This window comes from Haliotis rufescens, unplaced genomic scaffold, assembly GCF_023055435.1.
Source record: "Haliotis rufescens isolate VD_foot unplaced genomic scaffold, xgHalRufe1.0.p SCAF_121, whole genome shotgun sequence".
In the NCBI taxonomy this organism is placed as follows: Eukaryota; Metazoa; Mollusca; class Gastropoda; order Lepetellida; family Haliotidae; genus Haliotis; species Haliotis rufescens.
In genome coordinates, this window is record NW_025963804.1 from 301113 (window position 1) to 445291 (window position 144179).

The 144179-nt window shown below is 41.3% G+C and overlaps 6 protein-coding genes across 10 annotated transcripts in view; 1 reads left to right on the forward strand and 5 right to left on the reverse strand.

The window, feature by feature from the left end:
* Positions 1 to 7603: 7603 nt before the first annotated feature.
* On the reverse strand, positions 7604 to 22936 carry LOC124136190 (putative ferric-chelate reductase 1). The gene is made up of 15 exons (XM_048393915.1): positions 22742 to 22936; positions 22108 to 22244; positions 18348 to 18442; positions 17451 to 17838; positions 16474 to 16659; positions 15300 to 15395; positions 13994 to 14147; positions 13451 to 13564; positions 12729 to 12844; positions 12074 to 12160; positions 11847 to 11918; positions 10276 to 10375; positions 9725 to 9865; positions 9097 to 9188; positions 7604 to 8456 (listed from the first exon to the last, which is right to left on the reverse strand). Exons 1-15 carry the CDS (start codon positions 22839 to 22841, stop codon positions 8364 to 8366), a joined length of 1971 nt encoding a protein of 656 aa, XP_048249872.1. The 5' UTR covers positions 22842 to 22936; the 3' UTR covers positions 7604 to 8363.
* Positions 22937 to 28798: 5862 nt separating this feature from the next.
* Positions 28799 to 74925, reverse strand: LOC124136191 (putative ferric-chelate reductase 1 homolog). Of its 4 annotated transcripts, none has more exons than XM_046502047.2 (16): positions 74739 to 74925; positions 57443 to 57658; positions 50508 to 50644; positions 47476 to 47570; positions 44083 to 44248; positions 41725 to 41925; positions 40505 to 40600; positions 39871 to 40018; positions 38726 to 38842; positions 38109 to 38224; positions 36625 to 36711; positions 35585 to 35656; positions 33294 to 33393; positions 32539 to 32679; positions 32081 to 32154; positions 28799 to 30267 (listed from the first exon to the last, which is right to left on the reverse strand). In XM_046502047.2, exons 2-16 carry the CDS (start codon positions 57633 to 57635, stop codon positions 30175 to 30177), a joined length of 1836 nt encoding a protein of 611 aa, XP_046358003.2. In that variant the 5' UTR covers positions 57636 to 57658; positions 74739 to 74925; the 3' UTR covers positions 28799 to 30174. The 4 variants fall into 4 exon arrangements, with proteins under 4 accessions (XP_046358003.2, XP_046358000.2, XP_046358004.2 ...); XM_046502044.2 differs by lacking the exon at positions 74739 to 74925 and adding an exon at positions 73600 to 73663; XM_046502048.2 differs by lacking the exon at positions 74739 to 74925 and adding an exon at positions 66786 to 66908.
* A 12365-nt stretch (positions 74926 to 87290) lies between these two features.
* Positions 87291 to 99731, reverse strand: LOC124136192 (putative ferric-chelate reductase 1). Its single transcript, XM_046502049.2, has 8 exons — positions 99221 to 99731; positions 94931 to 95073; positions 94084 to 94178; positions 93711 to 93843; positions 90943 to 91146; positions 90284 to 90379; positions 88952 to 89105; positions 87291 to 87509 (listed from the first exon to the last, which is right to left on the reverse strand). Exons 1-8 carry the CDS (start codon positions 99414 to 99416, stop codon positions 87334 to 87336), a joined length of 1197 nt encoding a protein of 398 aa, XP_046358005.1. The 5' UTR covers positions 99417 to 99731; the 3' UTR covers positions 87291 to 87333.
* A 2793-nt stretch (positions 99732 to 102524) lies between these two features.
* On the forward strand, positions 102525 to 110158 carry LOC124136193. The gene is made up of 4 exons (XM_046502050.2): positions 102525 to 102674; positions 105571 to 105623; positions 106545 to 106668; positions 108076 to 110158. The coding sequence occupies exons 1-4, from the start codon at positions 102611 to 102613 to the stop codon at positions 108231 to 108233; spliced, it is 399 nt and encodes a 132-aa protein (XP_046358006.2). The 5' UTR covers positions 102525 to 102610; the 3' UTR covers positions 108234 to 110158.
* A 4599-nt stretch (positions 110159 to 114757) lies between these two features.
* Positions 114758 to 130762, reverse strand: LOC124136236 (lipoxygenase homology domain-containing protein 1-like). The gene is made up of 15 exons (XM_048393919.1): positions 130526 to 130762; positions 130332 to 130410; positions 129971 to 130119; positions 129299 to 129462; positions 127823 to 127945; positions 126444 to 126576; positions 125225 to 125379; positions 123953 to 124110; positions 123518 to 123600; positions 121891 to 122042; positions 119809 to 119901; positions 118508 to 118640; positions 116420 to 116574; positions 116062 to 116213; positions 114758 to 115163 (listed from the first exon to the last, which is right to left on the reverse strand). The coding sequence occupies exons 2-15, from the start codon at positions 130385 to 130387 to the stop codon at positions 115085 to 115087; spliced, it is 1785 nt and encodes a 594-aa protein (XP_048249876.1). The 5' UTR covers positions 130388 to 130410; positions 130526 to 130762; the 3' UTR covers positions 114758 to 115084.
* A 187-nt stretch (positions 130763 to 130949) lies between these two features.
* The window catches only part of LOC124136194 (lipoxygenase homology domain-containing protein 1-like), a 111854-nt gene continuing 98624 nt past the window's right edge, over positions 130950 to 144179 (reverse strand). For both annotated transcript variants that reach the window (XM_048393918.1, XM_048393917.1), the window contains 9 exons: positions 143996 to 144088; positions 141973 to 142099; positions 140753 to 140907; positions 138309 to 138457; positions 137889 to 138007; positions 137069 to 137232; positions 136435 to 136524; positions 136158 to 136287; positions 130950 to 131075 (listed from right to left, as the gene is read on the reverse strand). In XM_048393918.1, the coding sequence (XP_048249875.1) occupies positions 130978 to 131075; positions 136158 to 136287; positions 136435 to 136524; positions 137069 to 137232; positions 137889 to 138007; positions 138309 to 138457; positions 140753 to 140907; positions 141973 to 142099; positions 143996 to 144088 (1125 nt within the window). In that variant the 3' untranslated portion in view covers positions 130950 to 130977. The remainder of the gene's footprint in view (positions 131076 to 136157; positions 136288 to 136434; positions 136525 to 137068; positions 137233 to 137888; positions 138008 to 138308; positions 138458 to 140752; positions 140908 to 141972; positions 142100 to 143995; positions 144089 to 144179) is intronic.

The window sequence follows — 144179 nt, forward strand, 5'->3', positions numbered from 1 at the left end:
GGATTCAAACTCATTTTAATCGAAATCAACCTGACAATGAAACATTACGTGCGTACAGAACACCAAGAGTATACGCAGTATGTAAATTAATAACACTTATTTGAATTGAATTGCAGATCTTGTAGAACAGAAAATGCTTACAGTTCGCAAAAGCTCACTTCGGTATAAACCACTATGTGCAATGTAAGAAGATTTGAGATACTGTAATATATATAATGAACTAACGTATCACAATACTTTACATAAAATGCCAGGCAAAAGAAAGTATACCGCCATGTTTGGTTGTGCAACAAACAAGAAATGGTTATTCGGTGGTGGTGTATTTGATACGGGTATCGGAGTCATGTTTTGGACCTTACGTGTGTAATGTTTTGGCGACCGTTTTCAACCTAGTAACGTTTCGATAACTTTTGTATTGTTTTGGTCAAATTCGATCTTCAAGTATTCTTTCTTTAGCTTAGTTTCTTTACCCTTTAAAAATAATTAGGGTTTCAAGCGGAATGGTGGGGCAGGAATGAGTCAGAAAGACATGAACGGGGCTAATTCGGGGCTGGTTGGATTGGAATCGGATTGGCTTGGGTGTTAGATGTCGAGTGCATGTGTAATTTCGAAAAAAGTCGATTGTATTGACAAATTATGACCTAAAGCTCCGCACTGAGTTGCATTCGACAGTAGGGAAGGCCCGAGGGTATACTTCAGGGTGGTATGGTTATCAGTGCTCCACAGCACGGCGTGCATCAGCTTCCTAGTTATACAACCCGGAAGTGATGACGTCACACAGCTGGTGCGCACTTCTAGCCCCTAGCAAGGTCACAACAAATTGATGCTCATTGGAATCGATGTTACCTTTATTAGCAGTAAGACATATGACCACTCAGTACAACTTACACCCGTCAGTAGTGAGTGAGTATGGTTTAAACCCTGCTTTGGATAATAGGACAGTACGCGGGGACAACAAGAATGAAGCACACTGCGTTAATAGGCCCCCTACATAGCTGTGAATAATGACAATATCTCCTAAATATATGCATTTTTAACATTGTTGGACAATACTACAAGATGCATATATGAACAAAGCGAGGTAGTGACGTTTTTATCTTGTCTCAATCCAGGGACTGAAAAATTAGAAAGCCACACAATTCCGTTTATCAGGAGGGTCATTTCATATTTCTACGGCATTAAATATATGTTAATTCACGACATATATAGTCGGCTAAACTACTCGTAAATTGCCAATAGAAACGTTAGAGTGATGGTGCTGTAACATCGCGCATCATAGATCAATACAATCATTGACATCCAAAGTAACCGCTGGCTACATATTGAATAAATACTGAATGTGATGTGACGCATTTAACTATTTAACAAATCGCTCTCTCTCTCTCTCTCTCTCTCTCTCTCTCTCTCTCTCTCTCTCTCTCTCTCTCTCTCTCTCTCTCTCTCCACATCATGGACAGGATGAACACCCAGTATTCTATCCATCGTATGTCACACACACTGCAATGTTATTAAATTATGTTCCTTTGACAACCTACACTTGTCCTGTGTTGATGAAGTCGTGAGGGGCGGACATTCTGTCTGCCCTGCCAAACAATATCTCTCGGCGTCACGTGACATCAGGTCGGAATAATGTGGTGTGAAATTGGATTGACTTCCTGTTTTCTTGACGCTCAGAACATTAACAACTTATTTTTTATAGCCGATGAGATGTCGTATACATAAGAACGGACTTTCATACATGTCATCCTTCTTACTGTGGACACGCCATATCTCGTAATATGTTTACTTCAGCTGTGACTCAGTTTATGAATAACAACTTCTTTATTATACTGTTGTTATCCATAAACTTTTGTTTACTTTGTCATCGGTCGACTTTTAACAAATGACTATCAAACAATTCAGCAGTGACTGACTTGGCGAACGGACTTTAATACTTGGCATTATCAAACATTTATTAACAACGTGCCTTAAACATTTTTTCTCAACTTACAAGCAGCAGAATCCCTGCACTTGTACACAGCAGACGTTCTTCAATATTATCTTATCTAGTTTCTACAGAATCAGTAAATGCACCATCGTGTCACTGGAGTTTTTGGTCCATCGCTTGATTGTCTGGTTCGTTGACTGGCCGTCGTCGCATGGTAGGACTACTGCTGTGCGGCGTCAGACAACAAAAAACTTACCTTTTTATGCAAACTGTGTCAGCGGCGGGTGCTACCGGGAGGGCAGGTCATGTTACTTTTTTCGCGAACACCTGGTGTCATCACTGATTTCCATTCATATTATTTTAATCGCTATTTTCTCTTTTACAACTGATTCATAAATATTGTTATATTAACATGACATGTGAAAAATAGACATGTATGATATATAAACTTACATAATTTTAATTAATATGTATCGAGGGATGACATACTTTATTTATCTAAGAATTTAAAATATAAATAACAATTTCATTATGTGAACTAATTAAGTTGATATTCCAGTCACGACGGCGCCACTCATGAAATATCAAATCTGTCAGGTCACTCAGTGAGGTCAACATATTATTTGACAAGATTAGATAAATATAATTATTTATTGCCGCGGGACACATCAAAGCAATTTGAATAAACGTGAATTTAAAAAATGTGTTATTGGAGACAGGAACATATGACCATGGATAATATTGCCGTATTTGAACGAGAGGTAGGCGTGTGTTGAGACTGCCATGACCTATATCTTGTTCAACGATGTTCGTGTGAATATCTGTTACAAAATGTTGATTAATCATATCATTTTTTTCTCTCTGATTTATATATGATGAGGAAATCAATTAATACATGTGTAGATGTATCGGGATGTATTGGCGGGTCCTGCCATCCGTCAACCGTCAACCATGTGCATTCCTCGTGAACATTTGGCGTACCATCTCTCTCGCTATATGGCTGAAATAATGTCGATGCGACGTTAACGTTTAACTCACTCACTCAAAGGATCGCGTTCTTTGATAGACAGCGGTAACAGTGCGGGTTACTGTACATGTATATCCCAACTTTCTCGGGGCAAGGGGGAGAGTGAGTGAGGGAGTATGGTTTTACGCCGCTTTTAGCAATATTCCAGCAATATCACGACGGGGGACACCAGACATGGGCTTCACACATTGTGCCCATGTCGGGAATCGAACCCGGGTCTTCGGCGTGACGAGCGAATGCTTTAACCACTAGGCTACCCGACCGCCCCTGCAAGGGGGACAGGAAGGTAAACAAGGACAGAAAGATTAAATATTGAGGACTACTTAAACACGTTCACTGACTTACTCACTTAAACTCGGAATATGTTTCTGGAAATGTTAAGGTATAATTACTCTGAATCAATTAATAATTAATTCTTGATTTAACTTGTCAAGTGAATTAAACACCCTCTTCAGTTAGGCTAGATAATCCATCATGGCAGCTAATAATGGCTGTCAAATGTATTTGAAAAAAATCTTATTCTTCATATTTTAACATTAAAAAGTATTTATAGGAGAAGAAATATGAAATTTAATCCTGAAGGAGCTATATCATTTTGTACAGTTACTCATCACATTCCCCCCATCTCTAGTCTCCTATATACACCGTCACGTGTGGAACCGCAACTTTGATATTTGACGGTAAGGCTCTAAAAAATAACACCGTTTCAGTTTTCAAGACATTAGGGTCGTTATGGCGGAAATGCATTGATTTATGTTTTAATGAATGATTACATTACGTATATAATTTCCTCCAACTATGTATGTAACGTTACTTCCGCGATCTCCGGACAGCTGTTGCGTGCATGACAAGGTTCAGGTGTCTACATCTACCCTATGGGTAAATTTACGACAGCATTCCGAGTCGGTTGATCAGTATCTTAAACCATCAACGCTTAGCGAGGAGACCGACACCGCCTTGACCTGTTATATTGACACATTGCGCTTTTATTCCAGTTATATCGCGGCGTGTCAGCTTAAAGTGGGAGGAAAGCCCGAAGTGATGCAGGTCTTTACCACTTCGGTGAAACCCACGAGCACGGGTATGGTGCTGACAAACCTAGAAACATAATCGGGGTAAACCGGGATTCGAACCCAGAATCATAGGTTTCTGGCGTGTCCAGGGGACGCAACTCTGCACAGCGAATCGCAGCGCCTTAGACGACTGGGCCACCCGTGCCCCTGTACACCTACATGTACCTTGTTTGTGTGTTGCTTCACAACGCACTCAGCAATATATCAGTACTACTTCTCGCCGTGTACGAACTGACATGCAGTTGTAGCAAACTTTATGTAAGGACCGGTAATTTTAGTTCGTTATACCCGTAGTTCGTTATAAGCCTATATACGGCAAATGAACGGGATAAAAAAAACCATTTCGTTATATTCGTCAGTTCGTTATAAGCGTATTCGTTATAAACGTAGTTTAACTGTCGTTATTTACACACACACACACACACACACAGACACACACACACACACACACACACACCTCCGTCCCCCGTATCTTTTGGAAATATTTACATGTGATGTTGATTTTATATTGATAAATATCTAAAGTACCACCAAGACATGATGGAACGTGGGTAAAAGAACATTGTATGTTCCCCCAGGTAGTCACTGACTCGTGAAGATCTGGGCTTCACACACTGTAACCATGTCGGGAATTGAACCCGGGTCTTCGGCGTGACGAGCGAACGCTTTAACCACTAGGCTACCCGACCGCCCCTCTGGGTTACAAAAGGTCTTCAGCAACCCATCTAACTATGCTTGTCGTAAGAGGCTCGCTGACTTGGTCGATGCATGTTATCGTATCCGAATTGTGTAGATGGATGCGCATGATGTCAATCACTGAATTGTTTGGTCCAGACTCGATTATTCACAGACCGCCTCATAAAACTGAATATCGGTGAGTGCGGCGTTCAACAACAAACAAACAAATCACAAGGACTGGGTGGTATGATTCATAGATGTGAGTTTAACGTCGCGTTCAAGATTATTGTACTTGTATATCGACGTACGAGCCCTGACTGATTCCGATTTCATAGTGCAAGCCCAGAGATACCAAGCCGTAGTTTAACATGGATACCCCACTCAGACACAGTTTATTGACTCCGAGCCGACCAGTTCTTGTTGTAGCCCCTGAATGCCGAGCACCAAGTACCATCTTTGACGTCTATTGTATGACCCGGTCTGGGATCGAATCACCGACCTTCTGCTCTCCGGACAGATGCTCTATCCACTATATTGTGGAATCTATTACTCTATTACTTAGAGTGAGTGAGTATGGTTTTAAGCCGTGTTTAGCAATATTTCAGCAATATCATGGCGAGAGACACCAGAAATGGGCTGAACACATTGTACCCATGTGGAGACGCAAGCCAGGCTTTCTGCGTTGGGAGCACCCGCTTTACCCACTGGGCTACCCCATCGCCACATAATGCAAAGCGGAGGAAGCAAATGAGAGTATTTTCTCGAAAACTATTGACATTGAATAGTTTCGACACATATGTATGCTATGACATAATCAAATACTCATATTTCCTGGCATTTTATATACAAAAAAAATCCTCGAAAACGCTTGAAAAAAACAATTATGCTTCTGACTGTTAAAAAGAAAAGAAAATGTATGCCATATAAATACATTGTTGCACGATGTTTACAGGAAAATAGTTCGGACTATTGTTTTAATAAAAATATACATATCTGGATTTCAGCTGTAGCTAGAACAAAATCCAGTATCCAAACAACCCCCCCCCCCCCCCAAACATCAAGTGATTGGTCCCTTAAAGGGGAAGTGTACACGCAAAAATCACTTTCTTTCTTTTTCTAAACAAAACGCAATTTTAGAATTAGTTAGTATCTGTGTTTGAAAATATAAACACATTTTTTTCACAGTGAAAGTAGGAAGCTCAAAATAGTGTGAAAATGCTATGCCGTTATGAGGCCTTCGTTTTTCGAGCTAAACAGGCCAGAGTTATCCCCCTTAGATTATGACGTAATTGGTGCCAATTCAACTGGGTCCCTGTCTATTCTCAACGCAAAAGATATCAACTACCAGTTTGCGGTAAAACAACATGGCCTACGACACATTCCGGCGCAGTGGTGACTCAGCATAACACTAGACTGGCTGGCATCTGAGACGCTAGAATCACACACCTGTACCTACACCACGTGAAGCAGCTCTAACAAAGCATGATGACGTCACAATGTTTATCAATTGGCACCAATGACGTCATATTGCAAGGGGCATAAGCCATGGTGTTTTTGTTCTGGAAATAGAACACTTGGTAAATGTGAAAAATATAAATCGTTTTAATGCAAAAAATATGTTAATTAAATGTGATATTTTTATATTTTTGTCTATGACACTACTAGGTTAACACTTTTAATGTGGTTCATGTGGTAAATAGGTTCATTTCCTTGTGAACTTGCCCTTTAAGGAGTACGAAATTGTTCTATTCTGCCGTAGAGATGTGACTATATTACATGTTTCAGACATACATGTATTTAGCCAGTCAAATAACGCCAAATCCTATCATATGGTGCATATGGTTTTATTCATACTTGCATCTATATACAAACACCACAATATTTCATATATGTGGCATATATTTCAATTTATCACAATTGAATACAATCACATTAGGTCAAAACAAACTCTAGTTATTAGTTCTTGAAAAAAACATATCCCGGTATAAGCATACGGTAAATATCGGGCGGGGGTCGGGAGACCAACAAATGAGTTTTAAACAGCCGGGGGCTCGTGGTAAAAAAGCCAACGAGGGACGCATAAAATCCCATGTACCCCGAGTAATCCTGGTACAACGAATTTATCTTACCGACATGTTTAAATGTGACATTGTAAAAGAAATAACACAAATTCAAAATTGATAGAGTAAACAGCTGTTCGATTGAGCTTGTGTTAACTTGTATGTCACGTGACTTCCATTTACTCGGAAAAAGCGTTTGGGCTTTTTGCTTTGAAGCGGGTAAAAGAGATTTATTCTGCCGCTGAGAAATCCATATGCAGCCTGTATTGCTCGTGGCGGGGTATAAGAGATGTATTCCCACGCTGGGAAATGTATTAATCCAAGGCGGGTTACACAGTATTTCATCAAGATCACGTGGAGCTATCAAATCTCATCATTCTGACATGGAGGTATGATGTTGACTGGGCTTCCCTTACACCCCTAACATGAACCTCGCTATTAAGACAGCAATTTTATAAAAAAAATAGCAGTGAACCATAATCAACATCACTCGTCACACTAACAGATTTATGCATTTGTGCCTTGTAAACAAAATATTTGAAACTGCTGAAACTAATATGAAAGTCAGTCATGTTTCTACTGAATACCAACATCACAAAAACTCAGAACCGGTATATATAGCACAGCTTGGAAATACATGAACACCTTTTGTCCAGATTAAATCAAATATCATTCGGTGTATATAAAACAGAAGGCCCTCTTACTAATATTTACAAATATATCAATATATACAGTGCTATTGTGTTTCATACACATCCAACAGTATTAAGAGTAACGTAAAGTAAGACAAGTTCTATGGATGAACAACTTATTTTTTACAATTAGTGCAATTGTGCACTAATTGTAAAAAAGAAGTTGTTCATCCATAGAACTTGTCTTACTTCATCACACCAACTTCTAAATGCCACTTAAAGAAGAGTAACGTGGTCGTGCTTGACATCGTGTTAAGTGCATCCTGAATATACTTAGTTTCTGGTATGATTCGGTTGTCACTTAGCAGGAAGGACCAGTCGATATGACATGACATTGCTCTTCTGGACAACAGACAATTATTGTTCCTATTGTAGTTAACTCCGTGTATGCCGTGGCGCCCGGCACGCACAGAGCACCTGCGTTTGATGTTCATGTGTGTTTCGTGCCGATACATATGTCATATCGCTTTGATAGCGTGTCACGTGCTGGCAGCTCGCACGAGGTCCACGTGCTATTACGATGTGACGTCATTAAATTATTCAGATTCATTATAATTGCACGTTTCATATTTGTGCTGAATCGGGTGATTCTTAAACCTTTTTTTTTAATTCTTTAGGATATACAATGTGTATAACATATAGTTGATTATCGAACAAAATCGTCCTGCGTTGATCTTGTTCTTACATGTTACAGGAAATCTTGCAAGTTGTGAGACAGTATATATGTAACGGAGGTTTAAACAAAGGTAAAAATTAACAGGTCACTAAATCAAGTTTCAGTACTTGCAATGAAAAATAATCATCAAGGGAAATATATCATTTTCAATCCCGAAATTTGTGTCTGTTGAAAACTGTACACAGTTCTTCCGAATGGTCTCATTATGCCAAGTTGCGCTGCAGATCGCCTCAGCTGATGGCGATGATGGCGATGACGCCGCCTGTGAACGCTGTGATGACCAGGACATGGATCCTCAGTATAACGCGGCGAGTGAAACCTCCCTGAAAATTACGAGAATTTACATCATTAGAATTGTTCTTGAGCAACACATACATGCCGTGAGGGGCGACTATGCTTGTCGAAAAAGGCGACCAAAGTGATCAGGCTCAATGGCTGCGTAGATTGATGACAATGATGTCAATCACTTGATTGTCTGGTCCAAACTCGATTAATTACAGAGCGCCGTCATATAGCTGGAATATTGCTGGGTGCGGCGGTAAACAAAAAACAAACAAGCATTCATATGATTTTCACCGCTATTTTGCCTTTAGCGTCTTGATAACATGTTTCCAATATCCTGTCAATTGCCTTTCAAATCTCTATCAAAGAACCGCAAAAACACACAGTTCACATTTTTTCAACGCCCTGTCAATCCATAGCAAAAAGCTATGTCGACTTCACACTAAACTCTGTCAAGGCTATGTCCCTACTGGCGTTTAAGCAATACGGCAACCGTCCACAAGGCTCAGTGTTTCTGATTCTTCCTCGTATTAACTGTCGCTATATAGCTGAAATAATGCCGATGCGACGTTATATTTTAACTCACTAGCTCGTATTAACTATTGTTATAGTTTGACTCCATTGACTTTTTCTTAACCAAGATGGAACACATCTTTGAAGCTCCATCCATATTGAACTTACCGGTGGCTCTGTGTCATCCCTGTCTATATCCTTTGTACTGGAATACCTTGTGTTCCTGTTGGCGTAGATAGAGTAGCTCTGTTGCTTGCGCTCTGGAATAGAATGGACACGGACCTTGTACAGAGTGAAACTGATACATTCAGGATAGGTAGCATTATCGCTATCTTGATAAAAGAGTTACATGAAAAGTGGCCTTTCTTCTTTGAGTTTCCGGTGACTCCTTTTTTACCTTGATGTTACAGAAGGTAGATCATTCACTTTTGACTTTGGGTTTACAGAAGGCAAGGTCATTCACCTTTGACCCTAGAAGTTACATGAGACAAACTTCTCATATTTGATCCTGGAGTGACAGATGGCAAGGTCACTACCTTTTACATTTGACCCTAGCGATGGGGTCATTAACCCTTGACCCTCGAGTTTCAGAAGCTAGGATCAGTCACCTAAAGGCTAACAAGGTCACTTACTTTTGACCCAAGAGTAACAGAGGACAAGGGCATCAACTTTTGACCCTAGTGGTACGGGAGACAAGGTCATCAACGTTTGAAGGTCATCAACTTTTGACCCTAGAGGTACTGAAGAGAACTTAATTCACCTTTGACCCAACGGGTACGGGAGACAGGTCACATACCTTTGATTCTGGAGTTACAGGAGACCACCTCCAGGATGAGGACAATGAACACCTGGTATACGGCGAAACAGTAGAGGATGTAGGAGACGTACTCGTGCACGCCGGCCTTCTTCAAACCCACGCCAAGGATGATGTTCATTACTACAACGACATGAAGCAAAGGTCAGATTCACTTGGCTTTCTCAGAGAACGTGTATTTTGAAGCAGCGCTACTCCCTCAAAATCTTTATCATCAAAATGTTGTTTTCCGGGTGATGAGTGAGTGAGTGAGTATGGTTTTACGCCGCTTTTAGCAATATTCCAGCAATATCACGGCGGGGGACACCAGAAATAGGCTTCAAACATTGCACCCATGTCGGGAATCGAACCCGGGTCTTCGGCGTGGCGAGCGAACGCTTTAACCACTAGGCTACCCGACCGCCCCTTTTCGGGTGATGACATGGAAACGATCATATCATTGTTCACGTGAGATCGGTTTGAAGTAGGTAGATATATATTTGACACAATGAATACGTTTGCAGTGACCAGTGTCTTATCCGTCTGTGACGCACCTGCTAGGATGTGGTCGATGATTCCGACACACCAGTGGGCCCAGTTGAACACTGGCCTATTGCTGGAGGTAGACTTGGGACGGAAAATTCCCATCGCCGCCTGGGGAATTATACAGAGGCATATATATATTAAAAAGATTGATGTTTACATATTGTTGTCATATTTCTTGGTTCGCCAGTTTCGATTTCTTCGTGTTTTCCCCCCAATTTATAGTGTCACGTTACGTTAAAGGAACATATAACTGAACGTCAAAAAGCATATAAAGGAACAAGTGTTTGTTTGCGTTAAATCTACACATCTGCCAATAATGGTCTTTTGGCAATTTTATGAAATAAATATTAAACGTCAACGACAGAGAATAACCAGTCTCGATTATCCGACGAAACAGATTCCCATTGTAAGTGAAACGAAAATAGCGATGGAAATTATATGAATGGATCAGTGAAATTCAGTGATGACAACAGATGTTCGCTAAAATGGAAAGCATGTCATCCCCTGCCACTAGCTTTCTTTAAAGTTCTCATTTTTAGGCAGACATCCAATAAACGGCTATTTCAATGAAGACAAGGCTGAGTTATCGATGTCGGCCAAGCAGGTAATATTTGCTAAGATAAATGTACTAGCGCCTGTACCGACACGTGCATTGACAGAATAAAGGTGATGCAATCCCTAAGTTTTCACTGACCCTAAAGTTCCTTACAGCTACTTATAAAATGTTAATTGCTTACGCTTGTTTCTTTGTTTGTTGTTTACCGCCGCACTCCAGCTATATGACGGCAGTCTGTAAATAATCGAGTCTGGACCAGACAATCCAGTGATTGACATCATGAGCATCGATCCACGCAATCGGGTACGATGACATAGATCAACCAAGTCAGCGAGCCTGACCATCCGATCCCGTTTGTCGCCTCTTACGACAAGCAAAGTCGCCTTTTACGGCAAGCATGGGTTGCTAAAGACCTATTCTACCCCCGGATATTCACGGGTCAATTGCTTACGTAAATATACTGTAACAAATGTTATATGTGGCATAACACTTTCTTTGTAAAGTACAGATTCTCGTACTTTTGGGGGTTGAATCCTGTCCGGGATTCGAAACCACACTGCCAAAGTAAGAGAATCTGTACTTTACAAAGAAAGTGTTATCCCAAATATAACATTTGATACATTTGACCACTTTCTAAATGGCATTGTGTGTTTGTAAATATACTCACTGACAAAAGAAACGCGAATACCATACATGTTGGTTAATATATGAATATCATATATCCATGACTCGAGATGCACCATTTGTCTCGGATTAGCGTGTAAAGTTTGGAAATCACGTGCGGCATATCGTGATAAGAATAAAGACACTATTCTGTAATGCTTGGCTGATTGTTAGTGTTGTCATTAAGCGGTACACATTGGAAACATCTCTTCTTAACCTATATACTTGTCTATATGTTTCTGTGGTTTGCGTTTCTTTTGGCGATGAGTATATATACTAGTTCAGAAAGCACATGCACATAAGGTATAATTATTTCACTTTGACTTAAAAGTACATACACCTATATCATGACTTACATACCTGTATTATTGTGAGGCCTGTGACGATCATGCCGAGTATTGGGTGGATCTTTCTAAAATCTAGGAAACTGATCTGAAAAAGACAAGTACTGAATTCTTAACACTGAATAATGCATTTCTAAATGACATTATAACCGAATACATTGGAAAGAAAGATGATGTATGTTATTAGAGATGGTTTTATCTGATCTGGCACGTATTATGTAGCTTGTGATGTATGTTACTTACGTCACTGAGACCTTTGACCTCCAGAAAGATGACAACAAAAGCCCCGACCACCAACAACGCCAGCAACATCGTGCACATCCGGTGTATCTGTGGAGAAGAGGAGATGTAAGAGGTTAGAGGGGTTTAACGCCACTTCAGCAGAATTGGAGATATATCCTAGACGTTAACCACACGGATGTGGTTGTGACAAAGGCAAATTTGGGATTCAAACCCAACGCAGATCCTGGCACGGCAAAGGGACGCAATTCTACACAGCGAATGGTGGCGTCTCACACGTCTGTTGCCACTTGTACCCCAAGTGTGAGTGATAAGGGCCGTTTTACACAGCTTTAAGCAATATTCCACCAATATCGCGCCGGGGACACCAGAAATAGGCTTCAAACATTGAACTCATGAGGCGATTTTTCAAAGCAGCATTGTGTGAAATAATGCTGAATGTGATCTTGTGTAAAACGATTTAACAGTGCAAGGTCCCTGGTCAAACCAACATTGAATCAGAGATGAGCAGTTTATATAATATAGTATGATATGGTGTATACTGTTAATCCTCACTAAATGATTTACAGGGCACGTATGGACCGCCTACCTTCTAACCCTGATCCTGTGTAGTCTATTCACGTTCTACCAGTTCTCATTGTCAGTCGGAGGTACTCACCGTGAACCACAGCTTGCGGCCGCACACCCGGGCCTGGGGCCACATCGGTTTGTAGAAGCGGGCGACGACAATAGCAATGCTGGCCAAGAACATCCAGGCAAAGGTCATCGCACAGGCTAGAAAACACATAGACAGTGTCATCGCACAGGCTAGTAAACACATAGACAGTGTCATCGAATAGGCTAGAGAACACATAGACAGTGTCATCGAATAAGCTAGAAAACACATAGACAGTGTCATCGAATAGGTTAGAAAACACATGGACAGTGTCATCGAATAGGCTAGAAAACACATAGACAGTGTCATCGAATAGGCTAGAAAACACATAGACAGTGTCATCGAATAGGCTAGAAAACACAAAGACAGTGTCATCGAATAGGCTAGAAAACACATAGACAGTGTCGTCGAAAAGGCTAGAAAACACATAGACAGTGTCGTCGAAAAGGCTAGAAAACACATAGACAGTGTCGTCGCACAGACTAGAAAACACATAGACAACGTCGTCGAAAAGGCTAGAAAACACATAAATCGTAAATATTTTTTTCTTAGCCCCAACATTACCATTACCATAAATCATTCCCTTCCCTTCCCACATTCTGACCCAGTTGATACTCATTCAACAAATGTACACTTGACATGCATCCTTCTACAAACAAGATGGTGTTTTATCCTAACGCATTAACAGTGATGTGTACAGCTGCGTTTATCGTTCCTACGCTTACCATGAACCTTGATAAAGATTCTGTCTCCGTAAGCCACCTGCATCTGCGCAGTAGTCTTCAGGTCGACCCGATACCTCGACACCCACGGCAGGTTGGTGTGACGCTCCATGCGGCCTAGGGAGAGAGTGTACATTGAAGAAAGGTGAAATTGTAGAAGCAACAAGTATAATCCACGTCATAAAACTTAAGCGCCAGAGAATAACCAGTCTCGATTATCCGCCGAAACAGATTCCATGGGGCGAAAAAAGGCAAAATAGTGGTGAAAATGATATGAATAGATCACTGAAAATTAGTGATGACACCATGTCTTCGCGAAAAGGTAAGCATGTCCTGCCCTACCGGAAGTAACCTGACTCACATAATTTGAATTAAAAAGCAAGTGTTGTACTCCCGCCATTGGGCGACGGCCTTTAAACAAACCAGACAATCAAGTGATGGACGAGAAAATCCAGTGACACGATAGCGCATTTACTGATTTTGATGAAACTAAAGAATCCCTCAAACTGATTTAAAAATAACCGGCATACAACCTCACTCACTCACCAGCAACAATGGGGCCTTGAGCGAGCAGCATAAACCAGGCCTTGTCCAAGTTATATATCTTATCGTTTCCGGGCACCATCTTGGTCCGTACGAACTCGCACGTGAGAACACCGTCCGCCAAGGTGTCGGAGATGGGGAAGATGATGGGGTTCATCTAAACAGAGAGTCACAGGTTAGCCATCAGTGTTCACACTTGAGCTTGTGAACATGAGAAGTCACCCTCAGTCACCCTCAATCATACAATGTACCATATCTCCATTCTGTTAAGATATGTGCCATAAACCCATTCGCTTCTTTACAGTTATCGTCCCAAACAGGCTTCCACAGAAGATTTTGCTTGGGTGGGATCAATAATGAAATTGAATCATAATGCTATGACATCATCGGTTAATATGACGTCGCAATCGAACGACATCACTAATCTCTCTGTCACTGTAGCTTAGCTGTATCCTTCGCACCCAAGACTGTTTTCAAACTATACCGGTTGGAAGAATGATTTTTGATGATAAATATATCTAACTCTCGTGTCTTTTATTATCATGATGTACAATGCTATATCTGCTATCCAGCCTCGGAATGTTAAACTTTCATCGACTCGTGTTGACATAGTTGATATCAAAAGACACGAGGGTGAGATTCACCTTATATTTCCGCTTTGAGCCCGATTTGAATGGCATAGTCCTAAAATAGTTAGCCAGTCAAAAGGCGAGAGAACGAGAGAAATTCTGTGTCAAGTTACAAATAGGAGAGATTGAGATGATGACGTCATTTCCGGAAGGAGGCTATGATGGCGGATTGGTCCAGGGTATTGGTCATGATAGAATGGAGACATACTGCATTAGGTAATCGAGGAGGGTCCTTGATGAGTTTGCACTTTCATTTTACTTCAAATCTGTTTGAAGTGATAACGTCAATGGGAAGCCGACGTGGTGAGCCTTCTACTGTTATACACATCCTTGACGTCGATCTCGATTGCCCTATACATTTATGCATATCCATACAATATAGGTTTGAATCATTCGAAGAAGTATATCCTGTCTAACTTATGAAATCCTAGAAGGGACATTGTCGCGTTGTCGGCATTACAAAACACAAGCAAAAAGTGTTAAAATTAAACAAAGCGCGACAATGCTACAATGTGACCTTTTGACCATTTTGTGGCACTGTCACGCTTTAAATGATATTTTTTTAACTTTTACCAAAGAGACATTTTTCAAGTTCTAAATATGTAGCTTTGTCGCTTTGTCTAAAATGTGGAAATGTCCCTTCTAGGATTCCATACTAGCTTTACGCTGTCAGTGCTCACCGGGTTCATCCTCTTGTTAGACCTGTGGTAGTTGTAGGAGACGCTCATGCTGCGTCTGCCGCCCTGACTCAGACATTCAACAACGCTGTCGTCGCCCTGGTAACATGAAACATCAAGGTCATACATCAGAGCGTTCAGCACCTATCATATTCATGATAATGCCACTTAGAAAGTGTGGTTTTATATTTGTTATAACCGCATTCCTGTAAAAATACCCTGGTGGCAAGACATGGTCTCCAGTACATAATGTCCGTTATTGCACTACGAAATGAAATGTGGAAGTTTCAGTGACTCACTTTCGTGAACATAAAACGTCAAACACAGAGAATAACCAGTCTCGATTATCTGCCTCTACAAATTCCATTGGGCGTTAGAGGCACACTAGTTATGCAAATTATATGAATGTATTACTGAAAATCGTTACTAAGGTTCGGAAGTATTCAAGTGTGGGCCAGGACATTCTGTGAATTGTAGAATACGATGCCATGTATTCATGTAACACAGATTCAGTAATGGTTCTAGGGGGGAGGGGGGCACGGGTGATCCGGTCGTCTAAAGCGCCGCGATTCGCTGTGCAGACTTGCGTCCCTTTGGTACGCCAGAAACCTATGATTATGGGTTCGAATCCCGGTTCCCCCCGATTATGTTTCTATGTTTGTCAGCACCATACCCGTTCTCGTGGGCTTCACCGAAGTGGTAAACGTCTGAGACCTGCATCACTTCGGGCTTTCCTTCCACATTTAGCTGACACGCCGCGATATAACTGTAATACTGTTAAAAGCGGCGTTAAACCCAATTCACTCACTCACTCTGGTGATGCCATGGAGATAGTTTATTGACCAGTATATGGACCTTCTGGAGCAGGCTGGTTTTCTGGGTAAGCTGCGCTGACGCTACACTAGCACAGAATACCCAGTGAACCACACTGCTTGTTGAGGTGCATTGGCTACAGCGCACCTCTACGGAAGTAATATGTCAACATAATAAACCCAGTTTAAACACCATCATTAAACGTATTGAGTCTTATGTGGCGCATTTTCTCAAGACATGCGTGCCTACTCGCCTATATCAAAGTCTAGACTTAACTTTGATGTAGTGAAGACATATGATGAATACACCGGATATGTGGGTAAAACTACAGAATACATCTGAAGAAAATTCATTCCGAGCTTACCATCTTCGTATCATGCGACATTCCAAGTGCTACCCACTGGTCGGGCGTGTCCGGCAGCACCTTGACCGACATGCTGAACCAGACTCGGTCCCCCATGTCTCGCCACTGCACGTTGAATGTACAGTCCTTGTCAACACACTGGTTGAAGCACCCTCGCGTGGTCCCGCACTTGCCTCCCTTGTCGTCCTTGGGAAGGGAAAAAGAGGTTTAGGGTCAGTATTATATCTATGTTTTATACATGCGTACATAACAATTTTTATGTTGTTCTCTCATGCGGTGAATGCGAATCATAATCATTTCCTGAGATCATTGATTGTCTGTTCCGTTTATTCTTCGGTCATACACGAATAATGGATTCTTTGCCTGGGGGTTACCCCAAGACCTCGCACAAACGAAAGGAGCAATTTATATGTTTGTTTTAATGTTTTGGGGGCTGCATGAGTGAATCAATGCCGTATCACAGTCAGCTGAAATAAATTATACAGCTGCCTTGGTTTTCGGAAGCTTAAGAAACATTAGTAGCGTTCTCGTTAAAACGTTAAAACGTTAAATGCTAGAGACTAACCAGTCACTATTTCCCAACGAAACGGGTACATTGGGCGTAAAGGGCAAAAAAGCGGTGAAAATTATATGAATGGATCACTGAAAATCACTGGTGATACCATGTGTTCGCGAAATAAATTATTAACATCAAATAAACCAGTTATCGACAGTATGAACAAGATCCCCCTGGTACGCGATGAGACCATCAACCACGTCACAGTTAAATCGATGGCGGACACCAACGTCAGAAGCCCTTGTGACGGCCCGATCCCTATTTTGGTCCAGTAGTACCACATTTTTAGGAATATGAGGACTTATTCCGTGGGTTCTAATGTTTACATATTATATACGTGGTGATGGGTGATTTAGTATACTTTAGAAACAGGAGAATATGAAGACCTCAGGTCACATGGTACAAGGAATGTGTGACTCACCAATCCAACGGCAGTGCGGGTAGGTGTCGGTGGTGGAGTCGCTATTCGTACTGATGAGGGTGTGGTCGGGGCTGGGGCTGGTAGAACCCGTCTAGGTGTGGTCACCCATGGGGTGGTTACACGGACTTGTGGTCTGGTAGTTGTCGTCGTCGTCGTCGTCGTTGTGGTAGTCGTCGTACGAGGTGTAGTTGTAGTTGTAGTCGTGGTGGTGGTTGTCGTAGTGCTGGACGTTGTGCTGGTCTGGGGGAGATCCTCGGGACAGGGCGTGATGTAAGGGGTTACCAGCTGGCTTGGGTTGATGTTGAGAGGGATGCCAGCCATGTTGTCGGTGACGACGGCGGAGTTGACGCCAACCCAGAAGGTGCTGAATCGCTGTACGAACGTCGCGCTGTGAACGAAGTTGCACATACATGTCAATGTTTTTTATGTCAAAATGCCGCTGTTAAACCGCTGTGTCTGTTAGTATTATTTAAGGGTGGTATTAAATTTGTTAAAGCGAGTGTACGTAAGTGAGTATAGGCGTTTGCAACCTTTCAGCAATTCTGAAGGTGTACGGCGAGAGTATATACGACAATGGGGTTTACAAGATGGCGCCATAATGGTAACCCAACCAAGAACTCTAAGACACCAAATTACTACCCATGTGACTTCGTTTTATCTGTTGTTTAACATGGCACTCAGCAATAGTCCAGGGTCCCTGGCTCTTAGCTCTACGACTATCTACGACTTGATGATCAGTAAATACGTTGAGGGTATTTCTTCAATAAAATAATATAGATACCCTTCACTTTGTATCCGAAACATTTCATACATTCTTTGAGGAACTATTTGGAATGTTTAGTAATACATGAAGTGCGTTTGATGCGCTGCGTGTAATGCGGTGGGGATCCTGCTTACGTGATGACTATGTGTCCAATGGGCTGGGCCGGTGATGTCCAGTTGAAGAGGAGGGAGGACTTGTCGTCGTTGGTGATGTGGGTCAGACCCGCTTCCTGCAAGAGATGACAAACATTGGTGAACCAGCCGGAGATCAAGACAGCATTAAAAGAAAGAAATTTGACACAATTCTCAACTGACTTTGAGTATCCTTCTTTGTCACGCTCACACCTTCCCTCCCATACTGCCCCTATCACACCTACCCTCCCCTCCTGCCCTACTACACCCACCCTCCCATACTGCGTCTGTAACGCCCACATCTTCCCCACCATACTGCTTCTGTAGCGCCCACGCTGCCCCTATCACACCTACCCTTCCCTCCTACCCTACCGCACCTACCCTCATACACTCACTGCCCCTACCGCACCTACCCTCATACACACACGGTCCCTGCCACACCTATCCTCATACACACACTGCCCCTACCACACCTATCCTCATACACACACTGCCCCTACCACACCTACCCTCATACACACACTGCCCCTACCACACCTACCCTCATACACACACTGCCCCTACCACACCTACCCTCATACACTCACTGCCCCTACCACACCTACCCTCATACACACACTGCCCCAACCACACCTACCCTCATACACACACTGCCCCTACCACGCCTACCTTCATACACACACTGCCCCTACCACACCTACCCTCATACACACACTGCCCCTACCACACCTACCCTTCCCTCCTACCGTACCAAGCCTACCCTCATACATACACTGCCCCTACCACACCTACCCTCATACACACACTGCCCCTATCACACCTCCCTCATACACACACTGCCCCTACCACGCCTACCCTCATACACACACTGCCCCTACCACGCCTACCCTCATACACACACTGCCCCTACCACACCTACCCTCATACACACACTGCCCCTACCACGCCTACCCTCATACACACACTGCCCCTACCACGCCTACACTCAAACACACACTGCCCCTACCACGCCTACCCTCATACACACACTGCCCCTACCACACCTACCCTCATACACACACTGCCCCTACCACGCCTACCCTCATACACACACTGCCCCTACCACGCCTACACTCATACACACACTGCCCCTACCAAGCCTACCCGCATACACACACTGCCCCTACCACACCTACCCTCATACATACACTGCCCCTACCACACCTACCCTCATACACACACTGCCCCTACCGCACCTACACTCATACACACACTGCCCCTACCGCACCTACCCTCATACACACACTGCCCCTACCGCACCTACCCTCATACACACACTGCCCCTACCACACCTACACTCATACACACACTGCCCCTACCGCACGTACACTCATACACACACTGCCCCTACCGCACCTACACTCATACACACACTGCCCCTACCGCACCTACCCTCATACACACACTGCCCCTACCGCACCTACACTCATACACACACTGCCCCTACCGCACCTACCCTCATACACACACTGCCCCTACCGCACCTACCCTCATACACACACTGCCCCTACCGCACCTACCCTCATACACACACTGCCCCTACCGCACCTACCCTCATACACACACTGCCCCTACCACACCTACCCTCATACACACACTGCCCCTACCACGCCTACCCTCATACACACACTGACCCTTCTACACCTACCCTCATACACACACTGCCCCTACCACGCCTACCTTCATACACACACTGCACCTACCACACCTACCCTCATACACACACTGCCCCTACCACACCTACCCTTCCCTCCTACCGTACCAAGCCTACCCTCATACATACACTGCCCCTACCACACCTACCCTCATACACACACTGCCCCTATCACACCTCCCTCATACACACACTGCCCCTACCACACCTACCCTCATACACACACTGCCCCTACCACACCTACCCTCATACACACACTGCCCCTACCACGCCTACCCTCATACACACACTGCCCCTACCACGCCTACACTCAAACACACACTGCCCCTACCACGCCTACCCTCATACACACACTGCCCCTACCACACCTACCCTCATACACACACTGCCCCTACCACGCCTACCCTCATACACACACTGCCCCTACCACGCCTACACTCATACACACACTGCCCCTACCAAGCCTACCCGAATACACACACTGCCCCTACCACACCTACCCTCGTACATACACTGCCCCTACCACACCTACCCTCATACACACACTGCCCCTACCGCACCTACACTCATACACACACTGCCCCTACCGCACCTACCCTCATACACACACTGCCCCTACCGCACCTACCCTCATACACACACTGCCCCTACCGCACCTACACTCATACACACACTGCCCCTACCGCACCTACCCTCATACACACACTGCCCCTACCGCACCTACACTCATACACACACTGCCCCTACCGCACGTACACTCATACACACACTGCCCCTACCGCACCTACACTCATACACACACTGCCCCTACCGCACCTACCCTCATACACACACTGCCCCTACCGCACCTACACTCATACACACACTGCCCCTACCGCACCTACCCTCATACACACACTGCCCCTACCGCACCTACCCTCATACACACACTGCCCCTATCACACCTACCCTCATACACATACTGCCCCTACCGCACCTACACTCATACACACACACTGCCCCTACCGCTCCTACCCTCATACACACACTGCCCCTACCACACCTACCCTCATACACACACTGCCCCTACCACACCTATCCTCATACACACACTGCCCCTACCACCCCTACCCTCATACACACACTGCCCCTATCACACCTACCCTCATACACACACTGCCCCTACCGCACCTACACTCATACACACACTGCCCCTACCGCTCCTACCCCCATACACACACTGCCCCTACCACACCTACCCTCATACACACACTGCCCCTACCACACCTATCCTCATACACACACTGCCCCTACCACACCTACCCTCATACACACACTGCCCCTACCACACCTATCCTCATACACACACTGACCCTTCTACACCTACCCTCATACACACACTGCCCCTACCACACCTACCCTCATACACACACTGCCCCTACCACGCCTACCCTCATACACACACTGACCCTTCTACACCTACCCTCATACACACACTGCCCCTACCACGCCTACCCTCATACACATACTGCCCCTATCACACCTACCTTCATACACACACTGCCCCTACCACGCCTACCCTCATACACACACTGCCCCTACCACACCTTCCCTCATACACACACTGCCCCTACCACGCCTACACTCATACACACACTGCCCCTACCACACCTACCCTCATACATACATTGCCCCTACCACACCTACGGTCACACACACACTGCCCCTACCACACCTACCCTCATACACACACTGCCCCTACCACACCTACCCTCATACACTCACTGCCCCTACCACAACAACCCTCATACACACACTGCCCCTACCACACCTACCCTCATACATACACTGCCCCTACCACACCTACGCTCACACACACACACTGCCCCTACCACACCTACCCTCATACACACACTGCCCCTACCACACCTACCCTCATACACTCACTGCCCCTACCACAACAACCCTCATACACACACTGCCCCTACCACACCTACCCTCATACACACACTGCACCTACCACACCTACCCTCATACACACACTGCCCCTACCACACCTACCCTCACACACACTGAGCCTTCTACACCTACCCTCCCACACTCGTATCTGGATCCTTGCACAGCTGTAAAGGTGCCGACAAGCTCCGTCTGGTTGAAGCGTGGGTCAGCCCGCCTGGCTTCTACCAGGAACCCGCGGAATGTGTTCTTACAGAGTCCTCGCAGCATCACTGAAATACACCAGAACCATTCACGTCGACATTGGCATCATGCATCATGGAATAGACGTCATTGACTCAAGTTAGTGAGCGGAATATATTTGTTGACAAGTGTAATTAGCTCAGGTGACATTTATGAAGCCTGTATGCTGCTCCAGCAACTTGATGATAGATAATGAGAGGAAATGATTTCTGATAGACACAAGGCACCTAAAACCACAAGTATTCCACGACTGTACCGTCACCTGCATGTTCAAAAACTTACAGTTTTAACGCCAAACAGTATTACGGTTATATCACGACTCGTTAGCTTGTTATTGAAAGAAAAGTGGTGCAGGTCTTAGATATTTACAATTTTGTCAAAACAAGTTTAAGCAAAGCAAATGACAGGGTCGTGGCACGCCAAGGGGAGGTAACTCTGCATGGCCGATTCCATAGATGGCTTGGCCATCCGTTCCCCTTCTGGTTAGGCGTCATTTCATACCGAGAATGGCTACTTTATAACTTACCCATGATGCTTTCATTCGGGCCGAAATTGTCCTTTGAGACAAGTATTACGAAAGGCGACCTCTCTGAACTTCTCTGACTGAGTCCATGACGCGGAGTCATACCAGTACATGCGTCAATCGGTGCTCCTCCACTGTATCCTTCCGCAGTGTTCAGGTGGAACACCACACCCAGTAGACAAACAAGACATGCTAGTCGGATCTGATTGAACATAAAATGATTTTGGTTGTACAAAGGGTTAAGGCTTGTAACCTACCATTCATGTAACGAAATTGCACAAATGCTAGTTTGTAGCCTGAAAAGTGACATTTCTTTAAGAATTTTCATTCGGAAGGGAGATAGTAGGATTTTAATATTATTATTATTTTCATTTTGAAAAGTTTTTGAACATATGTAGCGATGATTCTCATGTTAAGAATAATTATCATTTACGCGAACGCCTGGTGTTATCACTTATTTCCAATGATCAGCTCATACAATTTCTTAAATGAGTACAATGTGTGAAGCCCATTTCGTGATATTGCTGGAATATTGCTAAAAGCGGAGTAAAACCCAACTCATATAATTTTCACCATTATTTAGCATTTTATGCCCATTGGAATCGTTTTCGGTGGAAAAGCGTGTACAGTAAAAATTAAGAGCAGAATTAATATCAGGATAATTTTTGTCATGTCATGGCATACTATAAAAATTATTACAATGAATTCCCAAAAGCCAATATGTGAAATTTAACAAATGTTATATTTGGTATAACTCTTTCTCAGTAAATTAAAAAATTCTAGTACTTATTGGGGTTGAGTACCATCAAAGGATTCGTACCCACACTCTCAGAATGAGGCATCCAATCGCCAACACACAAACTCAGCGATCTGACCCACTCAGCCACCGAGGCTTCCACAACAATGAAAGTTCAACAACTGGCAGTCTAAATCACGTACTTTGTGTACCCCGGCCACAAGTGTAAATTGGCAGGTTCCCATGGCCGAAAGCTATTAATACACAAAGAGGGATTCGAACCCACACTCTCAGAGTGATGCACCCGATCGTGGAAACCTCGGTGGCTGAGTGGGTTAGATCGCTGACTTTGTGTTCTGGCGATTAGGCTGAGAGCGTGGGTTCGAACCCCTGATGGGACTCAATCCCAAAACGTACTAGAATGTGTACTTGACAAAGAAAGTGTTATCCCAAATATAACATTTGTTACATTTGACCACTTTCTAAATGGCATTGTGTATTCATGTGAGATTTTGTTAAATATAAATACCATTGCCCCACACTAACTTATGAAATTACTGATTATGCATTTTTGTAAATGATGTCAAAATAGCAATATAAATTAGTAGAGAGTATTTATAGAAATCCGTAAGTAATATTCTGCTAAATTCCAATATAGCGCACTTTCCCTGAACAGCTGGACATGGATATGCCAACTGATCACAAACAGCTTCTGCTGTCGTCTGCCTGGCTGGGCTGACATGACGGATCACATCCGCCTTGCCTCGGGTGACGTCCGGGAAAGCAAGGAGAGGTAGCAGATACCTTGTGTTAAGGCTATACAGGGAAGTTTTGTGACGACTAGTTTCTTTTAATTGAACTTCACGGTTTTCCTGTGCTCAAACAACGATTAAATGGTATGCTATTAAAATACACCCCTTGCTGTTACGAATTGTGTTTCTCCTTGCTGAATGATCTAAACCCGTGTCCCCAGCAACCTATGCTTGTCTTATGTGGCGAATGAGTGGATTGGGTGGCTGGACTCGGTGACTTGGTTGATTGCATGTCATCGTATCCCAATCGTTTGGATCGATGTTCCTGGTGTCAATCACTGGGTTGTCTGGTCTAGATTCGATTATTTTCTGACCGCCGCCATACGGCTGGAATATTGCTGAGTGCGGCGCCATAGAAACAAACTAACCGAAAAATATACTTCATGGCGTTAAAAGATATTAGGTGTTTATTAATGATGGTTTTAGCATATTGAGTGATTGGGGCTTAACGCCGGTTTGAACCCTATTTAAGTTCTATCAAGGTGTATCAGCTGATGTATGGCCTTTATTGTGTCTCAGCCAATATGTGTCGATAAATTTATGTGTCAACTAATGTGCCCAAGTGATGTAATAAACGTTTGCCAACTTTGGCGAAATACACGAGCAGAGAAACGGTTCTCATAGACAAAGGAATATAATCGGGGAGATTCTGGGATTTGAACCTGCGATCATATCTAAAGGAGGCAAGTCTGCACATGTAGTTGTTCCACCTTAAACCACTGAGTTAGTCCTGTTCTATGCTATCTCTGGTGTATGTTCATTGACGGTGCCTTATACATGTGTTCAAACATAGAAAATGTCCCTTAATTACTCGTGTCTGGAAAACAATGTAGTCATTTCCGCCAATTCCAGTAGTTCATTGGGAGCAGTCTTAACTAATTCTAAATTCATCCTCCTTCGTCATAATCTAATGGGTTATGTAAAAATGACAGAAACTTCGATCACAAATTGTAATATAATAATCATAAACTAGTGAGACATGCCGTCATATTTATGTGAGTACTGCATCACCCAGTTATTTTAATGACCGACGGTTTATATACACGATATCAAATGACGCATTAAACATCAAACTACACAGTGAATTACTACAGGTTTAGTATGAATACAATAACATAGTATGGATATTTTTACAAAATACGTATATTTTTTTAATTCAAAATGGCGGACATTGCAGTTTACCAAAGTCGGACATAAAGGACTTACTTCTACGGCCCATGTTTTTATATATCGAGAGTTGCCTGAATTGCAACGATCACACAACACAACACACTATACGTGGATATGTTTCAGTAGACTTTCAAAGTAGGTTTCAAAGCACGCCTTGGTCACGTTCTGTGCCAGATTCTTGAGAAACGTTCCGTATGGTCAGGATGAATCGCAAGAAATTACTGTCCGTTTGTACATGGAGACAGTCAGTCATCAGAAATACTTTTATAAATTATAAAGAAGTGATATCACGAAACTAGATGCTAAAGTATTCACGAAGCTAAAAATTATTCAGACAAATATAAAGATTGGGATATTATGAAATACAAAAAGCAACTGAATTCGAACTGAAGTGAAAAAGTATCACATTATCCTAAGCGGTAATTCTAAATGTATTATTTCTGCCCCTTTCAGAAGCAACTAGCCCGCGCTCATGAAATTTCGTTGACAAAGATACGTATCTGTTGACTGACAGAAAAAACGACTTAGGGATCCCACTATCAATATTGAGAAAATAGGAAAATAAGCACAGCATAAGCTTACCTTTTCCCTGCTGACCATCGTGGTAATTGTCCAGTCGTAAACACAATGAAATTATAATCGGATGGACATATTGCAAAACTTCACCCTGTGTGGTCACGTGGTATGGGGTATGTAATACAGATCACGTGACGTATCGATACTGTGATTGATGATGTTCCGGGTTTACCAGACCCATCTACATTCACAAGAAATGACGTCATACAGGTAAAGTGCCCGGATTATCTACCTGGGCGTGACTACGACCCGTGTTAATGATAAGTACTTAACGATTTACTTGTAATCACAGGTAATGCTGTCCCAAGGTGTTAATTTGATTACACATAAAACCGACTTCCTACCTGTCTTCTCTGTAGGTAATTGTTTTACCTGTGATAGATAACGCCGTAGGGAGTGCATCAATCTACCTGAGCAGCAGATCTACTGCCACCAACCTGTGAAAAATAGCTATCATTAGGATTTGAGACTAAGCCTTTGAGAAGGCCGCCACATTTCCCCACCCGTTATGTTTTGCTTTTTCTTTCCCTCGTGAATATGCACGCAGAATGTATGGTGTCGTAATATTGTTTTAGTTGGATATCCTCATGCTCAGTTTCAATCATCATTACATTTGTACAAAGTACATTTAAATTTTTGTTTGTTTGTTTGGTTTGTATTTTGTATTATACCAACCCGTTTGTTCGTAAAAGAATACTAAGGTACAAGTCATTGAGTGAGTGTGTGGGGTTTTCCGCCGCTTTTTGCAGCATCCCAGCAATATCACGGAGAGGTGACACCAGACTAAGGCGAGTCAGTCAGTCAGTCAGTGAGTATGGTTTTAGCAATCAATTATACCCCAGCAATATCCAAGCTGGGAGACACCAGACTGAAGCACAGCTTTTATTGTAAACGTTTGGGTGACATTTCCAAATTCGACGCATCAGTGACAAGCAAAAAGATGTCCGATGCAATTCTCTAATTTTACTTGTACCACACGAGCCCGTGTTTTTCAGGTGAATAATTGACTTGCCTTTGCCCGTGTTTGTGACGGGTGCTTCGGGTGGGGAATATGCTCACCTAAACGCGAACACCTGATATCATCACTGTTTGATAGTGTTTTATAAACACATGCTGATAATATAGTCGGAACCATACGCCGGACTCTCCTTTAGGAGAGATTTCTTATGATTATGAAATAATTTTGTGCCTTTTTATTCATAGAACATTTGGCTAGGATGTGGTAATTTGTCTATTAATTAAATCAATTTAAATAAATGTAATTAAATAAACGTAAACGTAAATATGGTAATACAATACATTCAGCTTAGTGGCTTTATGTTTGTTTTTGCTATTCCCAGAATACAAATGTGGCTTCTGAATAGTCATCACACGCATTTCATCAAAACATATTGTCACGTGGAATGTGTATGACAAGAGATGCAGATATAACTTTTCCACATGCTGCAGTTGTGTAGTGATTCCTGACTTTGACTAATGTAATAGTAAGGGCCTGGGGCCATGAACTGATCTCAGGGTGTGGGGATATCGGTTAGTGTAACACAGCATAACGTGCCCCTGGGATAAGGCGGCAGGTAATTACCCAAAGGAAAAGTCAATTAGTTATTCATACGTTTGATATTGAAAGCAGTCGTACATTTCCGAAAGGTAATATACCATCTCCCATTTGTCACACCTTAAAACTTCATAGGACGGGGTTGATTGTACGGCAAATTCCAAACCTCTCACCTGACTGTTTGAATAGAGTGTTTCAGCATATATATATATATATATATATATATATATATATATATATATATATATCTCTCGTAGTATTTTATGTAACTTGTAGTATTTCATATAATTTATTTGCTTGTTTGTTTGTTTGTTGTTTAACGCCGCACTCATCAATATTACAGCCATATGACAGCGGTCTGTAAGTAATCAAATCTGGATCAGACAATCCAGTGATTGACATCATGGGCATTCGCGCTATCTTCGGATCTTCATGGGTTCATATACTTTGTCCTTAATGTAACTTGGAAGTATTTCATAGGTTGCCCTTCCTGTAATTTGTAGTGCTTCCTGTAACTTGTAGTGCTTCCTGTAACAGACAGTGCTTTTGTTAAGTTACATGTTCTTCATGTAATTTAATGTGTTTCACGTAACTTGTAATGCTTCATGTACCTGGCTGTGCTCAATTAGACTTCTAGTGCTCTGTGTAACTTCATGTGCTTCCTGTAACTTGAAGTGCTTTGTGTAACTTGTGGTGCTTCATGTAACTTAATGCGTTTTCCCATAACATAATGTGTTTCCCTGTAACTTGTGCTTCATGTAACTTGTTATGCTTCATGTAACTTGTTCATCATATAACTTCTAGTGCTTCATGTTACTTGTAGTGCTTCATGTTACTTGTAGTGCATCATGTTACTTGTAGTGTTTCATGTTACTTGTAGTGCTTCATGTTACTTGTAGTGCTTCATGTTACTTGTAGTGCTTCATGTTACTTGTGGTGCATCATGTTACTTGTAGTGTTTCATGTTACTTGTAGTGCATCATGTTACTTGTAGTGTTTCATGTTAATTCTAGTGCTTCATGTTACGTGTAGTGCTTCAATTAATTTGTCTTTCTTGTTACTTGTAGTGCATCTTGTAACTTCTGCTGTTCCTGTAATTTCCAGTAATTTTGACTTTTATTGTTTAGTATAACTTGTAGAGCCAACTGCTTCACGCTGCTTCTTGTGAGTATCACACTTTATCCTTAAGATTAAAGAGGAAATCACTGAAGCACTTTTAAAGGCAATTTATTTATTTATATTTTACAGTTCCTTTTTAAACATAAAAAAATACATATCTTATGATAAAAGTTTAAATTTCTACCCAATCTTTTCTCCATTTCTGTGTTTCTTAAATAGGAATAAAAGCAACATTCTCAGTGTTCTTGATTCAAGATGCAGATAAAAAACACGAATCTCCGATGGTGTTTGAAAATGTAATGTCACCAGGACCAAGGCTGTGGTTGACCTATAGGAAGAGTCAAGAGAACATGACCTAAATAATGCATTAACCATTGTAAGCAATAACAAAACATTAACCCTTCATATGCTGAACACTGGCAAATATATCAAATAACATGTTCCTCAGATAAAGGAATAATAATGGTCAAGTTTAAAACATTATAAATCATGATGGAACATTCATAGAATAATAACTTGTAAATTGAATATGAACCTTTAGGACCATGGGAAACAGCACCTAAACCTAAAGAGGTGACAAAGATTTGACCAATGTGAACACATAGAATATAAAACATGTATTTGATTCTCTTCTTGCAAATTATACAATACAGAGGTGACAACATAGAAAACAGGCACTTACTTATGTACATGGCATTATACATGGCAATATCCATGTGTATTCAATATTGGACAAGTGGATAAAAGGAATGTATCTCACATAAAACATATGCAATATATTGCATGTGGAGAAGATTATGCAATTTCCTATGCAAACCCAAATTTAGGCCAGAACATAATAATATAAGGCATAACATAATTTGTTTTACAATAACAGAGTTCACCTGAATTATTCTGGAATATTATATATTATATAAGGGTAAAGAAGAATCAAAGAAATAACAGGATTTTCTACTCAACAGGCATCTTTAAAACTAAACACCTAATTTAATTAATTCTGATTTTTCACTGGTGAAAAGTCTACATCAGGCACCTCTCCCCTAAAATTAATGTGTCTGGCTTGAAAATGATATGTCATCAGTGGCTCCTCTTGGTGTTTATAAACACCATTCATACATGGCAAACAGACATCTGCACAAACACATACGGACACAGTGGATGTTATCCGAAGGGACAAACTGTACAGACATTATGCTCTTGGAGTAGCATGACATGGATGGATTTCTACACAAAACATAAGCTGTCTGATTTCAAGACAAACTGACCTAATACACCCTCAGCAGTTAATATTTGACACATGGCTATGCCATTTGACATATTTCACAGAACTCTTTTAAATAACTGTAATATTTACCAGGATAGAAAAGAACATATTATTTGTAAGAAAACAGACATGCTATTCAGTATCTTATAAGCATGGCGACCATGATATGTCTGAACTGTCTTTGAGGCTGGATCCCGGTGCTGTCTAGGAGATGACGATGAGGACGATGATGGCGGTGGAGATGGCAGTGATGACAGCGATGTGGAGGAGGAGTAGACCCTGTCGGAGACAGGAACCCTGTAGGAAGACAAGACACTACATGGTCAACTGGAGGACTATTGGGGAACAATCTCATTAAAGTCAGCTTTTAGTTCTTGCTATCGCTAAACAAAGATCTGAGGACATCCCATTACGGGTCATGTCAGAATAACCTTTCATCCGACCAATCAAAACATCGCTTACTAGATCATGAAAGTGACTGTCGGAATGTGATTTCTAATCATACAACCTCGAAAACGTTAACACAGGGTATTCCGAATGATAGTTACGGCCCCTACAACTGAATCCATCAAAATTATTGTCTATCTCTCGCTTCCGTGGGATAAACATTTGAAGGTGCTGCACAGTACTTGGAAAGCACTGCCATATAATCGCAACCATATATTAGACATTATGGAATGTTCGTTTGTTCAGTTTTCAAAATTTTATTCGAGAACTGTGTCAACATATTTTTCAAGCGTAATCTGAAATGGAAGTTGCCAGGTTGAAACAAGTGCCGTGAAGCTCGAGAAAGCTGCTTTCTAGTTGGCTGATGTCTACTTCTTGTTAGTCGTTTCAGTGGTCGGTTGTACTGACGTGACCCGCAATGGGATGTCCTCAGATCTTTATTTAGCGGCAGCGAGAACTTAGATCTGATTTTAATGAGATTGATTGGGGAACAGCAAGAAACACAGTAGAGACAAGTTGACAGAGCTGTTCAACTTCTTTATTCTTTCAATATGGTGTTTTGCATCTTCCCAAGGCAAGAGCGTCCACTAGCCTTTTTATCAAAGTCTTGTTTACACCCTTGCCGCATCAAGTCCACTTTCCTGTGCTAAATATGATTGGACTATTGCACATATTGCTAGTCCAATCAGAGAACGTTCACAAAATCAACATACACAACTGGTATACCTTTGTATGATTTACCGCTGCCCGTCTTTGTTGACATGAATATATCTTTTCATCTTTTAAACAACCCCACGATTTCCTATGTTTTTGTGTTAAGGATGCAAACGCGAATGATTTCGTTATCTGATCGACTTGGTCATTGACTGTGGTTGTTGTCATCTTTGTAAAGCAATACAAGATAAGAACAGCGATCTGATTGAATATCACGTTTTCATTACAAGGGGCACAACTCGTGATCTACGCAAGGTGGTGCCTCCGTCAAGCCAAGAAAAGTGGCCTTGATGTGGCAAGGTTAGAAACTAGGCTTTGATATAGGCTAGTGGACATGCTTGCCTCGGGAAGATATATGTTTCGGTACAGGTGCCAGTTCTGCTATTACTTGCTCATCAATGTACTAGCCCCTGTACCTGTCAACTCTGTCTTCACTGGTACAACAGCTTCTGAATTGCCACTAAAGATAATACTCAGAAAGCAGTGCTTCCAAATGTGATCCCATGTAGTGTAAATGTAACCTGATTACAAGTTGTAATTACTGCACACATCTAGTACTGCGTACATCACCATTGTGGTCTAATAGATGGAGTGTCTGCCTGGAGAGCAGAACGTCAGTCGTTTGATCCACAGCCGCATCATACCAAAAGACATTAAAGAGGGTATATGTTGTTGCCCTGCCTGGTGCTCGGGATTATGGGATAAAACAAGGATTGGTCGACTTGAGTTAGTTTACTGTGTCTGAGTGGGATATCAATGACAAACTGTGGCATGGTATCTCAGACTATTAGAACTATAAAACCAGTATTGGTCCGCACTACTATAAGCAGCTGCAAATGCGCTCACGCATGCATGCACACATCACCATATAAGTGCAATAACCTTGCTTGTGAAGTACACCCCATTTCACCTCACCTCGCCAGTATTGTGTAAGATTCTGAGTATGTACCTGTTGTTTTGCTGGCTGAGCCTGTTGCTGGACCGGCATTCCCTTCTGCGCAAGCTCGTAATTTTCACTGCGATCTGGAACATAACACCACAGTTAAGTCAACAGCGCAAAATTGCCTGTCAGATCTGAGTGCACACATCCTGTATACATGATATTTATGTGTTATAATAAATAAGGCCATTTATATTGTGCTATTTTATTTTATTGTACTCAAAGTGCTACAATACTTCTACCCCAGGCAAAGGATCAGTATGCACTTGATTTTCATTCTAAGCTCCCTGGTGAGTATACAACCCAAGCTGCCTGTGAGGCGCTAGTAGGCTAAAAGTCTCATTGCTTTCTCATCTGCGACCAGCGTCTGCCTTTGAATTGTGATCTGTCCGCTGTGCACAGGACCACATGCCACCTCAGACGTAAGTGTTATACACTGAAGAGAACATGCTGGTAATCTGACTGACCTTTTGACTCCGACTGACACTTGAAGCAGACGAGGAGGAACTCAATGAGGACCTGCCACACAACATAGCCCACCAGGATCCACGTCACATAGCTGGGGACTGCGGGTTTGCCAAGGTTTACACCCAGGAAAACTGTCACCACTGAAGAAAAGAAACAAAATTGCTTTATGCCAAGACCCCAATATTTTGTTGAATTGCTATCACCACTCCACCACCAACAGTCAGGGCCATAATACATATGGCTTCAATGTATTATTTGATTTCTGAGTGAAAGGTTTGGACGAATATGTTATATTCTTCATGGCAGACATTTGAGTGAGTGAGTTTGATTTGATGCCGCTTTAAGCAACATTCCAGCAATATCACATCAAGGAACACCAGAAATGGGCTTCGCACATTGTACCCATATGGGTGATTGACAAAAGGTCTTCAGAGTGACGAGCGAACACTTTAACCACTAGGCTACCCAACCGCCCGGCAGACATTTGAAAATAATTTGAAACGTAAATAATGATAACAAAAATACAGTATTGAATCTAAGGCGAATAAAAATGGGCCATGTTTAAAATTGGATTTAAATTCTGTGAGCAGTTTTTACAGAAACCATAGCTGGGATCTGGGATAGGACTTGTAGTTTCAGATTAGACGTCGGTTAATGACAGACAGATAGACAACCAGACAGATACCAAGACAACGACATAAGTTTCTTTGACTGTCAGTCAGGTAAGCTAAGAATGATAACTGATGATACTGACCTGCAAGAACATGAGCAGCTGTTCCCACACCGAAGTGGGCCCAGTTGAAGATTGGTCGGTTGGCATCATTTGGGTGGGGTCGGAACAGAGCCATGATTGGCTGGAAAGTACAATGTTATACCTTGACTGACATGTACACTAACTGCATGAAATTTATAATTATGCCTCAAAGTGAGATTGACCAATCAAAGAACAGAACTACTCACGTCATATGAGGCTGTATACCATCAGTGAAAATATTTTACTCGCCCAATATTTTGCTGCTGACCTAATATGACACAGTATACGGCAACTTAAGACACCATAACAAACTAATTAAGCCTAAAAGTTCACTATTATTATTATTTCACTATTACATCACATATTTTTACTTCTTTGTTCACATTAGTTTCATGAGAAAACGGTTGGTTGACGTAATGTTGGAAAATTGAATAGAAGAAGACAGACATACAACTTGTTCAGACAAGAGGCAGACATATAGACATATATCGGACAGAAGACAGACAGATGTCAGACAGGAAACAGACACATAGACAGATATCTTACAGATGTCAGACAGGAGACAGACACATAGACAGATATCTTACAGATGTCAGACAGGAGACAGACACATAGACAGATATCTTACAGATGTCAGAAAGGAGACAGACAGATGTCAGACAGGAAACAGACAGATGTCAGACAGGAAACAGACACATAGACAGATATCTTACAGATGTCAGACAGGAGACAGACACATAGACAGATATCTTACAGATGTCAGACAGGAAACAGACACATAGACAGATATCTTACAGATGTCAGACAGGAGACAGACACATAGACAGATATCTTACAGATGTCAGACAGGAAACAGACACATAGACAGATATCTTACAGATGTCAGACAGGAAACAGACACATAGACAGATATCTTACAGATGTCAGACAGGAAACAGACACATAGACAGATATCTTACAGATGTCAGACAGGAAACAGACAGATGTCAGACAGGAGACAGACAGATGTCAGACAGGAAACAGACACATAGACAGATATCTTACAGATGTCAGACAGGAAACAGACACATAGACAGATATCTTACAGATGTCAGACAGGAAACAGACACATAGACAGATATCTTACAGATGTCAGACAGGAAACAGACACATAGACAGATATCTTACAGATGTCAGACAGGAGACAGACACGTAGACAGATATCTTACAGATGTCAGACAGGAAACAGACACATAGACAGATATCTTACAGATGTCAGACAGGAAACAGACACATAGACAGATATCTTACAGATGTCAGACAGGAAACAGACACATAGACAGATATCTTACAGATGTCAGACAGGAGACAGACACGTAGACAGATATCTTACAGATGTCAGACAGGAGACAGACACATAGACAGATATCCTACAGATGTCAGACAGGAGACAGACACATAGACAGATATCTTACAGATGACAGACACATAGACAGATATCTTACAGATGTCAGACAGGAGACAGACACATAGACAGATATCTTACAGATGTCAGACAGGAGACAGACACATAGACAGATATCTTACAGATATCAGACAGGAAACAGACACATAGACAGATATCTTACAGATGTCAGACAGGAGACAGACACATAGACAGATATCTTACAGATGTCAGACAGGAGACAGACACATAGACAGATATCTTACAGATGTCAGACAGGAGACAGACACATAGACAGATATCTTACAGATGTCAGACAGGAGACAGACACATAGACAGATATCTTACAGATGTCAGACAGAAAACAGACACATAGACAGATATCTTACAGATGTCAGACAGGAGACAGACACATAGACAGATATCTTACAGATGTCAGACAGGAGACAGACACATAGACAGATATCTTACAGATGTCAGACAGGAAACAGACACATAGACAGATATCTTACAGATGTCAGACAGGAGACAGACACATAGACAGATATCTTACAGATGTCAGACAGGAGACAGACACGTAGACAGATATCTTACAGATGTCAGACAGGAGACAGACACATAGACAGATATCTTACAGATGTCAGACAGGAAACAGACACATAGACAGATATCTTACAGATGTCAGACAGGAGACAGACACATAGACAGATATCTTACAGATGTCAGACAGGAGACAGACACGTAGACAGATATCTTACAGATGTCAGACAGGAAACAGACACATAGACAGATATCTTACAGATGTCAGACAGGAGACAGATGTAGATAGTGCAGCATCATACAGAAGCATGGTAAGTGGTGGACTTACATTCAGCACTGCCAGAACTGTGACAATGACACCAAGAATCGGGTGAGCTTTCTTTGAAGCCTCTTCTCCGAGCTGGAAGAAACCAAACACAAGTTTAATGGTACTATCATGACTATTGGTGATTCGTTACTAAAGCTGCTATGTTGCTACTGGTGTTATGTTGATCATAAAACCATGTTACTTTTGATGTCATGTTACTATTGGTGTTGTATTACTATAGGTGTTGTATTACTATTAATATTATGTTACTATTGGTGTTGTATTACTATTGGTGTTGTGTGTTCCTATTGGTGTGTATTACTATTGGTGTTGTATTACTATCTGTGTTGTGTTACTATTGGTGTTGTATTACTATTAATGTTATGTTACTATTGGTGTTGTATAACTATTGGTGTTGTGTTACTATTGGTGTTGTATTACTATTAATGTTATGTTACTATTGGTGTTGTATTACTATCGGTGTTGTGTGTTCCTATTGGTTCGTATTACTATGGTGTTGTATTACTATTAATGTTATGTTACTATTGGTGTTGTATAACTATTGGTGTTGTGTTACTATTGGTGTTGTATTACTATTAATGTTATGTTACTATTGGTGTTGTATAACTATTGGTGTTGTGTTACTATTGGTGTTGTATTACTATTAATGTTATGTTACTATTGGTGTTGTATTACTATCGGTGTTGTGTGTTCCTATTGGTTCGTATTACTATGGTGTTGTATTACTATTAATGTTATGTTACTATTGCTGTTGTATTACTATTGGTGTTATGTTACTATTGGTGTTGTATTACTGTTAATGTTGTGTTACTATTGGTGTTGTATTACTACTAAAGTTGTGTTACTATTGTCTAACACATTCATGGTCACAAATCTTGTACCATTTGCTCAAACTTGAATAAAAGCTGCATAGCTTCTTTAACATCACTTGTGTAATACCATAGGTGCAATGTCAGCTAAATGATAAAGATTCTGTTCAAACAACCTATTTGTACAATCTCTAGAAGGCAGTGTTGAAGAATGGCATCTGTAGCACTCACCTCACTCCAGCCCTTCACTTCCACAAAGATGAGGATGAATGCAGTGACGGCAGCCAAGACCACAAGCACCATGAAGCTACGATGAAGCTGGATCGATACACACGACAATAAGAATTCAAAACATCAAAGCAGTCAGGATTCAAACTCACATCTCCATTACCTGGCCGCAAACAAACTGGGATAGACAAGTTCATACAGACCTACAAAGATCATTGTATACAGCGAAACCCTGTTTATCCGGACAGTAAGATATCAGTGAATTTGTCCAGATTTATAATTTTCTGGTTAAATGAATCATGGGTACAGAGCTATGTCACTTGTGATGCATGTTCCGTGTTCCCAACAGTAACTGTTCCAAAAGTGTGTTTTTCAGAGTCCACTGTAACAAGGGTTTGCTGTAGTTATTAGTATGGGCTTATGTACGAAATAAAAGGTTTAAGAAAATTTTGGGTAGAATCTTTGCAACAAGGTTTAAATCATCAAAATACATCACTGATTAGGAAATATGAAGTTGCCAGTTTTTTCTCGAACTATTGTGGTGGCCATCTTAGATTTCAAAACAACCACCATTTAAAATCCATTTGGTTATATTTCAAAATATGACTGTCTTCAATATTCTGACACATTGTCACATTACATCATGAATGAAAGGTCTATTTATGCCCATTCTATTAATATATAATAGTCTATATAGTGATCATCATATAACACCAGGTGTTTAAAAACAGGTGAGCATGGACTGCTGCCCTTCCGGTTGGACAAAGACAAGCTACAAACTGGCTCATTGTTCTAGGGATGACACATGCAAAAATCTCTTGAAATGATAAGTGATTGCATACAGATTCTGAGAGCATCTTTCCCCTGCATCATATGCTCTGCTGTCTCAAGGGAGAGGAAAAAGTTTAGAAAGGGTAGATGGCATCTTCCCGAGGCAAGAGAGTTAGCTGACTTTAAAAGTCCAGTTTCCACCCTTGCCGAACTAGGCTGGAATGACTGGGCTCGATCGTAGCGCCACCAGTGTCTTTTACCAGTTATGTCCCTTTTAAATCTCTCCTATGGACCAATCAGATTCCACCTCTCGTATCGCTTGCATTTGCGTCACACAAAATGGTTGCGCCCGGTCAGGACGATCTGATCGATAATAAAGATCTATATTGAGATAAAACGGTTCTTACATCGCGAAATGCATCTAATCACGGGAGCAACTTGATTAAAAACATGAGAAGATTTGGAAAATATCTGCTGCTAACGAGTTGGTGGTTCACATGCTTTGCAAATCCTGCAATCAACCGAAATCTGTATGACACTTTACGAACCAGTCAATTGGACTATGCATAGACTCGTTAGTCCAGCCAAAATGTAACTCCATAATACCAGCCTAGAAACTGGACTTTTATAGTCAGTTAACTCTCTTGCCTCGGGAAGATGGGTAGATTGATGACGGACGATCGAGACAAGAAGCTCACATGAACTCCGGAACCTACCTGGAACCACACTTTCTCCCCAAGGCATGAACTCTCAGGCCACTGTGGCTTGTAGTAGCGAGCGATGACGATACCGATGCTGGCAGCAAATATCCAGGCTAACACCATCAATGAGCCTGGAACAGGATGTGTTATTGCATGTTCAATAATGTGTTGACTGTGTGCTGAGTTTGTGCTGAGTATGTATAGATGCCTCTAGTACTGTTCACTTCACACACCATGTGCTCATCATGTAGTTATGAAGTATTCAGTGTTGGGAGATAAGTGTCTTGAGTGTTGGGGGATAAGTGTGTTGAGTGTGTGGAGATAAGTTTGTTTAGTGTGTGTAGATAAGTGTTTAGTGTGTGGAGATAAGTGTGTTAAGTGTGTGTAGATAAGTGTTGAGTGTGTGGAGATAAGTGTGTTGAGTGTGTGGAGATAAGTGTGTTGAGTGTGTGGAGATAAGTGTGTTCAGTATGTGGAGATAAGTGTGTATAGTTTGTGGAGATAAGTGTGTTGAGTCTGGGGAGATAAGTGTGTTGAGTGTGTGGAGATAAGTGTGTTGAGTGTGTGTAGATAAGTGTTGAGTGTGGGGAGATAAGTGTGCAGATGCCACTAGTCGTGTGCCTGCTACTCACCATGTGCCTTGACGAGTGTGAGTGGGATGGCACCAATGGTCAGCTCCTCAAACCTCTGAAAGTTGGCTGCTCTAGTTGTTACAAACGGAGTCTCATCATGTTTACTTATAGCGCTGGCTGTAAAACAAAGTTATATCACATAAAATATGCTTTATCACACAATACACATGCTTTATCACAGGTTTTTTGTTGTTGTTTGAAACCGCAGTTAGCAGTATTCCATGATCAAATTTGGAATAGACAATCCAGTGATTGATATCATGAGTATTGATCCCGTTAGTCGCATCTTACGACAAGCATGGGTTGATGAAGACATATTCTAACCTGGATCTTCCCAGGTCTATCACATAACACATGCTTCATCACATAATACACATGCTTTATTACATGATACACATGCTTTATCACTAGATACACATGCTTTATCACTAGATACACATGCTTCATCACATAAAACACATGCTTTATTACATGATACACATGCTTTATCACTAGATACACATGCTTTATTACATGATACACATGCTTTATTACATAATACACATGCTTTAATACATGATGCACATACTTTATCACTAGATACACATGCTTTATCACAAGATACTCATGCTTTATCACATGATACACATGCTTTATCACTAGATACACATGCTTTATCACATGATACACATGCTTTATTACATGATACACATGCTTTATCACATGATACACATGTTTTATCACATAATACACATGCTTTATCACATGATACACATGTTTTATCACATGATACACATGCTTCAGAATTTCATAAGAAAGTTTGTAAAGACGACATTGACGTCATATTTTGGGCGCATTCGTTTCCTGATTCAATTCAAATCTAGGTAACCAAGCTCTACATTGCCAATACAGTATATTCATCTCTTCAGCAAATCATGCTTGTCATAAGATTAGGAGGTAAGACTCACTGACTTGATTGATGCATGTCATCGTAACCCAATTGCATGGATTGATGTGCATGATGTCAATCACTGGATCGTCTGGACCAGACTTGATTATTTACAGACATGCATCATGCAGCTGGAAACCTACTGAGTGCTGTATCAAACCATAATAAAAAAAATTAAAAAAAATGTCCTAAATAACCCAATTCAAGCAATGATCACCTGAGAGAGCTGTACCCCTGGCAAGCAGCAGATATCTTTCTCTGACCAAGCTAAATAAAGTGTTGTCAAGGGTTCCCTGCTTGGTGAGGTTGAAAGAGCAGGAAAACACTCCATTAATGATTGAACCACTCAGTAGGCCTGCTTCAGTCTGGAACACCAACACAAAATTAATAATTTCATATCCAGAAAAAGGAGTAAACATAAAAAAAGTGCACTCTCATGTCTTGACAATGATCATATTAATTTTACTTCTTTCAACCAAGAACACGTGATAACCTATAGCAATACCCCCAAAACATTTGAAATTGTACCAACCCTTGAGATACCTTCAGCATTAACATAACTGGTCCTGGCTACCAGGCTATAGAGTGAGTGAGTTTAATACCACTGTCAGCAATATTCCAGCTATGTCATAGAGGCCTGTAAACAATTGAGTCTGGACCAGGTAAACCACAGACAGAAACACAGACAACTGTCCATCTCACCAGAGCATGAAAGCATGACCATCCAATGACATGGGGTCAGCCACATCCCAGAGCCTGATCACCCAATAAAATCAAGTCAACCTTTACACAAGCAGTAGAGTACTGGGACCTGTGTGCCCACACTGAGTTGGAACCAGTTTGTCACTTACAGTTGGAAGCTTGGAGTTGCTTCTGCCAGTGTTCTGGGAGTTGAAGACAGCCATCTGACCATTGAAGTTTACGCACTCTGTTACACCATCTGAACCCTGGAACAAAAGAAACCACTCCACTTAGCTTCTGAGACATGAGTGAGTGAGTGAGTATGGTTTTACGCCGCTTTTAGCAATATTCCAGCAATATCGCGGCAGGGGACACCAGAAATGGGCTTCACACATTGTACCCATGTCGGGAATCGAACCCGGGTCTTCGGCGTGACGAGCGAACGCTTTAACCACTAGGCTACCCGACCGCCCTTCTGAGACATGAAAAGCAGCAAAATAACCAAAACACTCAGTGGCAGATGGGGATACCTTTGACTTACTGACATACAGATGGTACAAGTTCATTGTGAAAGAACCAAAAAACAAGAACAGCTAGGGTTCTAAAAAACTAGGACATACAGTTCATGAATTCATGGAGATGGCTCCAAGGACACATGGACAAAGACATGATGGCTCAAGGGACAGTCATGGACTCATGGACACAAGGACACATTCATGGAATCATGGGCATGGCTCCAAGGACACATTCATGGAATCATGGACTCATGAACACAAGGACACATTCATGGAATCATGGGCATGGCTCCAAGGACACATTCATGGAATCATGGACATGGCTCCAAGGACACATTCATGGGCATGGCTCCAAGGACACATTCATGGAATCATGGGCATGGCTCCAAGGACACATTCATGGAATTATGGGCATGGCTCCAAGGACACATACATGGAATCATGGACATGGCTCCAAGGACACATTCATGGAATTGTGGACATGGCTCCAAAGAACACAGTCATGAACATGGCTCCACGGACACATTCATGGAATCATGGACATGGCTCCAAGGACATGTGCATGGACATGGCTTCAAGGACACATGGACAAAGACATCATGGCTCCAAAAACCCATTCATGGACATGGCTCCAAGAATTCCATCATGGCCATGGCTTCAAGGACACAGACATGAAATCATGGACATGGCTACAAGGACAAAGTTCTTGGACATAGTCCATGGACATGGCTCAAAAGCACACATGGACATAGTTTATTGACTAAGACATGATTTCATGGTCATTACAAGCAACTGGAAGCTCTCATAAAATCTCTTACATCATCCTCATCCCCATCAACTCGCAACTTTCCTTGCATGAGGAAACACTGGCTTACCATCTTCTGGTCGTCAGACAGACCTATAGCCATCCAGGCATTGCTTGCTCCGGGGAAGCTGGCCTTGATGAAGAACTTGACATGGTCGCTGCTGTCTTCCCAGCCGACCACGAAGGTGCAGCCTGTGCTGTCACAGTCATGGAAACAGCCTCGTGTGCTACGGCAAGAAGAATCTTTTGGAAAGCGTCCAGGTTCCGGAGCCTAGAGAGAAAAAAAAAATCATCTTAAGGTAACAACTATACTCCACAAATCATTCGTATGGGAGAGTGTCTTGGTTGCATTCATTAAATGGCAAGGTTTCAAAGAAATGACACTAATCTTTCACGATTTGTTGATTTGATATAATCTTGCTGATTTACATACTAAATATCAATTGTAAAGAAATTGCTTTTCAAATAAAAAAAAAAAAATGATTTCATCATATTCATACATTTCAAGGAGGCAAGAGACCCTGTTAAGCACTACAATTCACTGAGGAAATAAGCATCTTTGCTCAGATTTGCTCCAATAATAACGACCCGTGAAGATCCGGGGTAGAATGGATCTTCAGCAACCCATGCTTGCCGTAAAAGGTGACTATGCTTGTCGTAAAAGGCGACTAACGGGATCGGGTGGACAGGCTTGCTGACTTGCTTGATGCATGTCATCGATCCCAATTGCGTGGATCGATGTTCATGATATTAATCACTGGATTGTCTGGTCCAGACTCGATTATTTACAGACCACCGTCATATAGCTGGAATATTGCTGAGTGCGGCGTTAAACAACAAACAAACCAAACCAAACCCAATAATAACGCTTGTTTATCATTACCATGCTCATGGGTTTCACTGCAACATCAAATTACCCACATTCAGGTTACACTCCAAAGGTTACAACAATACCATTGCAGTGTAAACAACTCATTAACTCACTAACTTACACATCAATATCATGTCAATGTATACCTGAAACTCCAATGCAGAGATGACAACCCTTATTGCATTCTCATTAAAATCAGATCTTAGTTCTCCCTAATGCTCAAAAAAGATCTGAAGACATCCCATTACGGGTCACGTCAGAACGACCTTTCATCCAACCAATCAGAGCGTCGCTTACCAGATGATGAAAGTGACAGTCGGAATGTGTTTTCTAATCATGCATCATTGAAAATGTTAACACAGGGTATTCCAACCGACTTATGGCCCGTATGACTGATTCCATCAAAATTATCGTCTATCTCTCGCTTCCGTGGGTGAAACATTAGAATGGTAGAGGCGTTGCACAGTATGTGGGAAGCACTGCCATACAATTGCAACCATATATTAGACATTCTGGTATGTTCGTTTGTTCAGTTTTCAAAATTTTAATTGAGAACTGTGTTAACATATTTTTCAAGTGTAGTCTGAATTGGAAGTCGCCTGGTTGAAAAGAGTGCCATAAAGCTCAAGAAAGCTGTTTTCTAATTTGACTTCTTGTTAGTCGTTTCAGTGGGAGGACAATGTTCGTGACGTGACCTGTAATTGGATGTCCTCAGATCTTTGTTTAGTGGCAGCGAGAACTTAGGTTTTGTAAGAAGCTGGAAACCTTTGTTAAGGCATGTTTTCATTTAGAATGAGAAATGCATAGTATGAAATAGGATAAGTTTAAAACATTGGTAATTTGGGGAAGGAAAATTGTTATAGCATAATATTTAATATAGGCTCAAAATCATAATTAGTACACCAAAATCGTAATGCACTCAGCAATATTCCAGCTATGTGATGGTGATCTGTAAATAATTGATTCTGGACCAGACAATCCGGTGATTGATATCATGAGCATCGATCCACACAATTGGGATCGATGACATGCATCAAGCAAGTCAGCGAGCCTTACCACCCAATCCCATTAGTCGCCTCTTACGACAAGCATAGTCGTCTTTTACGGGAAGCATGGGTTGCTGAAGACTTATTCTACACCGGATCTTCACGGGTCAGAAGCATCTCTGTGTTACCCTCTCACATCAGCCAGCTACCTTGATGTCATTCCCACATAAAACACAAGCTGACATTCTATTCTCCAAACATATTTGCAAAATTATGATTTTGATTCATTTAAATTTCATAATTATTTTGATGACATTACCAGTTTCGATGGTCTTTGATGAACATGACATGTGCATGTTGTTGACCTCTTGACAAAAGTCCTGTCATTTCACAAAATCATACACTGCCTAACACTATCTGTAAAGTAAAACTTTCACTTGATTTTATTCATTTACAATAACTGAAAACGTGGCTTCTTTTATCAGAATATGACTTCTGATTTTGGTTCAAATCCAGTGGTAGCTACCAAAAGTAGGGTATGTGATATGGATCCCAGTGTTGAGGCCTCTACCTTTGTTGTGGGAGGTGCCGGTGTTGTGGAGGCACATGATGACGCATCTAACACCGAGGAGGGGACACCAGGATAGTTTGGGGGAGGGTTGGTCAGGGATTCGTCACGAATCACCACAGATGTCTGTTGAACCCAGTAGGTGGAAAAGCTCTCAACAAATGTTGTTCTGAAAAGAAAATGGTCAAGATTGCAGTATACTGGATACTTTCCAGCATTTTGGTGAGGGGTATGCACAAGCTTCTTCGTAAGTTGTTCAGTCACTATTTTCAGCCATCTTATGGGGGACTTGCTTGTCATTTTCAGATACCAAAGTTAATGAAAAGTGATACATATCTTTGTTCATGAGGTTGCCTCACAAATTATGGAACTGCCATTTTCAAGACATTTTTCGATAAAGATAACATATTTTATCAGTGGCAAGTGTAGAAAAGCACTTCCTGAAAACATATGCTGAGCCCCCAATGAAACGTCCTCTTATTAAGTCTTTCAAAAACAAAATAGTGGGGAATGCGGAATTGTCTGGATCCTGTCTTTGACATTGCACTGTGGCTTCGTCAGCCTTTAGCATCATGAACCAAAATAAATTACATGTACAGATATTTTTTAAGTTTCTTTGTTTATCTGTTTATATTGATATCAGTCTTGAATTTTCTGTATGAGATGATGTTGTAGAACCCGGAGAGACATAATGAGCAGAAAGTAAACACGTAAAAAGGGACGTAACACTATCGCATTAAATTTCATCTGTTTTCAAGGGTTACCAGTGCCATCCCGATGATGTTTTAAAGTATTGGCGAACGGAGAAATTCCCATTTCCAACTATCCTGTTCTGAACTGGCCATGAGCGCACTGGAGTTTGACACAGGCCATGGAAGCACACACTGATTAGCACCTCCACTATAAATTGTAGATAAATGGCTAATTGGTGCCCACGACCTCTATGTATCATGTGTATAGTCTCCCTGGTTTTATCAAGTCATTGTAGGTGGATGGGATGAGTGCCTTGATCTAGAGCCTGTGCTGGGGGATTTGGTCTGCTTCTGCTGGTTTCCATTTGGTGCCTCGTCACGATATGGCTGAAATATTGCCGATGTGACGTAAAGCATTAACTCACTCACTCCATTTGGTGCAGTCATGGAGATTGTTTGACAGGATTTGTACTTTGTCCAACATGATATGTGATTACAGCAGTTGGTGAGGTGGTCTGAATGGCTGGTTTTCGGACTGACTTGGTGGTAGATGTTTCATGTTCTTTCACTTTACCCTTCGACCATGTTGACATAAATTCTCCAGGACCATAGAGGAAACTTGTTGATATACCTTGGCTGTTTGAGTGTGTGACCTGGCTGTGTGAGTGTGTGACCTGGCTGTGTGATCTGGCTGTGTGAGTGTGTGACCTGGCTGTTTGAGTGTGTGACCTGGCTGTGTGAGTGTGTGACCTGGCTGTTTGAGTGTGTGACCTGGCTGTGTGAGTGTGTGACCTGGCTGTGTGAGTGTGTGACCTGGCTGTGTGAGTGTGTGACCTGGCTGTGTGATCTGGCTGTTTGAGTGTGTGACCTGGCTGTTTGAGTGTGTGACCTGGCTGTGTGAGTGTGTGACCTGGCTGTGTGATCTGGCTGTGTGAGTGTGTGACCTGGCTGTTTGAGTGTGTGACCTGGCTGTGTGAGTGTGTGACCTGGCTGTGTGATCTGGCTGTTTGAGTGTGTGACCTGGCTGTGTGAGTGTGTGACCTGGCTGTGTGAGTGTGTGACCTGGCTGTTTGAGTGTGTGACCTGGCTGTGTGAGTGTGTGACCTGGCTGTGTGATCTGGCTGTTTGAGTGTGTGACCTGGCTGTGTGAGTGTGTGACCTGGCTGTGTGAGTGTGTGACCTGGCTGTGTGATCTGGCTGTTTGAGTGTGTGACCTGGCTGTGTGAGTGTGTGACCTGGCTGTCTGAGTGTGTGACCTGGCTGTGTGACCTGGCTGTGTGATCTGGCTGTGTGAGTGTATGACCTGGTTGTGTGAGTGTGTGACCTGGCTGTGTGAATGTGTGACCTGGCTGTGTGAGTGTGTGACCTGGCTGTGTGAGTGTGTGATCTGGCTGTGTGAGTGTGTGACCTGGCTGTTTGAGTGTGTGACCTGGCTGTGTGAGTGAGTGACCTGGTTGTGTGAGTGTGTGATCTGGCTGTGTGAGTGTGTGACCTGGCTGTGTGAGTATGTGACCTGGCTGTGTGAGTGTGTGACCTGGCTATGTGATCTGACTGTGTGAGTGTGTGATCTGGCTGTATGACTATGTGATCTGACTGTGTGAGTGTGTGACCTGGCTATGTGATCTGACTGTGTGTGTGTGACCTGGCTGTGTGACCTGGCTATGTGATCTGACTGTGTGAGTGTGTGATCTGGCTGTATGAGTGTGTGTGACCTGGCTGTGTGAGTGTGTGACCTGGCTGTGTGAGTATGTGACCTGGCTGTGTGAGTGTGTGACCTGGCTATGTGATCTGACTGTGTGAGTGTGTGATCTGGCTGTATGACTATGTGATCTGACTGTGTGAGTGTGTGACCTGGCTATGTGATCTGACTGTGTGAGTGTGTGACCTGACTGTGTGATCTGACTGTGTGAGTGTGTGATCTGGCTGTATGAGTGTGTGTGACCTGGCTGTATGAGTGTGTGTGACCTGGCTGTGTGAGTATATGACCTGGCTGTGTGAGTGTGTGACCTGGCTCTGTGACCTGGCTGTGTGAGTGTGTGACCCGGCTGTGTAAGTGTGTGACCTGGCTGTGTGCGTGTGTGAGTGTGTGACCTGGTTGTGTGAGTGTGTGACCTGGCTGTGTTAGTGTGTGACCTGACTGTGTGAGTGTGTGACCTGGCTGTGTGAGTGTGTGACCTGGCTGTGTGAGTGTGTGACCCGGCTGTGTAAGTGTGTGACCCGGCTGTGTGAGTGTGTGACCTGGTTGTGTGAGTGTGTGACCTGACTGTGTGAGTGTGTGACCTGGCTATGTGACCTGGCTGTGTGAGTGTGTGACCTGGCTGTGTGAGTATATGACCTGGCTGTGTGAGTGTGTGACCTGGCTATGTGACCTGGCTGTGTGAGTGTGTGACCCGGCTATGTAAGTGTGTGACCTGGCTGTGTGAGTGTGTGAGTGTGTGACCTGGTTGTGTGAGTGTGTGACCTGGCTGTGTGAGTGTGTGACCTGACTGTGTGAGTGTGTGGCCTGGCTGTGTGCATGGTGTGAGTGTGTGACCTGGCTATGTGAGTGTGTGACCTGGCTGTGTGAGTGTGTGACCTGGCTGTGTGAGTGTGAGATATCCAAGCACTGAATCGTTTCCAAAACAATATGTGTCTGAGGCAGCAGTCAAATTGTAACAAATCCACCAAACTTTCCAGTCCACATTGATGAGAATGTTATACTTACACAAATACAATATCTCCTTGAGCTGAAGATGGGGCAGTCCAAGTGACTGTTATTGAACTTTTCAGATCATTGTTGACATGAGTAATGGATGGATTCTGAAAACAAACAGGTCACCATCAATAAATATTGTTTAATATCTCATTAAAATCAGATCTTAGTTCTCGCTATCACTCAACAAAGATCTGAGGACATCCCATAACAGGATCTGATCTTAATGAGACTGTCATTTTCAGGTTCTTAGTTGCATTGATTAGGGATACTGATCTATCTCATGAAAATATAAATGTTGCCATCTTGCAGATGCAGTTGAGAAGAAATTGTACATGTTGCAGTCTCTGAGATGTAAATGGAAATAAAATTATACACTACAGTCACTGGGATGTTAAATAAGAGTGAAGAATTGCAATATGCCACAGACAGAGACATAACAGATATCCTTCTGTAACATAAGTTTGATCAGCCATTTCTATCACCTACATTCTCGTTGTTATATGAGATTTTGCAGTACCTGCAGCTTTCATTGAGAGCGGCAGCCTTTCGCTTCGACTGGACAAAAAATGTAAGTTTAATCAAAATAATTATGAAATAATGTAATTTTAACCAAGGATTCCATAACTCCCTTTTTTCCACAAACAAAACACCGTAATATTAAAGAAATAAGCCATCGTAAATGTCAGAGAAAACGTTGTCTGCTTTGTTTACTATCTAGTCAATGGAGGTCACGTGACACAATACGTCACGCCCTCGCCAAATTAAAAATCTATGGAAGCTTCACTGGGCCATGTCTTATTTTGATATCAACGTAATTTTAAAGTTTTCTAGTCGACATGAACTTTTTATATTAAGGATTTTCAAGTGTATGCTAGTTATTTCAAAGAATGAATTTAATATATTAGGCCATCTTTGTTGGCGAACCAACAGGGAGAGGTCAGTATCGCCAATATGTGTCAAACGCACTAGATAAGGCATATGAAGCTGTTATTGATGGGATGGCTATAAGGAGAGCTTCTAAGAAAGTTTGTGTACCGTTTTCGACTTTACATGATCGGATTAGCGGGAAGGTGTCAGTTGACTGTGTAACAACTGGAAGGGAGCTTTCTTCTTTCACTTGAGGAAGAAAAGTTGTTAGTTGACCACATCAACATCATGGCTAATTTTGGATATGGGTACTCCAGGGCCGAGGTTACCGCTATGGCCACTGATCTGATTGCAATCCATCTTAGAAAAAGAAGTAAAGATGATCCACCTCTTTCTATGCAATGGGTTTACGGTTTTGTTTCAAAGTTGCATGGCGCAAAAGATGACGGCGATGAAACTAGTTCACTGACAGACGTTTCAACTTTCTTTCAAGACAAAGAAGATGTTTTAAGCAAGAACAGGGTGCCTACCAAGAAAAGAAACTTTCTCAGTGCCGTTGTAGAGTCTTCTATTTTGGATAAAATAGTTCACATCAGGCAAAGACATATGTGCCAAAGAGGAAAACTCAACCACCTAAAAGCTCCAAACCATTTCCGAAGACGAAGAAATGCATCCAGGCATCGCCCTGACTGTCAACAAGCAAAGTAGCGGATAATTCTCCTGTATCTATCAACAATAGAGATCTTTTGGATTGGTCTTCTGACAGCGACAGAAGGTCAGATAATGAAGTTTGTTGTGTTTGCAGCAAACGTGAGTTGCAGGCAATTGGCAACTGTTATTCAGAACTTTACACTAGCTGGGCTCAATGTACTCATCAAACCCATCAGCATTGGGTCAGCCTTCGTTATTGCACTTCCGTGCCTGTAGTTAGAAGAAACTCTGAATTCTGGTGTCCTTGTCATAACGAAAAAGAAGAGTAATATCCAGACTGTATCTTGTGTAAATATGTTATTTTTCATGTTTACTTCAATTTTTAACATTTGTGTGGGATTTTTTTTACATGACAAGAAAAACAATAAATCTAAATCGTGACATTGCGTGATGTACTGTGGCTCGGATAGCATTCCATACATTCCATTGTATGCGGGAGAGCAAGCCAACCAATCAGGTGACCAAACTTATGTGACATTGTTTCTAGGTCATGTTTGTTGACTTCAAAAATGGCGGGCGAAGTATCGATTGATCTGACAGTGGATTTCAATGGAACCTTGCCAAAATAGACGCTAATAAACAGTAATTAAGGTGAGCTTTTGTTTTCTTTATGTTTGCTTTGTTTCTGCTAGTACGGCGCGGGATTTCTTATGTGATCGAACTTTTGTTACACAAGGATACATTTACAGATGGATCAAGCTGGTCTGTAAATGTGGCCAGATCACACACTCACACAGCCAGGACACACAGCCAGATCACACACTCACACAGCAGGGGTACATGCTTACACAGGCAGGTCACACACACACACACAGCTAGCTCACACAGCCAGGTCACACACACACACATAGCCAGGTCACACACTCGCACAGCCAGAACACACAGCCAGATCACACACTCACACAGCAGGGGTACATGCTTACACAACCAGGTCACACACTCACACAGCTAGCTCACACAGCCAGGTCACACACAAACATAGCCAGGTCACACAGCCAGGTCACACACTCACACAGCAGGGTTACATGCTTACACAGCTAGCTAACTAAGCCAGGTCAGACACACACATAGCCAGGTCACACACTCACACAGCCAGGTCAAAAACTCACACAGCCAGGTCACACACTCACACAGCCAGGTCAAAAACTCACACAGCCAGGTCACACACTCACACAACCAGGTCACACACTCACACAGCCAGGTCACACAGTCAGATCACAGCCAGGTCACACACTCACACCGGGTTAGCCACCATTGGTCATATCCAACTAATCCGCATCTCAATTTGCACTAATGGTTCATGAAAAATGCTTATTCCCTCCACCATGTCTACATTTTCACTATTTGTCTCGAACTAACGTACAAGTAGACATGTCTACACCTGGGATTATGGGCTATTGTGACATCTTACAATGTATCCAATCATGCCCATTATTTCAATTAAATGTAAAAAATCAACTTACAGCTGGACACCATGTTTTAGCATTGCTGTCAGTTGCAGCAAACGTTCCTAATCCTGAAGATGTAGTAGGACCAGAAGCTAGTCTTGCCTGCAGGAGGAAGCCCTTGAACTGCCGCCCACACACACCTGCCAGTACCACTGTACAAACAAACAACGGAATGAGGTGATGCTGAACGTCCCTTAGAGACAGCTGAAGGCACTGATACAAAGGGACCCTTGAAGAAACCTGGCAGAATAGGTCTTCAGCAACCCATGCTTGCAGTAAAAGGTGACTATGTTTGTCGTAAAAGGCGACTAACGGGAAAGGGTGGTCAGGCTCGCTGACTTGGTTAATGCATGTCATTGATCCCAATTGCGTGGATCGATGCTCATAATATTAATTACTGCAGCGTTAAACAGCAAACCAACCAACTGATGCAATGGCTCTTGTGTAGTACAATTACCGTATTCGACGTAATAAGTGCCCCGCTCTAATAAGCGCCCATGGCGGTATTTGCTAATATATTGGCTAGTGAACAATCCTGTGTACACACTCGTGTGTCATATGCACCCTTAATTATGGGCAATTAAATTCTAGAAAATATATCTGTCATTTCAGGCTGTCAGCATAAATCACGAAATTTATCTTTCAACTCTGTTTTTTTCTCACCAAAATAATATTGAAATAAGAGCCCCCTATTTCTAATTTCGAGAGCGCCCTCGGCGCTTATTACGTCGAATACGGTATTTCCTGGTGTCCTTACACCCTTCATTTTGAAAGGATTACACCCAAAACGACACAAACATGTGGGCATGCATAAGAGAAAATTTCATAGTTTTAGCATAAAAATGGCAGAATATACCAATTAAATTGTGCACACTAGATGTGTATAGATATATGTAATGTACCACCACACCAAAATTAGTACACATACGACTGGTAAAACGGATATTTCACTTTGTTGTTCAATGATATAAATTCAACAATGCTGTTGTGTTGAAAATATCTCAGACAAATTACGTTGAATGGACTACGCTAAGGGCATCACACATTTTTCAAAATATCAGTTTGAATGCATTACACTTTTGAGTAATTACTTTCAGATACTTATTGTACATAATTGATTATAAAGATACAATCAGAGACCATATAATATAATCTATTATATGGTCTCTGATACAATCAAATTCATCCCCATGCAGTCTTGAGCCGTGAAAATCCGGGGTAGAATAAATCTTCAGCAAGCCATTCCTGCCATAAAAGGCAACCAATGTGGTCGGGTGGTCAAGCTCACTGACTTCCTAGTCTGGGTAGGAGATTCACTAGTCTGGATGGGAGATTCACTAGTCTGGATGGGAGATTCGATAGGTGATTCACTAGTCTGGATTGGAGATTCGCTAGTCTGGATAGGAGATTCACTAGTCTGGATTGGAGATTCGCTAGTCTGGATAGGTGATTCACTAGTCTGGATTGGAGATTCGCTAGTCTGGATAGGAGATTCACTAGTCTGGATGAGAGATTCACTAGTCTGGATGGGAGATTCACTAGTCTGGATAGGAGATTCACTAGTCTGGATGGGAGATTCACTAGTCTGGATGGGAGATTCACTAGTCTGGATAGGAGATTCGATAGGTGATTCACTAGTCTGGATTGGAGATTCGCTAGTCTGGATGGGAGATTCACTAGTCTGGATTGGAGATTCGCTAGTCTGGATAGGTGATTCACTAGTCTGGATTGGAGATTCGCTAGTCTGGATAGGAGATTCACTAGTCTGGATGAGAGATTCACTAGTCTGGATGGGAGATTCACTAGTCTGGATAGGAGATTCACTAGTCTGGATAGGAGATTCACTAGTCTGGGTGGGAGATTCACTAGTCTGGATGGGAGATTCACTAGTCTGGATGGGAGATTCACTAGTCTGGATGGGAGATTCACTAGTCTGGATGGGAGATTCACTAGTCTGGATGGGAGATTCACTAGTCTGGATAGGAGATTCACTAGTCTGGATAGGAGATTCACTAGTCTGGATGGGAGATTCACTAGTCTGGATGGGAGATTCACTAGTCTGGATAGGAGATTCACTAGTCTGGATAGGAGATTCACTAGTCTGGATGGGAGATTCACTAGTCTGGATGGGAGATTCACTAGTCTGGATGGGAGATTCACTAGTCTGGATAGGAGATTCACTAGTCTGGATGGGAGATTCACTAATCTGGATGGGAGATTCACTAGTCTGGACAGGAGATTCACTAGTCTGGATAGGAGATTCACTAGTCTGGATGGGAGATTCACTAGTCTGGATAGGAGATTCACTAGTCTGGGTAGGAGATTCACTAGTCTGGATGGGAGATTCACTAGTCTGGACAGGAGATTCACTAGTCTCGATTGGAGATTCACTAGTCTGGACAGGAGATTCACTAGTCCGGAGCTGAGATTCACTAGTCTGGATAGGTAATTCACTAGTCTGGACAGGAGATTCACTAGTCTGGATGGAAGATTCACTAGTCTGGATAGGAGATTCACTAGTCTGGAGCTGAGATTCACTAGTCTGGATAGGTAATTCACTAGTCTGGACAGAAGATTCACTAGTCTGGATGGAAGATTCACTAGTCTGGATAGGAGATTCACTAGTCTGGATAGGAGATTCACTAGTCTGGATTGGAGATTCACTAGTCTGGATAGGAGATTCACTAGTCTGGATGGGAGATTCGCTAGTCTGGATGGGAGATTCACTAGTCTGGATAGGAGATTCACTAGTCTGGATAGGAGATTCACTAGTCTGGATGGGAGATTCACTAGTCTGGATAGGAGATTCGATAGGAGATTCGCTAGTCTGGATGGGAGATTCACTTGTCTGGATGGGAGATTCACTAGTCTGGATGGGAGATTCACTAGTCTGGATAGGAGATTCACTAGTCTGGGTAGGAGATTCACTAGTCTGGATGGGAGATTCACTAGTCTGGATAGGAGATTCACTAGTCTGGATAGGAGATTCACTAGTCTGGATGGGAGATTCACTAGTCTGGATAGGTAATTCACTAGTCTGGATAGGTGATTCACTAGTCTGGATGGGAGATTCACTAGTCTGGACAGGAGATTCACTAGTCTGGATGGGAGATTCACTAGTCTGGATAGGAGGTTCACTAGTCTGGATAGGTGATTCACTAGCCTGGATAGGAGATTCAATAGTCTGGATGGGAGAATCACTAGTCTGGATAGGAGATTCACTAGTCTGGATCGGAGATTCACTAGTCTGGATAGGTGATTCACTAGTCTGGATAGGTGATTCACTAGTCTGGATAGGAGATTCACTAGTCTGGATAGGAGATTCACTAGTCTGGATGGGAGATTCACTAGTCTGGATGTGAGATTCACTAGTCTGGATGGGAGATTCACTAGTCTGGACAGAAGATTCACTAGTCTGGATAGAAGATTCACTAGTCTGGATAGGTGATTCACTAGTCTGGATGGGAGATTCACTAGTCTGGACAGAAGATTCACTAGTCTGGATAGGAGATTCACTAGTCTGGATAGGAGATTCACTAGTCTGGATTGGAGATTCACTAGTCTGGATAGGAGATTCAGTAGTCTGGATTGGAGATTCACTAGTCTGGATGGGAGATTCACTAGTCTGGATAGAAGATTCACTAGTCTGGATAGAAGATTCACTAGTCTGGATAGAAGATTCACTAGTCTGGATGAGAAATTCACTAGTCTGGATGGGAGATTCACTAGTCTGGACAGAAGATTCACCAGTCTGGATGAGAGATTCACTAGTCTGGATGGGAGATTGACTAGTCTGGATGAGAGATTCACTAGTCTGGATAGGAGATTCACTAGTCTGGATAGGAGGTTCACTAGTCTGGATGAGAGATTTACTAGTCTGGATAGAAGATTCACTAGTCTGGATAGAAGATTCACTAGTCTGGATAGAAGATTCACTAGTCTGGATAGAAGATTCACTAGTCTGGATAGAAGATTCACTAGTCTGGATGAGAGATTCACTAGTCTGGATAGGAGATTCACTAGTCTGGATGAGAGATTCACTAGCCTGGATAGGTGATTCACTAGTCTGGATGAGAGATTCACTAGTCTGGATAGGAGATTCACTAGTCTGGATAGGAGTTTCACTTGTCTGGATTGGAGATTCAATAGTCTGGAGCTGAGATTCACTAGTCTGGATAGGAGATTCACTAGTCTGGATGGGAGATTCACTAGTCTGGATAGGAGATTCACTAGTCTGGATGGGAGATTCGCTAGTCTGGATGGGAGATTCACTAGTCTGGATAGGAGATTCACTAGTCTGGATGGGAGATTCACTAGTCTGGATAGGTAATTCACTAGTCTGGATAGGTGATTCACTAGTCTGGATGGGAGATTCACTAGTCTGGACAGGAGATTCACTAGTCTGGATGGGAGATTCACTAGTCTGGATAGGAGGTTCACTAGTCTGGATGGGAGATTCGCTAGTCTGGATGGGAGATTCACTAGTCTGGATAGGAGATTCACTAGTCTGGATGGGAGATTCACTAGTCTGGATAGGTAATTCACTAGTCTGGATAGGTGATTCACTAGTCTGGATGGGAGATTCACTAGTCTGGACAGGAGATTCACTAGTCTGGATGGGAGATTCACTAGTCTGGATAGGAGGTTCACTAGTCTGGATAGGTGATTCACTAGCCTGGATAGGAGATTCAATAGTCTGGATGGGAGAATCACTAGTCTGGATAGGAGATTCACTAGTCTGGATCGGAGATTCACTAGTCTGGATAGGTGATTCACTAGTCTGGATAGGTGATTCACTAGTCTGGATAGGAGATTCACTAGTCTGGATGGGAGATTCACTAGTCTGGATGTGAGATTCACTAGTCTGGATGGGAGATTCACTAGTCTGGACAGAAGATTCACTAGTCTGGATAGAAGATTCACTAGTCTGGATAGGTGATTCACTAGTCTGGATGGGAGATTCACTAGTCTGGACAGAAGATTCACTAGTCTGGATAGGAGATTCACTAGTCTGGATAGGAGATTCACTAGTCTGGATAGGTGATTCACTAGTCTGGATAGGTGATTCACTAGTCTGGATTGGAGATTCACTAGTCTGGATAGGAGATTCAGTAGTCTGGATTGGAGATTCACTAGTCTGGATGGGAGATTCACTAGTCTGGATAGGAGATTCACTAGTCTGGATAGGAGATTCACTAGTCTGGATAGGTGATTCACTAGTCTGGATGAGAGATTCACTAGTCTGGATAGGAGATTCACTAGTCTGGATAGGAGGTTCACTAGTCTGGATGAGAGATTTACTAGTCTGGATAGAAGATTCACTAGTCTGGATAGAAGATTCACTAGTCTGGATAGAAGATTCACTAGTCTGGATAGAAGATTCACTAGTCTGGATAGAAGATTCACTAGTCTGGATGAGAGATTCACTAGTCTGGATAGGAGATTCACTAGTCTGGATGAGAGATTCACTAGCCTGGATAGGTGATTCACTAGTCTGGATGAGAGATTCACTAGTCTGGATAGGAGATTCACTAGTCTGGATAGGAGTTTCACTTGTCTGGATTGGAGATTCAATAGTCTGGAGCTGAGATTCACTAGTCTGGATGGGAGATTCACTAGTCTGGAGCTGAGATTCACTAGTCTGGATAGGTAATTCACTAGTCTGGATAGGTGATTCACTAGTCTGGATAGGAGATTCACTAGTCTGGATAGGAGATTCACTAGTCTGGATGGGAGATTCACTAGTCTGGACAGGAGATTCACTAGTCTGGATTGGAGATTCACTAGTCTGGATAGGAGATTCACTAGTCTGGATGGGAGATTCACTAGTCTGGATAGGAGCTTCACTAGTCTGGATAGGTGATTCACTAGCCTGGATAGGAGATTCAATAGTCTGGATGGGAGAATCACTAGTCTGGATGGGAGATTCAATAGTCTGGATAGGAGATTCACTAGTCTGGATGGGAGATTCAATAGTCTGGATGGGAGAATCACTAGTCTGGATAGGAGATTCACTAGTCTGGATGGGAGATTCAGTAGTCTGGATGGGAGATTCACTAGTCTGGATAGGAGATTCACTAGTCTGGATAGGAGATTCACTAGTCTGGATGGGAGATTCACTAGTCTGGATGGGAGATTCACTAGTCTGGATTGGAGATTCACTAGTCTGGATGGGAGATTCACTAGTCTGGATAGGAGATTCACTAGTCTGGATAGGAGATTCACTAGTCTGGATAGGAGATTCACTAGTCTGGATGGGAGATTCACTAGTCTGGATGGGAGATTCACTAGTCTGGATGGGAGATTCACTAGTCTGGATAGGAGGTTCACTAGTCTGGATAGGTGATTCACTAGTCTGGATAGGAGATTCGATAGGAGATTCGCTAGTCTGGATAGGAGATTCAGTAGTCTGGATTGGAGATTCACTAGTCTGGATGGGAGATTCACTAGTCTGGATAGGTGATTCACTAGTCTGGACAGGAGATTCACTAGTCTGGAGCTGAGATTCACCAGTGTAGATAGGAGATTCACTAGTCTGGATGGGAGATTCGCTAGTCTGGAATGGAGATTCACTAGTCTGGATAGGAGATTCGCTAGTCTAGAGTGGAGATTCACCAGTGTAGATAGGAGATTCTCTAGTCTGGACAGGAGATTAACTAGTCTGGATAGAAGATTATTGAGAGAAATCTCATCAGTACTAGGCAAAAGAATCTTGTTGCCATGCTAAACTACCAATCATACCTTTCCTTGGCTTGTCATTCAGAACATGATGTTTAACCAAACTAACACAGCTGCAGGATGAGTGTAATAAGATTATGCACACTCAGCAATTTAAAACAAAGAGTTGCAATGATGTGTTGAATAAAATAAGCTTTTTCAGGAATCGATGCATTCTGAACTTAGGAAGGTCAAATATTTCTGCTTATCTTGCTGTGTGACGATACACTCACCATTAATCTGATTGCCAGGGGTGTAGGAAGTAGAAGCCGGTTTTATTGTGAAGGGAGATGGAAAGGCTTGGGTACTTCCCCCATGTCCACTTGGTACCATACTGATACATGCCCCAACATTGGCACCCGATCGATTGCCTTTGACAGACGGAAGCAGCATTGCTGCAACACAAACCAGGAACAGTCCTCTCATGGTTGTTGTGGAAACTGTCAGACCTGAAAAATATAAGAGGCTGAACTTTATGAAGATGTTACTGTTACGTGTGGATCCACTAAACCGTTTCCATACATAACAAGGAGAGATCACATAACAATTTAAAAATAATTTATTACTGGCAGTCTAATCAAGATTCATATTATTTACAAACAGCAAAAGCAAGTAACAATCACAATAAAAACAGTCTTTCTTTATGATGAAAAATCACATCATTTCCAAACAAGATCCAGTGAATGTTTCGTGTAATCCATAATACACCATAGTTCACAAATTGCCGACATGGCATACACAATTAAAGTTTAAAATCTTGCCGACATGGCATGTCAGTTAACACCTCCAACCCGACCTGGGAACTGACCACTTTGTCTACCTGTTGAGCAATAGCCAAGCCACAATTGCATAACATCAGCCTTAACTTGGCTGTGAGCTTACCAGGGCTTACATATAGACAATGTGAAGTGAAGTGTGTAATTGGTCAGTGTTGATCACTGGCAATCTGTACACAAGCAACATAATATATGAAAAGGTAGGAATATACACAGAGAGAGAGAGAGAGAGAGAATAATGTTTATTATAGTGTCACATGTTATATACACTTCATACTAAAACACGTACATGAACAGTAAAATATAACATCCGACCAGGTATGGCCTACGAGACACTAGACATAAAAGCAAATTATAACGTCATGATCTGGGTAAGGTAAAATAAGACATATACTAACACAATGTTTAAAATTAAGGTTGGGTTATGAACACGCACGCACGCACGCACACTCACACTCACACGCCAAATTACTTATTAAGTCACGCACACGATCATACACAACAAAGTGATGATAACAAAGTACATTTAATATATTCTACATATACGTATAGAAAATATACATGTATAATGGATTCTCATAACATTACCAAACATGTAAACATCACAGCACTGGGAGAGCACAGGGCTGTAGGGTATACAGTCAAGTCCCTTTATTCCGACATTGTTGGTTGCATATGATTATGTCGGATTATAACGAGTATGTCGGATAAACAAAATTAGGTAGTATAAACTTCGTGATCGAAAATTGGACAACTACACGGTAGAAAACAATACAAACATGTAGAAAAATGAAAAATGAAATATTCATATTGTTGTGTTACATTGTCAGCGGAATATGTTTTCTAATCATGCAACCACAAAAGGTTAACACAAAACTGCTGTTACGGACTGTATGACTGATTCAAAATTGACTGATTTTTAAAGCATAGTCTGGAATGGAATTCACTAATTTGAAACTAGTGCCGCAATGCTTAAGAAAGCTGCTGTCTTAGTGGCTAATGTCGACTTCCTGTAAGTAATTTCATTGGTCGGTCAAAGTTCGCGAAAGGTCGTTCTGACGTGACCTGTAATGGGTCTAAATAGCCCTGATTAAATCGGTTCCCATCATTTGTGTCGGATAAAAACGATTGTCCGATAAACGAGTGTCGGATTAACGAGAATTGACTGTACATAGTTGCCCTTGAACTCAGCAACTCATGTTTCTCATAACCTATGCCACCATGGGGATTCCGGGCTAGATTAGGTCCTCTGTAACCAAGCTATGCAAAGATGAGGTGGTCAGGCTTGGTGACTTGGTTGATAGCGTGTTATCGTACCCGTCAATGTGAATTGTTCGTTGCTCACACTATTGACCACTGGATTGTGTGGTCCAGAATCGATTATTTACAGGCTGCTGTCGCATAGCTGAAATAGTGTTGTGTGGGGGGTTATACAACAAACCAAAAAAACCAAACAAACAACCCAAGAGGTGACTCAAGTCCTCTGAGTTGGGTGAGGTAAAATCGGGTTTATCATCGTGTTCAAGACTATTACACTTATATAGCAATGTGCATCCACATGTGTGTGTTTGGCTGCTTGTACTAGTCCGGACTTATGCCTATTTTATAGTGCTAGCTGACTGAGACACCATGCTGCTGTTAAACACGATTACCCACTGACTCTGAGCCGACCTGAGTCTTTGTCCTCTACCACTAGACCATGGAGGCAGTCCTGATGTCCACTGAACCTTACAAACTCTTTGAAGGTCTCGGACCCATTGCTCAAAACAGTTTTAAAAGAATATTTTTTCCATATCAGTAACCATGGTAACAAGCAAAATATGATGTTGTCATATTCATTATTTCAAAGCTGAACCAATTGTATAGAATAAGCTTGTGGGTACTGATGTGTCATGTTTTATACATGGGAGGTTGGCATTGTCGTGGTATCATGTGCATGACACTCAGTGCTGTGTATCAGTGATAAGCATGTTAACAGTCATCAGTACAATAACTTGCTGGAGAGAACACCTGTGAAAGAGCCATCTGTTTATTTTATGGCGCCAGGTGATGGCTGCACATGGAGAGTGGGTTGTAAATTGCGATCAGTCAACAATCAGAGCCTACTGCGCATAACTTTATTGTACTGTTATCATCACAAGAACAATGAACATGGAGCCAACTGATATGGAAAACAAAATGATGAAGCTGTTGATATCCCTCATCCTTTTAAATATGTGCATAAACTCACCAAAATGGTTTAATCCTAACCTACAACTGACAATATGATTGATGACAAAACCAAATGTGTTTATAAGCCTGGGTGAGTGAGTATGGTTTTACGCCGCTTTTAGCAATATTCCAGCAATTTAACGGCGGGGGACACCAGAAATTGGCTTCACACATTGTACCCATGTCGGGAATGGAACCTGGATCTTCGGTGTGACGAGCGAACGCTTTAACCACTAGGCTACCCGACCGACCCCGTCTATACTGCCCATGATGTGAATCAGTAATGGTATATTCAATAGACAGAGCTTTTGATTTCATTAATATTTTTTTCAAAACTCTAAATAATAATTCCTTAACGAAACAGCAAACAAATAGTGCCATGGCATTGTAGCTCACCTGAATATTAAGTCACCAGTCTAAAATGTCAACAGACAGGAACTTACCATGTTAACAATGTGTCACATATTTCCTGCATATGTACACCATGTAAGGAGGATAAAAGTATAAATAAATATGACACAAGTAACAAACTATCCACAATGTTTCTAAACCAGCAAGAATGTTAGGGTTGTCACGATAAATCGAAATAACAATATATTGCTATTGGTAAGCACTTAAAGTCAATAAATCAATTGTTAAATCAGTTTGCGATCAATAGTATCAATTTCAGTTAGGAATAGAGATAGTTTCGATTGCATTTACAATATCAATAAAATACATGCAATGCTGTTCAAAATATGTTTTCTTTTGATAATGAGTGGTAGTAATTTACACATAGTAATGTGGAGGTTTCTTGTTCCTAAATTATTAGGGTAAAGAAAAAACAAATCAGTCATATCTCAAACTCTATGTTTTATTTGTTGTTATTGTTATCACATTCAAAGGAAACTTCAGTTCCAAGGTTTAATTCAACAGTTACTCTAAAATCCATCTGAAATGATACACTGATAACTATTGATATTGATCTCAATAGTTGCTTGCAATATGAATAGTTAACGCAAAAGTGATTTCCAGACCAATAGTCACCCCTACTAAATGTACTATTGTAGAACATTGTTGCAATACACAGCAGTTGTATAAACAGTTTCAACACTGAACTTGGTATACACCTCTTAAAGGCCACGATCTCAGTGTCATCGTTTGCATTTGCGTTTGTGTTTGTATCTGCGATTTTGTAGAAAACTCATATTTGCATTTATGTTTGTGATTTTTAATAACATGTGACTGAATTCAAAATAGCATCACTTAATATGGTGATGGTGCTGAAAGAAGAGGTAGAAGAAGGAGAGATATCTCATTGGTTGGTTTGTGGTTTAACGCCGCACTCAGCAATATTCCAGCTAGATGACGGCGGTCTGTAAATAACCGAGTCTGGACCAGACAATCCAGTGATTAATATCATGAGCATCGATCCACGCAATTGGGATCAATGACATGCATCAACCAAGTCAGCGAGCCTGACCACCTGATCCCGTTAGTCGCCTTTTACGACAAGCATAGTCACCTTTTACGGCAAGCATGGGTTGCTGAAGATCTATTCTACCCAGGATCTTCACCTATTATTGTTGCTAACAGCTGGTAAAAGGCAACATCCAGCTCTCTTTGTTTTGTAGTACAGAGCAGGACTACTTTTAACCAACTGCAAGAAAGCTTCCATGTCCACAGCTGCTGAATCATCCTGACAAGTTTTGTTAATGTGGCGCCATTTAAAAGTATGGTCTCTTACATGTGCTTTAAAAACTGCAAGGTGTATCCAAGTCACATGTATCCAAACATTTTGTATATTTAGATTTCACTGCTGCGATATATAACATAATATAAGGTGATGGAATTTAAAAGCCCCCCTGTTTGATAAAATCACAACTCAGAACCGGCACAAAAAACTTTCACCTTGACGATGTAAGTGAGTTTAACATGACATGATATCCCTTGATGCTTACAGTTGCAATTGCAGACCCTATTCGCTAACGCAACGCAAAAATCGTGACAGTGAGTTTTGGCCCAAAGGAGAATAAGTTTCGAGTGCCAAAGAATTTTCCAATTGTTTCACAAAAGACACAGGATATTACAAATGAATTTAACAAACTATCATGTCATCATGCGAAGAGTGAGTGAGTGAGTGAATATGGTTTTACGCCGCTTTTAGCAATATCACGGCGGGGGACACCAGAAATGGGCTTCACATATTGTACCCATGTCGGGAATCGAATATCACGCGAAGAACCATACATGCTGAAGTTCAGCTTCCTCAGTTTGGACACCTGTGAAGATCTGAGCTAGAATTGGTCTTCAGCAACCCATAAAAGTTGTAAGAGCCGACCAATGGGACCGGGTGGTCAGGCGCACAGATTTGATATGATTGATGCATGTCATCGTAACCCAACTGTGTAGATCGATGCTCATGATGTCAATCATTTATATTGTCTGGTCTTTACAAACCACTGTCATATAGTTGGATTATTGCTGAGTGCGGCGTTAAACAACAAATAAACAAACAAATTGTCAGTTTGGCAATATTTCCGATATGTTTACAGACAAACTACCATTAGAGATAACTTTAGAGCATGTGGTAACCCCAGACAGTCATATCATCAACAAGACAACCCGGTATTAGACACATGTAAGAGGGATAGTCAAGATGCACATTTACTCTTCTTGAGTGTTTACATTCATGGCGGAAGCAGACAGACCGAGGTTCCCAGAATACCCTGCTAAGGGAGCAGTTATTATTCTTAAGTGGAAATCGCGGGGAGTGGCTTATTGTTTTAAACTGTTACTCTTTGACAGAGCATTACAGTGCCTTTTGTACAGAAATGGAAGAGCAGCAACCATTAATAGATTTTTTCCAAAATAACTACAGTGGAGGCCAAATGGAAAATCAGATTTAAAGCAAGTGAATAAATTCAGGTGTTGTCAGCATGGTCAGTGATTGGAACAAACGTGAAGTTTCAACTTTATTGGTTCTGTGGTTACTGGGGAGATGATATTTAAAGTGCGAGGAAATGCTGCATGCATTTTGAAAGTACTTAGAATTCAAATAGTTCAAAAATTTAAAGTAATTCAAATACAGGACATACATGTTGAGCTCCACCAGTAACTACATGTACCACATTTCTTAAGATTTTTACAAAAATGGCTGAGAAAAAGGTTTGTCAATACAGCTGCTGTACTGGCCATATTGAAACCTCAATTTGAACCTTTCAACAAACAGGGTGTCTTTGTTGGGAACAAGTATTGGAAGTTACAGTTTCATTGGTCCTTCTGGTTTCTGAGAAGATGTTTATGACGCTGGCAGACTCACTTGACTTATAGCATGTTTAGTAAGATGAGCTAAAAATGTAAACAATTCCTGAACAACAGGATTGAATGATGTAGGATATCTGATGTGCTTACAAAAATTCACCAAGAAATAATAAATGGTTATGAGGAGTTGTGCTCCCCCAAATGAAACCCTCACTTGAATTTATGTACAACTTGTAACCATGGAAACGCTAAAAACAAATATGTCCATAAAAAGTGTCATGTTTTTGTGATAAGTTATATTTAGATAAACTGATCCACAATATATTTTTACACAGCCACTGTAACTATGTACAACTTGTAACCGTGGAAAAGCTAAAAAGTCCCCCACCCCCAACCAATGGTATGTTCTATTGAGCATGTGAGTGGAATACTGAAAACCCTGACCAACAAGCTGTCTTCTGACTTTATCTCAAGAGTCAATGACACTTCATAAAAAACTTTGATTATTGTTGTATACACTAGGAGTTTTTTTATTTGAAAAATATAAAACACAACAAATTTTCCTGGAATATATAAATGATATATAATGATACAATACAAAGTGGGATGAATGTACAAAGATTATGAGATAACAATATCACGACGAAGCCGATGACATAGGATTAATGTAGAAAGCTAACAACAATAATGTTATCTTTGTACATTAATCCTATCTCATCAGCTTCATCATTGTATGGTTCATTGATTAGAATTTATTGTCCTGGAAGCCAAAATAAAAACAAATCCAAAGTTCTTAGACACAATAAGGCACCAGTTGATGGCTGATCATGGTTAGACTAATAACTCCTCAAAATTTGACCAAATAATATTGAATGGTCTGGACCAGACAATCCAATGATTGACATCATACGCATCGATCCATGAAACTGGGATACAATGACATGCATCAACCAAGTCAGCGAGCCTGACCACCCGATCCTGTTAGTCGCCTCTTATGACAAGCATAGTCGCCTTTTAAGGCAAGCATTGGTTCCTGAAGACCTATTCTACCCCAGATCTTCACAGGATTCTTTATTATGAAGAACACAACGTTTTGGAGAATTTGCCAACTCCATCATCTCGTATTACTTCTAAATGCCATTCAAAGACCTAATTTCATAATGTTAATTGACATTTGCTGCTGATTTATCAGCCTCAGAGAAGGTATAGATAAAATTAATCCTTGCAAATAGGAAAATTCCTATTTCTGCAGCTGAATGTATACTCAGTTTCTATCTGTACTGAAAGATACTTATAATTTATAACCATTTGCAAAAACATTGTTGTAATGGCACTCGGAAACTATGCCTGATTTGTAGTGTTTGTAATATAATACAGGCTTACTACTTCAGTAGTAAGTAAACAACTTCAGAGATAAGCAGATCCACTCCTCCTAAAAGCAACAGCATAAAGAATTATATTAGAGTTGTTTGGTGTGCAATCCTCTTTCTATATACAGATTCAAACCTTATATGTGCCCATTGTATAACACTAATGGTTATAAGTGCACTTTAGCTATCCCCACAACAAACAGTTTTAGAATGCTGGATATATCATGATCTAACCAAGATGTTTAACACTGTTGTACTCATTCAAGCCTATTAGAGCAGCAGCTATATATATATACTATGCACTCCTATGTGATAAGTTTTAATATCTTTGATAGGCATTTAAAAGTTGGAAGAACATGATTACATGACATATTTTATGGATAGGAACTTCTTTTATTCTTTATCGTGACATTTCAGAACTAAATACTTCTTGCTCCTTCATCAGGTGAATGCTGAGTAAGTGCAGAGTTAGATATATAATGATATGTTTACACAACAAAAGGTGGGATTAATGTACAAAGAAAACAATATCATGATGAAGCCGATGACATAGGATTAATGTACAAAGATAACAATAATAATGTTACCTTTGTACATTAAGCTTATCTCTTCGGCTTCATCATTGTATTGTTATCTTTGTACATTAAGCCTATCTCTTCGGCTTCGGCATTATATTGTACATGAATATTGTACAAAGATAACAATATAATGCCGAAGCCAAAAAGATTGGATTAATGTACAAAGATAACATTATTATTGTTATCTTTGTACATTAATCCTATCTCTTCGGTTTCGACATTATATTGTACATGAATATTGTACAAAAATAACAATATAATGCCGAAGCCAAAAAGATTGGATTAATGTACAAAGATAACATTATTGTTGTTATCTTTGTACATTAATCCTATCTCTTCGGCTTCATCATTATACTGTACCTGACTATTGTACAAAGATATCAATATAATGATGAAGCCGATTAGATAGGCGCTTAATGTACAAAGCTAACAATATTATTGTTATCTCCTCGGCTTCATCATTGTATTATTATCTTTGTACATTAATCCTATCTCTTCGGCCTTGTCTTTATATTGTTTTCCCACCTTGTGTAAACATATATATATATAAACTCTATGCACTTACTTAACATTCACCTTATGAAGGAGCAACAAGTAGCTCTGAAACATTGTGTTAAAGAATAAAAGAAGTTGCTATCCATAAAAAAGTGTCATGTATTTGTTGTATGTTTTATTCAGATAAACTGATCCACAAATGGATGGTTATATTTTTACACAGCATCTGTACTTAATTAATAACTCCCAAATTCTAAGACACATCACAACCACATTCCTTTCACAGTCATCTGACAAAGAGCATAAGCAAAGCCTTACAATCCTGTTTCTATAGAGTTCACACCTTACGGGCCCAATGCATGACATGAATGTCTTCATGACTTATCATGCTTTCAGGCCATTGAGTCCCATGGTCACGACAACAAACACTTTTTTGTTTTTTTAAAAAGCTGGATATACCATAGTGACGATCTAATCTATACACTTAGGACTGTTTACCCAGTGTCGCACTCATTCATCTCTTAGAGCAGCAACTATGCGTTCGATATTGATAAGTTTTATTTACATAACCTGTTCCACAAATAGATGGATATATTCTCACATAGCCTCTGTATTTAACAACTACCAAATACTAAGACAAACACCGCTCCGTTCACTGTCATCTTATAAAGAGTATAATGATTATCACCGCAGAATCGGCCCAAACACTCCTCAAGCGTAACCCTGGCCAAAGACGTGTATATATACGTTTGTGCCTTGGTGCGGAACAACGTAACAATCATTACCTTGACTCTTTAAGATCTCTATGTTTACTTATCGTGTGCGCGAATGTTGTGCGATGTTCGCTACACGCTCTATAAATGCGAATCTATGTTTTCATACGAATATTCACACATCATTTACCTGAGTTCGTGGGTCACAATATAACCATCCGAGTCTAAACTGACAGTGCTGTGTCATGTGACCTACTTACTCATAGACATTGCGAAAGTGCAGATGAACCACTGTTTACGGAAACACTGATCACGTGACTCTCGTTTCCACTCGGCGCTGAACTGTGTGTGCTGCCTGCCCCTTCTCGGCGCGGCATACCGGGCTGAATGTTAAGCGTTGCTCTGGTAGTAGTCTGTCTTACAGACCCTGATACATTTATATCAACTACAGCCCATGCAAGTCTATAATGTTTGGCAAGTCTAGATTACTGCAGTATCTGAAAATGAAGAGAATCACTGGGCTCCCTTTTTTATTAGATTTTTATTAAGATAACTGAACAACTGTTTTTTTCTGTACGATATGTTCATTTCAGAGACTATATGTTAGTCTACTCTGGTAGGAATTTGAAGTGTTATATAGCTCTATCCAGGTTCTGTATACTTTAATCCCTTCTTATGTTTGTTCGAATTAAAATAGCTTCGTAAATCACAATGTGTTATCTTTACAGAGATCATATCATGCCTTATCTACTATAATTGATTTTCGCGAAGTATTTCTGTTAGTACGGGCATTGAATAAAACAATGATATTAATTTAAATTAAATCATATCCTTGTTGTTTTTTTCATTGAAAAACGATATGCCGATCGTGTACATTTAATTTCAATGGCGGTGGTTGATATGTAGATGATATATGGATTAAGGTGAGGATATGTATCATTCCACTGGGGATGGAGTGGGGTAGTCACATTGATACTGAGTCGCATTTTTGGCTAGCGGTCAGCAGTCGTATTAATTTTGAGAGGCATTGATTTGCAGATTTACAGTATTACATTCTGTTCTGTTTAACTTTGTATGATGGAAATACAAAGATAATATGCGTACAGCATACGAGTTCGTGGGCATTTGATTGAATAACCAAGCAATTGATTTTTTATTTAAATATATATTCCCCTAAACCGAAAAATATATTAAACTACGCCCACTAGCGGTCCTGATTGGCCGATAATAATGTGGGCGGTACTTGTGTTGCGTCATTGCGCTGAACAATATCTGAGTTTGCATTGAAACACTTATTTACCTCTTATAGACGTGTGCGTTATATAGCACATGAAAAGCGTTTCCTTTAATCCATCAATGATGCCGTCCACTTTGTAAAAAATGCATATATTTTAATTATGAAGTATTGCTGATATGAAAATACAATATCATGTCATCACTAGTGACATGTGACCGTTGGATTCCGAGCGAGAATATAGGTCCGATGAAAGCTATGCTTGTCGTAATTAAGAGATAAGTAATCGGATTGGGCGGCCAGACTGATCGATTTGGTTGAGCGGCCAGACTGATCGATTTGGTTGAGCGGCCAGACTGATCGATTTGGTTGATCGCATGACATTGTATCCCAATTATGTGGATCGATGCTCATGTTGTTAAACGATCACCAGATTGTTATTTACAGACCGCCATCATATAGCTGGACTACTGCCAATATGAGAGAGAGCGAGAGAGAGAGAGAGAGAGAGAGAGAGAGAGAGAGAGAGAGAGAGAGAGAGAGAGAGAGAGAGAGATATGTTTTTATTTGTGTCACACGCACAAGCCGTCATGGTAAAAACATTTGGCATAGTATAATTTCCGGACAAAAGCTTGTACATCCAGCCTTATTAGGCTTATGAGACACATTAAAATACAAGAGTATCCATTGTGTTATAAATAAATAAATAAATAAATAAATAAATAAATAAATAAATAAATAAATAAATAAATAAATAAATAAATAAATAAATAAATAAATAAATAAATAAATAAATAAATAAATAAATAAATAAATAAATAAATAAATAAATAAATCATATATGTACTATACTAATAACAATAAAAGTGGTGTTTATCTTTTTTTAAAGTAACAATGATAATTGTAGTAATAATGATAATTAACTTTTATAGTTTTGTCTTCTTTTAAGCATATAATATAGACATTTAGCTAAAATGATTCCTCTTGCATAATAAAAATCAATTTGTCTGAGCTGCCTAAATTTAAAAAATCACTGTTAATAGCAAAAGCTTCTTGTAAAAGATCAAAACGTAAGTCATCATAAAAGTTCGATTAAGAATGGCATTCATCTTCAGTAAAAGTGGGGGGAGCATCGTGATCATGAGAGTATATACAATATTTACATATCCTTTGAGATAAAGGAGTGGGAGGCTCGGAGTATCGGCCGGTCTCAATATGCAGTGGAAGATTACCGCATATAAAAGAGGCTAAAATCCTTCTATGATCCTTAAACTTTACATTCTTGACATAAAAATCGACATCCGGAAAACATTTATAAGTTCTATATGTTCGTTATTTATTCCCGTTTGGTTTATTTCTGTCGTCCCACACAGCGGCAAGCCATTTATCGTTATCATCAGAAGTAAGACCATTTCTAACATAAGCCATGCATTGTTTCATAGTCAAACCCGATCTCAGTAAGAAGTCCACATTAAAATGAGTTAAAACCTTAAGAAATCTTTTACCCGAGGACTGTAATTTCTTAGAAGACCATTTGTGAACAACATAGGGGATACGCGAATGAGGCATATTATATAGTCTAAAATATAACCGACAACATTCAGTAAGTTGTGTGACCTTCACAGAGCCCCATCCCATGCATATCATCTCTCATAGCAACAACAGATGCATTCTTTTTTACTCCTAGAAATAGTCGACAGGCTTTATTTTGAACTACTTCAATCTCTCTATATCATGTATTTAAACCCCAAATACCAGCTGCATAAAATAACACAGGCTCAACAAGAGCTTTGTAAAGCTTGTCAAAGACATCATAAGACATGCCACCAGCCTGAATAAATTTTGTGTACAAAGCAGCAAGAGCTCTACTGGCCGATTTACATAGTTCTTTTACTGTTTTATGCATATCAAGATGTTCATTAAAAACCAATCCCAGATACTTATAAGTACAAGCATACTGAACAACATGTTCACCACAGAAGAAAAATGTCCGGTAGTGTGCAAGGCATTAGCCCCTAAGTCAAAGTTGTTGATATGGAAACTGAAAAAATATCTTATTGAAAGAAACCCCAAAATATCAAAAGGCACCAGTTCATCACTAGACCTATCTACATGTATGTGTCAAGTTTGATAATGAAATATTTTATGGTTTTCAAGATCTGCTCCGGAAACGAGTACTCCCGCCATTTTCAGCGTACCGTAAGTCAAAGTCGTTGCTGTGGAAACTCGAAATATATTTTTTTTAAATGACCTGACCAAGACCTGACTACTCGTGCTATTTAGTCGGCTCGTACTACAAGTAAAATCTTCTTTAAGGGCTGAATTGTACATAGCTTACTTATCAGATAAATCAAATATTCAAGGGCTTTTGTAAATTTCGGATATCGTTTCAGAATTATATCGCTAATATTCTCCGCAAGTCAGAAGATTTTAATCCCATTACTGCTACTTGTGTCCATTGTGCAATTGCGATCAAGTCCATCCCGAAGCACATTGACTGAGATTCGAACCCGAACTCCCACGTTGATGTGTTTGCCTACATACACAGAAAAAAAACCTCAATTTAATTTTTGTGGCCATTTTGCCAGATATTGCAAAAATTCGAATATGCGTTTTTAAAGTGTTTCAGTGTTGGTTTCGGAACATGCTGTATCGTGACTTTTAGTTAAACCCTATAGCTCTATGCTATTTCAGCGAATACTAGTTATTATCTGCTCTGTTAAATAACAGTTTCAGTTTCAAAATTTATATGCATTATAAAACTTATTATCCGTATGTATTTACTGAATCAGTAATTACCAATCAGACAATTGCAACAGATGTTTCTTATCCTACAAATAAAACACAGTCAGCACAATTATGAATATTTCATCCCGTTATTCAGGCAATTAAATACAATACCGTATATTCCGGTTCAAATATCACGACTTTTTGTGTACGGTAGTCGTTGTAGCGAGCGAGTGCGCTTTGAAATTTGTATTCAACAAAAAAAATTCTGATTTTCATATGTATTAATATATAATGTCTGTTAAATAGATCGAGGACAATGCCAAGCGAGTCTTTATAAATAAGTACTGCATAAAATGTTCGTGGTTATTTATGAAAAATATGAGTTTATGTCATGAGCAGGCTTTTACGCGAATCTCATCATGGTTTATGTTTATGTGGGCATTGAAATCACATTATGAGTAATATTTATACAATTGCAATTGACGGATATTCGGAATGGTGGCCTTGTGTATAACATCACACATTTACTAGCCACTGTACCACTACTTAGATGCTGCATGTGGTCTAGGGTTTTACTGGGATAACTTCACTTTTTTTACATGTCACTGACCTTCATGAAAATGACGAAGCATGCGATACCTTGCATGACTAGAACACCAGTGATCCACCAGTACTCTGCATAACCTCAGGGCCTCGTTCCTCAAAGCGATCTTAGCGCTACGATGATCGTAAACCTATGTTAGAGTATGGGACTTACGATCACCTTAGTGCTAAGATCGCTTTGAGGAACGGGGCCCAGGCTGATTGTATTGGCTACATATAACGTAACAAGTTTGACTAGTAAACTACCTTGCGACGACTAGCCGCTGTAAAATTATATTTGCATTTCTTTCATTTACCTAGAGCACTAAAACAATGAAGAGATGTTCGTCTGAGAAACTAAGTCTTGCAAAACAGAGAAGCTTATGCTGGACATCTATAGGTGTAATAACACCTGTCAGCAGACCCGTGAAGATCCGGGGCAGAATAGGTCTTCACCAACCCATGCTTGCCGTAAAAAACGACTGTGCTTGTCGTAAGAAGCGACTAACGGGATCGGGTGGTCAGGCTCGCTGACTTGGTTGATGCATGTCATCGTATCCCAATTGCGTGGATCGATGCTCATGATATTAATCACTGGATTGTCTGGTCCAGACTCGATTATTTACAGACCGCCGTCATATAGTTGTAATATTGCTGAGTGCGGCGAACAACAAACAAACAAACAAACAAACCTGTCAACAAATGATCTACCCCGTAAAGATCCGGGTAAGCCTCGGTCTTCAGCAACCCATGCTTGCGACTAACGGGATCGGCTGGTCAGGCTCGCTGACTTGGTTGATGCATGTCATAGAATCCCAAATGCGGAGATCGATGCATGTGATGCCAAGCCTAGTCTCGATTATGTACAGACCGCCGTCATATAGCTGGAATATTGCTGAGTGCGGCGTTAAACAAGAAATAAAGAGTAAGTGTTCTGCAACTTTGAAATAATTGGATACGTCCAATCTGTTTTACAGAACACGGCATCACGCATTCAGCCCTTTGTGGGTATATATCCTATTATCAGGGTACATGTATCTGTAATATTGACAAATAACTATGTCCTACTAAACTACTGGTCACCTGCCTGTTTTAATGCGGAGGGGAAGCCCAAAGTGATGCAGGTCTCAGACGTTTACCCCACTTCGGTGAAACCCACGAGCAGGGGTATGGTGCTGACAAACCTAGAAACAATCGGGGCGAACCGGGACCGATATTCTGATACAAACAATACGTATATAAATCATACTTAAGTGTAATGCACACAGGGCTTGGCTCTGTATGAGACATGTATTGATTGTGTTTGATGAGTATACAGACTGCCAGAAGCAATACACGGATCATATCCCTTTATTAACAAATAAGTTTTTCACCCCCTGAGGTGACATGATTAGGCTTATATTTTCACGAGGGGACACATAAACATGTTCTTTGATTAGAAACACCAATGTTGTATTTATTATGTATTTTCTCAGTGACCTTCATAGGTTCATTGGCATTGGGGGCACGGGTGGCCCAGTCGTCTAAGGCGCCGCGATTCGCTGAGCAGAGTTGCGCCCCTTGGGCACGCCAGAAACTAATGTTCGAATCCCGGTTCGCCCCGATTATGTTTCTAGCATTGTCAGCACCATACCAGTGCTCGTGGGTTCCACCGAAGTGGTAAACGTCTGAGACCCGTATCACTTCGGGCTTTCCTCCCACAGTAAGCTGACACGCCGTGATATAACTGGAATATTGTTAAAAGCGGTGTTAAACCTAACTCACCCACACCCAGCATAGGTTCATAGAGTGTGTCATCACTTAATGCATAATAGGTCATCATACGGCCTTTGACACTGGTTCAGCTATGGTGTTACGTGTAGGGGTGAAGACAGAGTATGCTGTGGGCGATTGGTGGCGACATAGCAAGGAGTTACAACAGTAAGCGGAGCTGGAGATTATGTTAAGTTGAAAAATACTTTGATAATGGAGAGCTACCAAGTATGACTCAGCATATCTAGTGTCACGATATCGACAAATCAACACCCAGCCATCCATCCATTCCACCCTCAAACACCCATCCATCTAACTTACCCACATTTCTAATAAATAACGTCATTTGAGAGATCAAAAAGAATGATTGAAATAAACATCCGGGACCTTTATATATCTGATAAATTAAATGTTCCAGCTGGTTACGCGACGACAATGGCCGTCTCATTTGTGATCAGCTGAAGCTGTTAAAATGTAACTATATCTGTTTGTGAACGCAGTTCCGCGCTTACAATTGTATCGTTCTTTATAATCGTGTTGCATGAATATTGAACATTTGTGATAATTGATTTTCTTATGTTTGTGTACAACGGCCGCTGTCAGTCATAAAACCAAATGGGCGTATCCTGTCCTGACAGAAATGGGCGCCGTTAGTAGAATCGTGTTGCAAACAGACACCCTTGCATGCTTTCTTCTTAAAACATACCTGAAAATACTAGGATGTATTTAACCAGTAGCTCTTTTCCGTATATCATATGCCAGCGGGAAGCAATGATTCACGTAGTTTTAAAAGCACCCCAGAATATACGCCATTGACATAGAAAGGTAGTCACGTGTAACGTGCCCAAATCAACGACAATACTTTCGTGTCTCCTACTGAACAATACCCGACCGAGTCTATCACGACTGCGTCGTAATGGGGTGGTGTGTGAGCGGTGGTGTGTGTGCGGAGTGGGGGTGGGGTGTGTGGTTGTGTGCGTGTGTGTGTGTGTGTGGAGGGGGGGGTCTCATAAACGGGTATGTTGTTAAATAATCCCATACTGGGTAATGCGAAGGTTTGATCACTCAACGGTGCTTCCCACGCAACTTGACCCCACCCCTTAAAATGCGCGACAGCAGGGTGTGATTAAACCACCCCGGGCCAGCTATAACTACTATAACTACCGGTAGTGCAGACCTCCTACCTCCCCCGGGCTAGATGTAATTAGCAGTTTCATTACCCCTGTATATCATTTGCCGGTCTTGCTTCGATAATGGACCGTTTGGCAAAGTGATGGGAACATACGCCCTGCCTGCAAAGCTTGACGATTCCCTGTATTTGTCTCTTACTAACAGTCGATGTTTACATACATATGCAAACAGATCGCCGCTTACATGCAGTGGCCGGACCAGCAGCGTTCGCCTTGTCCCGTCTGCTTTTAACTGAAATTTACGACAGGCAATGGCCGGATTCAAGATCGGGGTTGACGTTTTCGATACCGCTCTGTCCAAATTTATATCAGATTTAACAACTTATATATCCACTAAAACATATGGCAGCTCAAATTGTCCAGACTGTCGCATTGCCAATAGGTCCGCAACCGGATTATCACATTATGACTAACAGGTTACCATTGAACAAGAGTGTGCTACGCCTATATATGCACCTCGTTGAATGTGTTCATTATTGAATGACATCGGCTTGTTCAGCAACATAATCCCTAACAGGGACGGATACAGCATTTTTAAAAGGGAGGGGTCCAAAATATCAAAATCCTTTCTCAGATTATTTTACTGTCTACATATTAAATACTATTAACATTGACTGTCATATCGAACAGTTCAAACACCGCGGGCTAATCTCACCTGAGTTGTTACAGTTCGTCCAGCGAATGTATATACTCCGTGCTCCGGTTCAATAATATACACACAGCCTATCTCTTCTGACGGCAACACCGACTGAACGTAGCGTACCTCGTTCTGCGACCACGCCTCTATTTCAAGTCGCAGAGGATGGCGGGAGTTGTGGCGTGTCACCCCGGCAACGTTCAGTTGTCTCAATGAATGGATCTTTACAATAGGGCTAGACATATAATACGTAAGTGGGGGGTGGCTCCACAGGGACTTGAGCAATCCATGCGATGTCACGTGCATTCATCTGTGTCGAGTGCGCATTATACTTTAATGTTTTCGGCTTTCATTACAGTAGGGCGATGGGTTCAGGTAACAGACGTCGTATGAAAACATGTCATGTTATTGGGATCTAAAATGACGTAGATGTGATTTTACAAATCATCTAGGAACTTAGAAGGTATTTGTTTTTAAAAATAGCTGATTACATTGCTTATAGTTGCTTGTTTTATCAGAAGATATTTGTGAAATGTAATCTTTTGAGAGAAATCTTCATCATCATCATCATTTATTGTATTCTGGCCATAAGCCCATATACATACAGTAACATTATATATATACAATTTTGTACATGTAGAAGTATAAACATGCAGACTTATATGCACAGAGATGTGCACGTGTACAATTTTGTGAAAAATAAGTCGCAACACAACACAACAAGAAGAGATAAAAGCATTTGATTAATGAAGACAAATAACCTAAAGAATAATTAAACATCATTTGTACAAAGACGGTTGCGAAGTCGTAAACCATAATTAATGTATAGGATAGTATTCTTTTGTTGCTCGTTAGATATTTCATCAAAACGGAGGAGCTTGATTAGTGTATTGATGTTTTGGGGTAAGCCTTGGAAATATTTATTCTGAGCGATTCATAACATGGACAGATAAGCATAAAATGGTATTCGTTTTCAATAAATGTGGGGCAAAAAGGACAAAAACGCATATTTTTTTAAACTGAGGAAAAACGACCCGTATTACATACTAAATTGTTCAAACCTAATCTAAAACGTGTAAAACACACTCTAAGTTTTCTGTCTGTTATTTCTGTTAAGTACTGTTCTGGAGATAAGCAGGATTTAAATGTTTTATAAAGGTCGTATCTTGAACTATTTTCGAATGTAGCTCTCCATTCTTGGATAAACATATCAGATGCAACTTGTTTAAATACACTAAGAAATGCTGTCTTATCTCCAACACCTTGGTTAATCCAAACATATCCAAATCCATGAAGAAATAAAAGTTGTCTGATTTTAGTGACCCATGTTATATAACCAACATTGTCGCGGTATTTCAGCATTTCATAACATTTACGTGGAATACGATCAGGTGACATTTCTATAATCTTTAACCAATATTTTAGACCGCGTACATAAGAATAGATATATAAGGGATGTCTTCCACATTCACCATACACCATACAATTTGGGGGCAATTTGCCAACATTTAAGAATCGTTTACAAGCAGTTAAGTGAATTTTTTCCAAGATGTGATATTTTTCGAGACCCCAAATCTCTGAACCATATAACAGAATTGGTTTAACTTGAGAATCAAAAAGTTTGAAGAAAACAGACGGGGAAGACACACCGAGTTTATCAAGAACAACAAATAAGGTAATGAGGGCTCTCTTAGCTCGTAGCGCAAGATCGTTGACGAGGTGATTTAGTTTCAGATTAAAAGGAAAAATGACACCAAGGTATTTATAAGTTTTTTCAACATTAATTTGTTGCCCATTTATATACCATTTTTCCCTGGATGCAAGAGGACCCCCCTTTCTAAAAACAACAATTTTCGTTTTATCTGTATTAACAGTCAGTTTCCAGGAGATGGTATACTGAAACAATATGTCTATTTGTGTTTGAAGCCCATTAACAGTATCAGAAATAAGTATAACATCGTCTGCGAAAAGTAATATTAGCAATTCATACATATCTGGATAAAGTTGGACACCGTGTTTTCCGTTTTGTTGGATTTCAAGGGACAATTCGTTGATAAAGAAAGAGAAAAGGAGAGGGCTTAAAATGCAGCCTTGTTTCACACCGAGAGAAATCTTAGCAATCTACATATATGCAACCACGTTAACTGGAAAATCATTCATTCGATGTATTATTTAAGACGATGCATATACATAACTTAATGATCCCGGAGACATGCATGTCTTTCAGCGCTGTGAGCAAATACAAGCACTCCGCCTGTCTCGAAATACGAACAACTCGGTGTGTTGTTTAATACGAAGTAAGTTAATGATCCCATGGGCATGTCTTTCAGCGCTGTGGTCAAATACTGGCCCATTCGTCACCAACTCGTGTTATTCCGGGACAAGCCGAAAAGCGACTCGTGCCCCTCTCGTGGCCATTTTTGTGACTGGGTTCCGTCTTATCGCAAACGGGCATACCTAAAACAATTGTGAACTCGTTGCGTAATGGTTCACATATATTTCCCCATATATTGTATATATTTCAGATGCAATTTAATGCACATCGGGATGTGCGGAATTATACAGTATGATTGAACACATTTAACTGTCTTGAGTATATTTTTAGGTGCAAGACATATGTAAAATCAAAAATTATTTCTGAGGGATTATTTGACAAAGAACTCGAAATCATACGCGCATTCTGATTGGTTTGTCGTATTTTCGCACATAACATTCATCGATAGGGGGACGAGTCTTCTTGCAGGTTACGGAAAGGGACGAGTGGTGACGAATGATACTGGCCCTCCGCTTGTCCCGAACTACGGACACCTCGATGTGTTTGCGAGAATCACTGGTACTTGGCTATAACGTGATTACACGCTTTGTTCATGTGATAACTGACCCGTGGCGATCCGGGATAGAATAGATCTTCAGCAACCAATGCTAGCCGTAATAGGTGACTATGCTTGTCGTAAGAAGCGACTAATGGGATCGGGTGGTCAGGCTCGCTGACTTGGTTGATGCATGTCAATGTATCCCAATTGCGCAGCTCGCTCATGATATCAATCACTGGATTGTCTGTCCCAAACTCGATTATTTACAGACCACTGTCATATAGCTGGAATATTGCTGAGTGCGGCGTTAAATAACAAACATGTGATAATATAACTCTCCAAGAGATGTTCACCTTCACCTCTATACATACATGTTGTATTCAGTAGCATCATTCGTTTGCCACGAACTGGTTGATAGGCCACCGAGCCTGGCCGCCCGATCCATTTAGATGCTTGAGACCTGTGTTTTAACTGGAACCTCGAAGTCACCATTAAATATGGGACAGGGAGCAAGCATATAAAAACAAGAGTTTGCCACTAACGTGGCTATATCCCCCGCCCCTGTTGCAGAATTTATGAAATAATTAAATCTAAGCAAACCCTAACCTTTTTTAACCAAGGTGGAACTTGTCATGGAAATTGTAAAAAAAGAAGAGTTTGGAACCTCAGTCCATCTTGTTGCCATGGAAACGTAAAAAATAAAATTTCTATAATTTCTAAATAGCAAAAGGCACCAGTTCAGCATGTACCTGACAGACCTGCAAAGTTTCATGAAAAAATATTGAACGGTTTCTGAGTTATGCTCCGGAAACGAACCCTACCCTCACAGAACCTAAGTCCATCTTGTTGCCATGGAAACGTAAAAAATAAAATTTTCTAAAATTTCTAAATAGCAAAAGGCACCAGTTCAGCATGTACCTGACAGACCTGCAAAGTTTCATGAAAAAATATTGAACGGTTTCTGAGTTATGCTCCGGAAACGAACCCTACCCTCACAGAACCTAAGTCCATCTTGTTGCCATGGAAACGTAAAAAATAAAATTTTCTAAAATTTCTAAATAGCAAAAGGCACCAGTTCAGCATGTACCTGACAGACCTGCAAAGTTTCATGAAAAAATATTGAACGGTTTCTGAGTGAGGCTCCGGAAACGAAACGTGACGGACGGACGTACGGAGGGAGGGAGGGACGGACGGGCGGACGGACGGAACCCGTTTCTATATATATTTGGGATAATAAGGGATTTATGGGGTTGTTCATCACACATGGGCTCGTCTCCCCACATAGCTGAACCTTAGTCTTGCTGTAATTTAAGACTCATGTTTATGACCGGTGTGCTGCGAGGAGCGGCGAAACACGCCCCGCACTTGAGTTATCGTGATGAGATTTGACAAGAGCGCTGTAAATAGACACGTGTCATTTAGCTCGACTTATAAACGTAGTCCTGCACCATGACTTGAATATATGTATATATAAGAGAAAAAGTCAAGTCTAGAGAGCACCTGCTCTATTCCACTTCAGCATCAGTATGTTTAGAGGAGAGACATGTATGTGCAATGACATATTTAATAGGCTATATGTCAGTCTAAGCTAGGTATTAATATGAACTTTGAAAACGAGAATTTATGGTTTCTCCATATGTCGTTCAGTAATCGTTTGGGAACGAATGTGGATGAAAAACGTGAATATGTTAACACTTTCGATAGTTTTATAATGGTATTACATTATAGAGAGGTGACTATATATACTTGTGGCAAGAGGTGACTAACGGGATCGGGTAGTCAGGCTCGCTGACTTGGTTGATGCATGTCATCGTATCCCAAATGCGTGGATCGATGCTCATGATGTCATAATCACTGGATTGTCTGGTCCAGACTCGAAAATTTACAGACCGCCGTCATATAGCTGGAATATTGTTGAGTGCGGCGTTAAACAACAAACAAAACAAAACATTGTAGGGAATGGTGTTTCGTTATTCCTGTATGGGTTACCACAATTCTCTAATGGAGTTGGAGCCTGCAGTACAAATAATAATAATAGGTATTTTTGTATTGTCACCGGGTCGAAAACCAGTCTAGTAACGATCTTGTGACCATACGCTCCCAAATCCTTTGATTATCCGGCTTCCGTCACCATCCGGCGGTCGTCGTTGTCAAGTGTCTTTACACCCATTGCTAGAGAATTTGTGATCCGTAAATTGTACTCTCTAGCGATTTAATAGCACACTCTTAACATATATTGATTTGATATATATTATCTTATGTTTGCTTCCGTATTCATGTGTTGAAAAGTCCGGGGTAGAATGTGTCCTCATTCGTCACCAACTCGTGTTATTCCGGAACAAGCCGATTAGCGACTCCCGTGGCCATTTTTGTGACTGGGTTCCGTCTTAGCGCAAACGGGCATACCTAAAACAATTGTCAACTCGTTGCGTAATGGTTCACATATATTTCCCCATATATTATATATATTTCAGATGCAATTTAATGCACATCGGGACGTGCGGAATTATACAGTATGATGGAACACATTTAACTGTCTTGGGTATATTTTTAGGTGCAAGACATATGTAAAATCAAAAATTATTTCTGAGGGATTATTTGACAAAGAACTCGAAATTATACGCGCATTCTGATTGGTTTGTCGTATTTTCGCACATAACATTCATCGATAGGGGGACGAGTCTTCTTGCAGGTTACGGAAAGGGACGAGTGGTGACGAATGAATGTGTCCTCAGCACGCCATTGCTTGTCGTAAGAGGCGACCCTAACTTTGCCTAGAAGGGTGATAGAATGGGCCCGGTTCTATCAATCGGCTGATCATGACATGCCATGATGTACATACAATCTCATCAGAACATTTGGTATTTTAAAAGTAAATTCATTCTAAAAGACCATTCAATATATATATATCGATCTATGAACATGCTAAGAGCCCTATGCCCAGAAGACGGTGGCTCATGGGTCAATCTGGTGATGCAGACCTCCGTACTGTATATCTCCAATGGATTGTCATTGGCCGAACCAGCCTTTATATTCACTAGATAGCTATATCTTTTCATGTTAAATTTGCTGGAGTATAACACCCCTTTATTCTCGGTCTTTGCAGCTTTGGGATCTGCTGCAGCATAACACTTGTTGAGACTCGATGGTGGGTGGGGAAAAGGGGTGTGAGTCATTTTTCTTTTCGACATGGCTTCCCACACCCTGCTTTACAGTTGTAAAGTATTTCACAGCCGGTATTTGATCATGTGACTGCTTGGATTCAAGACAAAACATGATCACAAGTACATTGTCAAACACACAAAAATACACCGATCTGTCACGGCCTGCAAATAGTCATGATAACAGCTCGGGGACTTTATTGATATTGTGATTAATAAACTATACAGGGATCTTCTCACGTGTCATCGTTTTAATCTACGGCGATTAATTTCTCGATATTGTGTGTCAAAAACACATTATTTGAGCGACTAACGTGAGTATATAATTTGTGAAAAATGGTATCCGTCTAGTCCCGTGTATAGAAACGTTATCAATATGCAGTGACATACGGTGCGAATCATTACACTGAACACGTCCCATTTTAATTCTGGAAACCCAAAAGTCCAGAAACTCTACGGTCTTTGCCCAGTCTCGGTTAAAGGTATTTACAAAATTAAAGATGCTGTTTTCATGGGAACATACCAAGGAAGAAAAAATGAAAAAAAAATTGTTCAAAAACTCAATATTTAGACTATGTCGCCCATGGGGAGGCCCATGGGCGAAGTCTGGCCCATGGGCGAGAATATGTTCCTTTACTTAAAACTCATATTTTTCTTTCGCAAATACATTTAATGTATTCATTCAAGTATCATGACACAAAATTTAGCTCATTTTAACTTAATTCAACGATTTTATAGCGATATTGAAATATTTCGCCCATGGGCGAGAAAAAGGTTTGGCCCATGGGCGAGAATACGTTCCTTTACTCAAAACTCATGTGAGTATATAATTTGTGAAAAATGGTATCTGTCTAGTCCCTCGTTTAGAAACGTTATCAATATTCAGTGACATACGGTGCGATACATTATACAGGTTGATTTAGTGCTGCCCACTTCAAGTCCGGTATGGCGGTTATCATAGACATTGAGCTTATGTTCTGAGTACCGTACATGCAGTGTCGGGAGCACGGATGGCTCTGAAATTCGATCTGCAAATTGCGTCCGTTAGGCGTGCCACGACCCTATGACAGTGGGTTCGAAACTCCTATTTGCCCTCATTATGTTTGTAGGGTTGTCAGCTGGGGGGGTTTCATCAAAGTTAAACGTCTAAGAACTTATATCACTTCTTTCCTCTCAGGGGCAGTGGGGTAGTTTAGTGGTAAAAGCGTTCGCTCGTCACACCAAAGACGCGGATTCGATTTCCCACATGGGTACAATGTGTGAAACCCATTTCTGGTGTCCCCCGCTGTGATATTGGCGGAATATTACTAAAAGCGACGTTAAATCAAACTCACTCACTCTTTCCGCTCACATTAAGCTGACACATCGCGATATAACTGAAATACCCTCAACCACGGCATAAAACCCGATTCAACTGTTAACTCATGTCGATGTTGATGATATTCTTTTCTAAAACTTCTATGATAATACTCTGCGTGTCATATTTCTTCACATATATAGTCCATGTGGCATCACGATTCACACACATGAGGGTTCAAAGTAGATTATACTGAAACTCAACCAGTCCTATTTTTAATGTTGTTCGTGCAGGAGGTATTTATCCGAACAAAGGGTTAATTGTTCGAAATAAACCCTGCAAAGTTTAAAACATGTTTTCCAAAGAAGTGTACCTTTGAATAATGCGTCATCCTTCTCAGTTGGCCTTTGTTAAAGTATTACTTTTTATAACTGAAATTAATTCATAGTGATTTCGAAATATTATAAGATTATTCTCAAAACAAATAATATTATTCCCAAACTCTTATGCCAAAACGATCGGTCTCTTTCGATATATTTTGGACCATTGATGATTTAAAAGTTTGTTATTTTCTTGTTTATATGAGATCGTGAGGTATTTTAAATTGTTTGATAGGCATTATTTAGAAATTGGCGTATGATAAAGTAGAGACAATTTATGGACAACAACTTTTTTATTTACTGTGAAGGCGACGTCTCGGAATAGATCCTTATGCCGTTGTCAAGTGACGTTTCGGTATAGATCCTTAAACCATCGCCTTAAATTTACAGTAAAATATAGTAGAGAGAGTGAATTGTTAGTTGTTAAATGCATCATATTACTTTCAGACATATATATTCGATATGTCTACTTAGATTGTTGCCAGCGGTTACTTTGGAAGTCACTCAGTGTATTGATCTATGATGCACGATGTTAAAGCAGAGGAAGAGAGAGATTAATCAGTTGACATACTTCGTATAATGAAAAAGAACATATCGAATTGAGAGAAATTAATAAATACCTGAGAAGTATAGGTCAAAGTTAATTCATATCAGTTCGAAATTGGCGTGTATTTCATTTTTAGTTGGAGGAGAAGTGAGGGGATGTGTTTATTGCTAATATGCAAAGTGTATGATTCAATAACAATCTTCGTGTGTATGTAACAGAACAACATCCTAGCTGCATGTATATACCTTGTGTATGTGTGTATGTGAAACGCAGAGGAAAGCCAGACCCCGACACTGATGTTCACCGATTCATCCATTTAATTTGCTTTGTGTAGCAAAAACGTGACTTATGACGTGACTAAGCATAAAACCAGTAATTGCCCCGACCACCAGGTGTGTTTTGCAAGTCATCCCGAGCTCATCGCGTTAGCACTGTATATACAGATGAAGCCAGTGTTGTTTCGATGTCCCGCTCACATCTAACGACCATGGTTACATGTACCCTGTATGATCTCGAGGTCCCGCTCACATCTAACGACCATGGTTACATGTATCCTGTATGATCTCGAGGTCCCGCTCACATCTAACGACCATGGTTACATGTACCCTGTATGATCTCGATGTCCCGCTCACATCTAACGACCATGGTTACATGTGCCCTGTATGATCTCGAGGTCTCGCTCACATCTAACGACCATGGTTACATGTACCCTGTATGATCTCGATGTCCCGCTCACATCTAACGACCATGGTTACATGTACCCTGTATGATCTGGATGTCCCGCTCACATCTAACGACCATGGTTACATGTACCCTGTATGATCTCGAGGTCCCGATCACATCTAACGACCATGGTTACATGTTCCCTGTATGATCTCGATGTCCCGATCACATCTAACGACCATGGTTACATATATCCTGTATGATCTGGATGTCCCGCTCACATCTAACGACCATGGTTTCATGTACCCTGTATGATCTGGATGTCCCGCTCACATCTAACGACCATGGTTACATGTACCCTGTATGATCTCGAGGTCCCGCTCACTTCTAACGACCATGGTTACATGTTCCCTGTATGATCTGGATGTCCCGATCACATCTAACGACCATGGTTACATATATCCTGTATGATCTCGATGTCCCGCTCACATCTAACGACCATGGTAACATGTACCCTGTATGATCTGGATGTCTCGCTCACATCTAACGACCATGGTTACATGTACCCTGTATGATCTCGAGGTCCCGCTCACATCTAACGACCATGGTTACATGTACCCTGTATGATCTCGAGGTCCCGCTCACATCTAACGACCATGGTTACATGTACCCTGTATGATCTCGAGGTCCCGCTCACATCTAACAACCATGGTAACATGTACCCTGTATGATCTCGATGTCTCGCTCACATCTAACGACCATGGTTACATGTACCCTGTATGATCTCGATGTCTCGCTCACATCTAACGACCATGGTTACATATATCCTGTATGATCTGGATGTCCCGCTCACATCTAACGACCATGGTTTCATGTACCCTGTATGATCTGGATGTCCCGCTCACATCTAACGACCATGGTTACATGTACCCTGTATGATCTCGAGGTCCCGCTCACTTCTAACGACCATGGTTACATGTTCCCTGTATGATCTGGATGTCCCGATCACATCTAACGACCATGGTTACATATATCCTGTATGATCTCGATGTCCCGCTCACATCTAACGACCATGGTAACATGTACCCTGTATGATCTGGATGTCTCGCTCACATCTAACGACCATGGTTACATGTACCCTGTATGATCTCGAGGTCCCGCTCACATCTAACGACCATGGTTACATGTACCCTGTATGATCTCGAGGTCCCGCTCACATCTAACGACCATGGTTACATGTACCCTGTATGATCTCGAGGTCCCGCTCACATCTAACAACCATGGTAACATGTACCCTGTATGATCTCGATGTCTCGCTCACATCTAACGACCATGGTTACATGTACCCTGTATGATCTCGATGTCTCGCTCACATCTAACGACCATGGTAACATGTTCCCTGTATGATCTCGATGTCTCGATCACATCTAACGATCATGGTAACATGTTCCCTGTATGATCTCGATGTCCCGATCACATCTAACGACCATGGTTACATATATTCTGTATGATCTGGATGTCCCGCTCACATCTAACGACCATGGTTACATGTACCCTGTATGATCTCGAGGTCCCGCTCACTTCTAACGACCATGGTTACATGTTCCCTGTATGATCTGGATGTCCCGATCACATCTAACGACCATGGTTACATATATCCTGTATGATCTCGATGTCCCGCTCACATCTAACGACCATGGTTACATGTTCCCTGTATGATCTGGATGTCCCGCTCACATCTAACGACCATGGTTACATGTACCCTGTATGATCTGGATGTCCCGCTCACATCTAACGACCATGGTTACATGTACCCTGTATGATCTCGATGTCCCGCTCACATCTAACGACCATGGTTACATGTACCCTGTATGATCTCGATGTCTCGCTCACATCTAACGACCATGGTTACATGTACCCTGTATGATCTCGATGTCTCGCTCACATCTAGCGGCCATGGTTACATGTACCCTGTATGATCTCAACAACCATTGTTTTCAATACCCTATTCATCTCGATTGAGGTGCCGCTTTCATCTAACAACCATTGTTTTCAATAACCTATTCATCTTGATTGAGGTGCCGCCTTCATTAACAACCATTGTTTTCAATACCCTATTCATCTCGATTGAAGCGCCGCTATCATCTAACAACCATTGTTTTCAATACCCTATTAATCTGGATTGAGGTGGGGCGGTCGGGTAGCCTAGTGGTTAAAGCGTTCGCTCGTCACGCCGAAGACCTGGGTTCGATTCCCGACATGGGTACAATGTGTGAAGCCCATTACTGGTGTCCCCCGCCGTGATATTGCTGGAATATTGCTAAAAGCGGCGTTAAACCCAAGGAGTCAGACACCTTGGTTAATCGGACAATAAGCTCTGATACTAGTAGATGTTACACAAGTCATACTGAGGGTTGCATATTTTACGAGTATACATGACATGAGGGCTCCTTTTAAAAATAAATGGTGGTTTGTATCTATCAAACATATATTTTCAGAGTCTAAATCTTAGATCTTCTGCGGATGTTTCAGTTATGGCCCCTTCCACAAAGCGATCTATGTTAAAACATAGGGGTGGGGGTGATTGGTTAGCCTAGCGTTCGCTCGTCAATCTTAAGACCCGGGTTCGATTCCCCACATGGGTACATCGTGTGAAGTCCATTTCTGGTGTACTCCGCCGTGATATTGCTGGAATATTGCTAAAAGCGGCGTAAAACCATACTCACTCACTCACTGGATTGAGGTGCCGCCGTCATCTAACAACCATTGTTTTCAGTACCCTATTCATCTGGATTGAGGTGCCGCCATCATCTAACAACCATTGTTTTCAATACCCTATTCATCTCGATTGGGGTGCCGCCATCATCTAATTCACTCATTCTGAACTATTCACGTACAACCAACTCAATGTCTCATTCGGGTTCGAATCCCAGATTCGCTCTCATCATGATCCTTGGATTTGTCTACACTATATCCGTGCTCCTTTGGTTCAGCCGGAGTGGTTAAACGTCTAATATCTGTATCACCTCAGGCTTGCCTCTTCTATTAAGCTCACACGCAGTAGGATATATACGGAAACACTTTGAAAACGCAAATTCGATTTTATGCAATATTTGACGAAATGGCTACAAACATCAAATTAAGTTGTTCTGGGTTTTCAGGCATGAGTTAATCAAAAACAACAACGTGTACGGGTTCGAATCTCATTTGATGTGTTTGGAGATGGACTTGAGCAAAAACACATTTTTCTGATCAATTTTATTATGCGTTTCATTATATTTCGGTATAGCTGAAAGATAGCCCAGAGAGGCGTAAAACTCACTCACTCACTCACTAAATGTATCACGACTGTTATTTCCGTTTGCAGAGATGGGGTGAAATGGGGTTTAACGTCGCGTCCAAGATTATTGCACGATTAAAACGACGTGCATGCACGCGCATGCACTCGCATGCACTGATATACCATGCCGCAGTTTAACATAAAAAACCCACCCAGACACAGTATACTGACCCCAGCCGACCAGTCCTTGTTTTAACCTTTTAATACCTAGCGCCAGACAAGGTAACAACAAGTACCATCTTTTAACGTCTATTGGTATGACGCGGCCGGGGATCGAACCCCGGTCCCTTCGCTCTCCGGGCTTACGCTCTACCACAAGATACCACAAGACCAAAGAGGCGGTCAAGGAAACTACACAATTCACAACTGGGAGGAATCAGTCACATTTAATACATGATGTACGGGGGCTAGGCTACACGCTTGTCGGGTGGGAGTGGAGTGAGTGTTGGTGTGGGTGTGTTTTCGGGTGGGACAGTGGACGAGGCGGCTGCTCGGGCAGGGTGTTCACGTGGATGCTGGTGTGTTTCTGGAGGTCGATGGTGACGCTGGAGATCCACGGTCGCCACGTGTGCTGTATCTTGTTACCCTCTGGAACACACAGACACCATAAATGAACACATTCAAGAAGATAGGTTTGTTTGTTTGTTTATTTGCTGTTTAACGCCGCACGCAGCAATATTCCAGCTATATGACGGCCGTCTGTAAATGATCGAGTCTGGACCAGACAATCCAGTGATTGACATCACGAGCATCGATCCATGCGATTGGGATACGATGACATGCATCAACCAAGTCAGCGAGCCTGACCACCCGATCCCGTTAGTCGCCTCTTACGACAAGCAAAGTCGCCTTTTACGGCTTGCTGAAGACCTATCCCATCCCGGATCTTCACGGGTCTCAAGAAAATATAAATACGTACTATTACACAATAAAATAAAACTGAACTAAGGATAATTAATGGTCCAAAATGATCCCGATTACTTTACTTTGCAATAGACAAAGTTCTTATCGCCAATTGTTTTAAATAACTATTGTGTTTTGGTCCTTGCTTCAATTTGGTTTTTAGCTATGCAGAGTTGCGTCCCTTTGACGTACTAGAAACATGTGGTCGTTGGTTCGAATCACCAGCGGTAAACGTCTAAGACATGGGTGATTTCGCGCTTTCCTCCCACATCAACACCGAAAGGCTGTAGTATAAAAAGCTGCCACCAAGCTGTAATATTGTATTAAGAACTGGTTAAATCTCATTAAAATTAGATCTTAGTTCTCGCTATCGCTTAACAAAAATCTGAGGACATCCCATTACGGGTCACGCCAGAACGACCTTTCATCCAACCAATGAGAGCGTCGCTTACCAGATCATGAAAGTGACAGTCGAAATGTGTTTTCTAATCATGCAACGACAATATATACTGATGGAAATTAATAAGGGAACATTTAGTTTTAGAGACAGTAAATCGATATGCCATCATGGGTTCCCAGCCTTGTCAACCAAATACATATTAGAAACAATGCACACAAACACATCTCAACATTTGATTCTGACGTGTTGAATTTGTATGCACACTATTTCAAATGTACTGACAGTAAAGCTTAGTTCCCTATATATTTCAGTGTTCCCTTATTTCTTTCCATCAGTATATTTAACATGGGGTATTCCAAACGACAGTTACGGGTTTTATTATTATTTCCATATAATCTAGGCCATCTATTTGCCATTCCAGCATGTTCCTCTAATCAGTTTTAAACTTTTTAATCGAAAATACGTCAAAATATGTTTCGAAGCATAGTCGCCAGTTTGAAACTAGTGTCGTAAAGCTCGAGCAAGCTGCCATCTGATTGGCCAATGTCGATTTCTTTCAATGTCATTTCATTGGTCGGTCAAAATTCGCGAAAGGTTGTTCTGACGTGATCCGTAATGGGATGTCCTCAGATCTTTGTTCAGAGGTAGCGAAAACTAAGATCTGATTTTAATGAGATTGGAACTGGTTTCCCGGTCCTGTACGAGTAGCTGACGGAGATGTCATCACCTGGCGTGGCTCGACCGCTGGCAACGAGGAGGTAGAAATCTTTGTTGAGGTCGTAAAAACGATCATCGCCAGACAGAACCTTCTTCCGGCGGAAGGAGCATTGGAAGATGCCGTCTTTGTCCGAACCGGAAACCGGAGTCAGGCCAACCGGATACTGTCGAAACAAGGGAGATAATCAGTACTACTGCATGCGCCTCGGAGGAAACCTGTTAGATACAGTCCTTGTTTGAATCGGAAACCTGAGTCAATCAGATACTGTCGAGGCAAGGGAGACAATCAGTTATTTCTGCGTGCGTTCGTAGGATAAATGTTTTTGTTTTTAAATTTGTTATTTTACATATCTGTATGAACATTAAACAAAGAACACTGCACTACCAAACAAGATTCATCAATGACTAATAATTAATTGCGAGGAACATTCGACAACGATAAACTATTGTTTTATTTGTTCCTTATTTCCAAAGTACTATTAAAAAGACTTATCTGAGAAGTGTGTGTTACAATCAGCGAGAAAAACAAGTCAAGATTCACTGTAACACTACTACTATCTTACATACTAAAATGGGTGGGTCTGATATCGCTCCACGAAGCTCCACGAAGCTCCACGAAGCTCCATGAAGTTCAGGTCGCATGTACCCAGATCCAACCCTGTAACTTGCATTGTGCATCAGCAAGTGACTATATTAAGTGATTGACATCATTTTCCTCAGCCACCAGGTGTGTTTTGCAAGTCACCACGAGTACATAGGTTTAAGCCTCTGTCAACAGCAGTGCGACTATACATCGGAAACCACCGTGACGACCCGGATTCAGCCCTGCTGACGCTCTCACAGTGACGTTGCACATTCTGAGATCCGCTTTCAGTGGACACTTCTTTATGTTCGTGAATGGTGTTTTGTATCAAATATAGTCATACAATGGTGTTTTGTATCATATATAGTCATACACCTAAATTTATCCTAACAGGTGAAGGGCTTGAACCGTTTAGTGAACGACTTGTATGAAACGGATCTTCTTCTTCACTTTAGCGTTATGCAAGGAATAACACCTTTCTTTACCTTCAGCAAAATGTATAATATATCCTCTCTGTTACCTTCATCTCAGTGTATTTTCCCCTAGTTATTTAACAGCAGCATGGCCCCGTAGTTCAACCCAACGCCTTAGCTCACGACAGTGTCATATAGAACCCAACGTCTTAACCCCGACAGTGTAATATAGGGCGTTGTTTGAGGGGTTTCAGTGAGGTGCTGCATAACGGGTTGGGACCTGTTATATACAATGGGACCTGCTTACTGTGGAAACTTCACTGTATGTGCGAACAATGTAGCTTACCTGTGATATTCTGATGTTGGAGTGGCCGATGTTGTAGGAGGGGTAGAAGAAGATGCCTGTGCCTACCTCCACACACTCGGTGACGCTGTCCCAGCCCTGGACACCAAAGTATACTTATGTATGTGACTGAACTGACGGCTAACAAGAATGTGTAATATATCAACAAGAATAATACAAATTAATTACGACTGCTTTTAATTTAAAAATAAATAAATTTAATTTTAATTTTAAATCAGTCGCCGTTCGAGAATCCAGAATTGATTGGGGGTATTGTGCATCCGTTCATGTGTAATGTTTAATATAAGATCTACGTAAGATTCATGGCCATTTACAGGTTCAAATATAGAGCTACATGTTCGGTTTTGGTTGGTTGTTGTTTAACGCCGCACTCACCAATATTCCATCTATATGACGGCGGTCTGTAAATAATCGAGTTTGGACAAGATAATCCAGTGATTGATATCATGAGCATCAATCTACGTTATTGGAACACGATGACATGCATCAACCAAGTCAGCGATCCCGGCCATCCGATCCCGATCGCCTCTTACGACAAGCATGAGTTGCTGGAGACCATTTCTAACCCGGACCTTAACTGTTTGTGATCAGTTATCGGGGTTCCTGGTGCTAGGCCTACAAAGAGTGTGAATAGTGTCTACCATCTGTGTGTCTTCAGAGAAGCCGATGGCGACCCACTTGTCCCCGAGGCCGAGATGGACGGTGGTGATGGTGAAGTCGATGGTGGGGACGTTCCACCCCCTGTCCTGCCATGACACCAACATGGAACACCCTCCCAGGGCCTCACAGTCGTGGAAACAACCCATAGTGTCCCCACAGCGGGGGTCCATTGTGAATCGGGCGTCCTGTGAATAAATGGCATGTGATATTGAACGTTCTATCGATTTGACTTGGAAACAAGCCAAATATGCTTAAAGCGTATTGTGAGCCAGTTAACAAAGGTTGAATCGCGAGAACGCGAGAATGTCCCTTACAGTATTTCATAGGATAAGGACATTGTCGACTCCAGCGCGATATTTTACGTCGAATCAGCAAGTTTCCAACTACACGGATTTCATAAACATCTTTAATTCATTGGACCAAGCGGAAATATACACCTCAAAGTTTACTAAGGACCACCAGTTTAAAATGTAATACGTCAAATTGTGTGCGTCTGTTGAAATAGCCAAAGACAATATTGCATGAAGACCTGTTTAATGAACAAAAGTCTGCTGTCATGTGCCACACAATACCATCAAACAACATGTGACCAATAATCAGTCCGATCACCCGTCAAAATGACAGTATCTCACCAAAACTAAAACGTAAAACAACAAATGGAAACACATTCTTTGTCCCAAAAAACAACACACAGTAGCGCTAATGTGATCCACGTGATGCTCATGCTCCCGGTAAGTGTCTGGGGGGTTGCCAAGGGAAGATTGTTCCACTCTTCAGTAAGAGTGAGTGAGTGAGTATGGTTTTACGCCGCTTTTAGCAATATTCCAGCAATATCAGGGCGGGGACACCAGAAATGGGCTTCACACATTGTACCCATGTCGGGAATCGAACCCGGGTCTTCGGCGTGACGAGCGAACGCTTTAACCACTAGGCTACCCGACCGCCCCTCTTCAGTAAGAGCTTTGTCGAGTTTCTGTAGAGTTGCTGGAAGACTGGCCTTCGTGAGAGGGCGATCTGCAGGTCGGTCCACATGTGTTCGATAAGGTTGAGGGCTGGCCACTCCATGCGAACAATAGTCTCCGGCTCTAAGGCATCAACGACCCTGGCACGATTAAGTCGTGCGTTATTGTCCATTAGTATGAAGTCCGGTCCGATTGAACCAGCATAGGTCTCAGGTACACATCCAGAATGTCATCCCTGCAGCACACCTGTCATCGAACCCTGCTACAGGACACAGAGATCGGTTCTTCCAGCTCTACTGATCCCACCCCAAATCATGACTGAGCCCTATCCATAGTGGTCATGTTCGGCTACGTTTGCATCCTGAAATCTTTCTCGGTGTATACGCCACACTCAGGCACCAAGATCTGTGAATTCTAGAGTTTCTCGATTCGTCAGTGTAAAGCACTGGATCCCAGTCCTGAACGGTCCAATTGACGTGATCTTCAGCCAAATCCAAACGTGCCTGCCTGTGAGGTCGGGTCAGTGGGATGCGAATGCATGCCCTCCGTGACCTGAGATCAGCCTCACGGGGACGATAACAGGAAACGTTTACACTATTGGCGTTCATTGGCAGGTCATTTCTATGTGTGTTGGCAGTCACGGAGGCTTCGACGATGACCGTTTGCTGCAATCAGGAGAAACCTTTCTCCCTGCAGGTCGCTGATCCAAACGACTGGCATCTATTCCATTACTTATGTAGAAATACATGGCTGACACCAAAGACGTTTGCAACGTGACATTGTGTTGATCCAGTTATAAGCATGCCTATATATCTGCCTAATTCTTCCGTCGTGAAACGACGCCTTTGACGCTGAGGGTATTCAGTGGTTGCAATCCTCAGTGGGAAATGTTGTTGTGCTCGTTTATAACGATGTGCAACGGTTCTGTCGCAAAACATCCAAACACAGGTTTTCAAGCACCTAGTGCACATCGTGCCCATGAGTGCATGACTCTGTCAGTTCATCATGAAACTGAGGTCCAATAGGGTTTCCCCAATCACTGTCTTTATTTGTTGGATGATTTTTTTATACCATTAAAACTTGATCCTTCGCAAACTTTGAGTTGTATATATCGAACAATCATGTCTTCGAAACTTACGGAAGCACATAAGGGCACTATTACTTTTATATTATCTTGAAATATTATAAGATACATTGTTCATAATTCAAGATACTTCGTTGAAAATTCGAGTTCTTATCTTGAAAATTCAACTTATTAAGTTAAAAATTCAAAATTAATTGAATTCAGCGAATGCATTTTCAAGATACCATCTTGAATTTTAAAGATACGAGCTTGAATTTCAAGATAAATATAAAAAATGTTTTTGGCCAAATGTTTTTTGAATTCACTAGAAACCAGACCCAAGAGAACAATGAGGTTACATCGTCTTCAGTCATATTTCGAATTCAATTGAAAGACGTCTCAGTGTATATGTATTCAGAAAACGGAAACAAGAACCGACCCAGAGTAGCAGGGAAAACTATTTGTCTTCAGTTGACAAGAAATACGAAATATTGTCAAAAAGGACAAAGAGTACTACCTCAGTCCCTTAAGTGAAACGATATTTGAACTACAATGCCCCCCCCCTCCCCCCCCAAAAAAAAAAAAAATTTAAAAAAAAAAATAAATAAAAAAAAATAAAAAAAATATATATATATAAAAAAAAAATAAAAAAAATAATAATAATAAAAAAAATAATCTTTACTCAAGGAGGTAATCAGAAGAAACCCTGTCCATCTGAATTTACCTTGATAGAGCAGGGGTACATGTTCCTTGTAAGCCACGTGGTCTGAAATGGCACGTGAATCTGCAGGTTGCCCGTGACAATGGAAGAGGTCACGTTGACCCAGATGGTGCTATAGCTCTCAACAAACGTCGCCCTAACAGAAGACACACATTGAGACTATTGCAACAACGAATTTACAAAGTCAAAGAGATTCAATAACACAAGATGGATACGACAAATTTTAGTACACCAGCACACTCAAAAGAACGATATACTACAGTACTATAAAATCGGCATTTGTCTGGACTAGTACAACCAACCACACACACATGCACACGCACGTGCTCACAGACACGCGCCCAACACCCCGACCCCCAAATGTTCGACCCCTTACCTAAACACGATATGGTCATTGAGCCCAGCAGGTGCTTGCCACACAAAGTCTAGACTGGTCTTGGTCTGGTTGTTGCTGTGAGTCAAGGCGCTGTTCTGAATGGTGCAATACAAGGAACTGATTATTTGATTTTCATATCAACAAGACCTCAAAAACATAATATTACATTGGTTGGTTGGTTGTTTTACGCCGCACTCAGCAATATTCCATCTATATGACGGCGGTCTGTAAATAATCGAGTCTGGGCCAGACAATCCAGTGATTGATATCATGAGTATCGATCCACGCAATTGGAATCGATGACATGCATCAACCAAGTCAGGGAGCCTGACCACCCGATCCCGTTAGTCGCGTGTTTTGACATGGGTTGCTGAAGACCTATTCTACCCAGTATCTTCATTGGTCTCATATTACGAAAAGTATTTTATATCCATCTGTATGCAAACATTATTCGGACCTTTTAGGGAATCCGGTTCAGAATTGGTCCTCAGCGTCATTTTCTTGTAAAAACTATCGATGAATTGATTAATTGTGTGATATCGCACCCCAACGGGATGGGTCGTTGCTCATCATATCAATCACTGGAATGTCTGGTCCACACTCTATCATATACAGGCTTACCTCATACAGCTGGAATACTGCTGAGTGTGGCGTTAAACACCAAACAGATAACTACTATATTTGGATGGTGATGAAGAGTTTGGGGAAAGAGACGGGAGAAAGGACATCACTGATGACGCCATGGACAACGACATCATGGCTATAAACAGTGACAACGTAATGAAAACCCCATAACGATGTTGATGTTGAGAGTGATGACTACCCTATCGACAGTGACAACACGTACCCCTGATGGTCCGCAGACTCCCTGGGTCATCATGACGGGAGTGAAGGTCCCGATGAACTCTGTCTGGTCATAGCGCGGGTCAGCTCTCCTGGCCTGGATGAGGAAGCCCTTGAACATGTGATTACAGCGGGACTCCAGCGTCACTGTAACCACAAGGGGGAACATGGGATGCTCATTATATTTCTTCTATCTTTATATTCAATCGTTGTTTATTAGCTTATTATTTAATCATGGGGAGAAAGAAAATGCTTCACCTTTTCTTCCGTAGATCTCTGTCTTGGTAGATCTGAATGTGCAATCTTGGGTACGTTTTTCTGACCCTGTCTGACAGGTATATTAAGCTTCTCTGTATTGTCGTACTTGTACTATGATTCCAGGAGGGTCATTGTTTTCTACTGAAATGTGCGGTTGGCAGATCATTGTTTTCTATAAAGGGGTCATAGTTTTCAACTGAAATTTGCGTTTTTATGAAAGTCATTGTTTTCTATTATTTTTTTCTCCTGAAATGTGCGGTTGGATGATCATTGTTTACTCACAAAGGATTATTGTTTTCTAATGAAATGTGCGTTTTTATGTAGACCATTGTTTTCTTCCAAAGTATTTGGTGTCATTGTAGGTTTTAAAAAGATTGATGCGGTGGAATCATTGTTACAGAATTAATTGGTTATTATGGAGAAATGAGAGAAGCGTTTTGGCTTGAAATGCTGTAGCAACATTATGTTCAGTTGGTACATTTAAAACATTAACGGAAGTTGGTTCTTTGGAGAAAAAAAAAGTATTTCAAAGGGAAACTATGTTCCATGTTCTGGTGCCAACTCCTGCTTGGTCTAGGTCCAAGATGTAAGTATTGTCTCGTGCGAAACTGAAGCAATGAGGGCAATAATTAACTTGTATTAATTGATATATTTGTATTTCTGTGTCCTTGTTACATTGCCACAGATGCATCTCTATAGCCAGGGACCTACAGTGCTTAACAAGAGAAAAAGTGAAAACAATGTAGATCTTCAAATCAAGATACAGGTTGTTTTGTTTTACAAAACAATACAAAGACAGCATTTACTCCCCATTCACACACATTAGATAAGGGATAAACTTTATGATTATAGTGTAAAATGTAAAAGCATATTCTCTAATAAAGTGGTAATTAGTATGCATCCTTATTCGAATAGACCATGATACATTGCCGATTCGGTATAATCCTGATTAATACAATTACTTCTAAAATGAATTGTTCTATGAATATATCATTTTTAAGTAATTTATAAAATGTAAGAAACATAGCATGCAAATATCTATCTTACATTTATACAAGAAATATTTTGCTGTGATGAAGCGATCAAACACAACATCAGTCAAAACATCCTTTTTACAATTAAAAATGATTCTTTCTGAGAGATTAAGACTTAGGTCTATGAATATGACTACATCCTCCTGACCACAGGACAAGTTCGGGGTGTGGACAAGTTCGGGGACTTGGTTGATTGCCATCGTACCCCGACGGAGTGGCACGTTGCTCATAATATCAACCACTAATTTGCCTGGCTCGATTGTTTAAAACTCGTGGTATGTGCAAACCACCTAATATATGGATGTCAACTTCTTTATTATGAGAAATGTAGGTTTTTTTAATGGAGAGACCTTTTACCCATGAAACCATCGTGTGTAAATATATAAATAATATATATATAGTAATAATCAAATAAGTGGAGTAAGATTGAACACAGTTTTAATTAGTATTATGTTATATTATATATATAACGATTGAATGTAAAAAACTATACCTTACAAAGCGAATGCATAATATTTTCACATGTTTATCGTCAGGTAATTGTACCGGGATAATATAAATATACTATACATGATGCTAGAACCAAATACTAGAGGTACAACAGTTCGCAGTAAATATACCACTCAAGACAAGACAAAGAACGCAAATTGAAAGGCTGTGTGTTGCAATACCTAACCATGACAGATTAACATTAGTTAAGAGAAACATCGAGTGTTCTTAACTTTTTTGAGTAGTATATAAAACGCCATCACCAACCAGTCCCGATTATCTGCCGAAACATATTCCTTTTGGCGTAAAAGGCAAAATAGTGGTGAAAATTATATGGATGAAACATTGAAAATCAGTGATAACACCAGGTGTTCGAGAGAAGGGTAAGCATGTCCTGTCCTACTAATATCAGCCGCCACTCCCACAATTTGCAAAAAATCCATTTAAGTGAATAGTTTACTAAAGAAGCCATGATTTTCATATTAGTGTTGCCTTTTCATATTTTTGTTAATTCGTATGCTACGTGATTCTTCCAGTCAAGTGTAGTCAGTGATATATACATAGAGGAAACATAGCACAATTGGAACGTAAACTTGGTTTTGTTTAAAACGAAAAACAAATGACGCATATTTCGCCTAACAGTATGGACAATATATTATATATTACAATATATTTTTAGACAGACTTAAACCAAGGCATAACTTAATTCACCACGCTCGCCGATAAGGTAAAAAACTTCAGTCGCCACGTTTTCGACATTTTCATCAATAACATTGTCCCTTGTTGCCTGTTTCAGTGTTTACGTCACCGTGACGTCGAGGCGGACACGTCTGTGACAGCCCGTCACGGCCTGCACGCTCAAGGGAGGAGGCACCATTTGGGTGCATAGTTTATATGCCTTGATATGGAGTTCTACATGTATATCGTCACGTTATACATATAGGCCGTCACACAGTAATTGGAATTATTTATGCTTAAACAAAGAACGACTTCATGACATCTATGCAAAACAATTTTATGTCTTTGTTGCATTGACGTACAGTAAAGTACGGTTAAACGAACTCAAAGGGACTACTAATTTTAGTTCGTTTGAACCGTAGTTCGTTATAAGCATATATACAGCATAACTACAGCAAATAGTCGGGACCAAAAAAGTAGTTCGTTATATCAGTCAGTTCGTTATAAGCGTGTTCGTTATAACCGTAGTTTACTGTATTTCTTAAATTAATTAAAAAGTTATATGTATGCACTTTGGGATGGGGTAATAAGTAGGTTAGTAAGCACCCCGACGGTCCAACCAGCAGCAAAAAATACTATGTAAGTCAATATTTCCTTACACTCGACTTCGTATTTGATTTTGCATTTGTTAAGCATTTGTAAGTTCGTTTTGGTCTTCATACTGCAATGCACCGCTATCCCTTCAGTGTGCTTTAATGGTTGTCAGCAAATTGTATGCCGCAATCCCTTCAGACAAATAGCCATGATATACACTATTTCAATGGAAATGCAACATCTATGTTTAAAATAGTGAGTGGGTATGGTTTTACGCCGCTTTTAGTAATATTCCAGCAATATCACGGCGGGGGACACCAGAAATGGGCTTCACACAATGTACCCATGTCGGGAATCGAACCCGGGTCTTCGGCGTGGCGAGCAAACGCTTTAACCACTAGGCTACCCGACCTCCCCTGTTTAAAATAGACCCTGTAAAAATAACCATTGAAAAATGCTGCAACACTATAATTGTCATTTATGTGTGACCCGTCTGTTGACCCACGATTGTATGATCTGATTGAACTTAAAACCCTAACAGTTCGTTCTGTTTAAGACGTAACAATGTCTAGACTGGACGCAATTTATTATATTATACATTTATATGCTGCACGTATCCAGGTACCAGTATCTGCTCAAATGCGGTTTTTTTTATTCCCCGAATTGTGGATCCGTTTGCATTCCCGATATCATTCTCAACTCCCTGGCGAGTATACAATCCAAGCTGCGCTAGAGGGTTTTTACATCCACCTCACATATCGGGTACCCATTCCCTGCTGGGTGAACAGAGGCACATTTAAACTAAGTCACTTCCCAAGGGTGACATATTGCAATAACAGCCCACGCCATGACACGGGTATACTTTCACTTTCCTACCTAATCAATTATGATGTAGGTGTAGCAGGGCGTAAAGTCATCCAACAGATGATTTCCTTACCTTGTCGGCTTCCTGACGGGGTTAACCTCTTTGGTCATGTGGACAAGGCGTCCGACCTCGGATCAGAAGGTCCGTGGTTCGAATTCCCTCACGGGACTCGGAAAATTTATGGCCGCTACATTGGCGCCCAACGTAGGGATGAGCGCGTTTATATTAAATTTGAGCAAAATAAGTCTCAGTACCCTACTATGCGGCCCGGGACGTGCCTTCTGTTGACGGGGGAGTATGTAGCAGGGCGTCGAGTCATCCCACAGATGACAAATGGTGTTTAGGTAATCCTCGAAAAAACGTAAATGGTTCTCACCTGTAATCTTTTTCTTTTCATAATAACTTGTATCGGATACTTTGATAATAAACGGTGATGATACTGTCTGCGGTGCCGTTCCATGATGTCCCAGGGGAAACATTGATGGACACGCCATTTCTACAGCTCCAAAGGAATACCCCAGTGTCCGTGCAAAGAGGCACGATAGTAACACAGTCACAATACACAGGTGCATTCTGGCAAGGTGAGCTAAATGTTTATTTTGTCCAGAAAAACCACCTTTGATGATGAGACAGAATATCCAGTACAAGTGTTATAGTAAGGGAAAATGGTACTGGCGTTACCGGAAGTGCGCCCCAATGACAGGTGTCCAGTCGCAGGATGTGGTCGAGCCCAGTTATATGACAGATTAAAGCGGTGGCCCTTTGTGTGTACCTTCTTCCCGGATGACATCTATGGCGTCATCAAAGTGTCACAGTGCACGGCGATCGTGTGTCAGCTGTGTGGAAAGCATGACTTTTGGTCTGACATAATGCATCATGCAGTCACAATGGCACTCGGAACTGTTGGGCTTTGATATGGTGCATATTTCGTTTGCCTTACTAATTAATATCATAAGTAATGCATAGCTGCAAGTTCGTACCTTAAAGTCTGTGACTTACCAATAATTGTACATGTGTAATTATGTAGACAACTCATTCATAAAATGTAAGCAGGATTGTTTTTTAGTGAAATATAGCATGCTTGCTTGTTTACTGTAGAATTGTAGCATTGCGAGGGTCTTTGTTTTGGCGACCAGTGTTTTCTGCTGAATAATATTTATCGAAAGTGTGTTTGTTTTCTTCGAGGTGCATGTTTGAAATACATTTTTGTTTGTTTCCTGGAGCTGTTTGTGTATAAATTAATTTAATTTCTGTTTCTCCGAGGTGTTTGTGTATAACTTAATTTCATTTCTATTTCTCCGAGGTGTGTGTTTGTAAATTAATTTCATTTTTTCGCCGAGGTGTTTGTGTATAACTTAATTTCATTTCTTTTCCTCCGAGGTGTTTGTGTGTAACTTAATTTCATTTCTGTTCCTCCGAGGTATTTGTGTGTAACTTAATTTCATTTCTACTCTTTCGATATGTGTGTTTGTAAGTTAATTTCATTTTTTCCCTGTGGTGATTGTATGTAACTTAATTTCATTTCTGTTTCCCCGAGGTGTTTGTGTGTAACTTAATTTCATTTCTGTTTCTCCGAAGTGTTTGTGTGTAACTTAATTTCATTTCTACTCTTTCGATATGTGTGTTTGTAAGTTAATTTCATTTTTTCTCTGTGGTGATTGTGTGTAACTTAATTTCATTTCTGTTTCCTCGAGGTGTTTGTGTGTAACTTAATTTCATTTCTACTCTTTCGATATGTGTGTTTGTAATTTAATTTCATTTCTGTTTCTCCGTGGTGTTTGTGTGTATCTTAATTTCATTTCTGTTTCTCCGAAGTGTTTGTGTGTAACTTAATTTCATTTCTGTTCCTCCGAGGTGTTTGTGAATAACTTAACTTATTTTCTACCCTTTCGATATGTGTGTTTGTAAGTTAATTTCATTTTTTTCTCCGTGGTGATTGTGTGTAACTTAATTTCATTTCTGTTTCCCCGAGGTGTTTGTGTGTTACCTAATTTCATTTCTGTTTCTCCGAGGTGTTTGTGTATAACTTAATTTCATTTCTGTTTCTCCGAAGTGTTTGGGTGCAACTTAACTCTATTTCTACTCTTTCGATATGTGTGTTTGTAAGTTAATTTCATTTTTTCTCCGTGGTGATTGTGTGTAACTTAATTTCATTTCTGTTTCCCCGAGGTGTTTGTGTGTAACCTAATTTCATTTCTGTTTCTCCGAAATGTTTGTGTGTAACTTAATTTCATTTCTGTTTCTCCGAAGTGTTTGTGTGTAACTTAATATAATTTTTCTCCGAGGTGTTTGTGTATAACTTAATTTCATTTCTGTTTCTCCGAAGTGTTTGTGTGTAACTTAATATAATTTTTCTCCGAGGTGATTGTGTGTAACTTAATTTCATTTCTGTTTCCCCGAGGTGTTTGTGTGTAACTTAATTTCATTTCTACTCCTCCGAGGTGTTTGTTACTGCTAAAGTTTCACTGTTTTCATTCAACGCCTTTGATGTAGTGAGTGTGTCATTGGTAACTCTTGCACCGCTTGTGAGGAATTTGTATTTTATTTTAAGCGTCATTTGCTTTTATTTATCAATAAGTGTATCTTTACAAATTTTGTAACAGTTTCTTAACGAGGTATTTCTTTATTGTTGAGGGTCATTGTTTTCTTCTGACTAAGTGGAAATACTTCACAAATATGCTAATGTTTATTACCAATCATGTGGCATTTTTTCAATGTAATACTTCCCTATTTTCTTCTTAGATATTCCTTTACTGTAAATGGTCAATGGTTTCTATGGAAAACTAATAAGATTGAAACTGTTGAGAACTAAGATATTTGTTTTTCGCTGGGCCATTGTTTTTTTGTTTTACCGATGTATTTCCTTTCTGTTGATGTAGTTGTTTTCCACTGAAGCATTTGTTAAAAGAGAGGATAATTCTTTTCTACAGATGTATTTCACCATTGTGTAATTTATTTTCTTTATAGTTATTTGCATATTGTAACTCGAATATCTGGTGTGTAATAAAGTTTTACAGCATTTACTTCACTCTCACTATTACGATTACGACGGTAGGGTAGCCTAGTGGTTAAAGCGTTCGCTCGTCACACCGAAGACCCGGGTTGGATTTCCTACATGGGTACATCGTGTGAAGCCCATTTCTGGTGTTCCCCGCCGTGATATTGCGGGAATATTGCTAATAGCGGCGTAAAATCATATTCACTCACCCACATTCACTTTAGGTTAGTTAGGTTTGTTGTTGCCATTAGGACTTTTTCTTGTGGCCATTTTGCCTTTTTGTGGCCGGGCGGGCGGGCGGGCGGGCGATTTATGAGTGAGTGAGTGAGTGAGCGAGTGAGTGGCGTATTCGCTGTAATTTGACGTCGGGTTGTAATGTTTTCACTGAAGTCCCACGTCGCTTTGGTGCCACCTTACAGATAAGCATATTACTTTTAGCGAGCCACCACACAAGTGTGATATGGTGACCGGCTTGCTCCACTAATAGGGATCTAGTGTGCCTTTGTATCACAAAGAGGAATGTGATAGCTTTTGAAGGGAAAACAACGCTTATACTTTTATTTTGTAACTGTGATATTGAGCTAGCCGGTGCTGTTTTTCGTTACTGTTTTTGTGTGTGCAGAATTAAACGCCGATTCATGGCTATACTATTAACCACGTTAAATCACAACTAGGTCACCATTGAAAAGGAAGTTTATAAATAAAGTGTACGGTGATATGGGTGAAGGGAGATAACTCCACTTCTGCACAAGATGGCGAACAGTGTTTATGGTTGAGTTTGTTTGTAAACATGGAGAACTGATTACTTCTACAGGTGTGATAGTCCGCACAGGTGAGTTGAGGAGTAGCAGAATAACAGGTAGTTAGAAGTGTTATTTCTATATAGGTCGTGTATGTCTGTTGTCAATGTAAACACGATGTAATCCCGGAACTACCGCGAGGAAGCCACGTATATGTAACCGTATCTTGACCCACATTTAGACTACACCATGTTGGGTGTTTTTTATATCAACAATTTGTTGTACACTAAGGTTAGATAAGTAATGTATACAGTGATGATGTTCATATGATGTTATTGACCTGTTCATGTGTTGTTATAGATCTGTTTATGTGATGTTATTGATCTGTTTATATGTTGTATAGATCTGTTCATATGTTGTTATAGATCTGTTCATATGTTGCTATAGATCTATTCATATGTTGTTATAGATCTGTTCATATGTTGTTATAGATCTGTTCATATGTTGCTATAGATCTATTCATATGTTGTTATAGATATGTTCATATGTTGCTATAGATCTATTCATATGTTGTATAGATCTGTTCATATGTTGTTATAGATCTGTTCATATGTTGCTATAGATCTATTCATATGTTGTTATAGATCTGTTCATATGTTGTTATAGATCTGTTCATATGTTGTTATAGATCTGTTCATATGTTGCTATAGATCTATTCATATGTTGTTATAGATCTGTTCATATGTTGTTATAGATCTGTTCATATGTTGTTATAGATCTGTTCATATGTTGCTATAGATCTATTCATATATTGTATAGATCTGTTCATATGTTGTTATAGATCTGTTCATATGTTGCTATAGATCTATTCATATGTTGTTATAGATCTGTTCATATGTTGTTATAGATCTGTTCATATGTTGTTATAAATTTATTCATATGTTGTATAGATCTGCTCATATGTTGTTATAGATCTATTCATATGTTGTTATAGATCTGTTCATATGTTGTTATAGATCTATTCATATGTTGTTATAGATCTGTTCATATGTTGCTATAGATCTATTCATATGTGCTATAGATCTGTTCATATGTTGTTATAGATCTGTTCATATGTTGCTATAGATCTATTCATATGTTGCTATAGATCTGTTCATATGTTGTTATAGATCTGTTCATATGTTGTTATAAATTTATTCATATGTTGTATAGATCTGTTCATGTGCTGTGATAGATCTGTTCATAGTTATGTAATGCTCTAGGTCTATTGATATGGCGTTATAGATCTGTAGATGTAATGCTTTATATCTTTTCATATGCCATAGACCTGTTCATATGATGTTATAGACCTGCTCGTATGATGTTATTGATCTGTTCATATAGTGTTATAGATCTGTTCATATGGTGTTATAGATATGTTCATATTATTAGTATTATAGACCTGTTCATGGAGTTAACATGATGTTATTGATCTGTTCATGTGCTGTGATAGATCTGTTCATGTGCTGTGATAGATCTGTTCATATGGCGTTTTAGAGCTGTACATGTAATGCTTTATATCAGTTCATATGCCATAGACCTGTTCATATGATGTTATAGACCTGCTCGTATGATGTTATAAATCTGCTCATATAGTGTTATAGATCTGTTCATATGGCGTTTTAGAGCTGTACATGTAATGCTTTATATCAGTTTATATGCCATAGACCTGTTCATATGATGTTATAGACCTGCTCGTATGATGTTATAAATCTGCTCATATAGTGTTATAGATCTGTTCATATGGCGTTTTAGAGCTGTACATGTAATGCTTTATATCAGTTCATATGCCATAGACCTGTTCATATGATGTTATAGACCTGCTCGTATGATGTTATAAATCTGCTCATATAGTGTTATAGATCTGTTCATATGGCGTTTTATAGCTGTACATGTAATGCTTTATATCAGTTCATATGCCATAGACCTGTTCATATGATGTTATAGACCTGCTCGTATGATGTTATAAATCTGCTCATATAGTGTTATAGATCTGTTCATATGGCGTTTTAGAGCTGTACATGTAATGCTTTATATCTGTTCATGTGTTAAGAGACCTGCTCATATGATGTTATAAATCTGTTCATATGGTGTTAGAGATCTGTTCATATGGTGTTACAGACCTGTTCATGGTGTTATAGATCTGTTCATGATGTTATGTATCGATTCATGTTATAGACCTGTTCAAGGTGTTATAGATCTGTTCATGATGTTATAGATCGATTCATGTTTTAGATCTGTTCATGTGCTGTTATAGATCTGTTCATAGTTATGTAATGCTTTAGCTCTGTTCATATGGCGTTTTAGATCTGTACATGTAATGCTTATATCTGTTCAAATGCTAAAGACCTGATATGATGTTATAGACCTGTTCATATGATGTTATAGACCTGCTCATATGATGTTATAAATCTGTTCATATAGTGTTATAGATATGTTCATATGGTGTTATAGACCTGTTCATGGAGTTATAGATCTGTGCATGATGTTATAGATCTTTTCACTGTGTTGTAGATCTCTTCGGGATGTTATAGATCTGTACATGATGTAATAGATCTTTTCACAGCGTTGTAGATATGTTCATGATTTACTGATCTGTTCATAATGTTATGTTAATGTTATGTTATAGACCTGTTCACTGTGTTATAGATATGTTCATGATGTAATAGATATATTCACGGTGTTATAGATCCGTTCACGATGTTATAGATCTGTACTTGATGTGATAAATCTGTTCATGGTGTTATAGATCTGTTAACGATGTTATAAATCTGTTCACGATGCTATAGATCTATCCATGATGTTATAGATCTGTTCATGTGATGTTATAGATCTGTTCACAATGTTATAAATCTGTTCATGTTATAGATCTGTTTACGATGTTATAGATCTGTTAACGGTGTTATAGATCTGTACATGTGATGTTATATATCTTTTCTATGTCAACAGGTGCGGATCACAGTTTTATTGAGTCAATGACTGAAGTGAAGAACAAAGATGAGGTAGAACCTGATATGATATTTATCTGTTTCATTTACAAATTCACTTGAATCTGTATATACAACGCACCTGTACATTCCAAATTACGTACATATTGTAATTTCTGGCAGTATTTTTACCTGGACGAATTGAAATGAAATTCCAATAAACTGTCCAGATTGACAGGGTTCCGCAGTATGTATTAATTGTGTGTTTATTATTTGTTTAACCCCGAACTCAACAATATGCCAGATATATGATGGCGGTCTGTAAACATCGGTTCTGGGCCAGACAATTCAGTGATTTGACATCATGATCATCAATCTACGCAATTGGGATATGATGACATGCATCTAGCCTGCACTCCCCGATCCTGTTAGTCGCCTCTAATGGCAAGCATGGGTTGCTAAATACCTATTCTAACCCGGATCTTCACAGGGGTGTATGTATCAGTGATGTTTGGGGTTGGGTGTAACTAGAGGAGAGAAAGCCCCCTGCGTGTGTCCGGGATCAATAACACCGACTCTGAATACACACACGGGGGCGGTGGGGGCTGTCTCGTGATTCAGGGGCGGTCGGGTAGCCTAGTGGTTAAAGCGTTGGCTCGTCACGCCGAAGACCCGGGTTCGATTCCCGACATGGGTACAATGTGTGAAGCCCATTTCTGGTGTCCCCTGCCGTGATATTGCTGGAATATTGCTAAAAGCGGCGTAAAACCATACTCACTCACTCACTCACTCACTCTCGTGATTCAGGGCACCGCTCGTATATCCGATTCCGCAAATGGGTGAAAAGCATATTTCTATCTGCTGACGTGATATTGGTGGGAGAGGGCTAATAGCGGCGTTAAACCATACCCACTCGTGGAAAAAATAAGCACAGTTTGTGATGCTATTTAAAATATAATATATCTTCTCTTCTATGCATTATTGTTGTCTTTCCAGAAGGGGAGCATGCCGCCGGAAGTGGTGGACTACAGGTCAGGGCGAAGGAAGGCGGTGATCACGATAGGTGTGCTACTGACCTGGGTGTGTTTTGTCCTGGCTGTTGTCAAGCGCAGTGTTGCAGGTCTGTCTGTCTGTCTGTCTGTCTGACACGTCACCTCATTTCACGTTTGTTTCTTTACCTTTTGCCTCATATTATGAACGATTGGGGTAAAAAGTCACACAATCAGCCAAGTCACTGAGCCTGACCACCCGATCCATTAAGGCGTCTAGCTCGACAAGCATTGTTTGCTGGGATCCTATGATGCTAACCCGAGTCCCCTCGGACCTGTGAAGGAGTGAGTGAGTGAGTTGGGTTTAACGCCGCATTTAGCAATATTCCAGCAATATCACGGCGGGGGACACCAGAAATGGGCTTCACACATTGTACCCATGTCGGGAATCGAACCCGGGTCTTCAGCGTGACGAGCGAACGCTTTAACCACTAGGCTACCCGACCGTCCCTGGACCTGTGAAGGAATGAGTATTAGCTAGAACAAGAACTTGTAAAACAGTGACTAGTGACGTCATCTTCAGGAATAAAGTTAACAGCTCAAAGTCGAAATAAAGCAAATTCCTTTTCAGATCATTTATGCCCATCATCACGCGCGGTTTGAAATGACCAGCATCCCACACGTTGTTATAATGTAGTGCCTATGTAGCTGTTCGTCGTTGGTTTACGCCGCACTCAGTAATAGTCCAACTATATCACGGCGGCCTGGTCCATATAACCAGTGGTTGATGTTATGGGAGAAGTCTCACGCCGTCGGCTAGGATGATGTAATAGGATATTTACTCTCCCTGGAGATTCATTTCAGGACGGAATTTTTTGCCAAGGATATTATTTCTACAGCTAGTATCTTACTAACATTGGAATATTTTCCATATAAATATTCTTTCCTCGGGGTACTTTTTGACCTGGAAACAGTGTTCGTTTACAATGACACACACACCAAGTCACCAAGACATTTCTTACGACAAGTAATATAGTGTGGTGATCTTTGTTAACCCGGTACATTATGAGAAGGCGTTTTCCTACACTTAACATACTCAAAATGTTATTCACCTTTCACTCTTGTGGTTGGTTTGTTGTTTTACGCCGCACTCAGCAATATTCCAGCTATATGACGGCGGTCTGTCAATAATCGAGTCTGGACCAGACAATCCAATGATTGATATCATGAGCATCGGTCCACGCAATTGGGATCGATGACATGCTTCAACCAAGTCAGTGAGCCCGACCACCCAATCCCGTTAGTCGCCTCTTATGACAAGCACAGCCGCCTTTTACGGCAAGCATGGGTTGCTGAAGACCTATTCTTCCCCGGATCTTCACGGGAGTTCACTCTTGTGAAACATACTGATATCATTCCCTTGCGAAACAAACTGATAACACCTTAGATTTTTTTATATGATATGGTTTTCTTCCAGTTTCTATATTCAGATGTGCTTGCCGTAATCACACATGCAATAATGGGTCTGTTTCCTTCAGCTTCCTTGTCGAGCGAGAGCCTGTCTGTGGAGTACGTCACGCCGCTGTTGTTTATCCTCCTCGTCTCCGTCGTCTTTCTCGTCATCGCCTGTCTCCCCAGCACCCTCAAAGGGGAGGAGGAGGAGGAGGAGGGGGAGGAACACGTTGCTCTCGCCTAAGATATTGACAACGTTATGAACATGGTCAAACACGCGGACACCGGAATCATATGACGTCCGTTGATGCCGACTTTGAGTGCTCTGGTGCCATGTCCATAATGGGCCCTTACTTTACTTCCTGGTGACTCCTGAAGCCTTATTGTCGGGAATTATAGACTATAGTTAGTTCCTATACTTGTTTTACATAACAGCTGGACATAGGCTTGATCTGAAACTGTCTGGGTGGATGGAACAAGTGGAGACAAACATGTAACACTAATTTCCCATATTTTTTCCATTTGGGATTCAACATTTGTTGGTTTGTTGTTTAACGCCGCACTCAGCAATATTCCAGCTGTATGACGGCGGTCTGTAAATAATCGAATCTGGACCAGACAATCCAGCGATTGGCATCATGAGCATCGGTCTACGCAATTGGGATACGATGACATGTATCAAGTCAGCGAGCCTGACCACGCGATCCCGTTTGTCGCCTTCTACGACATGCATAGTCGCCTTTTACGGCAAGCGTGGGTTGCTGAAGAATATTCTACCCCGGATCTTCACGGGTCTGGGATTCTAAAAATAGGTGAGCATTAGGAGTCAGGCACCTTGGTTAATCGGACAATAAGCTCTGATACATGTTACACAAGTCATACTGAGGGTTGCATATTTTACGAGTATACATGACTACGGCTCCTTTTCAAAATAAATGGAGTTGTTTGTTTCTATCAAACATATTTTTTCAGAGTCTTAATCTTAGTCTAATGACAAATGTGCATGTGTAATCAAGATGGTGTTGAGGGAGCGACTGACGGCTCTTCTGCGGATGTTGTAGTTATGGCCCCTTCCACAAAGCGATCTATGTTAAAACATAGGGGTGGGGGTGATGGGTTAGCCTAGCGTTCGCTCGTCACACCGAAGACCCAGGTTCGATTCCCCAAAGGGATACATTGTCTGAAGCCCATTTCTGGTGTCCTCCGCCGTGATATTGCTGGAATATTGCTAAAAGCGTAAAACAGTACTCACTCACTCGGATTGAGCAATCCATTATTAGCCAGTGGTGTTTTTCACGAGCGTTTTGACATGGTGCCAGGGTGAAGGTTACTGTATATACAACGAACAACAATTCATTGCTATAAAACCATTGGGAATATATTTGTATATTTTGTTTTTTACGAGCAACGGGACGTCCATTATGCATAATGCTATATGTCATATTACTATGTGTGTGGTTGGTAATATTTGTTTACTAACGACGTGGAAGTGTTTATGCAGGAGGTGGGTTATGTCTGGTGTGTAGAATACAGGAATGAACTCACACTTGTATGACTAACTGTTAATAAAGTCCACACTTCTGTCCATTTGTCCAACAACCATCACACACACACATTTGATATTTCTTCAACAGGCAAGGTGCACTGGTTTTGTTTAAAAATCATCAAAATATTAATCGTTATCATCTATTTGTCAAATCTGCGTGCATTTGTTCGTAGGTATTTTCTCTTTAGACGACACATGTGGAATTGTTTAACAAATAGTGATGATTTTACCACACCTTAATGTAATTTATAATCAAAGGGGAACGCCAGAAACCTATGATAATGAGTTCGAACCCCGGTTGGTTCGCCCCGATTATGTTTCTAGGTTTGTCAGCACCATACCCGTGCTCTTGGGTTTTACCGAAGTGGTAAAAGTCTGAGACCTGCATCACTTCGGGCTTTCTTCCCACATTAAGCTGACACACCGTGATATAACTGTAATACTGTTAAAAGCGGCGTTGAACCCAACTCACTCACTCATAATAAAGTTTAATGCTCTTATGTTTTGTTGTGTTCAAGTGCATAACGTAATTTGTACGTATTTAAATGGTGGATTTTCATTTTGGGATCACACTTTGCTATGGCAATAAATAATGCATAAAATAAAGCATGAATCACTTCGAATTTTGATTATTCTTTTGAGAATCACCATCTAAATTTTCTGAAGAACGTAATTAACTGATGATGCAGTAACTGGAAGACACTGCAAGACTCCACAATATCCCATACCCTGAAAAAATCTTCAATGTGCCGAAAGACCATAAAAAACTCGGCCATACACCCGAAAGAACCTGAAAGACTCGGCGATCTCCCGAAAGACTTGGTATCATGAAAGAAACGGAGATACCACGAAAGTCTCGACGATATCCCAAAGGCCCTGAAAGACTCGGCGATATCTCGAAGGATATAGTTGGCAGAGCCCTGCTCTCTTGGTTGTGTGGAGTAAAGCAGTAGACTATGTCGAATGAATTCAGGATCTGGGCAGAGGTAATGCACCGTAGACAGTGCTTCTGTAATAAAACATGGTAACCCAAAGGACCCCGAGACATAACTGCGCACCAGTACGTTATGATTGTCGTGCGAAGGGACTAAAACACTGTTTCACACCCTCCCTGAACATAAGGTGTGTCACACATGTACATATACACAAAACCATATCCCAATTGGTAGATACACAGTAAATGGCATATGACCTATCAGGAATCCATGTATAATAATACTGCGCACAGTATGTTATGATTGTCGTGCTTTCACTCTTTTACACCTTCCTGAACATAAGGTGTGTCACACATGTACATATACATAAAACCATACCCCAATTGGTAGATACACAGTAAATGGCATATGACCTATCTGGAATCCATATATAATGTAAAGCAATATATCTGTAACAAATGTTATATTTAGAATAACACTTTCTTAGTAAAGCACAGATTCTAGTACTTTTGGGTTGAGTCCCATCCTCACCTTATCACCAGCACACAAAGTCAGTGATCTAACCCACTCAGCCACCAAGGCTTCCACAAAAATGAAAGTTTGACAACTGGTATAGTCTAGATCATGTACTTTGTGTACCCCTCTGACAAGTGTAAAATATATGCTTTGTTCCCGGACCTGTCTGGGATCCGTAAAACAATATATTTTAATTTTTCCTGACCTGCCTGGAATCTGTAGCTGACGTAACAATGGATCTCTGTTTTCCCCAAACCTATCTAGAATCCTCAGCTGCTGTAAGACAATGTGTCTCAATATTTCTCGACCTATTCTGGGGCGGTCAGGTAGCCTAGTGGTTAAAAGCGTTCGCTCGTCATGCGGACGACCCGGTTCCATTCCCGACATGGTTACAATGTGTGAAGCCCATTTCTGGTGTCCCCCGCCGTGATATTGCTGGAATATTGCTAAAAGTGGCGTAAAACCATACTCACTCACTCCCGACCTATTCTGGAAAATAGTTGACGTAAAACAATATCTCTCAATATTCCCTGACCTGTCTGGAATCGGCAATAAAACTTTTCCCCGAGATCATCATGAATAAGAACACATTGGAATGTTTCCATGTTTATTATACAGGTAATTGTATAAGTGGACGGAATGTGAAACAGCATGTAAAGTGACGTACATGACTACTGGTGCAACAACAATATCTACACTGTACAACATCTTCAGTGTCAACGACGAACGCTATAAGGAATATCACAGAGAGAGGCTACACAATACACAATCTTGATAATAACTCGCATGTCGTTGTTCAAGGGTGAATAAACAATATAGTCCATGAGAAACAAATAACCATACAATTAATGTCAATACATACTCATTTAAATACTTCTATCGTGGTTGTATAATATGAACATAAATACTATCAACTTGATACACACAAACATCGTATCTTGATACCACTTATCCATGTGTACTGTGATAATCAAGTATTGTGTATGCCTTGCTATTAAGATATTATACTGATGGAAGAAAATAAGGTATCTGCTTTAAATGAAGGCATTGGGCTAAAAAACATTTAATAGTCATGGTTCTCAGGCACCGCCTGATTCATCATAAAGTCCGCCTCACGTTTTGTTTTTATTTCCATTATAAAAAAAAATAAATTAAAAAAATATCTTTCACCAATTTACAAGGGACCAACCAGTATATATTTTCAGACACTCCTTCCACTTTTTATATCTCTGAAAGGAGACAATTTTTTTTTACTTCATGTCACCCAGCAAAATCTTTTGTTGTAAAAACCTGAGGTAAATTATTATTTTCCAGTATTGTGTGGAACAAATTTATATTATTAAAAAAATCTCCCAAGCCCCCAATGTCAAATGATCGGTCCCCAACATGCCTTATTAGTTTCCATATAAAGCATTTGCACTGCAACAGTAAAACTTCACATGCTGATAAACTGTTCCCTTATTTTATTTCTTCAGTATATGCCTAGGATAGAAGGATGCAAATCTGTAATACTGGGCTACTAGCTACACAAAATCTGATAAAATGAAACAGGAAATAAAATCCTGAAAAATATTTTATACATTATATGCAGAACCTACACTATCTAATGCTGGTGAAGTGAGTGGCTTAATTTCATCATGGAAGTAACGTTTCAATCTTAGAAAATAATAAAAAATACTTGACATATGGAATATTAATATCTCAAACATGTTCGCTTAGTTTGGCAAGTACATGCAGGTGTTGGTTTTATGGAAGAAGTATTTCAATGTCTGAATGTACATTGTCCTGAAATTAATCTTTGATAAACGAGCAATTTTGACAAATATGTGTCAAGTTACATGAATAGAGTACATCGTAAACTGTCTACATGTTGGCATTGGCACAAAGCAATAATTACTTTAAATAATTTATAGAATATGTTTTTATCTACACTATAGGCAGATAGATCTTTGGTTGGGGTGGTATTGTATAAGTCACACAGTGTTGTCACATGGAAGACACACACACACACACACACACACACACACACACACAAACACACAAACACCCACACACACACACATGGAGGCAGGGAAGCAGTCTGCTAGACTGGGAGGTTACAGCATGGACCTGCACCAGAGAGCTGATTGTGGGTGGGAGTACATGCAGGGGCTACATGACTGGTCCTGAGTGGCACTACTAGGCATGTGTCCATATCACAGGAGCAGTTGTCATTTGAGTGAGTGAGTGAGTTGGGTTTAACGCCGCTTTTTTCAGTTAATGTGGGAGGAAAGCCCGATGTGATGCAGGTCTCAGACATTTACCACTTCAGTGAAACCCACGAGCATGGGTATGGTGTTGACAAACCTAGAAACATAATCGGGGTGAAACGGGATTTGAACCCACAACCATAGGTTTCTGGCATGCCCAAGGGATGCAACTCTGCACAGCAAATCAGAGCGCCTTAGACGACTGGGCCACCCGTGCCCCCAGTTGTCATTTGAAACTGAGAGTATGAGTGGAGGTAGGAAGGCGATGTTCATGGGGAGTAAGGCCTTGAGAACCTGATTACGTAAGGACAACACAGACACATATACACTACTCCACTTTTGATAGAGATTATCTTACCATAATGCACAAAACTGTATCTCATATGTCAAGTGTATATTTAAATAGAATGACATATCTGATTATCCCTATCAAAAATTGAGTGGTATATAAGAAAACAATCGCGTAAACCATCAAGTAGAGTATCAATCATGTTACTGAGTCTCGTACTTCTCCACATGAAACCTCAAATGAAGACAAGTATAGCTACCCAGTTCATAAACATCACATGAAACAATGTCCTCTAGTACAAGTTTGGCACTACCAGATAACACTATAAATGCATGACTAAATGCTACTGATTTGTAATATCAACACTAGATCCACCCCCCTAGAAGCACCTAGAGAACGTAACCACTAGCAAACTGGTAAGTGCTACAATGTAATACGTATTGATAGGTATAGTACATATTACCCGGTATATTATATACATATCACAGATATACACGACAAACAACCCTCTATAACAAAACTGTTTGAGTGACAAAACAGCTATACTATTCATATATCTGTGTAATGAAGTGCATCAACAAGTGAAGGCCCAGTCATAACAATCATATCACAATATGTATAAGTGTTATACCCTCATAGACTATACATGTATATCACAGTATATTATGAATCACGTTCAATGATTATAGCACTATCATAATATGGTTTCATCTAACAATATGTATAACATAACAGATCACCTAAGAAATAGAAACTTCTGATGATAAATATACTGAGTCATTAGCTTCATCAACATGAGGGTAATATTATCCATTTTCTGTTATACATGTATGTGTGTTCAGTCTAATTAAAATCAGATCTCAGTTCTCGCTACCGCTAAACAAGGATCTGAGGACATCCCATTACGGGTCACGTCAGAACGACCTTTCACCCGACCAATCAGAGCATCGCTTACCAGATTATGAAAGTGACAGTCGGAATGTGATTTCTGATCATGCAGCCTCAAAAACTTTAACTCCGAATGATAGTTACGGGTTTAACGATTGTATTCATACAATCTAGACCATCTATTAGCCATTCCAGAATGTTCTTTTGTTCAGGTTTCAAATTTGTAATCGAGAATTTGTCAAAATATGTTTCGAAGTGTAGTCGCCAATTTGAAATTAGTGCCATAAAGCACGAGAAAGCTGGTTTCTGATTGGTCATTCCATTCGGTCAAAGTTCGAGCAAGGTCGGTCTGACGTGACCCGTAATGGGATGTCTTCAGATCTTTGTTTAGCTGTAGCGAGAACTAAGATCTGATTTTAATGAGATTGATGTGTGTTTCAATGAACACTTAAGCCATGAAGTCCGTGCTCTGTGAAGGCCAGTCAGGAACTGCCAGGTTGATGAGGATAAGACACCGGCCATCACGTGCTTTTGTCATCATGCCACTGGGTCTGTTTGGGGAAATTGCACAATGTCACACATGCCAGTTCCCTCTGAGGAGTTTGGGCTGAGATTCTGCTTGATGAACTGTGGATGTTCTGGAATTCCCTGATGAAGAGCCTGCTGTAGAATCTACTTGCCCTTGCGGTGTACTTTAGAGAGAGGGATTTCTACCTCTGTCAGTTTGTCATCTTTGTCTTCGTCTATCCATCTGCAACATCAACATGACATATGGAACTCACATTTTCATCATATTAGTCATGACTGTCAAAAGCCCATGTAAACACTGACAACCTGTGGAAGGCATATTATTTTCTTATTTTCTCATACTACAGAGGTATTTTAGAGGCATCCAAATATCCAAATTGCCAGTTAACTATCTCAAAAACTGATGTGAAAACCTGATAGGGAATTATGGAATTGTTACCAACATTTGCAATACACCTGGCGCCAAATAACTAATTCAGTATGCTCAGATAAATCCTCTTCCTTCCCCACATGAGCATTGTCTCCACTCACATTAGCATTATCAAACACATTAGCATTGTCATCACATACATAAGCATTGTCATCACTCACATTAGCATTGTCATCACTCACATTAGCATTATCAAACACATTAGCATTGTCATCAAACACATTAGCATTATCAAACACATTAGCATTGTCATCACACACATTAGCATTGTCATCAAACACATTAGTATTGCCATCACTCACATTAGCATTGTCATCACACACATTAGCATTGCCATCACACACATAAGCATTGTCATCACACACATAAGCATTGTCATCACACACATTAGCATTGTCATCACACATATTAGCATTATCATCAGACACATTATCATTGTCATCACACATATTAGCATTATCATCAAACACATTAGCATTGCCCACACTCATGTTAGTTCTCATTCTCACAACAGCACTGTCCTCAAGAATCCTTGCTCACATATGGAAATTCATTCATATATCACAAACTGAGGCAGGTGAAAATGTTAATAAAAAATGCCGACTTGCCATGGGCTCAAATGGTTGCTCCCTGTCTCCAGCTGCTGGGTGAGCTACATGACATTGAGACAGCTGAGCCTGATAGTACTTACTGTCCATAGGGGAAGACAAACTGTTCCTTGTTGTTGATCTTGACCGTGACGGAGTCGAGCTTCCAACCCGCTCCAGCCCCACTGCCATCATGGCCGACAACCACCTTCTCCAGACGTCCCAGGTCCACTGCCTCGATTTGGAACGTGTCCACCTAGGTCAGGAGATGCAGCAATGGTGACTAACTAGCATAATACCATTATTTCAAAACTGAGGGCCAAAGTTATGCATTAATAATTACATGGAATAAGATGGAATGTCAGAGTTAAACTAGCAACAAAATAGTCCCAAATAGTCACCTCTCCATTAACTATAAAACACTCTGTTCACAGAGAAGGCTCTGACATATCATTAACTCACCGATCCTGTTTCAAACTTGTTCTTGTCTTCCAGACTATTACGAAGAAATCTTTTCCCAGAATCCCCTTTACTTCCAATGAGGTTTATGTAGACGCTGGCATCAGTGCCGGACCCCCAGTCTGTGGCTGTTGTTGTCTGGACAACATACTTGTACACTGGGGAAGAAACGGAAGTGAAAGTAATTACAGCAATAACATATCCTTGACAACATACTTGTACACTGGGGAAGAAACGGAAGTAAAAGTAAATACAGCAATAACATATCCTTGACAACATACTTGTACACTGGGGAAGAAACGGAAGTGAAAGTAAATACAGCAATAACATATCCTTGACAACATACTTGTAAACTGGGGAAGAAACGGTAGTGAAAGTAAATACAGCAATAACATATCCTTGACAACATACTTGTAAACTGGGGAAGAAACGGTAGTGAAAGTAAATACAGCAATAACATATCCTTGACAACATACTTGTACACTGGGGAAGAAACGGAAGTGAAAGTAAATACAGCAATAACATATCCTTGACAACATACTTGTACACTGGGGAAGAAACGGAAGTGAAAGTAATTACAGCAATAACATATCCTTGACAACATACTTGTTCACTGGGGAAGAAACGGAAGTGAAAGTAAATACAGCAATAGCATATCCTTGACAACATACTTGTACACTGGGGAAGAAACGGAAGTGAAAGTAAATACAGCAATAACATATCCTTGACAACATACTTGTACACTGGGGAAGAAACGGAAGTGAAAGTAAATACAGCAATAACATATCCTTGACAACAGGGGAGGAAACAGAAGTGAAAGGAATTAGATCAGTGACACAACTTTTTTTTGCAATTTATTTCATGGAAGATGTCAGTCAGGAGAAGTTAAGTGTGCAAGGAAAGTAAACACATACAGTCAAGTCTCGTTAATCCGACACTCGTTAATCCGACACTCGGCTTTATCCGACACAAATGATGGGAACCGATTGAATCAGTGCTATTTAGTCCCGTTAATCCGACATTCTCGCACTCCGACTCCGACACACCTAATTTGCAACAAATTGCCGAAATCACTCATTAATCAGTCTCGTTAATCCGACACAGTGGTCAGCGTACTCCGTGGTCATCTGCCCGCGAGTACACAACCCCGTGACACGCACTGGCTGCAGAGATTAACTTAACAATTAACAGGAAAAGCTATTCAAACCTGTATGTACAAAGCTATACAAATGTAGTTTACAAATTGAAGCCAGATAAATGTGCATGAAGCCGGTTTAAAATACGAACAGGTATATAAAACATGGTCGACTGGTATGTAAACAAGAAAGCATGGATGACTTCATTAATATTCAAAGCCTGGCTACTGATCTTGGATCGGCAAATGCGATTGGAGCAACGCCACGTGGTATTGCTGTTGGACAATGCCCCATCCCATAACTAATGTGAAATGTCACTTTTTGCCACCAAACACCACATCGCACATTCAGCCACTAGATGCCGGGATCATAAAGAATTTCAAGCTTTATTATAAGAAACAGCAAATGAAATTACACCTCGACAATGTTGATGCTGAAGAACCACAAGCCCTAGACATCAAGCGAGCAGGGGACTTTGAGAAATGTGCCTTCAAAATGTTAGAAACAGAAAACACTGACAGACTATTTTAAGTAGATGAAGCAAGTTGTTAGGACAGTAGCACTTGCATTTACACGAGGAAACGTGTGTCGTTGATCATGTGATAAATTCAGTGAGTAATGTCTCTATTGTTATGTATAAATGGGAAAATTATTATTATTTTTGCACAGTCATTAATTATAAATTAAGGAATGAATGAATAGACAACATAACAATATTAATATTTCGTTTTTAATGATTTTATTACAAGGTACACACGGTTATTATCTATCGTGAAGACGTCCGATTTTCGATCACAAATCACTTAATTTTGTTAATCCGACATACTCGTTAATCCGACACAATCATGTGCAACCAACGATGTCGGATTAACGAGACTTGACTGTATATGGAACTGCTGTTGCCCTCTGCAATATGATGCAATTCTAAGTGGACAATCAAGGTGTTGTCTCTCACCTGCTTCTGGGGTTTTGTTGGGCCAGTGAGCTGGCACCTCCACAGTGATGTCCCCATGGTTCTCTGAGAAGGACAGCCAGCGGTTGATGGGGAATTCAAGACGTTCATCTCGCTCCCTGTCGATCAGCACCACCTGCACCAACACCAACGTCACTTAGATACTACTCAAAGAAGTTAAAGAACACCTTATTCTTTAGTACTACTTTACTTTATGTGTCATGCCACTTACATACTTTTATGTTACTTATATACTACTCAAAAGAAGTTAAAGAACACCTGATTCTTCGGTACTACTTTGCTTTATGTGTCGTGCCACTTACATACTTTTGTTACTTATATACTACTCAAAGAAGTTAAAGAACACCGGATTCTTTGATATCTGTCATGTCAAGGTGTTCTTTAATTTCTTTTGGGTAGTATATAACATCTGAAGGACACTTGGGTTAATTATTCTAAGTAGCTGCCTGTCCATTTTCATTCAAGTCTGGTGTTCCATTGTTCCAGTAATTATCCCACTGATCTCACATGGATTAGAACCTTATGAGCATATCTTCTATGAAATTTAAGTTTTCATAATCAACATTTAAAATGTCTCTGGTGGAATTCTAGAGGATGCATCTAACTTAACATCAGTATGACAATCTGGCAATGGGCATAGTCATCAACTGATCAAGTGATGGTTGCCAATGAGTGAGTGAGTGAGTGAGTGAGTGAGTGAGTGAGTGAGTGAGTGAGTGAGTGAGTGAGTGAGTGAGTGAGTGAGTGAGTGAGTGAGTGAGTGAGTGAGTGAGTGAGTGAGTGAGTGAGTGAGTGAGTGAGTGAGTGAGTGAGTGAGTGAGTGAGTGAGTGAGTGAGTGAGTGAGTGAGTGAGTGAGTGAGTGAGTGAGTGAGTGAGTGAGTGAGTGAGTGAGTGAGTGAGTGAGTGAGTGAGTGAGTGAGTGAGTGAGTGAGTGAGTGAGTGAGTGAGTGAGTGAGTGAGTGAGTGAGTGAGTGAGTGAGTGAGTGAGTGAGTGAGTGAGTGAGTGAGTGAGTGAGTGAGTGAGTATAGTTTTATGCTGCTTTCAGCAATTTTCCAGCAATATCACAACTGGGGACACAGGAAATGGGCTAAACATGTATTTTGTTCATATGGGGGATCAAACCTTGGACTTTGGCATTTGAGTGAATGCTAAAACCACTAGGTTCCCCCACTAACCCTAAATGGAAGAGAACAAGTAAAACTAAAAGAAACTGATACTTAAGCTAGTGGGTTTGTTGGTTTGCTTGGCCCCAGATATACACTCTATGTGAGGTGCCCCTACCTGTTTGACTCTCCAGCCTGCCGCCATCCCACTGTCATCGTGACGTAGACGGATCTTCCTGATCTTCCCAACCTTATTGGGGTCCAGAAAGATCTGCCGACAAAGAAATAAGTTGTCATGTTTCATAACATAGATCATCAATACACCGCACAATAACCATGACATCTCCATAAAGTGGTTAGTAACTATAAAGTCAATACAAAATAAAGTGTATGTAGTGAATTGTTATGTAATGTTTTTTGTCATTGATACAATAACCAACTAAAAACATTTGGTATCACAATTTGGTATCTACATTTAGTAGGCTCTGTACAACGATGTGATGCCTACTTGTTCAAAAGCTATCTCATAATGTTCCCTAAACAGTAAGATAGCAGTTCCCTGATGCTTAAAACAAACACTGCAGCCAATCATTTGGCACCATATCTTAAAATGGCACAATTCACTTGGGCTTCTGAAGTTACTTTAGAGAATAGAAATATGTCTTTAACTTTGATTATTTAAAGAATGACAACACACAAAGAAGACATTATTGCCCGTGTCCACTCCCGTATCATAAATATCATACATTAGAAATAAAAAAATATGTAACACATTCACCAAAGGCTCACATAATAAACTTACCGTATTTGACGTAATAAACCCCCTGCTCTAACAAGCGCCCACCGCGATATTTGCTAATATATTGGCTAGTGAGACCCCTATTTCTAATTCTGAGAGCGCCCTGGGCGCTTATTAAGTCGAATACGGTATATTCCTCGTATGTTATATTTAAGACATGGAAGCACACTCATTTCAAAATCTCTATCTATCATTTTCTATGATTGACGGGTTTATTCATACATTAAACTAGTCTCATTATGATGCTAATTGCATACCGTATATTGTTGTGTATAAGGCGAATTCTTTGTACCTAGAATTAGGGGGCTTTCAAGGGGGTTGTCCTATACACAGGGTCGAATAGTTTTGATGTTTTCTCCCCCAACACAAAGACATAACTGTGAGCATGTAACGCCGGAAATACCATGTCAACAAATCGGTTCTGAAGTACACAAACTAGTCATGTAATTACACTGTATGGTTATAAAATTTGTTCATCTTAGGCTAAAAAAAATAATAGTCTTGGTTCTCAGACACCGCCCTAATCATCATAAAGTTCGCCACACGTTTCGTTTTTATTTCCATTCTTTAAAAAAACAACCAAAAGATCCTTAAATATTTCAAGTCCAACGGTAGTCAAACACTGTATTACACTATTTTACTCATCAAGGAATACATTTATGTAGGGAGGCCCTTTCCCAGGTTAATTGTACACAATTGTTTATTGATCACACAACTGTTTATTGGTTACATACTAGTTTGAACCATCCCCCCAAAAAGACACCGCCCGCCTGCACTATATTTTCAAAAACCATTGCCTGAGAACCAAGTCTTTTATTCTTTTAAGCCTTATATCATGTATATCTGGACATATGTCTGTAATCTATTTTATAAATTTTATTCAAAATTTCTTCTCATTCCAGGATGGTTTTGTCAACTCTGGGCCCCGATCCACAAAGCCATCTTAGTGTTACAACTGTCATATGTTTATGTTAAAGTATGGAGTAACAATAATCGTAGCCTGAAGGTACTTTCTGCAACAGTCGCTGGTAACCCTGTAGAGTGTAGTCAGATCTTGAAGACGGGACTGTGTACTCTCAACTCTCTAAGGCTAAAAAAAAAATAGTCTTGGTTCTCAGGCCCCGCCTGCATCATCATTTAGTTCGCCGCATGTTTTGTTTTTATTTCCATTCTTTAAAAAAACAAACCAAAAAATCCTTAAATATTCCAATGGAAGCCAAATACTGTATTCCACTATTTTACTCATCAAGGATTACATTTATGTAGAGAGGCCCTTTCCCAGGTTGATTGTACACAATTGTTTCCTGATTACACAATTGTTTATTGGTTACATACTAGTTTGACCTACAAGAAAAAAAACCAAAACGACACCGCCCACCTGCACTATATTTTCAAAAAACATTGCCTGAGAACCAATTCTTTAATTTTTTTAAGCCTACTGTAAACACTGAGTTGACGTACATCAAAGTGGTCAGTCCTGCTGACATGGAAGTGACCCTGCAGTCGCTCCTCCTCCGACTTTCCGCGGTCGCCGTAGACTGTGAGGAAAACACGGGCATCTGTGGCGCTGTCCTCCTCGTCGCCTGTCGTCACCAGCACCTGCCAGTCACCGGCTGGGGATACAGGTATTTATAAGTAAATATAACACTCTATGTTTATACCAGTAACGTATCAATATACAGTCAAGTCTCGTTAATCCAACATCGTTGGTTGCACATGATTGTGTCGGATTAACGAGTATGTCGGATTAACGAAATTAAGTGATTTGTGATCGAAAATCGGACGTCTTCACGATAGATAATAACCGTGTGTACCTTGTAATAAAATCATTAAAAACGAAATATTAATATTGTTATGTTGTTTATTCATTCACTCCTTAATTTATAATTAATGACTATGCAAAAATAATAATAATTTTCCCATTTATACATAACAATAGAGACATTACTCACTGAATTTATCACATGATCAACGACACACGTTTCCTCGTGTAAATGCAAGTGCTACTGTCTTAACAACTTGCTTCATCTACTTAAAATAGTCTGTCAGTGCGTGTCAAAACACGGGGTTGTGTACTCGCGGTCAGATGACCACGGACTACGCTGATCACTGTGTCGGATTAACGAGACTGATTAATGAGTGATTTCGGCAATTCGTTGCAAATTAGGTGTGTCGGAGTCGGAGTGCGAGAATGTCGGATTAACGGGACTAAATAGCACTGAATCAATCGGTTCCCATCATTTGTGTCGGATAAAGCCGAGTGTCGGATTAACGAGTGTCGGATTAATGAGACTTGACTGTAGTCAGTAATATATCCATCTAGTCAGCTACACATCAACTCAGGGGAATATGCTGTCACCTTCTATGATGGAATAAGTGAATGGGTTTCATATTGTAGACTTAGACGAAATCTTTTGAGCCTGAACATGTCTGTTTATGTCATTTTCTGTCAATTTTAGGGTTATTATATGGACTAATATTAGCTCTGCTTACTAGACCGAACAGAAGTTTTCTAGATGTGGGCTTTGGACAGTGGCTAAAGTCACGTACAGACTTGAAGACAGTAATCCATTACAAGAGTCATTTAGTGAGTGAGTGAGTATGGTTTTACGTCGCTTTTAGCAATATTCCAGCAATATCACGGCGAGGGACACCAGAAATGGGCTTCACACATTGTACCCATGTCGGGAATCGAACCCGGGTCTTCGGCTGGCTTGCGAACGCTTTAACCACTAGGCTACCCGACCGCCCAAGTCATTTAGTATGAGGTGGCAGCACACTAATTAGTCCTATGACAGGTAGCTGATGATAATGTTAATATTTCAATGATACTGGTGGGATAAGATGACACACTACTCACACAATATGGGTGATGCTGGGCTGAGCTTTTGTCAATACTGAGCAGACATAGTTGCACATGATCCGATGTGCCAGATATTATGTTGAACAAGTGTCGGATTCATTAAGGTAACATATCATAATTTTCCAGAATGGTATGATGAAGATGCAGTGGTGCTTATCAGATTATTGTAGGTTACTTATATTAAGTCTCCAGGACGGTATTAGGAAGATGCAATGGTGGTCCTACCTTTTGGCTTCTTCGCCTTGATGGTTTCAGTTATTGGCAGTACACGCTCCAGGGTCTTGTCATCCTGACCCTCGTCCAGCCATCTGTAACACCATCACATCTTCACATCCCTGACATCACAGCAACAGTCACTCCATCACATAATTGCATCATTATCTATCCCTCATTTCATAGCAACATTCCCAACGTCTCATCCCTGACGTCACAGCAACAATCACACCATCACATAACTGCATCATTATCTATCCCTCATTTCATAGCAATATTCCCAACGTCTCATCCCTGATGTCACAGCAACAGTCACACCATCACGTAATTGCATCATTATCTATCCCTCATTTCATAGCAACATTCCCAACATCTCATCCCTGACGTCACAGCTTCATCATCATTACATCATTGTACTTCTAACTGCACTCCACTATCTGTCCCTACCTGGCACACTTGAAGACGTATTTATCATTGCCCTCCTGTGGGACTTCTATAACAACTTTGTCCAGGAACCAGCCCGACCCAGACCCATAGCCATCATGGCTGACCTTCACCTTCTTCAGCTTGCCCAGTTCCACAGCCTCGATCTCAAACAGATCGCACTGAAACATACAACAAACAAGGTCAGAAACTAACAGGGGACAAGTCATTATTGTGTAATTGGCTAATTTAGTTTGCTTAAACAATGCTCAATTTTTGTTTTGAAGGTTTTCACAATGTTCACAAGTTTCACGTGGGAAAATAATTGCGAGATTTCGGACTTTCTCCTACTTAAAACAAAGTTCCATCAGTTGATGTCTCAAACTAATCGTCAAGTGATATTCACTATACTATGCTATACTATGGGAGGGTAACCGCTCTTGTTTAACTATGGGGGGGGAACCCTTCAAGAAAAACTATGGGACGATTTAGTACCCATACCCAAACTATTGGAGTGTTAGCAAAATGATTGCATTTACCCAACTGTCATTAAAGTTCACGTGACTGTGTTTTAAGGAAAGGTATATAGATCCCATGAGCCTCTTCCATGAGCTACTTGACCTATCCTTCTAGGGCTGGGACGTGTGTCTCGGGTACTTGGGTCGGCTCAATTTTTGTTTTGAAGGTTTTCACAATGTTCTGTGTAATGGTGGAACAGAATTTATATTTTGTTGTTGTGCCATGCTTTTGTAGATCCAGAACATACAGTACATGATACCTAATATATTTCTGATCTGGAAATGTGGAGCAGAGATATGGAAAGTAGCAGAACTCTGTTATTGTTAAAGACATGGACCAAGAGATCAAAGATGGTCTGCAGAATTTGTGAACAGAAGTGTACCATTGTGGACATTTCTCTTCAGTGGGAAAGATTTTGTTTGTTTGTTTGTTGCTTAATGCCTCACTCAGCAATATTCCAGCTATATGACGGTGGTCTGTAAATAATCGAGTCTGGACCAGACAATCCAGTGATTGACATCATAAGCATCGATCCACGCAATAGGGATACGATGACATGCATCAAACAAGTCAGCGGGCCTGACCACCCGATCCTGTTAGTCTTTTACGGCAAGCATGGGTTGCTGAAGACCTATTCTACCCTGGATCTTTACGAGTCCAGTGGGAAAGAAAAGAATTCATAGTCATGTATAAAAGACACATGATACAAGGTGTCTGGAAATATTTAGGCAATGCTCAAGGCAACCTCCAAGAGCAGGACAGCAATATCACACTCACATTGCCTTGTTCAAACTTGTTAGCATTGGTGTAAGACCCATGGAGATGTCTGGTGCCAGTGTCGCCCCTGTCGCCATATATCTGTATGTAGACATTGGCGTCGGTGCCAGCATATTTCACATCGCCCGTGAACACCTCAACATGGTACTTGTACACTGAAGACAAATATTTAATGACATTTACTGAATCTCTGGATGGGGAACATGGGATATTCTGAGAGGCAAAAATGTAACAAATGATAAAAAGTTTCTAAGATACCAACTTCCTCCATGCCATTTATCAAATGACTGGTGCCTTCACAAAACCCAAACTTAAACTGTAACAGTATCTCAGATTATTTTGAACTCCTGTGGAAAGTAAGTATAGGTGAATGTCCGAAATCTCGCGATTATTTTCGCACGTGAAGCTTGTTCGAGGCCGTTAGTCCGAGAACAAGTTTCACGTGGGAAAATAATTGCGAGATTTCGGACTTTCTCCTACTTAAAACAAAGTTCCATCAGTTTATGTCTCAAACTAATCGTCAAGTGATATACACTCTACTATGCTATACTATGGGAGGGTAACCGCTCTTGTTTAACTATGGGAGGGGAACCCTTCAAGAAAAACTATGGGACGATTTAGTACCAATACGCAAACTATTGGAGTGTTAGCAAAATGATTGCATTTACCCAACTGTCATTAAAGTTCACGTGACTGTGTTTAAAAGGAAAGGTATAAAGATCCCATGAGCCTCTTCCATGAGCTACTTGACCTATCCTTCTAGGGCTGGGACGTGTGTCTTGGGTACTTGGGTCGGGTGGATCTTGCGTAGGACCCGGGTACTCACAGGACTACCTGACCCTGTGGTTAGTCGCGTGATATATAGCTTAATGACTAAAACTCACAATAGCTCAGTAGTTACACTACAAGTCGCTAATGTTCGCATTTATTTATGACGAATCACACATTCCTTTTGACTTGTATATGTATGAGTAAAGATAAAGCTTCGGTCAGCTTCAGAAACTCTTGATCTGATTGTGTGATACATGTATCTAAACAGTTCTTGCCAGGGCTGCGGTAAAACAATTCCCAATCAGACATTTTGTTCCCACATCTTGAGACCTACCGTGGGTACCCGCGTAGAGTCGGGTAATAGGGGTTCGGGTACCCGGGTATCAAATTTTGATTCGTCCCAGCCCTATACCCTACACTGGCCTCTTAACCCAGGTATGTCACCCACCCTGCAGCATCTTGTCTTCGTCCTTGTTGTACACGGGTAGCTCTAGGGCACAGTCCGCATAGTCTGTCACTCGCACCCACTTCTGACCCTGGAATGTGTACTCCTTCCTTGTCTTGTTGTTCATCACCGTCACCTGCAAGGGGGAAGGCAAAATCACAGCTCGTGACTGACATTTATCATCCAAAACTGGCTCCCACAGGAGATATCGCTTGGGTGAGATCAAGCGATATCTACACTGTAGATATCACTGCAATGAAATTACATCACAATGCTTTGCAGACCATTGTGACATCACTGGTTACCATGACGTCACAATCAAATGACATCACTAATGGCTCTGCTACTGAAGCTGTTAGCAGTACTTTTTACACTGAAGACACTGCTAATTATTGTCTACAAATTGAAAAAGTTGGAAGAATGATGTTGGATGATAAATTAAATCTCACCCTCGTGTCTTATGATATCAAATATATCAACACTCGTTGATAAAAGTGGCAAAAATCCTCGGCAAGCCTTGGAATTTTTCCACTTTTATCAACTCGTGTTGATATATTTGATATCAAAAGACACTCGGGTGAAATTCTCTATATAATGCACAGATCCTGAGGGAGGCACTCCTCGTTTTGAAGAATATACAGTAAACTTCGGTTATATCGAACTCAAAGGGACCACTAATATTAGTTTGTTATATCCTTTGTTCGTTATACGCATTTCGACCGTCAGACATCTTTTATGAAGTCATGTGACATCATGTTAATTGATAAATAACAAAAGTGTGCCCTGTACATGTACAGAATATATCCACTTCAACCACTGTGTTACTATTGTTAATTAAGGGTATAATTTGAGGACCAGGTGTCAGTACTTAAGAGTAAATCAATTGCCTTCAATTGTTCAGGTCAGCTCAGGGATTAACATTTCATTAGACACTTAAACATTATCGTTGACAGAGTACACACGGGTGCACAAGGTGAGTTTTGCTATATCCGTTATTTCGTGTTCAAATAGCATGTTCCTTATATCCATCCACTTTATATGATATAATATATGGCAAATGGCCGGGACCAAAAGAACAGTTTGTTATATCTGTCAGTTTGTTATAAACATGTTCGTTATAAACATAGTGTACTCATCATCTTAACTATAAAACCCCCGATATATAACCAGATCGTTTGGTGACATATTTGAAGACACCAACAATTAATTGACTAATTTTTTGCAAACAAATGCAAATTGTTTCCTGAATTATTTGCATTGATCATTTTCATGCAAAGTGTGCACACATACATTCCCCACCACTTTTCCAAAAGGTTGTATATATATATATATGTATTGTTAATAAGACAGTTAGCACAGGACCCTGCAGCAGTGAGACTTACGCTGTCTGGGAGCCAGGCGGGGCAGGAACTGAAGTCCGCGTACCACTCCTTTTGCCGATCTGCCGCCCCGTCGAACGCCAGCCGCACCTTGTACACCTCACCGACGTCTCGACTCACCCGCACCTGGGGACAGCAGTGTACGGTGTGGGATATGCTTACAGACCTCACCACATATATAGCACCATCTGGTGAACACATCCTTTCTTAATATTACTGGCCGTTTAATATCAATGTTCAACATTTCTACATCAGATCAGATCTATAGATCTATACTCATTAGACCATCTCTACAGATCAGTTCTAAAGATCTATACAGATCTATAATGATCAATTCTACAGATCTATACTGAATAGATCAGTTTACAGATCTATACTGACCAGTTCTACAGATCTCAACAGATCAGTTCTAAAGATCTATACAGATCTATAGGGATCAGTTCTACAGATCTATACCGAACAGATCAATTCTACAGATCTATATTGACCAGTTCTTAAGATCTATACAGATCTATAGGGATCAGTTCTACAGATCTATACTGAACAGATCAATTCTACAGATCTATACTGATCAGTTCTAAAGATCTATACAGATCTGTACTGATCAATTCTACAGATCTATACTGATCAGTTCTAAAGATCTATACAGATCTGTACTGATCAATTCTACAGATCTATACTGACCAGATCAATTCTACAGATCTCTACAGATCAGTTCTAAAGATGTATACAGATCTATAAGGATCAGTTCTACAGATCTATACTGAACAGATCAATTCTACAGATCTATACTGATCACTTCTAAAGATCTATACAGATCTATAGGGATCAGTTCTACAGATCTATACTGATCACTTCTAAAGATCTATACAGATCTGTACTGATCAATTCTACAGATCTATACTGATCAGTTCTAAAGATCTATACAGATCTGTACTGATCAATTCTACAGATCTATACTGATCAGTTCTAAAGATCTATACAGATCTGTACTGATCAATTCTACAGATCTATACTGACCAGATCAATTCTACAGATCTCTACAGATCAGTTCTAAAGATGTATACAGATCTATAAGGATCAGTTCTACAGATCTATACTGAACAGATCAATTCTACAGATCTATACTGATCACTTCTAAAGATCTATACAGATCTATAGGGATCAGTTCTACAGATCTATACTGATCACTTCTAAAGATCTATACAGATCTGTACTGATCAATTCTACAGATCTATACTAATCAGTCCTAAAGATCTATACAGATCAATTCTACAGATGAATACTCATGTGGTATTTTCTTGAGGTTCATATTTATATATTCTAAGCATATAACGTGCAAATACAGTAATATAAAATGCATCCTATGTATTCATTTCCTCAACCTGAAGAAGACAAGAGTCCACAATATTTTAAAGATACATCCATGGGCATATTTCGATGTTTCAAGCAGAGAGTGATCAAGATCCTCCTCCTCACATCAAACTTGTCTTTTGCTCCTGGTCTGAACTTGAAGTCGTCTTGTTCCCCGATGATGACTGGCTCACTGTGACCTTTGTCTCCGTACAGCACGAGGGTGACGGCATTTTCAGTGCCATCCCCTCTGTTGGCGCCGGTTGTTGTCCACACTGTCCATGGGTCACCTGGAAAGATGAAACATGAGGACTGGGAACGATCAGAGGAGAGATAATGTCAGGGGTTCATTCAAATGACCTATTCTGCCCAATGGGTGACAAGGTCTGATGGTACAAGGGACCGATTCTGCCCAAAGGGGAGACAAGCATAGGATACAAGGGACCCATTCTGTCCCAGACAAGGATGGGATACATGAGACCGATTCTGCCCAAAGGGACCGATTCTGTCCCAGACAAGGATGGGATACATGAGACCGATTCTGCCCAAAGGGGAGACAAGCATAGGATACAAGGGAACGGTTCTGTCCCAGACAAGCATGGAATACATGAGACCGATTCTGCTCAAAGGGGAGACAAGCATGGGATACAAGGGACCGATTCTGCCCAAAGGGGAGACAAGCATGGGATACATGGGACCGATTCTGTCCCAGACAAGCATGGGATACATGAGACCGATTCTGCCCAAAGGGGAGACATGCATAAGATACAAGGGACCTCTTGTGTGTGAGCTACATACCTGTCGGTGACTGAGGTTTAGGTGAAGGTGTCTTCTGCTTGGCGGCAGGTGAGGCACGTGAGGTGGGTGGAGGTGCGTCAACGACAGGCCCGGAGTGCGGCACCAGGGCCCTCTCTATAGCATGGTCATCCTGCCCCTGATCCAGCCATCTGAAACCACATGGTTCGCACTTCTTGATAAACAAATAATATAGGGAACACGATGACAGTCAGTATCTAGATGCAATATACCAACCTTTTAATACCAACCTAACATTAGCAAATGGTATGAATTTTGACGGTTGATGTTATCATGGTTACCTCTGATATTGTTACCATGGCGATTACAAATTTGACTGCAGATCATATTAATGATAACTTACCTGTTACATACAAAGACATATTCCCTGTTTGTTTCTGTCGTCTCCTTGACAACCATCTTCTTCAGGTATAATCCTCTACCTACAACACAGTAAAATGGGCTCAGACATCATCAGACAAACATAGAAGACAGCATACACTTTCTCAAAATATAAACATAAGACTAAAATGGATATCCCAGGTATTCCCAACTAACCTTTCTCCCTGTATGTGTGTCCGACGATGACTCGCTCAATGTCCAACACTGACACAGCCTCTATCTGAAACTCGTCCGTCTGGTTTGGCTGGAAGGTCTTGGCGTTATTGACGGAGCGCTTCAGTGTTCTGTGGCCAGTGCTGCCTGCCTCCCCGAATATCTCCACATACAGCTGCAGGCCGGACCCAGGCTTGGGGACATCTCCCAGGTGCACTGACACCTGATACTTGACCACTGGAACAGGAGGAGAGGGGTTTCAGGACTCTACTCTACTCTATCCCCCTATCGCTAAGGTCAGTGATGGGCCTCCCCGAATATCTCCACATACAGCTGCAGGCCGGACCCAGGCTTGGGGACATCTCCCAGGTGCACTGACACCTGATACTTGACCACTGGAACAGGAGGAGAGGGATTTCAGGACTCTACTCTACTCTATCCCCCTATCGCTAAGGTCAGTGATGGGCCTCCCCGAATATCTCCACATACAGCTGCAGCCCGGACCCAGGCTTGGGGACATCTCCCAGGTGCACTGACACCTGATACTTGACCACTGGAACAGGAGGAGAGGGGTTTCAGGACTCTACTCTACTCTATCCCCTTATCGCTAAGGTCAGTGATGGGCCGAACTTATCGACTGACAATCTAACATTCAGCCTAGGATTATTGTTTAAAGCCCCAACATCCGATCAGCCTAATCGGGGTGCATGCGCAGTAAATATTTTACGTATAAGGAAAATGGGCGGAGCTTACTATTTATAGTAACCCACGTGTCTCAATCTAAAATACATGTGGTAATCGGCAACAGATGAACACCATTATGCACATCATCGTAGGTAACAAATTAACGTTGTTAATCTATTAAAATCATTTAAATTTTTTTTACCTACGTTTACTCGAGGAAAATGGCGACATAGTCCTTCCAAATCTGATCCCACATGTTGTAAGTTTTCCGTTTGAGGACTTTGGTCTCGGCCTGACGTCTTGGGTTTCTAGCATCCATGACATATCTTGATGATGTTGTTGGTCTATTTACGTGTTCATTCCAGTCTAATACTGCCATATTCGTCCGAAAACGATAAACATCGTCAGAAAAATTAATTCTTTTGTTATGATATTGTAGCAGTGAATTGTTGAAACTTTCAACAAAAAACGTGTCCATACAATGAACGTAGTCGTCGGTATGTTTATACACAACAGTATTTTTCAAAGCTTGACACAGAAGTAGCTCAGCCTTTGGGTCACAAATAAGTGTTTTGGATGATTCATAGTGCGCGTCTTGTCTACATCTCGACGTTTCTGAACAGTTATTATGGATATCCTTGTAATGATTGACCACATTCATAATATTATCGCGGAGCTTGTTGGCATCTTGATCGTTGTTCCTAATGCACCAATAAAAATGAGTCTTGATACTTCCTGCTTTGTCCGATAACTCGCGATGCCACGTCACATCCTCTTTGTATTTTGGACCCAAACACACACATTTAACCTCCTTTGTAACATTTTTCGTAGCATGCCATGTGTCATTTGTTGACGTTGTATCAGGGCGCTCCTCCCTGATAAATTTATTTATGACCGAATTCCTGTCATGACAATGTAATTTCACATGTACTCCGACACCATTGTCAACACTATCAAGATATTCATAGATACGCTGAGTTCCAATAAGTTCGTGTTTTTGTGTGCAGGCATTGTCTACTTTTGATACAGTTTCCGTCCTGATAACTTTGTGAGTGTTAGCTCCAATGCAAACAACATCAGTAAAACGGGAGTTTTTCCGTGTGGCATGGCGAGCGTCAGTGAGTCACTTCTAAAAGTGCATCCTCGCATGATTCACGACTTAAATCACAAACGACTTCTTTATAGTTTGAAAACATGTCAGATATGTAAGCTGAACCAAGTCTTCCAATGTCAGCTGCTTTCGCAAATCTGTCGTACTGATTGGGTAACATTCCAGACACAAGGTATCCATGACACATGCGAGAGTTTACCAAATATTTATTACCAAGATAGGGTGAACTGGGCCATATTATCACATGATCTTTTTCACATCTGAAAGTAACATAGGCAACATGTCCAATCATTTTCATGTCCAATTTCTGAGCAGGAAACGAGCATGACAAACTGTGCGAATAAAGTCGACCACAGAGCTTTTCAAGAGCATTTTCAGAGGCACAAAACATCTTTTGATTGCATTCATCCGTATTTTCACACTTGCAGAATGAAGAATCACGCGTAAAAGATTCGTCAGTAATATTCCCATCGTTTGCATCATCTGTTAAAACGTTTGCACGGACTGGATCGATATTTTTCTCAATAAAATATGAGAAAGTATTATCGAGAAGTTGTTTGTTTGTCACAAGATTAGGGTTCCCTTCTCCAAGAAAAGTTTTGATTTTCTTCGCTTGTTCATAAATGAAATCAATCTCGTCTCTGTTTTCAGCTGAAAAGTTAATTTTTCCTTGTGGTGAAGTTTTTCTCTCCGAATTTCTTCGTTTCACAGCTTCTGGATTGTCTTTTGAATATTTTCTCTTAATCCCGTTACTATCGCTTAACATTCTAGCAATACCTGCCATTTTTAACAATATTCGTCACTCTAGATCTACAGATCGGTTGCATAAAATCAGCAGACAACAAATAGAGAAAAGCGGGAAATTGGGCGTGGCTTATGTAACCCATAGGGGTGTGACAGGTGACTTTCGCTTTTGATAAGAGTTTAACTTTGAGACTTTTTCGAGAACCTAACTTGAGTTGCATATATATTGTTTATATAATACAAAATTGGTCGGTTTTGATTGTTTGAATGCAATGAATGCCATTAACCCTCCAGACCAACACAACCCATCCAACCCGTCGTGTATTAGACTACCCACCAACGCTTGGGTCACGCGACATAAGAAACAGCTGACCAAAACAACGCGCTACCATTATTTTGAGGGTTGTAGAGGGTGCTTTTCATAAGTTGAAATTTTGATTTATGACGACTAGCCATGCCTAAATATGCTTATTTGTAATGTGAAATGATACTTATTCACGGTAAATAATGAAACATTCCTTAAATCGCTACAAATCGTATATTCATCAAACTTTTTCATGATGTGTAATATATCTTTCATATAATGAGCGCTTCCAAATTCTATCGGTTTCTAATGGGTGTTACAACCAAGAAAATTTTGACAGGTCGCTTTCACGTTCGTTCACTGCTTATATATTTCAACGCTTTCATGATGTCATCCAAGTTCACTATTACACTAAATGTTGATGAAATGCAACAAGAAGCCATTCGAAGTTTATTCAATTACTCGGGATGGGATTACGATGCCGCAGTGCAGGACGTTTCGTCGTGTGATGCCAGTGTTCAGACGCGGGAAAGTGATGCAACGATTGACGAAGCCATGGAAGACAAGTTGAGTGATGCAAGTGTAGATGTCACCGGTGAAGAAGATTCGTCAGAGAAACCCCCTACTTTTATTGATGCTGGGGATGAAGTGAACGTTTTAGATTGTGATCTGAATGTCAGTATCGACGATCGTTTCCAGGAAATTCAGGAATGTGAATTTTGTTTTTGCCGCCCGTGTGTGACAACATTTCCTCAAAGATGGCTTGGCCGAGGCTCCGCCCCTCACGACAGAAATAGTGGGGTTCGCAGGACTATTTACAAGAACTATTGGTCGATGTTGGATAGACGAAATGCATGGAGGAATCCAAGGTATCTTTCCAAGAAGACAAGACTGTTGAATCGTGACCATTTGGACGAAACTGTTGTTTGTGTGCGCCGGGAAATTATGCCCAATTGTGTTTTGAACCATGTTCGTGGATTATATCCAAACATTCCTAATCGGGATTATATGGGACATAGGTGGTGGTAGTCCTCAAAACTCTTTCCAAGAACTGTTGGACGATGTTGGACAGAAGGAATGATTTGAGGAATCATCGAGGGATCTTTTCAAGACTGTTGACTCGTGACTGTACGAAACTGTTGATGATAATTCGGACTAGTGTGCGCCGTGAAATTATGCCTGATTGTGTTTTGAATCATGCATGTGCTCGTGGATTCAAATACATTGTATATTCTGAATATGGATTTTATGGAACATACGTGGTGATAAATATGCTAAATAAGTTGAAAGGTAAGACGCCTCCTGAAGTAAACATCGACTATTCATAACCTGCATATTTCTATAAACAAGCACTGTCTACATATTTCAAATTGATCATCTGATTTGTAGAAATCGAATCAAGAATTACTTCATATTGTGTATATGTGTAAACTGTTATATTAACATGTCCACCAAAGATGATAGATTTGTGTATAAATAAACTACATATTGTCGACATTATAACTTTTATTTATTTTGTATAAGTTAATTTGCATAGTCCCGTTTACAATGTTTTCGCCAAATGCGGTGCACAAAACAGTCGTAAACTGTATGGGTATGTGTTCATTGTGGTACTGAACTTAACGTCTTTGTAATGCCATTTGGTAGTTTCTTGGCAGTTTCGTTGCAAGTAAACAAACACTTCGAGAAGTTGTGCCATGTGCGAGTTCGCCACGTGGTTTACTATAATTAGATTCGCTCGCGCAGTAGATGTCAGCTGACCGAAGGCTAACTCCTCCCACTTCTGTTGTTTCACAGACGACTGGATTTTTTACAACCAAACATCAGATCGAATGTAATATTTTTTTATATCGTGTGACTTTTGTTACACTGACTGGTGTAGGGCAAATCTGTCTGCCAAGATTTGGATGTGAATGTTGTCTCGTTCTTTAGTTATTCAAGATTTTGGGTCACCGATTACTGGCTGACCGATCATCGCAACGTCTGTCAAACACTAAGATCTCGCAAAATACCGCGCTATTTATAGTCCGGTTGGGACTTTAAGACAAGAAATCTTTTTGGTCACTTCTTCAAAACAATGTTTTCTCTGAAAGATTGAATTAGTGGGGTGGTTTTACCCTTCTTTTAGCAATATTCCTGCAATATCTAATATTCCTGATGTTCCTGCACCAGAAATGTGCTTGTACCCACGTGGGGAATCAAACCTGGGTTTCAGAATGACGAGTGAACGCCTAAACCACTAGACTCCCCCACCACCCCTTTCTCTTTCTTTTTCACAACACAAAGCACGTCCTGCAAACATTTTGTACTTCTAATTAAATCCTGAGGCCAATCTCTTTCTTTCCACTATTCTTCTAAAAAAAACTATTTTTTTCACAAAACTCCCTGCCACCCCTCCAAGAATATCAAATGGTAGGTGTCTTCGGCACAGGTCATTTATTACAGGAGGGGGGATGGGTCAGAGGTTTTTGATGCACTTATGTACTGAAAATAATTACCCTTCCAGAGAGACTGTCATATGTTTTGGTGACCCTCCCCTGGTTCCCTCTGACCCACCTATCCCCTATAATAAGTGACCGGTCCTGTAGTTACAGGTATTGAACATTCCTGGCATATCTGTACATAATTTTCTTTTGGTTAAAAATGCCTGAAAAGGAAACTGTTGCTTTTGCAATAATTGTAATTGTGACAATGTGTGTGTGACGGGGTTTAAAACAATTGTCATCAATTTATCAGGATGTCATGATTGCATGACCCCAATCTAATCTATCTTTGTCCCTCTCTCAACTCACCTGGTAGGGTCTTCACAGCCGGCCATAGCACGGGGAACTCCCTCCAACCATCTTGGTTGTCGTCAACGGCAACCCAACTGTCGAAATTGTAGGAGAAACAGTCCCTAGTTTCCTCATCCTCAAAGCGAATCTAAAGCAGAGGAGTTGACTTGAAACACAAACACAATTTACTCGAATCCATCTGAAATATATTGTAATTATGAACTGCTTACCAAACATGCAAAAACTATACCCCAACCTGAAGAAAACTGAGATCTTAAGGAAACTAAACAATTACCTCTTTCAGGTTCCATGCTTTCTCACTATCGTTGTCACGGAAACCAATTCGTACTTTTGTCATTTCACCAATATCCTCCGCCAGTTTCACCTGCAGCAAAATGAATTTATAGTAAGGGGTTATACAGTTAAAAATATAACTGAGTATAGACTGCGTACAAATTCTGTCTCTTCTCATCATAAAGGTGATGCAATGCAAGCACAACTAGGAACCAGTCTATCTGTATGAGTTTTGTTACAGCAATTGATTTGTTATGTTCTTGTCAGATAACCAAATATTGTGTAAGGAACATGGAGACATTAGATCAGTGTATGTACAAAACTGTAATGTCAAGGTTAGTGGTGTGCATCAATGAATGATTATGGGTGTTTAGTTAATGTACATTAATTTAAACTTACTTTGCAGTTGTAAATTGAATCGGAAGAAGATAAATTCTCCACCAGAATTTTAGAAAATTCCACAAGAAAAAAATCAATGCTTATCTTGCACCTTCAAAGTATCTCTTGTAATGATCGTCACTGTCTAACAGGTAAGCCAGACCTGGGTGCTGTTGTACCAAGTGATCTTAGCGCTAAGGTGTAGTGGTAAGGTTGTTTTGTACAATGGCATCCTGTCAGAGGTCTGCCACACTCACCTGAGAGAGGTCGGTCTGACGAGGCTGGAAGGGTTTGCTCCTGGAAGACTTGAGTGGCAGTAGTGAACTCTCCCCTCTCTCCCCACACAGCACCACCACCAGATCGGACACGTTGCCCCTCGTCCCACCTTCACCGGTCACCGCCTCTATCTTCCACTGACCACCTGGACACAAAGAGTCAGGACATCAAGTACTGGGAACACATGACAACAACATCAGGGATACCTGTGGCATGAAAGCTGCAAATCCATTGAGCCTGGACCAGACAAACCAGAGTTAGCAGTGCAAGAAACAATCAAGTCAAACTGTCAAGTGAGGGATAACAAAATTTAGTCAGATCCTGGATGACAAATCCATGGATTGGAATAAAAAACAAGCAGCTGCTGTAAGGGCTACCTCAGCTCTTCCCATTCAAGAATCACCCACCATGCATGGCTTTAACATTCAGTACCAATGTTGGGAATATGTCTCACGTGTTGTCCATGACAAACTGTTGCATATATCCTGGTCCCTACACACCATAAAATGACACTTTGTCATCAATAACAAAAAAGTTACACAAAGCTTTTTTCACAACCAGTTAGGTTATAACCTACTGTTGTGTGATAACGATAAAGTTTGGCGATTTATTTGTACTGGACACGATGTACAAAGTGTCGGCTGCTGTTAAAGCCAAGATGGCTGTCACCATGCATCATGCGAGTGATATCGCGCAAGTGTGACCTTGGGACAGTTTCATCAAGTGTAACTCCAAGGGAGTAATTATAGTGTTGTTGTTTGCAATCCTGACACCTACTAAGAACCAAGTGCGAAGACTCACGCGACACTGGAAGATCATCGGCAGATTCGGGGGGCAAGGCCACTGCACTTGGTCTTGTACCACTCAAGGTCAAGGTCTCATCAACCTCCTGTGATTTGCTCTTATCACTTCCTAGCCACCTGCAATGGAAGCAAAAACTAGGTTATATGTGGATGTTAAAGAAATAATGAAAGCATCTTTTAATACAAAAACAACAACAAAAAACAAAACAAACAAACAAACAAACGCTATCACATGAGTATGGTTTTACCAAGCTTTCAGCAATATTCCAGCAATATCACGGTAGGGGACACCAGGAATGGGCTTCACACAATGTACCCATGTGGGGAATCAAACCCAGGTCTTCGGCGTGACGAGCGAAAGGTTTAACCACTAGGCTACCCAACCGCCCCTATCATAAGCAGCATGATCTCTTCCTACCTATCAGCCTCAAAGATCCTCTGGGTGTTGTCGAATGGCCCCGCCTTGATGCTGATCTTGTCCAGATGCCAGGGTTTGCCTGGCCCCTTAGTGACTGTCACCCTGTCTAAATCCCCCAGGTCCACCGCGCTAACAATGAAGGCATCCACCTGAACAGAAAATATACAGCTCAAAAGAAGTTAAAGAACACTCAATTTTTTTATATTACTTTAGTTAATCTGCCATGAATTAAATAGTTTTTGCCATGGCAAAATAGTTTCAAACTTAATTCATAAGGGACAGATCGGTTAATAAATTTCAGGTAGTGGGACTACTTTTTGCCAAATTCTTTTTTCAAAGAAAAATGTGTGCTACAGCTAAAAAGATATCACATCAGACTATCGATAGCTGAAATTGTGCCACATGAAGTACTGTCCCAGTCACGCCCCTATGAGTACTCTGACTACCTGCCCAACCTATGGGTACTTGGCCCACCTTCCACACCCCTATGGGTACTCTGACCACCTGCCACACCCCTATGAGTACTCTGACTACCTGCCACGCCCCTACGGGTACTCTGACCACCTGCCACACCCCTATGGGTACTCTGACCACCTGCCACACCCCTATGAGTACTCTGACTACCTGCCCAACCTATGGGTACTTGGCCCACCTTCCACACCCCTATGGGTACTCTGACCACCTGCCACACCCCTATGAGTACTCTGACTACCTGCCACGCCCCTACGGGTACTCTGACCACCTGCCACACCCCTATGGGTACTCTGACCACCTGCCACACCCCTATGAGTACTCTGACTACCTGCCCAACCTGTGGGTACTTGGCCCACCTTCCACACCCCTATGGGTACTCTGACCACCTGCCACACCCCTATGAGTACTCTGACTACCTGCCCAACCTATGGGTACCTGGCCCACCTGCCACACCCCTATGGGTACTCTGACCACCTGCCACACCCCTATGAGTACTCTGACTACCTGCCCAACCTATGGGTACTTGGCCCACCTTCCACACCCCTATGGGTACTCTGACTACCTGCCACACCCCTATGGGTACTCTGACTACCTGCCACACCCCTATGGGTACTCTGACTACCTGCCACACCCCTATGGGTACTCTGACCACCTGCCACACCCCTATGAGTACTCTGACCACCTGCCACACCCCTATGGGTACTCTGACTACCTACCACACCCCTATGGGTACTCTGACTACCTGCCACACCCATTTGGGTACTCTGACTACCTGCCACACCCCTATGGGTACTCTGACTACCTGCCACACCCCTATGGGTACTCTGACTACCTGCCACGCCCCAATGGGTACTCTGACCACCTGACACAACCCTATGGGTACTCTGACTACCTGCCACACCCCTATGGGTAATCAGACTACCTGCTACGCCCCTATGGGTACTCTGACTATCTGCCACACCCCTATGGGTACTCTGACTACCTGCCACGCCCCTATGGGTACTCTGACCACCTGACACACCCCTATGAGTACTCTGACTACCTGCCCAACCTATGGGTACTTGGCCCACCTTCCACACCCCTATGGGTACTCTGACTACCTGCCACACCCCTATGGGTACTCTGACTACCTGCCACACCCCTATGGGTACTCTGACTACCTGCCACACCCCTATGGGTACTCTGACCACCTGCCACACCCCTATGAGTACTCTGACCACCTGCCACACCCCTATGGGTACTCTGACTACCTACCACACCCCTATGGGTACTCTGACTACCTGCCACACCCATTTGGGTACCCTGACTACCTGCCACACCCCTATGGGTACTCTGACTACCTGCCACACCCCTATGGGTACTCTGACTACCTGCCACGCCCCAATGGGTACTCTGACCACCTGACACAACCCTATGGGTACTCTGACTACCTGCCACACCCCTATGGGTAATCAGACTACCTGCTACGCCCCTATGGGTACTCTGACTATCTGCCACACCCCTATGGGTACTCTGACTACCTGCCACGCCCCTATGGGTACTCTGACCACCTGACACACCCCTATGGGTACTCTGACTATCTGCCACACCCCTATGGGTACTCTGACTACCTGCCACACCCCTATGGGTACTCTGACTACCTGCCACACCCCTATGGGTACTCTGACTATCTGCCACGCCCCTAAGGGTACTCTGACTACCTGCCACACCCCTATGGGTACTCTGACTATCTGCCACGCCCCTAAGGGTACTCTGACTACCTGCCACACCCCTATGGGTACTCTGACTACCTGCCACACACCTATGGGTACTCTGACTACCTGCCACGCCCCTATGGGTACTCTGACTACCTGCCTGGCCCCTATGGGTACTCTGACTACCTGCCACACCCCTATGGGTACTCTGACTACCTGCCACACCCCTATGGGTACTCTGACTACCTGCCACACCCCTATGAGTACTCTGACTACCTGGCCCTGTTGGAACTTGGTTGACTTGTTCAAGTTCTTGCGGAGCGGTCGACGTCCGCAGTCCCGCCCCTTGCTGTACATGTTGAGGAAGACGTCAGATTGTGTCCCAGCATTCTTCACGCTGCTGGTATACACCATCACCTGGTAGTTGGTCACTGAAACAGTTGTCAGGAACACTTCACACTACTAGTGGGGATTACAGAACTTCATGTCAAGACTTGTTGCCATGGTTGCCTTTGTTACAACTGTGTATTGACCAACTCATATTCTGTCCTTTTTTCTCAAAGGTGGCTCATCAAAAGACTTAAATAGGCAGAATACTAAGGAAACAAAGAACATGTTTTGTGGGATATAGTGAGTGAGTGAGTATGGTTTTACGTCACTTTTAGGTATGGGCTTCACACATATTACCCATGTGGGAAATAGAACCCGGGCTTTCGTTGTCAGGAGCGAATGCTTTAACCACTAGGCTTCCCGACCACCCCTCGTTGTGAGGAGAGAATGCTTTAACCACTAGGCTTCCCGACCACCCCTCGTTGTGAGGAGCGAATGCTTTAACCACTAGGCTTCCCGACCACCCCTCGTTGTGAGGAGAGAATGCTTTAACCACTAGGCTTCCCGACCACCCCTCGTTGTGAGGAGCGAATGCTTTAACCACAAGGCTTCCCGACCACCCCTCGTTGTGAGGAGCGAATGGTTTAACCACTAGGCTTCCCGACCACCCCTCGTTGTGAGGAGAGAATGCTTTAACCACTAGGCTAACCCACATCTCCTTGTGTTATATAATGAGCAAAGTGTGGTTGATAAGTGGCGGGAGGACATACCCATGGCTCTGTAACACAAGTAATACTCCTTATAATGTCTTACTTACTATAAAATTAAATATTTATTTTCAACTAAGGCTTGTATTGTACAGATTATGGAGACAAATAGGAACATGTATCATCAACATATTCACAAGTTCGGAGAAGTTTATTTGTGCTTATGTAACATGTACTGCTCCAAAACATCACATCATGTTTTATAAAAAACTTTTTAAAATACATGTTAGATACTGAGGGCCCTATCCTGTCCACAATACACAACTGTTGTACAAGAGAGAGTGTGAACATGCGATTTGAACATGAGTCATCCATTTAACAAAGCCACAGACCATGTGAGCAACTCTGAACATTTTGTAGCCACTATCTGTCAATGAAGAAAATGCTGAAAGAGCTTACACGGAGGAAATGTTTGGCCTGGTTTGATGAGAGGGAGCTCCTTGCTGATGTCACCGTCGACCTCCCCGACCCAGGAGTCAAAGTTGAAGTTGAGACTCTCTCCTGTGTCTGTATCGTTCACAGTCACCTTGAACAAGACGAAGACATTCAGGCTTGTTAGATTCAGAATGAAAGGAATGGATGAGGTTTCTGGGGGAACAGAGGGGAGACTGAGGTTTCTTTGGGAACAGAGGGGAGACTGAGGAGGTTTCTGGGGGAACAGAGGGGAGACTGAGGAGGTTTCTTTGGGAACAGAGGGGAGACTGAGGAGGTTCCTTTGGGGACAGAGGGGAGACTGAGGAGGTTTCTTTGGGAACAGAAGGGGAGACTGAGGAGGTTTCTTTGAGAACAGAGGGGAGACTGAGGAGGTTTCTTTGGGAACAGAGGAGAGACTGAGGAGGTTTCTGGGGGGACAGAGGGGAGACTGAGGAGGTTTCTTTGGGAACAGAGGGGAGACTGAGGAGGTTTCATTGGGAACAGAGGGGAGACTGAGGAGGTTTCTGGGGGGACAGAGGGGAGACTGAGGAGGTTTCTGGGGAAACAGAGGGGAGACTGAGGAGGTTTCTGGGGGAACAAAGGGGAGACTGAGGAGGTTTCTGGGGGAACAGGAGGAGACTGAGGAGGTTTCTTTGGGAACAGAGAGGAGACTGAGGAGGTTTCTTTGGGAACAGAGGGGAGACTGAGGAGGTTTCTGGGGGGACAGAGGGGAGACTGAGGAGGTTTCTGGGTGGACAGAGGGGAGACTGAGGAGGTTTCTGGGGGAACAGAGGGGAGACTGAGGAGGTTTCTGGGGGGACAGAGGGGAGACTGAGGAGGTTTCTTTGGGAACGGAGGGGAGACTGAGGAGGTTTCTTTGGGAACAGAGGGGAGACTGAGGAGGTTTCTGGGGGAACAGAGGGGAGACTGAGGAGGTTTTCTTTGGGAACAGAGGGGAGACTGAGGAGGTTTCTGGGGGGACAGAGGGGAGACTGAGGAGGATTCTGGGGGACAGAGGGGAGACTGAGGAGGTTTCTGGGGGAACAGAGGGGAGACTGAGGAGGTTTCTGGGGGAACAAAGTGGAGACTGAGGAGGTTTCTGGGGGAACAGAGGGGAGAATGAGGAGGTTTCTTTGGGAACAGAGAGGAGACTGAGGAGGTTTCTTTGGGAACAGAGGGGAGACTGAGGAGGTTTCTGGGGGGACAGAGGGGAGACTGAGGAGGTTTCTTTGGGAACAGAGGGGAGACTGAAGAGGTTTCTTTGGGAACAGAGGGGAGACTGAGGAGGTTTCTGGGGGGACAGAGGGGAGACTGAGGAGGTTTCTTTGGGAACAGAGGGGAGACTGAGGAGGTTTCTTTGGGAACAGAGGGAAGACTGAGGAGGTTTCTGGGGGACAGAGGGGAGACTGAGGAGGTTTCTGGGGGAAGGGGGGAGACTGAGGAGGATTCTGGGGGAACAAAGGGGAACAGAGGGGAGACTGAGGAGGTTTCTTTGGGAACAGAGGGGAGACCAAGGAGGTTTCTGGGGGAACAGAGGGAGATTGGAGAGGTTTCTGGGGGAATGGGGGAGACTGAGTAGGTTTCTGGGAGAACAAAAGGGAGACTGAGGAAGAGTCTGGGGGAACAGAAGAGAGACTGAGGAGGTTTCTGGGGGAATGGGAGAAACTGAGGAGGTTTCTCAAGGAACAGAAGGGAGACTGAGGAGGTTTCTGGGGGAACAGAGGGAGACTGAGGAGGTTTCTGGGGGAATGGGGGAAACTGAGGAGATTTCTCGAGGAACAGAAGGGAGACTGAGGAGGTTTCTGGGGGAACAGAAGAGTGACTGAGGAGGTTTCTTTGGGAACAGAGGGGAGACTGAGGAGGTTTCTTTGGGAACAGAGGGGAGACTAAGGAGGTTTCTGGGGGTACAGAGGGGAGACCGAGGAGGTTTCTCGGGGGACAGAGGGAAGACTGAGGAGGTTTCTGGAGGTATTCGGAATATGGTGTGGTGCACTTATAGAGGAAGTACCTGCTGTATTGTCCACACTGGTTTCTCCTCCTTCTCCTCTCCAAGTGTCACTCGCACCTTCTCAATGTCGCCGATGTTGCCCAGCTTTATACCCTGTCAAAACAAATACCACACTAACATTTGTAGAGCGTCTTCTCCATAACAGAAACTGATTGAGATCAACAAAGCCTAAGGACCAAACATC

Excerpts from the sequence above, each read along its gene's own strand:
- LOC124136190 (XM_048393915.1), bottom strand. The coding sequence starts at position 22,841 with ATGACTCCGCGTCATGGACTCAGTCAGAGAAGTTCAGAGAGGTCGCCT. Across the intron at positions 16,660-17,450 it reads CCCGCACTGCCGTTGGATTG|GACGACAAGGGAGGCAAGTG; the intron begins GTGAGTCACACA and ends TCCCTTCCCAAG. Across the intron at positions 14,148-15,299 it reads CTAACAAGAGGATGAACCCG|ATGAACCCCATCATCTTCCC; the intron begins GTGAGCACTGAC and ends CTCTCTGTTTAG.
- LOC124136191 (XM_046502044.2), bottom strand. The coding sequence starts at position 73,648 with ATGATATACGGAAAAGAGCTACTGGTTAAATACATCCTAGTATTTTCA. Across the intron at positions 50,645-57,442 it reads CCCTGGCAATCAGATTAATG|TGGTACTGGCAGGTGTGTGT; the intron begins GTGAGTGTATCG and ends TTGTTTGTACAG. Across the intron at positions 41,926-44,082 it reads CGGCACCTCCCACAACAAAG|GCTCCGGAACCTGGACGCTT; the intron begins GTAGAGGCCTCA and ends TTTTCTCTCTAG.
- LOC124136192 (XM_046502049.2), bottom strand. The coding sequence starts at position 99,416 with ATGCACCTGTGTATTGTGACTGTGTTACTATCGTGCCTCTTTGCACGG. Across the intron at positions 91,147-93,710 it reads TGTACCCCTGCTCTATCAAG|GACGCCCGATTCACAATGGA; the intron begins GTAAATTCAGAT and ends ATTTATTCACAG. Across the intron at positions 89,106-90,283 it reads CCAACATCAGAATATCACAG|TATCCGGTTGGCCTGACTCC; the intron begins GTAAGCTACATT and ends TTGTTTCGACAG.
- LOC124136193 (XM_046502050.2), top strand. The coding sequence starts at position 102,611 with ATGGTTGAGTTTGTTTGTAAACATGGAGAACTGATTACTTCTACAGGT. Across the intron at positions 105,624-106,544 it reads AAGTGAAGAACAAAGATGAG|AAGGGGAGCATGCCGCCGGA; the intron begins GTAGAACCTGAT and ends TTGTCTTTCCAG. Across the intron at positions 106,669-108,075 it reads TGTCAAGCGCAGTGTTGCAG|CTTCCTTGTCGAGCGAGAGC; the intron begins GTCTGTCTGTCT and ends TGTTTCCTTCAG.
- LOC124136236 (XM_048393919.1), bottom strand. The coding sequence starts at position 130,387 with ATGGTTGTCAAGGAGACGACAGAAACAAACAGGGAATATGTCTTTGTA. Across the intron at positions 119,902-121,890 it reads GCAGGACTGACCACTTTGAT|ATCTTTCTGGACCCCAATAA; the intron begins GTACGTCAACTC and ends CTTTGTCGGCAG. Across the intron at positions 116,575-118,507 it reads CAACAAAACCCCAGAAGCAG|TGTACAAGTATGTTGTCCAG; the intron begins GTGAGAGACAAC and ends TTTCTTCCCCAG.